The 141,118-nt window shown below is 44.4% G+C and overlaps 3 protein-coding genes across 8 annotated transcripts; 1 reads left to right on the top strand and 2 right to left on the bottom strand.

Moving 5' to 3' along the window:
- Positions 1–20,619: 20,619 nt before the first annotated feature.
- LOC143412700 (neuroglobin-like) lies at positions 20,620–36,506 on the top strand. Of its 2 annotated transcripts, none has more exons than XM_076874244.1 (5): positions 20,620–21,136; positions 21,975–22,082; positions 22,688–22,808; positions 30,249–30,339; positions 36,268–36,506. In XM_076874244.1, exons 1-5 carry the CDS (start codon positions 20,970–20,972, stop codon positions 36,438–36,440), a joined length of 660 nt encoding a protein of 219 aa, XP_076730359.1. In that variant the 5' UTR covers positions 20,620–20,969; the 3' UTR covers positions 36,441–36,506. The 2 variants fall into 2 exon arrangements, with proteins under 2 accessions (XP_076730359.1, XP_076730360.1); XM_076874245.1 differs by having other exon boundaries at positions 20,622–21,136; positions 30,249–30,329; positions 36,268–36,466.
- Positions 36,507–36,708: 202 nt separating this feature from the next.
- Positions 36,709–59,348, bottom strand: cep170bb (centrosomal protein 170Bb). 5 transcript variants are annotated; one of them, XM_076874240.1, is made up of 20 exons: positions 58,926–59,348; positions 55,978–56,115; positions 55,749–55,838; positions 55,389–55,467; positions 55,196–55,254; positions 54,851–54,968; positions 51,914–52,015; positions 51,279–51,791; positions 49,921–50,999; positions 49,303–49,479; positions 48,996–49,113; positions 46,983–48,707; positions 45,426–45,669; positions 45,176–45,332; positions 44,906–44,947; positions 43,689–43,826; positions 42,588–42,676; positions 42,107–42,200; positions 41,964–42,015; positions 36,709–39,705 (listed from the first exon to the last, which is right to left on the bottom strand). In XM_076874240.1, the coding sequence occupies exons 2-20, from the start codon at positions 56,080–56,082 to the stop codon at positions 39,521–39,523; spliced, it is 5,166 nt and encodes a 1,721-aa protein (XP_076730355.1). In that variant the 5' UTR covers positions 56,083–56,115; positions 58,926–59,348; the 3' UTR covers positions 36,709–39,520. The 5 variants fall into 5 exon arrangements, with proteins under 5 accessions (XP_076730355.1, XP_076730354.1, XP_076730357.1 ...); XM_076874239.1 differs by lacking the exon at positions 58,926–59,348 and adding an exon at positions 58,401–58,888; XM_076874242.1 differs by lacking the exons at positions 43,689–43,826; positions 58,926–59,348 and adding an exon at positions 58,401–58,888.
- Positions 59,349–61,739: 2,391 nt separating this feature from the next.
- Positions 61,740–80,614, bottom strand: LOC101484864 (inverted formin-2). Its single transcript, XM_076874238.1, is given in 25 exon segments — positions 61,740–65,519; positions 65,678–65,740; positions 66,738–67,073; positions 67,146–67,268; positions 67,643–67,724; positions 67,962–68,126; positions 68,261–68,378; positions 68,495–68,565; positions 68,648–68,755; positions 70,105–70,264; positions 70,330–70,362; positions 70,581–70,666; positions 70,786–70,888; positions 70,982–71,043; positions 71,132–71,262; positions 71,329–71,469; positions 71,472–71,861; positions 72,102–72,234; positions 75,929–76,070; positions 76,158–76,191; positions 76,554–76,713; positions 78,104–78,219; positions 78,432–78,693; positions 78,782–78,943; positions 80,399–80,614. Coding segments are annotated over 23 exon segments (3,147 nt in total). The 5' UTR covers positions 78,911–78,943; positions 80,399–80,614; the 3' UTR covers positions 61,740–65,519; position 65,678.
- Positions 80,615–141,118: the final 60,504 nt, after the last annotated feature.

The following is a 141,118-nucleotide window of genomic DNA, read 5'->3' as shown; positions in this document are numbered from 1 at the left end:
GACTGTGGTGCTAACACTCAGTCCCCGGCCCCCTTCCTTCCGCTTAGCGTACAGCCTCAGGGTGCTGGACTTGGGGTGAAACCCTCCATGCATGGTAAGGAGCTTTCTTGTCTTTATGTCAGTGGCTTCTATCTCCTCCTTTGGCCAGCCTATTACCCCAGCAGGGTACCTGATCACGGGCAGGGCGTACGTGTTGATAGCCCGGATCTTGTTCTTACCATTCAGCTGACTCCTCAGGACTTGCCTGACCCTCTGCAGGTACTTGGTGGTTGCAGCTTTTCTAGCGGCCTCTTCATGGTTCCCATTTGCCTGCGGGATCCCCAGGTACTTGTAACTGTCCTCTATGTCTGCAATGTTGCCTTCTGGTAGTTCAATCCCCTCAGTTCTGACTACCTTCCCTCTCTTTGTTACCATCCGACTACACTTCTCCAGTCCGAACAACATTCCAATGTCATTGCTGTATAGCCTGGTAGTGTGGATCAGTGAATCGATGTCTCGTTCACTCTTGGCATACAGCTTGATGTCATCCATGTACAGGAGGTGGCTGACAACTGCTCCATTCCGTAGCCGGTATCCGTAGCCAGTCTTGTTAATGATCTCACTGAGGGGGTTCAGGCCTATGCAGAACAGCAGTGGGGACAGAGCATCTCCTTGGTAGATCCCGCACTTGATGGTGACTTGTGCTATGGGCTTGGAGTTGGCCTCTAGTATTGTACACCACATCCCCATTGAGTTCCTGATGAAGGCTCTTAGGGTCCCATTGATCTTGTACAATTCTAGGCATTCCAGTATCCAGCTGTGGGGCATTGAGTCATAGGCCTTCTTGTAATCAATCCAGGCTGTTCACAGGTTGGTCAGTCTGGTCTTGCAGTCTTGGCTGACTGTTCTGTCTACCAGTAGCTGGTGTTTTGCGCCCCTGGTATTCTTGCCAATTCCTTTCTGTGTCCCGCTCATGTATTGACCCATGGAAGCTCCTGTCAGGCATCATGTCGGCTAAGATGAACAGTCATCTTAGCCGACATGATGCCTGACAGGAGCTTCCATGTAGTACTGAGGCAGGTTATTGGTCGGTAGTTGGAGGGGACCGGTCCCTTCTTGGGGTCCTTGGGGATCAGGACCATCCGACCTTCGGTTAGCCATTCCGGGTGTCTCTCGTTAACTAGCAGCTGGTTCATTTGTGCTGCCAGACGCTCGTGGAGTGCAGTCAGCTTCTTTAGCCAGTAGGCGTGAACCATGTCGGGCCCTGGTGCTGTCCAACTCTTCATACTGGGGACCCTTTCTTGGATATCTGCCACTGTGATGGTTACTGGACTCTGTTCAGGGAGGTCGCTGTGGTCTGCCCTCAAGGCTGTGAGTCTTTGCTTAGCAGTTTCCAAGGCCTCAGGTATGGACAGCTTGCTGTATTTCTTACGCACCTTCTTTGTCGCACCTTTCTGCAACTCCGTTAGTTGGCTAACCTCCCTCCGTGCTACTTTGATCTTGCCCTCTAGCCTACTTCTCCACGGAGGGTACTGCCCCTTGTGGCTGTTCAACTTGTAGCCAAGCATCTCACTGATCACTGCTGCCGTATTGTAGATCAGCTTGTTAGTGTCGGTAATCGTGGTTGTAGGTATTGTCCGTAGTGCTGCATTAACATCATCTAGCAGACGTTCTGAGGGTACTTCACGTAATCTTGGTAACCGGCTATGGGGGATCCAGGTTTCAAGCTTGGCCATGATCCTATTTTTCAGGTCAGTTCCTCTCGCACTCAATGATCCTTCTCCTATCGCACTTGGGGCTATGTACCCAATCTCGGGTGGGGGTGATGATATCTCCCCCCTGACCTGGCGTCCTGACTCCTCCTTGCCGTAGCATTTGTGTTGTACCTCGTCAATCTCTAGCTGTGAGAGCAGTTCCTTCTTTTGAATGTTGGAACACTGAGCTACTAGTTGTTTCACCGTCATTGTGGATGTTGGGTATCGAAGAATCCATAGGTCCCTCATCCTATTCATGTAGCCCCTTCTGCCGGGGTTACTTGTGTAGTAGCATTCCAACAACGCCCTGTTTTCGTCTCTTGCCCACCGATGCCTTCTTGTTCCAGTAGCCCACTTTTCGTCAGGGTGCCCTGGTTCCTCAACACCTGACGCGGACCTTGTTGATCTGGGCGACGTCCGAGCCGGCATATATATATGGTAAATGGTAAATGGCCTGTATTTATATAGCGCTTTACTAGTCCCTAAGGACCCCAAAGCGCTTTACACATCCAGTCATCCACCCATTCACACACTGGTGATGGCAAGCTACATTGTAGCCACAGCCACCCTGGGGCGCACTGACAGAGGCGAGGCTGCCGGACACTGGCGCCACCGGGCCCTCTGACCACCACCACCAGTATATATACATATATATATATATACACACACACACACACACACACACACACACACACACACACACACACACACACACACATATATATACATTTTGCTATACATAATGCAACTGCAACAAACACTTATAAGTAACGATACTGTGAATTTGTGAATTTGATGTGGACTGCTACTAACACAATAAAGATGTGATCACTCAAAGATGTTTACTGATCAATAACAAGCAGAGGAATACACACACACTTATACATAGATATAGATATATATATGTGGGTGTGTATGAACATAAAACATAATTAAAATGTAACTTTTTTTTTCTTCTCCAACAGTCTGAGTTCCCCCAGCTTTGAATTGACTGCAATCCCCAAAGCCCCTCTGGATACATTGGGGAACCTCTTCCTTACCGCCACTGTAACAAACAAAAGTCACAGTTCTAGTACTTTTATCAGAGTTAAAATAAAAACATGATTTAAATTAGCTAGCTTCATTTAGCAAATAGATATTTCCGTTTATAGAGATACAGATATATTTTACACATAATTTTACCTTTTTTTTTCCCCTCGATGGAAAGTCTATCCAGTTCACATTACAGTAATACTAACACCCCTTTTGGTCATCTATCCTTACTCTCCAGCATTCAATCTGTTGACCTTCTTTGTCTGAGCCCAACCACTTCAATGCATCATCACCTATCTGTGCAATTTTTATTGTTGCAAAGTGAGTTACTTGTGCAGTATACAATTTTAGATACACAGTCTTCACTTACTATTTATGGCTGTCATGGTTTCTTTATCAAGGGCAGTTCTTCGCTCTGCGCCTATGTCTGTTTTGCTGTGTCCTCCTATAAAAAGCATTAACATTTGAGTGTCTGTGTTAGATTTGTATTGTTGATTGTCATTTATGCTTAGAAATATTTAACCATATATGCTTAGAAGTGTATAATCATTTGTAGATTGAAAGAATGTCTCATCCTAGGAGGTCTGTAACAGCTCTGTGTAGCATGAAGGGGGAGGGCGTTCACTCCCTCTACAGAGTGTTCTGGCATAGATCACACACCTCCTAGGAGAGGTCGTATCTTCTCTTGCTGATATATGGTATAGCAAACACACGTATATCTGTTTAAGTATAAGAGCCCTTTGTTCAGATAGATCTGCTAGACGCCTGGCACCAGCTAGCACCAGAGTCTTCACAGGGTCACACCTTGAACTCACACACACACACACACACACACACACACACACACACACACACACACAGTATTCTTTGTTCACATGTATACCTATGTAAGATGTTATATGTTAATGACCCTATGCATATTCATGTAACCACAATAAAAGGAGTGCTATGGGGAGCCTGGCTGAGAGTCTGACGGAGGCTAGGTGGTGGGACGACACTTGGCCCCAGCCAGATTTCCCTCATGCATGAGTAAACCAGCCTGCTTGTGTCTTGCTTTGCAGTGTTATTATATTGTCTTCAACGTTCCAGCGGATAGGTACAAGCTACAAACCTATCATTAATTGGTCCTTCGAGAGCCGGATCCCTGGAATCGCATTCACCGAGGGGAGGAGGGACACGCTGAAAGACTGACGTCAGCCAGGAAGTTCCTGTGGATTCGCTGTCTGTCCTTTCTCCTCGATGAATGGCGATCGGCGGGATTCGAGGGTGATATTACACGCTAAGCAACGCCAAGTAAGTTTAAAGAGGCCGACTCTATAACCGTGTGGTTGTGCAGTCTCCGCCACTTTGGGGGGCGTTGAGAGGTTCCTCGCTACTTTGTGCAGCGAGAGGGGAGTTCTCCGCCACTTTGGGGGGCGTTGAGAGGTTCCTCGCTACTTTGTGCAGCGAGAGGTGAGTTCTCCGCCACTTTGGGGGGCGTTGACAGGTTCCTCGCTACTTTGTGCAGCGAGAGGTGAGTTCTCCGCCACTTTGGGGGGCGTTGAGAGGTTCCTTGCTACTTTGTGCAGCGAGAGGTGAGTTCTCCGCCACTTTGTGAGGCGTTGAGAAGTTCCGCGGGGTCCAGACTGTGCTGGACAATAGGCCTATTTTGTGTTGTTGTCGTTGTTGTTGTTATTGTTGTGTGAGTGTGTGCGGAGCAGAACACGTGGTCTGTGACACCGACTGTTGTTGTTATCATGGGTTTCTAAGCAACCAAGAGTGAGTCGGAGGGAGACAGACGTTTGTGCTGGACTTTGCTCCTGGCAGCACAAAGTATTTAAATAAAGATGAGAGGGAAGTTTTCAGAAAACACACCAGCCTTGAAGAGCACACCTGTGAAAACAACTAATATGCTGAACCCTGTATGAAACATCTAAAAGTACATGATGGAGAAGCTGTATTGAATATGAAAGTGTAAGACTTTGCCGCTGTGGGCAGAGCATGCAACTACTGTGTGATGTTGCGTTGCGGTTTTTTTTTCTGAGCTGATGAGCAAGCTACACATTATCAGCTGTCTGAGGACTGCTCAAAGAGAGGGAAACAGGGCGTTTCCGGGAGCAGTTTTCCTGCATCTTGACTTGTGTGTAGAGTGTTCATAACATCAGCATTATGTTTTTGTTTATTTGTTTTGTTGGGTTGAAAAATAGTTAAATAAACTGGTGATCATGCCTATGGATCACCATGGCACATATCTCCAGCCATATGATTTATTTATGCAGCTGACAAAGTGAGTGTGAATGTGTCTGACATCCCAGTTTTTTGTGCGCTGTGTAAAAGTAATTGCCTCTGATTGTGGAGAGCAGGTGATTCTGCAGGTCGCCGGCTATTTTACAAAAAAAAAAAAAAAAATACAAACAAAAGAGAGTGAAAAAGAGAAAGAATTTATATTGTAGATGAAAAATAATAATAGGAAAAAGGTTTTGTGTTGATCAACCAAGAACAACTACAATCTTATTTTCTGCTTTTAAGAAAAGACTGTTTACAAAAACACAGAGAGAGAGAGATGTGTGTTGATTAAGCAGCGATGATAATAATGAAAATGTCTTAGTTAGTCACTTTCAGGTGAAAAGCAGACCTGAATCAATTTTCCACATGTAGCAGTCGGAAGAAAGTTATAGTTTAACATCATTGGAAACATGCAGGCCAAGTTTCTGGCTGACTTATTTACAGCGCAATGTGTATGTGTCTCTCAACCTCCCTGAAGAATGCAGCTCCAAAGAGCAATAAAATGGCAGATAAAGAGACAGCAGCAAGTCCTGAGCAAAGAGTCCCAGCAAAGCAGCAGCAATGTGGACAAACAGCATCAGAGAAGAGCAAACCCATCATCCTGACTGATCGGATGAATGGCACTGTGTCTACAACAAGCTGAAACTTCACTGTGCATGTGAAGAAAACGTTTGAGGAGAACTGAACAGTTGGAGTTTGACATTTGCCACCTGTGGAGTAAAATGGCAAGAAGAGACAGTGGGACACAGGACAAAGCTGAAGGAGAACTGCCGGCTGTTGGACTGTTGAAGTGGGAGAGGACAACAGAGTGAGAGGACAACAGAGTGAGAAGACTAGGTGAGAACACATAGGAATTATTTAATGTGGGAAATCAAAATTTGGGTTAGCAAACCTGGGGAAAAGAAAACTGACTGCTTAAGTTGGAAAATTGTGAAGGGGTCTGAAACACTGCAAAAATAGAAACATATACAAAATCACACACACAAGCACAACATGCATTAACCCTACTAACAATTCCAAACACAAGAGAGCTTATGAAGATTAGACAACATCTTAAGCGTGTGAGTCTGTTTATCATCTTGTCCAAGTCACCTCGTGTGATGCAAAAACCAGTGGACTCATAGCACAGTAGTTAAGAAATGATCAAATAGCAGAGAAATGTGTAGGAAAGGCAGAGAACATGCTCTGCTGGAGATGCAGCTCCACAGACATGCATTAAACCTGCCTAATAACACAAACACACATGCAATGAAAATTAGCTTGTTATCTTTCATCAGTGTTAAAATAGTGTCAATTTAGCAGACACTTGTTATCAAATACTGAATTTATCCAATGCAAAAAATTGACTCTCTAGGTTGCAGGACAACAATTTAAACCTTTGTGGGAAAAAAGATTCTGGTTTGACCAACCAGTGATCAGATAATAAATTTAGTTGTTAATATAGTAAATTGGGAGAAGCTTCCTGCTTGATTGATGCAGCACAAGTTTACTACTAAATTTACTGTATGAGGGAAATTCTCTTTTAGTGATAACATTTTGAACATGCATTTCTGTTGTCCTGTCATCCTAGTGGGTTAATAGCTGATTCAAATTAGTTGATCGTTCTTAGATTAATGAAAGGTGATTGAATTCTAGCACGAGTGAATGGGATGTGTTGGAGTTTGTTGTGTGTTGAGTAGAGGCTCTAAAACACTGAGTTTCCTGCTTTGATGTGCGAGTGAATCCTGTATTTAGATACACAACTCTGAATACGTCAGAACAAACTTCTTTTGTGAAGTGCATGACAGCATGTCACATGTTTTATGATGAAGGGAAAAGGAAAACTGAATAAAATGGGTGTGTGGCCTAAATGAGTGAAGAGCACAGACCTGGTGATTAAACTCATAGCTAATAAGACATATTAGGCTTATGTTGTGTGTTGTGCAGCTGATGGTTGGTTTGGAGTGAATCTAGCTGATGATTCTTCTCCTGTTGTGAAGTTGATGAGGAGTTTGTGTCATGACTTAACAAGGCCTTCTTATTTTGATACTTTCACAGTGCACTGAGAGTTTGGTTTGATAATCTTTGTTATTTTTTTGTTTTTATCTTTTGAACAAACACTGATTTTGTTTGTCTATTTCTTTTCTTTAAGCGGATCTGCACGTCAGAAATTAAAAGTGCTATACGACCTGTCGAGAAAGCCGTTACAAGTGAATTTTCTCCACATTAAAATGGGCTCTGGAGAAAGCCACTTATTTGGGACAATATTAAATGAGTGTCCCAGCCTAAAAAAAAAAGGATTCAGCAGCGATGTAATCCAAACTAAAGTTCTTCTTTTTCTTTTTGAGATGACGTCATTTTGCTGAGAGTGGAAACTAAATGCGACGATAGGTTCCACTATCAGCAAAGAAAGAATGAATGAATGCATGAATGAATGGAAATAAGAACAAACTGACTGACTGACTGGTAAAAGCTGACAAGACTTGACCACGACTCAAAGTTAATCTCCACCTAGACAGGACAAAAGGGTGGATGAATTTATGTGTTTCCTTTTACAGGAGCAGAAAGATGACAGCAACATCTGAGGTTGCATGACGATAATCTGTTAAGTGCCACTTTCTGTGTCTGTGCATTTACCAAGGGTGCTATTCCCTACCTTGTGTTGCTTACAGAGGTAACGGTGATACAGTGTATACACCTGTGCAGCGCTAACATTTACATTTCTTTTTACGGCAGATGATTAATCATGTGATTGATCATGTGATTTATAAGAGGATTAGTTAATGTTTTTCTACTACAGGATTTCTGGGTTTATGTGTGAGGAAAACTATGTTTACAGGTTATGAGTGGTGATGCTGTTACACTGTGTTTTTGGGAAAATGTGACGGTTACTTTGATGATATGAATAACATTTTTCCACAGCAGTGGATGGTTGATTTTATGGTCTTTTTTTTTTTTTTTATGGCACCTCTGGAACCTGTCGACCTGCATTTGACCACAGTCAATATGTATTGCTAATGTTTGTTTTTCTATGACTAGATGTAGAGGATTTGGCAGAAGCGGACAAGTGACATGAGACAAACAAATAAGAGATGCAGTGTTTATGGTATAGTTGAAGATGGGCTATTGAGCTCATAGTGATTGATGAGTTGAGTGACTTTGCTTAAGAGAAGTCACTGATTACATTAATGTTAACTGAGTACATGGGATGATCCATGTTTGAGGCAAATTATGGTAATAATTGTAGTTTACTGATTTGAGAAAACCTGCACATGACACTTCTCTTGCTGATGCTGAATGTTTGTTACTCTTATGATATACTTGTTTACAGGTATGAAGTTTGATTTCACTTCCAGATTTTGCTTTCCAGGCCATGGTGGTGTGTATGCAGGCTCCTGGGAGAGCCAGGTGTTAAGCAAACTTAATATGCAAAACACGCTAACATTTTTATTGCAGGATTATAGGTCCAGGGTGGTGCTGCTCCAGAGGCGATGCCCTGATGTTGCCTGAGATAGGATCTAGCTAATCTTTTTCTTTAAGACAGGGATCCAGGTTTGATGAGTTGACTCATGGGAGCGTCCATGAGTCAAGAGGAGGGGTCCAGGAATTAACATAAAACAATGTTTTCTATTATTGTTGCAGTGATTTGTGTGATTAACCATTTATTTACAAGTATTAAACCTATGCAAGTGGTGCACCCATGTTCAGATGAGGCTTGAGGGCCTATAAGTGAAGTTCACTGAACTAAAGAATGTGGTTTGATGATTGTCGACATGCTCTCCAAATAGTTTGTCTTCCTAGCAAGGAAATACAGGTGCAGCAGTAATCTGCTGAGAAATCTTCAGAGGCCCAGTGAGAAGCGCATAGCTGACAGGACCAGGCAGTGGTTGAGGTCAAAGGTCGAGCTGGTTGGGGCCCATCATGAGATCAGACTTTGGAGCCACAGCAAGGACCATGAAACTGCGTTGGAATGAGAGCTGTGCCAAGGGGGTTTCCAGAGGCCAACAGAGGAGATTGTGGACAACAGACGGGCACCTGAAGGATGAGGGGAGCGTGCCAAGCTCCATCGACAGCGCAGAGGGAGTCTAAGGATGACATCATGATTCTGTGAAAAGCACAGGAACCAGCAGCTATGGAGGTGATGACAGTAGTTTCCTATGAACATCACCTAATGCTGTGCCACTATACTGTGCATACGATGGCACATTGAAGACTGCTGGGATCATAACAGCAGTAAGATGACGGAACCCAGCACCCTTTCCACAGAGAGGTTTTTCTGCAGAGCGTGGACAATTAAGGAGTCATAAATATCCCCCTCACAAGACGAAGGTCTGAAGTCAGGTGATGGGGCCTGGTAAGAGGCCATAAAACTGGAGTGCTGAGAGGTCTGCAACATTGGAAATAGCTGAGACCCATGTTGACAAACAACAAAACAAACTGGTATGTTTGAATGTCTATCCCACATACATTTGGACTCTGGTCCTATGGACAATGATGGAAACAACTGGAAGAGACATTCATGACGCCCTGCAGAGCTTAAACCATTCTGCAGAGAGACATATGATTTGCACGCCCGGAGGAAGCATCACCAAGCTGAGATGTTTTTGAAAACGTTACTTTTTTTATTCTTACTATTAAATTAACAATTTCTTTGTTTGCTTGTAGGGTGCAGTTTGCCATGAGATGAGATCAATGAATGGGATAACTGCTGATGCATTTGTTAAACTGTGTATTTTTTCAGTAATTTGGGGTGATTTGACATATGCTGAGTATAAAAATGTTTGCATTGAAACTGTCAGACATGAGGTATTCTATGACTGGGAACTTTTCAAGCATAAAGGTCAAAAAAGGGGGAAATGTTAGATTTGTATTGTTGATTGTCATTTATGCTTAGAAATATTTAACCATATATGCTTAGAAGTGTATAATCATTTGTAGATTGAAAGAATGTCTCATCCTAGGAGGTCTGTAACAGCTCTGTGTAGCATGAAGGGGGAGTGCGTTCACTCCCTCTACAGAGTGTTCTGGCATAGATCACACACCTCCTAGGAGAGGTCGTATCTTCTCTTGCTGATATATGGTATAGCAAACACACGTATATCTGTTTAAGTATAAGAGCCCTTTGTTCAGATAGATCTGCTAGACGCCTGGCACCAGCTAGCACCAGAGTCTTCACAGGGTCACACCTTGAACTCACACACACACACACACACACACACACACACACACACACACACACACACACACACACACACACACAGTATTCTTTGTTCATATGTATACCTATGTAAGATGTTATATGTTAATGACCCTATGCATATTCATGTAACCACAATAAAAGGAGTGCTATGGGGAGCCTGGCTGAGAGTCTGACGGAGGCTAGGTGGTGGGACGACACTTGGCCCCAGCCAGATTTCCCTCATGCATGAGTAAACCAGCCTGCTTGTGTCTTGCTTTGCAGTGTTATTATATTGTCTTCAACGTTCCAGCGGATAGGTACAAGCTACAAACCTATCAGTCTGACTAGTTAAATTTCCAAAAATCTGATCTTTGTTCATCTAAACATTTGAACTACAATATTATGCTTTTTGGTAAAGAAACTGGTGACAGAGAAGTAGGCTTTTTAAAATACTATTAGCTAACCATTGGAACTAAGTTTCAAAGCTGTTTACCTTTTAAATTGCTTTGGATCAAAACCTCCAGTGGGAAGATGGCCATCAGAAGAACACGCACCATTGAAGTGGGTGTTTGGGCCTGAAGAGCAGTAGCCCACTGATGTTTCAGAATTTTTACCCTGTAGCATGTGCTATCTCCACCTGTGGTTGCAATCACATAAAAAGAGTGTTTCAATATAAATTGTTTTTAAAAAACACATTTGAGTATGCACCTACCTAAATTCTCAGCAAAATTACTTACATATTCGGCATCACTGGAACCCTTTAAATAAATAAACACATACATACGAAGTCAACAATGTTGTTACAGACAGAGTATTACTGGTAAACTAAATGAAAGAAGGAAGAACTCAGAATAACTTAGATGATTGAGTCTTTACTCTTTAAAAAGAAAGATTGACATTTCTCGGTGGCACAAAGCAGTAGCAAAATTACTTACTTTAGCATCACCAGACGTAGAAGCTTTGCATGAAGAGTTGGGCACCTATAAAGGAGAATATTTAAAGATAAAAAAAATACACATAGCATTGACTGCCATAAAACCACTGAATAAATATCAGAATGTGACAATGTTGCACAACAATCTAAACCTTGTAAGTCATGTGACAAATTTTGATGACGTAAATATATCTATACAATTCAAGTAAATAGGTACAGCATATATGTTCTGGAGAAAAAAACAACAAACAAGCAAGCAAAAAACACAACAATATATAAGAATCCAGTGGGGTAAAAAAATCTCTTCTGAAGCAATATAGTTCATTTTGGGTGAAAAACAAAACATTCCTCTAAATATATATATACTGACATCAGCAATCAACATCATGATTGTAATTATTTCCCTCCTAGTCCATCTACTGCTCTGTGCATGTGTCAAGCACTACGACTGTATCTATGCATATAAATTCACCATATATATCCTGCAAAAATATCTTGTTATGGTCAAAAAAAGGCAAACAAACAAAGGCATTAAATCAGAGATGAGAAATTAATTGTGAATATCAATTATATGGTAAATGGCCTGTATTTGTACAGCGCTTTACTAGTCCCTAAGGACCCCAAAGCGCTTTACACATTCAGTCATCAACCCATTCACACACTGGTGATGGCAGCTACATTGTAGCCACAGCTGCCCTGGGGCGCACTGACAGAGGCGAGGCTGCCGGATACTGGCACCACCGGCCCCTCTGACCATCACCAGTAGGCAACGGGTGAAGTGTCTTGCACAAGGACACAACAACCGAGACTGTCAGAGCCGGGGCTCAAACCGGCAACCTTACGATTACAAGACAAACTGCCAACTCTTGAGTCACGATCGCCCCACAACTAGGTGAACTACAGGTGACCTATTCTTTATCTACTAGCAATCAAGCTTATTTAACTAAGAAGTTTGAGATATTTGAATGTAAAATAAAATAAATAACAATAAAAATAACATGATATAACAACTTACATTAGGGACATCTGCATTTAAATCCACAGGCTAAAAGTAATATAGTAAATGTGTTAGTAATAGTACAGGTATTTGTGCAAAATAATTTACAGTATAGTACTTTGCATGTGCAGGTAGCTGTGGTGTGAATTGTAACTGAATATCAGATGAATGTCAGAGAAATGAAATGTATTTATTTTTTGTATTTATCAATCATAAAGTCATGTTTTTTAGGCCTGTTACGATAACAACTTTTTGTTGGTCGGTATATTGCCCCATAAACAATTGCGTCAAGTAATGTCATTGTCATTTTAAGACCATTTAATACCTTTAAGTGTATAATCATAAAATAACACCAAAATAATGCAAGATCTACACACTTTCAATTGACAAACAAACGACTATTTCTTAAAATATTTAGATCATGGATATTAGGAATGAAAATATTAGATACCTTAGAAAACTTGAATAAAAAGTAAATATTCTAACAAATAGAAAACAAAATGCATAAAGAACATTTGGAGATTTTTCCATCTACAAATTTTTCCCCTTTTTCCTGTGAAAAATAAGATATCGTGCTGAAAAACACAATCCTTATTAAGCAATGTCTAACCAGTAGTACTGGTCTGAATGACAACAAACATAGCTAGTGTTTGGGAAAATCTGTTATAAAACAATTTTTATTTCAATAGTTATGCTTAGCATGTGACATAATATCACGTGACACAGACACTGCGTAAAAAACCACAACAACTAATACTTACTTTAGGAGGATGAGGGAGGGCAGCATCAGGTTGAGACTTTGACATCTGTAAGAGAAAAATTGATGTATTAGAAACAAGTCATTTAAAAATACATTAATGTGGCAGACTGTTCCCTGTTCCGATGCAGTGTACAAGTACAATCAGGGCTGTCACAACAATGGGGCGGTGCCAAGTGGCCGCAACCCTAGGTACAATGTACAAGTACATATAACTACATATTATGTGAATAAAGCAAGAATCTGGTGAGGTTAGGCACACTGCTGACTGATGCTTGTTAGGTTTATATGATTGCAAACTGCACAAAAACAACAAAGCAACAAAATTAATGATAATGACAAAAAAATTAATTTGATTTTACTTACATCAGGAAGATCTGCATTCATTTTCATGGGCTGAAATAAATAGGCACAAACATTACTGCTAAACAACCCAAAAAAACTCCAAAAGGCCTTAAAATGATTAAAAAGGCAAGGAAATGTAGAACATTGTAATTAGTGATTATTAATGAAGGATAACTGTGCTTTGTTTCTAACCTTGGTAAGTAAATGCTCTGTAGCCTGAAGGAGAGGTGGGATTTCTGTGAAAGTGAAATTAAATGTGAATAGGTTTTGATAGTTATTGTATATGACAGGTGTAAACACACATAAAACATGCAATAGTACAGTACTTTCAAGTATTTCATTTTTCAGCCTATCGTTCTCTCTTTTTAGATTCGAGTTCTCTTCTCTCAACTGATTAATGACACGCTGTAGAGGTTCAAGTTTCTTTTCCACTCCACCAAATAAACTTCCTTTTCCTCCAAACTGTCTAAGTATTCCTCCTCATCAAAATCCCGAATGTGTTCAGTTGGCAGAATTGAGAACTTTCCATCTTCCGACCACTTAATTAACGCGAACATTATCCGCTTGTGTCTTCCCGTCTGTATATCGGCCATTCGGAAATTGCGCCTCAGACGTCGGTTATATTTCAAAAAAAGGGGGGGGAAAAAGAAACAACAACTAATAAACATATTTTTTGCGCGTTCATTGCACATGTTTGGGAATATTTCAATATTTACTTTTTACGTATTACTTTTTATTTTATCTTTATTTATAAAAAGCACAATGGCAACGGGCACGCGCATTTTTTGAATAATCTCTGGTGAGCATAGATTTCATAGAAAAAACATATTGTTTTAAGTACCTTTTTTTTATTAATTCTGTGACGTACAAAGACGGACGTTTTTGGGACTTTGTTAAGGTGTGCTCACGGAAGAAGAGGCTGCAATTTTGCAAACTCCCTGGAAAACTGCTCAGTAAGCATATATTTCACAGTAACATGCTACATTTATTTTATATGTTGCAGTTTCTGTTTTACAATCCTCGATGTTTTCTTCAATGTAATTTTAATTTCATCAACAGGTCACATGTGAGTCAAAATGAGCGAGCCTCCTGAAAGGATTTTATATAAATGTTATCTAACTGATCCTGAAGAGGAAATTCCTTCAAGAACCAAACGGAGATGGGCACAAAAAGAAAGGTGTGTTGGTAATGTAATATCCCCAAATGTCTATTACACATTGGCTTTGTTTATTCTTGATAAAAAACAAACATCTTAAGCATGCAGTGGACGATTATTTACCACTTTGAACGATTACATAATTGTGGCATCGTTAGTGATTGCCACTAGATTAATTGATTGTGCAGCATTGAAGGATTTTCAATTAGTGTTTTCAGCTTATGTTCTTTTAAAAATAGGACATGCAGTTGCTTAAAACAATGGTATAAACATCATTCTAAGTGAATTTTATAAAATGTAATTAATAACCACAATGAAAATTGTAAGGAAAAAATGATCTTTATAAATTACCATACCATAAGGTACGATAAATGTACTCTGGCTCCCAAATGAATGATCTGCAGTTGGCTCTTTTAAACAGGGAATGTAGCGAGGCTATGTCTAATCTGCTTATTACTGATCAATAAACTTTATAAGTGATCACATCTTTATCGTGTTAATAGCAGTTCACTTAGAGTTCAAATATAGCAATAAGCAATTTCTATTTTCTTTATTGTATATTTTCTTTTTCAGAATTAAGGTTGCAGAAGAAGAACTTCAGAATGTTATCAAGGAATGTCAAAAGGTATGCCTTATGATATAATTGGTGGTTCAATTTGCATTTTTGTAAATTCATAAATGAACAGTTCAACCAAAAATGTAAATTCTCTAATCAATTGCTCACTCTTAAGTTTTTATAAACCTGTATGAATTTCTTTTGAACAAAATAATGTTGATAACCAAACAGTTGCTGGTCCCCATTGACATAGTATGGACATAGTATGAAATAACAACACTATGGAAGTCAGTAGGGACAAGAAACTGGTTATCAACATTCTTGAAAATATCTTCTTTTGTGTTCAACAGAACAAAGAAATAGGTTTAGAACAACTTGAGGGTGATGATTACCAAAATAACGTTTTATTCCTTTTATCTTATCATCCATTTTATCTTATCCCTTAGCATTTAATTACCTCAGTTATACCAAATAATAAATGCTTGATTCATATTAATATTAATAAATGATCTTATTGGTCTCTTTTTAAGGTTGGTGTTGGAATACAAACATTTTGTGTTAACTGTAATGAAAACAATTTTAATGCATAAATCTAAATTGAATTTATTCTGAATATTGGACTATAGATTTGTCGAAATAAGTACACAATAGTTAGTTGAATTTTCAAGTCAAGAAATGAAATCAAAAAGATCATTACATTTCTAGACATTATTTTTTTAAGAATATTCATGAATTAGTGCATTGAACAAGAAAAAATAAAACAAGTAATCATTGTTCTAATTATGATTTTTACGGTAATTTCTACTTTCTACTGCAATCATATATTCTTACAGAATTTATCATGAAAGAAAGCACTAAGCATTCATTTTGACAGCCAAAGCAAACTTAAATTTTGGCAAGACTGAATGGACATGTCAAATAGTGCACAATTAGTGAATGAGACCAATTTCAAATGTCTGCTGTAATGTTAAAAAAAGAGACGCATAAATACAGTAGAGAGAAGACGGTTACAGGGCAGATCTCACCGATATAGACATAAATGCGTCTATGAGTCCACTAGGTTAATGCTCTTACACTGAAGATTTGTTTACAGGACCCATAATTCTCTCTCTCGCTTCTCTTTTCAAGGAAATCCCAGACACCCTTCCAGAAGACAGAACTCTGCTGATGACTAATGATGAAGAGTGCACTGCAGGTCCTGTTCAGATAGAGGTCCCAGTGGATTCAGATCAAACTAAAGAGCAAAATCAACTACTACTTCTGGCACTTAAGCTCAAACACAGTTTGACCAATGACTGTCTTGAAGATATCATGAAAATCCTTAATGTTGTTGGTGGCAGTGATTCAGCATGCAGGACAAAATATTCATTTTACAAAGCTTTTGATGATACAAAAGACATCATGAAAATCTGTTATGTGTGTGAACAGTGCAGTAATATAATGTCAGCTGAACTGGACCAAGTTCATTGTGTTCAATGCAACAGCACCTATGACAAAGCAAGTAGGTTTACCAATAACTTTTTCATATACCTCTCCTTGGAAGATCAACTCAAAAATCTCTTGAGAATGCCAGGAATTACAGATGAATTAATAGGGAGGCAAACAGAAACATCTACTTCTCTCAGTGACATTTGTGATGGTTTTTTGTATCAGAAAGCTTTAAGTGGTTCAGAAACGGCCCTTCAAACCCTCAGCTTAACATTTAGCTGTGATGGTGTGCCAGTTTTTAAAAAGTCCCCTTGTAGTATTTGGCCCTTTTTTTTTGCACCATTAATGAATTGCCATTGAAAACAAGACAGGATAATGTACTCCTTTGTGGACTATGGTTCGGGGATGAGAAGCCTCACATGAGAAGTTTCTTAAAACCTTTCATTGATGAGTGTGTGGACCTACAGGACAGTGGTTTCACATGGGAAGATGACAAAGGCGTTTCTGTCAATACAAAAGTAATCCCTTTAATTCTAATGAGTGACTCAGTTGCCAGACCTCTGATCCAAAATTTTAAACAGTTTAATGGTGAATATGAATGCTCCTACTGCCTTCATGAAGGAAAGGTAGTTGAAAAAGGCAGAGGATTCACTCGTGTATATCCTTTTCAGAAGGACGTTCAGCTCCGCAATCAGGAACAAACTAATGAATTTGTAGAAGCTGCGCTACAGTCTGGTAAAGCTGCTTTGGGTGTTAAAGGGCCAAGTATGTTGTGTAGACTTCCCAGTTTTGATATTATCGAAGGGTCTGTCCCAGACTATATGCATTTAGTACTTCTGGGTGTTGAAAGAACTGTAACAGGGCTGTGGTTAAACAGTGAAAACCATGAAAAGCACTGGTATATAGGTAGGTCTACAAAACTGTTAGATGAAATGCTTTTAAAGATTAAACCGCCATGTTATGTACCTCGTGTGCCAAGGTCTGTCACATATATGTGGAATATGTGGCTCTTTTATAATAGCTTACCTGTACTAAAAGGTGTATTGCCAGAACCACTACTGAATCACTGGTCTAAACTAGTCAAGGGAGTATCCCTTCTGTTGGGCGAAAATATAACTAGAGAGCAGATTACTGAGTCTGAGGCACTTCTAACAGATTTTGTGAAAGACATGGAGGTATTCTATGGGGAAGCTAATCTGTCTTATAATGTCCATCTTTGCCTCCATTTACCAAGAAGTGTAGTTAACTGGGGGCCTTTGTGGGCTCATTCCGCCTTTATGTTTGAGTCTTACAATGCTAAACTACTAGACATGATCAAAAGCACTCAAGGGGTTGCGCTACAGATTGTAAAAATGTTCTGGCTACAGAAGGCCTTACCATTTTATGGCTAGACTTTACTGAAAGATGCCTCAAATGAATGCAAGGAGATATTTGAATCTCTAACAAGACCTAAACAGTTAAAAGATGTAACTCGCACACATGGTATCACTGCACTTAATCATCCTAAAGTGCGATTAATTAGGAGGGATGACTATATGGCACTGAGTCGTTATGGGGTACAAAGGAGCAGAGTAAAGTACTTTCAACGAATCATTACAAATGGCGAGGTGTTTCACTCAGAAGATTACAGTTGTGTACTCAAACGTAATTCATTCGCTGTTATGTTGAATGATGATGATCAAAATTTCTTTAACATTAAACGATTTGTAATATGTCAAAATGAAAGTGGAGAGACGTGTTATGCCATTGGAAGATTCTATGAACGAGCAAAGCATAGTCTCTGTGCCTCAAATCCAAGTTATTGTGAACCAGTATCAAAACGTCTTGGGCATCTGACAGGTATTCTTGCTGCAAAGATCAAATGCAAATGTCTGATCATTCACACTGAAAAACTAAAAGTCAATTACATTTTAGAAGCATTAATCAGTGTGAATTCCTTAAATAAGGTTAAACACGAGAAAACATGATTTTCTTCAGTGCCATGTGGTATTTTTCTGAAGTGATTTTAAACCAGTTCATAAAAAAACCCATACATAATTAAACATTAAATGGCAAAACGTCAGATATATATTACATTAAGTCATTAAGTGCTATATTATATTGCATCATTACAGGAACACTCCCTCAGAGTTAATACGTTGAGTCTGACCATTTTGGAATCCATACAGTTGATTTGTATGGTGATAACACTTTTAACATAGCTTAGCATACATCATTGAATCCAAGGGGACCGTGAGCATCGCGTTGAAAAATGACCAAAGACTTAATGGTCAAACTCAACTTTTTAACTCTGAGGGAGATGGAGAATGAGCCTATTTCCAAAAAAAGTGGACTGTTTCTTTAAGTACTATATTGTATATATTTTCAAAAACTAAAGTGTACATAGCAGTTGTTGTATTTTGTGTACTGTATCAATGACAAATAATTTCAAAGTCAAGTGAATGCTAATATTGTGTAATGTGAAATACTGAATAAATAACCTAATTCTTGCTAGACCTTTGACTCTGTTTTGTTTGAATCCAACTGTTTTTGCAGATGTGATTAGATGCAGATGTTGTTACTTTTATTATTATTATTGCACTAAATACATTTTAACCTCCTAAGACCCGAACTCTTCCACGACATGCATTTTTAATTTCTCTTTGATATTTAGGCATATTGGGACCCGATGAATGTAAAAACAAAGAATTACCAGATTTATTTTTTTTACCTTATTTTTGTTTTTAAGAAAAATAAGAGCCACATATGAGGATATTTGTTTAAAATTTTGATAGAACAATAGCAGTATAATGTCTTCGTAAGTGGATATTAGGCCCTTGTAGAGCAAAATTGAGTATTTTGGTCTAAATAACCCAAAATGTGATGTCCACATATGTGGACACCAGGTCCTAGGAGGTTAAATAAGGGATACTTTGAAATATATTCTACTGAAAGGTTGGAAATCTATTTTCTTGAACGCAAATATCTTTTGAAATGTATTTTGGTTTGAAAGAAATATATTTTCAATTTCAAAAATATATTTTTTGGAGCATCACAAATACAAAATATATTTACCATATATTTGAAATATATTTTGGTCAGGAAAAAAGTATTTTTTTTACCGTATGGGAGGTCTTGAATAATCAGGCCCCATCTTATCTTAATGACCTTATAGTACCATATCACCCCATTAGAGCACTTCGCTCTCACACTGTAGTTTTACTTTTTGTTACTAGTATTAGTAACAAAAAGAATTTAAAAGTAGAATGTGAGGCAGAGCCTTCAGTTTTCAGGCCCCTCTTCTGTGGAAGCAGCTTCCTGTTTGGATTCAGGAGACAGACACTATCTCTACTTTCAAGATTAGGCTTCAAACTTTCCTTTTTTCTAAAGCATATAGTTAGGGGTGGATTAGGTGACCTGAATCCTTCCTTAGTTATGCTGCAGTAGGTGTAGGCTGCTGGGGGATTCCAATGATGCACTGGGTGTTACTTCTTCACTCACTATGTGTCAACAGAACTCTCTGCACTGAATCATATTTGTTATTAATCTCGGGTTCGCTTCCATAGCATGTCTTGCTCCTGTCTTCCTCCCCCTGGCCCTCCCCTGAGACTGGCTCTGCTGTAGGCTTCTTCCTGTTAAAAAGGAGTTTTCCTTCTCGCTGTTGCCAAAGTGCTTCCTCATAGTGGGTCATATGATTGTTGGGTTATCTCTGTATGTATTATTGTACGGTCTACCTCACCACCTTGAGGCGACTGTTGTGATTTGGTGCTGTATGAACAAAATTAAACTGAATAATAATTTTCTAATTTTTGGGAAACAAACCAAAACAGTTGGAGAGTGTCTGACCTCACTGAATGTAAGCTGATCTGGGATCTGTGCACTGGAGCAATAGCTGTGAGTGAACCTGGACCAGCACACTCAGAATCAGGCTGGAAGAGAAGAGACCTCTAAAGACCTGCTGAGGACAGACCAGGGTGAGAGGAACCTGCATCCCAGTGCTTTAACCTGTGACCATAGCTAAGGGGAACATACACAGTCTTCATGGTTCTGACATGCTATCATGTGATCATACATGTGACCCCAGGTTTAAATGCTGCACAGAAACACATGTGATGATGGTGACAGTCGTCATACCATCAGTTGTGAGGACAGCTGATGACGTGACAGTTTATCAGACTTTGCTCGCTATGTGCTCAGAGGTTTTCTGCTGCAGCTCACTTCCTATTCTCTGCTTGCACACAGGAAGCTAAACTCGCCTTAAAAAGCTGTTGTTGTTGTTGTGAGCTGATGATCGTCAGGCAGCTGATGATGACAAGCATGAGACTGTGAAGTTGGGCTGGGATCAGATTATCAGTTCTTCGGTTTGGACTGAGGAGCTGTCACATTCTTACCTGTGCAGGTGATCGGTGTGTCAGCGCATTCGGGTGATACTAAACATTATTAAAACAGGAGCGCTGTGTGTGCATGTGTCCCTGTGAGTGTGTGTGTGTTTCTTTTGAACTTTATCTGATAGAAACAAGCTCAGATCTGAAGACGCGCGCTTCGTGAGTGCGGAAGTGAGCGCAGTCAGTACCAGCTGTGCGTCGCGCTGTGTGCGGCGGTTCTGGTGTACTGTCGGTGATTTTCTAGATGGGTTGCTCCCTCTCAGCGGAGGCTCCGGACCGGCGGCCGGAGCAGGAGGAGGAAGAGGATGCGTTGCCGGTGAGTCTGAGCGCGGAGAGCCGGGAGGCGATCAGGAGCAGTTGGAGGGAGATCCAGGAGGACATCAGCAGGGTGGGCGTCATCATGTTCGTCAGGTGAGTTCACGCGCGCTCCGCCGTCCTCTGTACCGTCACGCAGGTAGACGTTATGAAGAAGTGTTACGTCAGAGCAGGTATCCTTAACTACCGGTCATAAAGCCGTGTTGAGTTTGTTTAAGGGCGAGGGTCTCTCAGCTCGCAGATCTGATGTCCCACCAGCCCACAGGCACGGCTGTGACGTCAATTCTGCGTAAATCGACGTTCAGTCAGAAAACAGTGGCGATTATCGTTTAGATGATCAGATTATTGTAAAAACTGCGGGCAAGGTTTGATTGACAGCTCATCACCAAACAGCGGGCATGCGCAGGTCTGAAAGACTTTCTGGTTCTGATGCAGGTGAGTGCCTCAGAGTCAGAGGTCATGTGTCAAAAGTCACGGGAGATCATGTTCTGCTTTCTGGAGTCTGAGAAAACTGTGCAGACGAACCCTGACAGGAAGTGGGCTGGAGCTGGTTTGGTTGCTGTGCCTGAGTTCGCAGAGGGTGGAGGTCCTCCTCTCCTCTGCAAGATGGAGCAGGGCCAGGCAGAGCCACAGTGTTTGGGCTCAGGAGTGCTGTTTACCTGCAGACTGATGTTACTGATGTTCATGCAAAGCAGGTGCAGCGAGCCGCTCTGCAGTCTCAGCCGCTCTCTGTGGTTTGTGCACAGCTGTCTGTTTTCGCCTTGTGTTTGTGTGTGCAAGTTCACCCCAGCCCTCAGCACAGCACAGAGGACCGTGGGTAATGAGGACGTGACCTTTCTGCAGCTGCAGGTTCACTGACTGCCCTTTGTTAGCTTATCAGACATCAGAGCAGCGCTCACACCAACCGTTTAACTCCACCCCCACCCTCTTCCAGGCTGTTTGAGACTCACCCGGAGTGCAAAGACGCCTTCTTCACCTTCAGAGACCTGAATGATGTGAACACCCTGAGGGCGAGCAAAGAGCTGAAAGCCCACGGCCTCAGGTTACACACACATACACACACACACGCACACACTTTAAGTGAGAGCTGAGCAGTGTAACTGTGAGTGGGGGGACCAAGCAGAAACAGGGACAAATGTGCTAACAGCTGATCAGCTGATTTCACAAATGACATAAAACATTAGTCAAATGAGGCGTTAAACATAAATACCACCTCTGTTGGACTTATAAATAAAGTTCTTTTGAAGCCAGGAAGGATGTGAGGGTGGTGCTAATCTAATGTCATACACAATAACAAGAAGCAGATGTTGTTATCAGTCATAATGACTTGCGTCCATTTTTATCTCTGAAACTGAAACACTTTGTTAAACTGTGTGGGAGAGGAAATATAAAACTGTACTCTCACCCCTTGCTGTAACATTTTGTATGAGGGCTGCAATGAGGGCTCAAGATATATTTATTATTGCCTCTGATCAGAATTATTGCAATCATACAGAAGCATGAAATTAACCTTTCATTTCATTAAAACACAGCCCAGAGGGCCGGTTAGCTGACAGCTAGCAGCAAAAGCTGCCTGTGACTCCTGCAGGGTCTCTGGTTTTAGCAGAGCCTCCTGCTGACTGGTTTTCTCCTCTGCTCTCTCTGCAGGATCATGTACATCATCGAGAAGACGGTCGCCAGGATCGACCAGGACGACCGTCTGGACCAGCTGATCCTGGATCTGGGCAGGAAGCATTACCAGTACAAAGCCCTGCCAAAATACTATGATGTCAGTGTGAAGCTGAACACAGTGGTGGGGATTTGTTTCCACTCAGCTGTGACATTAGTTCAGTCCACACTGGTCATCCTCAGCCGAGCCTGCTCACACACGTCTGGCAATTCTTCTCAATTTTCTGAGCTTTAGGCAGATTGAAAGCTATAGGAGGGTTGTAGAAGAGCTGGAGGAGGATTGTAGGAGGGTTTTAGAAGAGCTGGAGGAGGGTTGTAGGACAGCTGTAGGTGGACTGTAGGACGGCTGTACTAGGATTAGGGATGGGTATCGTTTAGGTTTTATCCGATACCGGTGCCAAACCGGTACTTTTGAAATGGTACCGGTGCTTAAACGGTGCTTGAACCGGTGCTTAAAGAATGGAGAACACAAACTTTGTCCAAAAACCTCTTATGTTTTTATTTTTAGCAGTCTCTTTTTTTCTGCAAAATGATAACCAAGTTAGCCTTTTCTGTTGATACAACATACCTCCTTTGGTTGGAACCGGTGCTTAAACAATGGAAAACACAAACTTTGTCCTAAGACCTCTCAAGTTTAGCTGTTCTTTTTTGTAAAAAGATAACAATGTTAGCCTTTTCTGCAGCTATAGGGTATACAGTGGCTTGCAAAAGTATTCGGCCCCTTTGAACCTTTCCACATTTTGTCACATTACAGCCACAAACATGAATAAATTTTATTGGAATTCCACGTGAAAGACCGATACAAAGTGGTGTACACGTGAGAAGGGAATGAAAAATCATACATGATTCCAAACATTTTTTACAAATAAATAACTGAAAAGTGGGGTGTGCGTAATTATTCAGCCCCCTGAATCAATACTTTGTAGAACCACCTTTTGCTGCAATTACAGCTGCCAGTCTTTTAGGGTATGTCTCTACCAGCTTTGCACATCTAGAGACTGAAATCCTTGCCCATTCTTCTTTGCAAAACAGCTCCAGCTCAGTCAGATTAGATGGACAGTGTTTGTGAACGGCAGTTTTCAGATCTTGCCACAGATTCTCAATTGGATTTAGATCTGGACTTTGACTGGGCCATTCTAACACATGGATATGTTTTGTTTTAAACCATTCCATTGTTGCCCTGGCTTTATGTTTAGGGTTGTTGTCCTGCTGGAAGGTGAACCTCCGCCCCAGTCTCAAGTCTTTTGCAGACTCCTAGGTTTTCTTCCAAAATTGCCCTGTATTTCGCTCCATCCATCTTCCCATCAACTCTGACCAGCTTCCCTGTCCCTGCTGAAGAGAAGCACCCCCAGAGCATGATGCTGCCACCACCATATTTGACAGTGTGGATGGTGTGTTCAGAGTGATGTGCAGTGTTAGTTTTCTTCCACACATAGCGTTTTGCATTTTGGCCAAAAAGTTCCATTTTGGTCTCATCTGACCAGAGCACCTTCTTCCACATGTTTGCTGTGTCCCCCACATGGCTTGTGGCAAACTGCAAACGGGACTTCTTATGGTTTTTTGTTAACAATGGCTTTCTTCTTGCCACTCTTCCATAAAGGCCAACTTTGTGCAGTGCAATAATAGTTTTCCTATGGACAGATTCCCCCACCTGAGCTGTAGATCTCTGCAGCTCGTCCAGAGTCACCATGGGCCTTGGCTTCTCAATAACTTTATCCTTGACCTGTCTGGTGTGTTCTTTGGACTTCATGGTGTTGTTGCTCCCTCTTAGACAACCTCTGAGGCCGTCACAGAGCAGCTGTATTTGTACTGACATTAGATTACACACAGGTGCACTCTATTTAGTCATTAGCACTCATCAGGCAATGTCTATGGGCAACTGACTGCACTCAGACCAAAGGGGGCTGAATAATTACGCACACCCCACTTTTCAGTTATTTATTTGTAAAAAATGTTTGGAATCATGTATGATTTTCGTTCCACTTCTCACGTGTACACCACTTTGTATCGGTCTTTCACATGGAATTCCAATAAAATTGATTTATGTTTGTGGCTGTAATGTGACAAAATGTGGAAAAGTTCAAGGTTGCCGAATACTTTTGCAAGCCATATGGTATCACTCTATCAAACAAGAAGACAGCCGCATGCAACTACGACGGTGTTTGCTAGTTCACATTACATGCATTAATTTAATAACGTGGTTAGTCTACTCAACGTAAATTACACGCAAACAACATTAAGCCACTCACCCAGAGAAGAACGGCTGCTGTGCCATCATCATCTGTCATCATTTCTGCTACACTGGCAGGGCTAGGGGCCAGGATTCTCCTCTTCGGGTTCTTGGGGGATGTTGCTAACTCCGGGTCCGATAACAGGCACCAAACCCGCAGTAGATGTGCTCGGTGTGAGGTCTTGCAGCAAGCTATCAAATACGGTGCATTTCTCGGCTTTTAAAAAAATGCTATGCGTTGCCAGGTGTTTCATCAGATTCGAGGCATTACATCCTTTGCACAGTATCACCTTAAAGCACTTGTTGCAGGCTGCTGAGTTTGCAAATTTTGCTGTGAAGTACAGCAAGACTTTTGACTGCTTCGCCTTGGACATTATTAATCTGTAGCTCTGCTCTAAAAGAACGTACGTACCTGGGCCCGCCTACTATCCTTGGAAAGCTAAAATGATTGGCTAGAATCCAAAGTGTATGACATCTCAAGAAAAAAAAAAAGCACTGAAAAGCGCTGCTTTTCAGTCTGGTTACTACTGTTTATGTCAGAACCGGTGCCATAATGGCACCAGATACCGGTAGCCATCCCTAACTAGGACTGTAGGAGGGTTGTAGAAGAGCTGTAGTAGGGTTGTAGGACTGTTGTATTGGAGATTATGTATCGGAATTTAAGGAGCAGGACCACGCCTCCAAACACGCTCCTTCCGTATAGGTTTCCCCAGTTCTGCAAGCTGATCATTCTCGTTTACGTGCAAACAGGGTCCATTCTTGGCGGTTTCCTTTAAACACAGCTTTCTCACAGGAGTAACATAATTTTACTCACCCTTCCATTCGCTACAATTGTCCTCTTGTCTGTCAGCGCATTAGATGAACAACTACTCAAGCTCTTCGTCCATCGCTTTTCCTCCGGCAATCCAAGAAACACACCGAACGCCACGGCTCAAGACCGAATGCTGATGATCCTCTAGCAGTTTTCTCGCCACCCGACATATGGACTGCCACGTCAATCCATCCAGTCTTCATATCTCGGCTAAATTCAGTTATGAGGTAACGCCAGTTCTATATTCCTCCGTAGCAAATTCAGTACAGAGTTGCCAGGTTCCCAGCCTCTTCCCTCCTTCACAAAATTCTGCACGTAACCTCAGCACCGAGTTGCCAGGTTCCTTTATCCTCATTCGCAAAAGCAGCAGCAAGCAGCAGAGTTGCCAGTACTCCACCCCTCCGTAGTGAATGCAGCATGCTTTGGCACCGAGTTGCCAGGTTCCCAGCCCCTCATCCCTGCTTCGCAAAATTCTGCAGCAAACCTTGGCACCGGGTTGCTAGGCTCTTAGTCACTCATCCCTCCTTCGCAAATTCTGCTGTTAACCTCAGCACCGAGTTGCCAGGTTTCCAGCCTCTCATCCCTCCTTGGCTAAACTCTGCAGCATACGTTCACTCATCCTTCCTCTGCTAAACTCTGCAGCAAGCGTCGGCACCGAGTTGTCAGGTTTCCAGCCACTCATCTCTCCTTCGCAAAATTCTGTAGCAAACCTTGGCACTGGGTTGCCAGGCTCCTTTATCCCTCATTCGCAAAAGAAACAGCAAGCTTTTCTGCCATCGGGTTGCCAGTTCTCAGTGTAGACAAAATTAATTAATTAATGAATTTAATTAAACGGCCCCGGGTTGCCAGGTTTTCCTTCATCACCATTAGCAATGCAGCATCTAGCTTTCCAACTAATGAACTGCCAGTTTCTCTGCATCCATCATGGCAAAAAGCAGCATTAATCCTTCTAGCCCCGATACCAAGTTCTCAATTCTCATTTGCAAAATAGCCAGTTTCTTTGCATGGGGAAAAAAAAGGCACTGAGTTGCCAGGTTTGTCCTTTAACCCTTATTTACAAAAGCAGCCGCAAGCCTTCTACCAACGCCTTGCTGGTTTCCTTTGCCGGTCCTTCCCTCATATCCAATCGCACCAGCAAACTTTTCTATGAATGAGTCACCAGTTTCCCTTTCCCGTATCCCATATTGGCAAAATGCAGCAGCATGCTTTTGGCACCGGGATGCCAGGTTCTCTTCCTCTATCACTCCTATGCAAATACAGTAGCAAGCTTTGGCACCGAGATGCCAGCCTCTCTCCCTCTCTCCCTCCTATCCTAATACAGTAGCAAGCTTTGGCACCGGGATGTCAGCTTCTCTTCCTCTATCCCTCCTATGCAAACACATTAGCAAGCTTTGGCACCGGGATGCCAGCTTCTTATCCTCTATCCCTCCTATGAAAATACAGTAGCAAGATAAAGAAGAACCAGGCTCCGAGTTGCCTGGTTCTTCTTTATCCCTCACTCGCATACTCAGGAGCAAACTTTCTAATACAGAGTTGCCAGTTTCACTGCATTAATCCTTCTACCACTGGGACGCCAGCTTCTCCACATCTAGCCCTTATATGCTAAGCAGCAGATGTTCCTTTCAGCACCAAAACGCCAGGTTCGCTGTCTCTATTCCTCATTTGCAAATGCAGAAAACGTTCTTTGCACCGAGATGCCAGGTTCTGTTCCCTAAGTAGCTTACCTTTCCGTTACTGGATTGGCAGCTTCCGCCATCAATCACTCGCAAAAAACCCAAAACATTCCTTTCACCAGGATGCCAGTTTCTCTCTTTACATCCAGTCTTCCACAAGATGTAGCAGCAAACTGTTCCGGCACAGAGAACCATCTGTCATCTTTCCTGCCTTTGCAAAGCACTGATGAACCTTCGTGGCACTGGGATGCCAGATTCTTTCCTCTATCGCCCCTTTTAAGACATCCAAACTGTGCCATGCGCATAATTCTTCATGACATCCCTTTACTTCTCACGTGCTTTCGCAAGCATTATCTAGCATCCACCCTCGACACAATCATTCAAGACTATGTCTAAACAGCTCATCATCTCCCACGAAGTTCAGTGGACTCGCCCTCTGCTCTCTGACAATTTTGGGAGTTATTATTATAGAAGACGACTTTCCTCTAATCAGTCATTCAATTCATCAACCCTTCCCAAGCTGCCGCTTTCACTTCTGTTCATTTCAGAAATAAGCACAGTAGTTATCACTACCTTATCTGACGTAATTAACCAGCTAAGCACCCCCTCTCCATCTTCTGCTTGTCCGAGCTGATCCACTCCACTCCATGGAATCTTTGACTACCTTATCGAGAGCTGTTCAGCTTTGCTAGCCTGCTACCAGTTATTTTCCTCTTCTTTGGGTGGTGAGGCCACTCGGCGTTCGCTCTCCCTACACTTGCCTCTGTCCTGTTCTCCTTCTCTCACCCAAACCGGTCACGGCAGTTGGCTGCCCCTCCCTGAGCCTAGATCTGCCAGAGGTTTCTTCCTGTTAAAAGGAAGTTTTTCCTTCCCACCATCGCCAAAGCGCTTGCTCAGAGGGGGTCATACAATTGTTGGGTTTTTCCTCCAGACATCATTGTAGGGTCTCGAGGCATCTGTCACCATGGTTCGGTGGCATATAAATAAGTTGAATTGAAAATCTAATTATTCTCGCTGAGGTCGTCGACCCTCGTAATGCACAGTTGTTACCATTTTCAGGGGATGCCTTCTTTGGGGATCTGCCAGGCCCAGGAGCCATCGCCAGTCCCCTTTGAGACCTTCCACAAACTGCAGCTCAATTCATGTCAAAGCATTCACTTTTACCTACTAAAACGCTGTCAAACCTAAAATGAGGACGTAGGCCCAGCTAGTGAATTGGAGATTATGTATCGGAATTTCCGGAGTAGGACCACGCCTCCAAACATGCTCCTTCCAGCTGTCATCTATATAGGTTCCCCCAGTTCTGCAAGCTGATCATTCTCGTTTACGTGCCCCACCCTCCCTCCCTCCTTGTTCTCCATTCTTTAACTTCTTCACTTCTATTTAGTACATGGGGATCTGCCAGGCCCGGGAACCATCGCCCGTCCCCTTTGAGGCCTTCCCCAACTGCAGCTCAATTCATGTCAAAGCATGACATGAATTGAGCTAGTGAATGATGGTAGTAGAATAGCTGTATAATAGCTCATCACTCATCCAACTGACTTCTTCAGTCTCAGCTGACTCCAGGTTTCCCCAATCTTATAAACAGTACATTGCATGATGACTGAAACCAGCCCACTGAAGGAACAATGGGCCTGGAGGTCAGTTCCTTAATCTTAATTATGCAAATTCTCATGAGAATTGATCAACAACCACTGACCAAAACCCACTGATCAAAGCCCACTGATCAATGGTCATGAGTACCATTCACAGAGAGTTGGGGAATGGCTGCAATCACTGCATTGTAAGATGGCGAAAGATGTACCCTTAGGCACCCTCCTCGATTCAGAGATGGTTTTTCCCTTTTCACGTAAATGGCCTCCTTGACACCGCACTCAACCAGCGTTCCTCCTTGTCCAAGATGTGTACCTCCTCATCATTGAAAAAGTGTCCACTGGCCTGTAGGTGTAAATAGACTGCAGAGTCCTGGCCTGACGAGGTAGCTCTTCTGTGTTGTGCCATCCGCTTCACCAGAGGTTGTTTGGTTTTCCCGATGTATAAATCCTGGCAATCCTCCTAGCACTTAATAGTGTACACCATGTTACTCTGTCGGTGTTGGGGGACCCAATCCTTGGGGTGGACCAATTTATGGCACAGCGTGTTTTGGGTTTTAAAAGCCACAGAGATCCGGTGTTTAGAAAAAATGCATCTCAACTGCTCCGATACTCCTGACACATACGGGATTACTGCGGGTTTTCGCTTAGGCAGCAGTTGTCCTTCTCTCCTGGATCGGCTGGAGCTTTCTTTTGGCGCCTTCCCAGCTTTGACAAAAGTCCAGCTGGGATAACCACATTTACTCAGGACCTTCTTGATGTGCTTTTCTTCAGCTTCCCTGGCTGCTGTGTCTGTGGTGATGGTGTTCGCTCTGTGTTGTTCGCTCAGTGTTGTAAAGATTAAGGAACTGACCTCCCAGGCCATTGTTCCTTCAGTGGGCTGGTTTCATTTATTATGCAATGTACTGTTTATAAGATTGGGGAAACCTGCAATCAGCGGAGACACTTGGATGAGTGACGAAATGTTTCTTCCACAAAATGCTACATCCAGATGAATAGAATCAACTTTTGGAGGGTTGTAGGACAGTTGTAGGAGGACTGTAGGACTTCTCTAAGATGGCTCTAGGAGAGTTGTAAGAAGGTTGTAGGAGGGCTCGGGTGGAGAAAGGCCTTTTTTTTCTGGTTTATTTTGTCACGCTCTGTGGAAGCACCAAACTGCTCTACTCTTAACTCCACCCACCCAGAGCTGCATGTGTGTGCTCATCAAAAAAAAAAACTTTCTCTGTCTGTCCAGCTCATGGGGGAAGAGTTCATCCACGCAATCCATCCGGTCCTGCAGGAGCGCTGGACTTCAGACCTGGAGGAGGCCTGGAAGGTAAACAGAGGTGACTTTTACAGATTCTTCAGAGCAAGCAGAGAAAAGTTAACCTCATCATACAGATAATGATTAAACATGCAATTTATTGCTTCAAGAACCTGAACATATAAACAACCAGAGGAGAAACAGATGTGATCTCTGCTGAAGCCTGAAGCTGACGGTGGCCTAAAAAAACTGCAAATCAGAATGAAGAGCCTGTTTTCTTTTCATTGGCCAACTTCTGAAAGCCTGTAGAGGGGCTGTCTGTATCTGTCATGAAAGAAGAGAAAGACATTTTAAATAGGGCAGGCTTTACATTCAGTCCACAGTGTTCTCAGTCAGGCTCTGGACTTGTTCTGTCCAGTTCCTTTTCAGTCGATTCACTTGGTACAACACATAATTATGGGATATCATGCCCTCGCGTGTCCTGGCTGAAGAAACCTTTATTCACGCCTTTAAGGCAGATGAAGTGTGATGACACGCGCATGGCCCCCGCCTGCACATGTAGCCTCTGTTATCACAGTCATCCCTCAGTTCTTACGCTCTTCACCTCGCTGAGAACACCTCTGCTGAGTTGGGCTAGCTAGCTGCTGCTAGTTAGCTCCGTTGTCTGCTGACTTGAACTTAGCTTAACTGCCCCTGTTGATGTTAGCCTCCACCGCGCAGTTGGTGTGTAGGCTGCCCGCAGAGTGCTAATTTCAAGTTTTTCCTGTGCAGCGTTTCGCTTTGCGTTTTGGAATGGACTCCAAACCGAAGTGAGCAAAGCAGAAATCTTCTGTCCGCCCCTGTCCTCAGGGATGCGCTTTCTCTTTGCACGACAGCGACCAGCACGATGCCTGCCGTGTCTGCCTGGGGATTGTCCATGCTAGGAGAGCGTTGACGGAGCCCGAAGCCTGTGCGTTTTGCCGCCAGCTCCAGCGCTCGACCCAGGAAAGACGGGTGACGTTTGTGGAAAAAGTGCTGGGACGCTCGGCTGTCGCACGGCATGACCATCTCCTTTCCGAGTCTGGAGCCCCGGCTTCGTCCGAGTCCGAAGACGAGGATTTTCCGGTCGACGTCCCCGCAATTAGCTGGGCTGACCACATGGAATATGTTGACGGGTTAGCCGATGACGAGCCGGAACCATGCAGGAGCGCTGACGGGCTTCAGCCTGGGTTGAAGCCCACCAGTGCTCCCCAGGAAGACGATGACGTGCTGGACATCGGCCTGGACATCCATGGATTGTCGGAGGATGAGCAGGAGAGCTTATTGTCGGCCCAATGTGCCGCCACTGCTGCGCCGGTGGGCCACGATGACACCTCTCTTTTCTCCCTGTTTCGCCGTGCTGCTGAGAAGCTGCAGCTGGACTGGCCCTCTCCTCCGCCAGCTCAGAAGCCGTTGCGGTTCGCGGGGTTTTTCCTCCCAACGGAGCCCGCAACGGCCAAAAACTGCCTTCCCATGTTCCCAGACTTTCTCTGCGAGCTAACAGCATCATGGGACAAACCTCTGTCTACCCACGTCACTGTGCCCGGCTATGGACAGTACATGGAATTGGACGGCGCCGAGGGGGCTGGCTTAGCTAACCCACCCCCTATGGAGCCGTCTCTGGCTGCTTATCTGGCCCCATCCCATAACGATGGTTTCGGCGGCCCTGCAACTCTGCCGTACAAGCACTGCAGATTCTCTGCTTCGCAGCTGGAGAAGATTTATCGGGCTCAGGCTGGCACTGCTCGCGCCATGAGTTCCGTCACCATGCTCCAGACAATGTGCCTGGCAGAGCTCGGATCGCTGGTTCCTGATGACAGCCCGCTGGCACCTCTTCTTAACGAGGTCAGAGTCACAACAGATTACATCCTCCGTGCGTCTCGCTGTGCAGCGCTCTCCCTGAGCAGAGGGATGGCTTCGGCAGTAGTGTCACAGAGGCACCTGTGGCTGACCCTCTCTGACGTCCCGGATAGGGACAGAGCTGTATATCCGGACGCACCAGTGTCTGCGGCTGGGTTATTTGGACATTCACTTGAAGCCATTCAGGCTAGATTCAATCTGAGGAAGAAGCAGACGGAAGCTCTGCGCAACATCATCCCCAGACGTCAGCCCAAGCCCGCAGCTAGCTCTCACAGGCCCGCCGCTCCTCTGCTGACTGGCAAGAGTCACTGCTGAAGTGGGTGTGCTGCCAGCGAGAGCACATCCTCCAGCCCGAGCTCCACGCCAGTCGGCCTGGAGCAAAGGCCCACCCTCGGGCCCCCAATGGGACCCGACGCCCAGGAGGAAGAAGCCTCAGCCCTCCTAGCTGTGGTTTCGAGTGGAGAAGGGGTCCAGCAGCAGGGAGACGCTGCTTTTACCCCTCTGTTGCCGCCCAAGAGGTGCCGCTTAAGTTTTGTTCAGGTTGTCAGCCCCAGAAGGCGCTGCACTTTCCTAACACTGTCTCCCAAGCACAAAACCCCTGCACACAAAATGCCTCAGGTAACTCCCTGTTCAGGTGTGTTAAATGTTCAGGTGACCACATCGAGTGTTCCCGCTGTTTTTCATTGTTGTGCCCCAGAAAAGGTGCCTCCAACAAAATGTATGAATGTACATGTTTCCATGTTACAATCAATAAAGAGTGTTGTTTATTCTCAAACAATCACAAATGCTCAGCCTGCAGGCAGAATGAGCCAGGTCATGCAGGTGATGCAGTCCCCTGCAGACACACTGGGGGGCGACAACGCCCCGCCGACGGTGCTGCAGGTCAGCCGGCTGGCTGCTCACTTCCGTCAGTGGCGCGCTTGCGCCCCCTCTCTACAACCGTGGGTTCTGCGAACCGTTGCCATGGGTTACCGTTGCAGTTCCGGGTCAAGCCACCTCGTTTCCAAAGAGTCGTAAACACGACTGTCAACACCGAGGCGGCCATGATACTCAGAGAGGAAATAAAGGCGCTATTGCAGAAAAGAGCGATACGAGTGGTCCCCGCTTCGGAGACAGACAAAGGTTGGTACAGCCGTTATTTTGTTGTTCCGAAAAAAAGGGGGAGGGCTTCATCTGTGCCCACAGCTGTTAGGAGGGAATGTCTGCTTCTTACCCTCCGAACCCGTACATGGCAGTAGCAGTGGACTTTCACAGGGCTGCGCATTTATCTGGTTATTAGAATTGTCGGTCACTTTTCTAATACAAAAACTGTAGCTTCTCCCACTGAAGGACTTCAAATCGGCTCCAGCTCTTCTCTCAGCCCGCGGTACTTCTCTCTGTTTGACATCACCGTTAGGTGGAATTGCCACACTCATCACAGTGGTGATGAATGTGGCAATTCCAGGAAACAGTTGCACTCTTATGTGTCTCTCTGCAACGTCCTCCCCCCACTCCTCCCCCTGTCTGCTCTCAGACCACCGAAAAACAAAGAAACAGCAAGAAATGAATTAAGCAGAAAAAATTAACAAAGCAAAGTTTAATCTTTAATCTGTTGTTACCTGTTGTCCACCTGGCCCTTAATTACTAGCATTTAAACGTTATGAAAAAGGGAAATACATTTCATCATTTACTCTGGAGAAATAGTTTACTGCTTTATAAGAAAGCTCTCCGTGAAGCTAGAACATCTTGCTATTCATCACTGATTGAAGAAAATAAGAACAACCCTAGATTTTTCTTAGGCACTGTAGCCAGGCTGACAAACAGTCAGAGCACTGTTGAGCCAACCATTCCTTCTCACAAGCCAACCAGTCGCTGCAGATGGTCGCCCCTCCCCGAACCTGGTTCTGCTGTTGGTTTGTTCCTGTTAAAAGGAAGTTTTTCCTTTTCACTGTCACCAAAATGCTTGCTCATAGGGGGTCATATGACTGTAAGGTCTAACTTAAAATATAAAGCACCTTGAGGTGACTGCTGTTGTGATTTGGCGCTGTATAATTAAAATTAAATTAGTCTTTTCTTTGCCACAGGACCTTAGCCCTGATGTTCTATGTTTTAGCTCTACTTTTTGGCTTGTTGTGCTGAACTGTCTCCGGGTCACCTTTGTGCTGCCTGCAAAGATGGATAGAGCAGTGATAACATCACCATGCTGGCAACAAAGACAGCCTGGCTGTGACGAGCTTCCTCTGATCTGACCTCTGCTTTCTGAGAAAATGAAAGAAACTCGTGGAAATAAAGAAACAGAAAATTAACTGTTAATATTCCAGAGAGTTTTGCATAAATGAAGATGTCAGTTTGTTGGAATGACTTCAGCTGATGATTGGACTGTAAATATCAGCAGCAGGTTTAACGCTGTCCTCTCAAACCTGCTGTAAAAGGACCTGGGGTCCGTTCTTCGTACCTCGCTAAGTAAGTTAGCTGGATTTGATTGTTGACGATTTCGCGTGATCTTGGATCGTTCGGTTCTCCGAAGCTCATCCGGGACTTGCTGTCATAGCAATAGATCCGTAAGCGTAAACCTGCTTGGGAGCAGGCTTACTTTATGTATACAAGATTAGATCGCGGCCACTCAGGTATGTCCGCTTCATTTATACGAAAGCAACAGCGATATTTTACCACTGTTTGTCCATAAATAAATATTATCAATGTAACTAAAGATAATGCAGTACTTGATCCTTTTATTGATTTCATACAGATACATACAGGTCATTTCCTTAAAAAAGGGAAATGTACTATTATTCATTCCATTCCATGTATTTGATTATTTCAGATGCAATTCATATTTTAGAGTAGTAATGGTAAATTACGTCGTGTAATCAAGATGAGAGACCACGGCTATAAAAGCGAAGGTGGATTTGGGAAGTCTGTCGCAGCCATGTCCTGTCCGTATACGCGAGCCACCCATTGCGGAAGGTGCAAGATTGATAAGGAGAGTTTTCAGAACTCAGCGTATATTGCGGGATAGACAGGATCCTTTAGCTCAGCGCCACAGTGTGCTCATAGAGAGATATCGATTTTCCCGTGAGGGTATTATTTACTTAACCAACTTGTTGACGAGGGGGTGCAGGACCACCACCTGTCTTTTTTTGCTCTGCCCTTTTCTTGGTTGCTGTTATAAACAAACGAACAGATTATGTCAGGGTCTCTTTTCAAGAGACTAAAAGCAATATAAGTGATAAATATTACCATTCTGTAGAATATTCTTATATTTCACTTTTACTTGTTCACATGTTCTAGTGGGTCCTGTTGTGGCTCTAATGTGATAGAGGATATAATGTAATATAATATAATATAATATAATGTGATATAATATGATAAATTTACCCTACTGCCTACTGGTGTTGGCCAGAGGGGCCGATGGCGCGATATGGCAGCCTGGCTTCTGTCAGTCTGCCGCAGGGCAGCTGTGGCTACAACCGTAGCTTGCCTCCACCAGTGTGTGTGAATGTGAGAGTGAATGAATAGTGGCATTGTAAAGCGCTTTGGGTGCCTTGAAAAGCGCTATATGAATCCAATCCATTATTATTATTATTATTATTATTAAATTACTTACGAGTTTAATTTGTCAGCAACTTTCTGCCAGCCCTCTCTCCTTGCTTTTGCAGCCTTTGCAGTGTTCCCTTGCATTTTAATTAAACTCTGAAACTCCTGAAATCCCTCAATCAAGAGTTCTTGCTCTGCTGCCGAAAAATACTGAGCGCGCTCCTTCGACATTTTCGCCGACCAATCAAAGGGTTGCCGATCAATGTTTCTACTATCGATGCGTAGCCCCTGTTAAGCCACCCAATGATCTCACATTACTTCATCCAGCTATACTAATCGTCAACAACAGGTGTGTTCGGAGAACCGGAATAGCGAGGTCAAAGTTGGCGCGATGATTTGATCTTGGATGTGTCATTTGATCTTGGATGTAGTAAGCGAGGTACGAAGAACGGACCCCAGGCTCATGTTTGAATGTTTATCTGCAGTCCTGTTTACCTCATTTACCTGCACAGTTCAGCTTGCTTGGGCCTGCAGACTCATGCTGCCCCCTGCTGGTCATCGACCAAACCCTGCCGTCTGTGTTGACCCTTTTTTACGACTCTTCTCTTTCCTGCAGACTCTGTTCCTGTACATCACTCGCACCATGAAGAAAGGCTACCAGCAGGCCCAGAGGAGCCACAGCAGCAGCTGAGAGCAGCTCGTCCCATCACGTGGCTTCAGCAGCTCAGGACGGAGTCTTTAAATGACAAGATGTGTAGTGAAAATGTTGTTTTCAGCTCTCATGTGTAACTGTATGAATGTTTAACAGCGCTGAGCTGTGGGCTTTTATTTTGAAAGTGAATAAACATCATGTGACGAGGAGATCTTTTATGCCCCTGTTTGTACACGATCTGAGTATGAGCGGAGTCACATGTTGGGATGAAGCTCCTCCTGCGATGTCACGTCCTCTGGGCATGATCACCTTTGACCTCAGCCACACATCGAGCACAGGCCGTCTAAGGTTCTGGTTTTTATTTTCATTTAAATTTTCACAGCATCGAAAAACCACAGAGAAACATCTGCATGAGATCAGTTTATTACAAATGACATGATGATAAAAGAAATCCCGTCATGATGACGCGTGACGCTTCGGATATGTGGACATAAAGGCCGTGGGCGGCCGCAGGACCGTCAGACATGTGAAACGGTCGATGAGACGTGAGCACACGTTTCTACAGCCTGGCTGCTTCTCAGCCGCATGCACTGTAACAAAAGTAAAACACAAAGGCAGGTAGCCCAAATGACCTGTAGCAGCAGCAGTTACATCATCACAGCAATGGCCAATCAGGTGTCTGCTGTGGGCGGCGATGAATCGGTACATTCTGGAAGGCTGCGCCAAAACACCACGAGCAAACAAAGCTCAGCTCCAGCTGCCCTCACAGGCGTTCGGCAATGAAAAAGTGCACATTTGGTGACTCAGCCTCAAACTCTCACCTGCCGCAAGCTACAGGAAACATGCACCTTACAAAATAAAAGTCCAGCTTCTTCAGACACGCACATTCCAGCAGATTCAGTGAAGTCCTCTTTTTCTCAGCTCTCTCAGTTCACAAGCTGATGTGAGCCTAGCTTAAACTGGTCACCCTCTCTACAGACCACACCCACTAAGGCAAATTCCTCCTGAAGAGGTGCAGGACAGCTCTGCGGCTGGATAAATCCTGGACTCACACAGACCCGTCTAATACATCACCTGCCTGCCACTCGCCTGCACTGGTCCTGAGAGTCGCAGCTGGGTCTGCTGTCCTCTCAACGCAAATGAGCTCCTGGCATGCCGTGTGTGCCCCGCCCACTGATGATGTCTTCACACATCAAACTTCCTCCTGTGGAGCTATGCTAACACTTTCCCTCTGCTTCCAGGGTTTGTGCTAAGCTAGGCTAATCGCTCAAGAGGGTTTCACTGAGCGCGCTCAACAACCGGCTTCTACCCACACAGATGCTTAAACAAAAAAAACCACACACACACACACACACACACACACACACACACACACACACACACACACACACACACACACACACACACGCGCGCCATCCTCCGCCTCTCTGAGAGCAGGCAGTGCTCTCACAGGTAAAACTCTAAATACTTTCTTCATATAAACTTTTCTAACGCAGCCGAACAAGAAATTTACAAGAAATTCAAAGATCAGAAACACTCCAGATGAATGGAGTTACACAGTCAAGTCCACAACACACAGATGTATCACAGGTGAGCCTGATCCAGCAGCTCATGCTGCTCACAGATGAGCAGAACTCAGCAAGCAGAGTCAGCTGAAACGAGGATATAAAGGACACGAGCTGTTCATCAATTGGAGAGTGTCAGTCCTGAACTCTGGAACCAAGTCTGCAGCTTCTCTGACAGAGCAGCTTCGAAAAGAAAAAAATTCATTGTCGAGTTTTTTCTCAGCTGATGAGTCCACACTTCATCATCAGGAATACAGCCTGTGCTCATGACATAACGCTGTCAAACTGGACTCTCTGAGCCCTCACAGATCAGGACGGGGCAAATGGACAGTGGCTTGTTCTGATCAGAGCTGCAGCTTTGCTTCCACAGACATCTGCGGTCTGCGATTAGAGCTTGGCGTGTCAGCCTTACAGCTCATTTCATTACCAGAAACACATGAGGTGTCATAATTACGTGAGGCAGAACTTGTGGAGAACACCTCAGCGTTCCTTTGTTTCACATGACCCTGAACTATGTTAAGGGGCGAGCCTTTCTATCAGAAACCAGTGTGCCAAACAGAGCTGAGTCTGGTCTCGCATTTCTTTCAATTTAGGTAGAAAGGCGATGCGTTCAGGGACCAGCACAAGTCTGTTCATTCAGCATAACCTGACACAGCTTCAAAGCTAATGCACAATTACGGCAAGATGGCAAAAGAAAATGAGGCTAAGCGTCATTGCAGCGGAGCACCCAAACATTCAGGAAACACAACATTACATAGTTTTCTCTTCTACAGCTGAGCTCAGGGTTCCGTTTCCTGTCTGCACAGCCCACAGGAAGCTACGGCTTTCTCTTCATAAATACAGACATAAAAACAGCAACACAATCTATCTGTTCAAATGCAACGCAACAACAGATTATCAAAGCACAAAGTTTATCGGTATATGTTTGTACATCATCCACGTACTACGGTGGCGCGAGCGGCTGCTTCATTATGGAGCTTTGACTACGTTTGCTGAGCTTGTGCAAAGTGGAAGCAGTTCTACAGATATACTCTGACCACGAATGAGAGTTAGTTCTGGACAGTTTCAGTGCATCCACACGCCGCAGCTCTTCCACCCTAACAAACACACACCGGAGACAGGTCGTCACGGTAACAGCCGGAAGGAGCATGACTGAGCTGCTCCCTGTAGACAGGGAAGGGGCGTGTTTGAGGTCTGTTCACAGCTGCAGTATTTACAGGCAAGGATTCATGTGAGAGGAGTCTGCTAGAAACGATGCATGTGGTTCTGGTCCACAGCAGCATTTCACTTAAAATTTGCATCCTTGAAAGTTCACAACTATGACCTGTGGGACACCGAGATCATCACCTCATCACATCGCTCTGACGTTGGAAACCAACGTCAACCAAACTCTGGGTTGGAAACCAATAAATTCAGACCAAAAATTCCACTGATGCACGGCATTTGTCAGAAGCTTTGTAAATATCCATTCTTGCTGCGAATGGATGATAAGTTAGAGGCAGACCTCAAACAGGCCCGCCACAAACCCACACCAGCCTCCAACCACACATTTACAGCTGAAGTCAGCACTGAGTTGTGGATCTGGGTGTTACAGTCAGAGGCAGGGACTGGTGGATGCACAGTTACTTTCCAGAGGTGCTACAGTGGCCTGCTCAGGCCATGTTGTGGGCCCCATCGGGTCCACGAGGCGGTCGTTTGGTGCTTTCGTTGGTGTTGGGGGCTCCGCGAGGTTTGGTGCTGGGTTTCTTCTCCCTTGTGGATGGTCGAGTCTGACTGAGGGATGCTGCGCCGGCTGCTGCCTGAAGACCGCCATCAGGCTCCACAATCGTGTTTATAACTATAACAAGAACATTACAAGAATATTAAATAACACACCAGGGCCAATGAGTCTACTTCAGATAGAGTCTGAGATGATTTATAAGATGTACAGTGCTCAGCATAAATGAGTACACCCCCTTTAAAAAGTACAAATTTAATCAGTAGCTCAATGAACCTAAGAACAATTTCCCAAATTTTCACAAGGCTGAGTTTTATTGAACACTTGTTTAACTCCATAACATGGAAAGAAGGTTAATAATATAACTTTGATCACAAAATCTTCAGTTTTACTCAAATTGGTTAAAGCAAAAATGAATAGACCCCACAACAAAAACTACTACATCTAGTATTTTGTATGACCGCCGTGATTTTCAAGGACAGCACCAAGTCTTCTAGACATGGTATGAACAAGATGGCGACATATTGCAACATCTATCTTTTTCCAGTTTTCAAGAATAACCTCTTTTAGAGCCTGAATGCTGGACGGAGAGTGATGCTCAACTTGCCGCTTCAGAATACCCCACAAGTGTTTGACTGGGTTCAGATCAGGAGACATACTTGGCCATTCTATCACCTTCACCCTGTTCTTCTTCAGAAATGCAACAGTAGCTTTAGATGTGTGTTTTGGATTATTGTTGTGTTGGAAAAGTGCACGACGACCAAGTGCATGCAGTGATGGCAGCATCTTCACCTTCAGTATAGAGCAGTACATTGCTGAGTTCATGATACCATCAATGACATGCAGCTCCCCAACACCAGCAGCACTCATGCAGCCCCACATAAGGACACTGCCACCACCATGTTTCACTGTAGGCACCATGCATTTCTCTTTGAAACCTCACTTTTACAACGCCTTGTCTCATCACTCCAGATTATAGAGTCCCCGTAGTCTTCATCTTTTTCAGCATGGGCCCTAGAAAATTCTAGGTGTGCTTTTTTGTGCATGGGCTTTAGGAGAGGCTTCCTTTGTGGACGATACCCACGCATGCCATTCCTCTGCAGCGTGCGCTGTATGGTGTCACGTGAAACGGTCACTCCAGTTTGGCTTTCTACTGCTTTAGCTAACTGAAGTGAACTTGCATGGCGATATTCTTCAACCCTTCTCATCAGAAGACGCTCCTGTCGAGATGTTAACTTCCGTGGATGGCCTGGACGTCTCTGTACAATGGTTGCACTTCAATCTTTCTTAAATTTTTGAATCACTTTTGCTACAGTATTTTGGCTGAAATGTAAAGCTTTTCTGATCTTCTTGTAGCCCTCACCTTTTTTTTTTGTAAAGAAATGATTTCCTTTCTCAGATTTTGTGACATTTCTCTTCCATGTGGAGCCATTGCTGACATCATGAAATGGAAAGGGATTTTCTTTGATAAAGAATCCCTTTCATAGTCACCTGTCTGCTGGACACCTCTTAAATGAATCATTAGACTCACCTGTGCTTGAATGCCTGTTAATTCAAATTTTGTAGTCTTTAGTGTGGCTTTTCTCCTAAGACTATAATTGGGGTGTCCTCATTTTTGCGACATGGGCTTGAATTAACTTTTTAGGAAAATAACTTTTTTGTGTGTGTAAATAAACAAAACTGGTTTGCAATCAATGGTCCACATTTGTGGGAGTATTTTGTATCTCATAGAAAATGTTGAAAGGAAACTAAAGGTTTTCTGACAAATGTAGTGGGGTGTACTCATTTATGCTGAGCACTGTACTCTCTGGAAAGTGCTGGACACAAAGAGAACATTAAAAAGAACCACAGTTAAAAGTTCAATTCAACTGAAAACCACAATGACAAGAGCCGTTTAATAGTTATGAGGTAGATAAACTCAATTCACACACACAGGAATGGTTCGAGCACAACATTCAACAACTAAAACTGATTTTCTGTAAATAAATTCTACAATTTGGTATCCTAATTTAAAAAAGAAAAAACAATAATTTTGCTTTACTATATGTTCTGCTGAGTCAGGCACAGTAATGATATTTTAGCACTGAAATCACTTGAGTTAAATGAGCATAGTGGTGGATTAACCATTAGAAAAACATAAAACATGATAAATAATACTGTTAATTAGGGCAGCTGTGCCATAAATCTTACACTGTGTGGTGTAATAAATTTGTTGAGCACTGTTCATCAGCTCAATTATTAGGCAGTTCTGGAACTTCTTTGTCTTTTTCTTGTGATTTCACTAGAAGTTTAAAAAAAAAAAAAACCTGTCCCTGAATTTTTTTTGGATTTGACAGACTCAAACTGGACAAAACACACAAATCCAAACCTGAACGTACCTTCAAGCTGCCTCTGAACTCTCCTCAGCTCTTTCAAAATGGAGGTAATTTCCTGCAACAGGAAACAGAAAACTGAGGTTTCCAGATGTTCTATGAAGTTGCTTTTGTGCTGTTTAAATCAGCCAATAAATATGGAGATGAACCTTGTTGGAGGTCTTCAGGATGGGGACTTCATTTTCAGTATTGATCTTTGCCTCAATCTCCTCCCAGACCTCAGCCTTGTTCTGGAACAAAACTCTGAGAGGAAGACACTGTCGAGTCAGCGCCAGCATTCAGAAACCACAGCGTACAGCTCCCAAAAGTGCCCCTTACTATACCGAACCGGACCTGACACCTGAACACCTAATAAGCCTGATAGCAAGTGAAGGGAACAAAAGAAATCATCCTCGTTTTACATCTGTGGTCTGAAGTTTAAATCTTTGTCTCACTGTGAGGGGAAACTAGCTGTTCCCCCAGAGAGAGGTTGCACTTGGACTGAATGGTTTGGGTAAACGTGTTGAATGGGAGGAGGTGGTCATTTCTGTACAAACTAAAAAGATATTGATGAAAAGGGATCCTTTTAAGCATCCCCAACATTTCTCAGGTTTGAGCTGCTACAGCCTCGGGGTGTCAGTGCTTCCTTACTTCATTTTCTCGGCCAGCTGCTCTGTGTTCTCCCGGATGGCCTGAGACAGCTGAGACACTGGATTCAGCATCAGGTTGTCCAGAATCACCTGAAAGAGTTCAGAGGGACATGCAGAGGGCAGGAGATGAAGCCAGCGTTGTACCGTCACGTGGCTCCAGCAGGTTACATCCTGATTTCCCAGCACACCAAAACTAACTGCAGCAGTTGTAGTCATGGTAACGATCACACTGGCTATGTTCACATGGCAGCTATGTAGGGTTTCATTACTTTTGCATGATGTTCTAGTCTTGAAACAATGGATAACAGTGCCTTTGTCTAGAGCCCCGCTTCAGTCTGACCCTTGCATGGTGCGAGCTGTAATGATCCCTGCAGCCTCTAGGTGATACTGTCTGAGCATATAGCACAGCTAGTCCTCAGCCTGACGCACCTGCCAGGGCTGAGAAATGAAGCTGGAGTTCCTCTGATGTCCAGCACAGGCAGCACTGAGTCAGTCTTTATGGACTCTGTGTTAAAACAAACACATTAATGCTGATAATTTCTCCTAAATAACACCTGATAGCAGATCACTTGGAGCACCTCCGTCCCATCCAAATATGGTCACTAAAGCAAGTGTCACAGCACGCACATCCATGTTTCAGGCTGCGGTGTACCGCAGTCCCAATTCCTCCGGAAGTAAGCAGACAACAATATTAAAACTAGTGCTCTCAGCCTTAATCTTGTTAAAATGAAGTTAAGGCCATAACCACATTAACGCAGCAAATCTCCGTTAGCGAGTTAACGCAGATAGACCTGTGTATGGGTCTGGACGGCGCTAACGCATTAACGAGCTAACCGCGCTAACATGCTAGCTCGTCATTTTAACAAGATTAACACTGACAGCACTAATCAAAACCTAAATATTACAGTCATTTTAGTGGTTATTAGTCCCAGCTAAAACAAAGCTAAATCTGGGTGTGACGATGGTCAGTGCGATGGGTTACACACAAACACACGCACGCACACACACCTTGGCGTTAACTGCTCTGTTAATTACACATGAACATGACCGTGGCGCTACAAGCTGCAGTGTGAACGTAGCCTCAGAGGGATTAGACAGTGACCTCTTCGCGGTTCCACGGACGCCGTTGCTTAGAACTGGTCTCTGGCTCATTCATATTTGCGTCCAGGTCCGAGACAGCAGCAGAACCTGGAGGAACCTTCTGGTAGTTTAAACTGGCCTCAGGGATACGCTGGACCAGCTGGAAAGAGAATAAAAGGAGTCTGACTCCGGTGATGAAACCAGCTAGACGGTGATGGCGGTGCTCTGTGAACGCATGCACCAAGTCAACATGCAGCTGCAATCGTGGAGGCAACAGCGTGCGCAGTGAATTTCAGTGCTGCTGGGAGACAGAGCGTAACGACCACGGGGAGGCGAAGGAGGGCGGGAGAACCCTGCTGGGCACCAGCCACGGCTTCACGAACTGTTCCAAAACCAGTAACACCAGTTCATTCACGGTGGAGGCCGATGGACCCGATTATCATCAAAACCACTGAGTGAGCACCAAACAACACCGAGCAGGAACCAACACCATTGGGGCAGGTTCAGGTTCTTACATCTGATTCAGTCACCTGAGAGAGGGGACGGACTCTGTTTGAGACAGTTACGAACTTTATCTGTTTATGAGGGCGCGTCAGACAGAGCACCCAATGATACGCTGTGGAAATTTGTTCTCTGATTCACACTCTGTGGTTTGTCATTAGCTCCTTTCCGCAGAGGACCACAGCTGGAGTATCTGGCAAATCTGTGAAACAGCCGATAGAAAACACAATAAAGCCTTAAATGTGGTGGCTGGCTGTGAAAAGTGAGAGAACAGGCTTCCACTACAGGGGTCGTGACTTCTGATCTTGTTTTTATTGGCACCTGGAGGGTGTAATGTGTTACAACTGCCAAAAGGTGGCAGTTAGGGCCCTACAGGCTGTTTGGTTGCCACTGTTAAACCATAGAATCCAAAGAAGCGTGCCGAGCTGTGAAACGTTTTTATTCTCATGTAGGGAGTGTGAAGTAGCACAAGTGAAGCCACCTGTCACCTGGCCTCAGGTCATATTCTTTATAGAGCTCTTTGCTCTCAGCAGACCCTCGGAGGGGCGGGGCTTCGAGTCCTTGCTCTGACACACCTCCTCACTTGTTCCAGCTCGGGTTTGTTCAGCACCGCCTCAGCAGTTTATTATCAATAATCTTTCAAAACATAAATAAAACAACACCAATGAGAAGGGAGTGTTAGGATTAGTGATGGCAGGGGAACCAATCACAGGGCACGAGGAGAGATGAGTCAGACACCTGAGATGGTCGGACCCCCCATAAGTATGGACAGGATGGCGTCTGCGAGCAGAACAGAGAAATGAACAATGAGTCGAAGCATGACAAAGGCTTTTCCTCCCAGTCAGACCAGCATCTGAAGTGGGAACACTGGAGTTTGCACTGACCTCTGCTGAGCTAATAAACAAAACCTGAAGACACTGCAACACAACACCTGCTGCTAACCCTGCCTGCTAGTCATTCTATGGCCTGTGTGTAGTGAGAGTGTTATGAGGGATTTTTGTGGCCCACCTCCTCCCTGGCGGAGATGGTGGAGGCTGGCGTGTTGGGCAGCGAGCTGGGAGATGTGGTGGTGCCCATGCTGGAGCTCGGCGAGTCCCCATCCCCAGCGACATCGTGGATTTCCTTCGCCAGGATGGCCAAGTCTTTAGCCAGGTCCTGACTGAGCCTGCAGGGGAAACGCAAACACATGATCACCATAGAGACGTGAGTGACATCACCTTACCGTGGCACACGTGTCAACATGTGACAGTGCTTTTACTTTGCAATCTCAGCGCTGTGCGTGGACCAGTTCTGGTACGGGTCAACGTCGTTCTGATCCTCATCCTCCTCCATTTCCAGGGAGACAGACTTGGTCCTGGTGGCGGGCGTCCGGTGGCTGTGTGGCGTCTGGTCAGAGGTGGAAGGATGGGAGGAGCGTTTGGCTCTGGAGATACTGCCACTCGTCTCGTATTCTTCATCAGAGGAAGAAGAGAAGTCCGAGCCCTTCTGTCTGCGACGGGAACCTGAGAACAGCCGGTCGTGAGAAACCGCAAACCTCAACTACGAGATTCTGTTTAACACGAGGTTCAGATAAGAGCCAACCATGACTTCCAGAGAGCACCGCTATGCCATCATTCAGTCAGAAACCTCAGACTCTCAGGTGAAGTTTGACATCTCAGGTGAAGTTTGACATCTGATCCTTGTGAGCCTTCATCAGTGATCACCCTGACCCTCGCATCTCAGCTCTTTGTGATCAAGGGCCAAAAAATGAAATTATTCAATTCACTTCAATACTATTTTATATTGTGCCAAATCACTACAGCAGCTGCACAAAGGCGCTGTTCATCATCCATCCAGAGCTTCTGTCTAACTCTACACAGCGTTAGGTTTTGCCTCAGAGCGTTAGTAAGCATGTTTGGATGGCTGTGGCTGTGACAGGACATCAGATTAAAGTGTCTGCAGGGCGAAGCTCTGGGCTGCAGCTGGTATCTGGGTTTGTGTCCTAATTCCTGTTCATAACAAGGGAGCTGATGCTGTTTCCACGGTAATACAAACAGACTCAGCAGCATCAGAAATCTGACGACATTTCAAATGACAGCAAAGGTCAGCAGATCCCACCAGAGAGTCTGTCCTCATGGAGGGTTTTGAGTTTAAGTGCTTTTTACCATGATTCAATTGAATTCAATTTTATTTCCATGACCTCGAAGCACTTTATGTTGTAAAGGTAAAGATGCGACAATGATACGACTCAAACAATTCAGCTCATTGTGAAGCTCAAAAAGTGAGACCGTGATGAGGAGGTTTCCCCGATTTCCTCACAATTGTCCTGATTCCTCTGAATCGTCTGTTTGCTGTTTCACACCAGTCAGCTGAGGCTGCTCGCACTAACTTTTGACAAACTCAGGTTTGCACAGACTTTTTCTTTTTTATCTAACACTTACACCTGGGACACATTGGACTTGCGGTTAGTACCTTGATAAGCTGGCATGAGCAATTGCTTCTCGGAGCTCTGAGACTTACACACACAGGTTGTTGAATTTATACATGAGGAATTTAATTGCACCAGTGAAATGAAATTATTTTCTCAGAATAATTTTTTGGCTCATGCATTTATCATGACATGATTATCATTCCATAATAAAAGGCCAAAAAATTCAAACTGACCAGTCCTCACCTGTTGGAGACGACGGAGCAACTGAAACACCTATGATTAATGCGATTAGACTGAGTGACGGCAGACTCGACCTCTGTCTCTCATCCTAGAACAACTCAGGAGGAACAACTGACTGAAACATCAGGAACCCCTCACATTCAGGGTCATTAAGGAATAACTCACCGCTGCCGGCGTACTTGGCTCCGCTCGAACGGGTACGTGTCAGAGGTTGCTTCGCTGGAGCTCCGCCTCCTCTGCTAGCTGCCTGCCGGTTGTCACCCGCCGATGTTTTCCTGGTGCTGACAACAGCCTCTGTGTTCCGGTTGGAGAAAGTGGGCCGTCCTGTGGAGGATGCCTCGGTATCGCTGGGGTTGGTGAAGGAGCCGGTCCTCTTCCTGGGCATCGCTAAGATGTCCAGCCTGGACAGCTTCTTCCCCTCAGTGGACACTTTGGGCGCTGCAGCAATATGGTCAGAATTCTGAGAGCCTCGGTCAGTCTCAGCACCTTCGTTATCTGAAGCTTCACCCAGACGTGCCCGCCGCAGCATTGAGGCTCGGGTCGGCCGTGGCGCTGACAGGCTGTTGGAGCGTGTCAGAACCTGCTGGGTCGCCGTCCTGGGCATCTTCCCATTGTCTTCTTTCTGAAGAGGGGCAATGAGTTTTTTGCTGCGGCTGGATGGACGGGACGTTTCGTGATCAGATGATGGGGTTTCGGTCCACTGCGGACCAGACCCCTGCTGGCCTTCAGACAGATCCAGAGAGCCACGATTCCCGGCACTGCGGCGCATCTGGAAGCGCTTCGCTGCCTCTGCCTTATTTGCTGCACTGGCAGTGATCTGGTTTCGGCGTTTCTCAGAAAGTCGCTCACGGGCACTGAGCTGCTGTCCCTTCTCTTGGATGGATGGACTAGAAGAGGACCTCTCCTTTTGAAGGCTGCTGATGGGAGGGTGCTTTTTAGAAGTTGAGCTGACTGGAGTGTTTTTGCTACTCACTTGACTCACCGTGCTAGCCGTGTCAACATCTGACTCACCAGACAGGGAGTCGTCCATGTGGCTGGACGAACCCTCCTTCTTTGAGCTGCGACCTGAACCAGAGGAGGGGAACTTGGCATCCAGAGAGGATAGAGTTCCTTCCTGAAGGAAGGACTGTGTGTCCTGGATGTTCTCCTGCCTCTGCTCCATGTCTCTGATGGATGGGTGGCTGGAGATGTGGGGAAGCTTCTTCATCTGGACAGTGTCACTGGGCTGGTCTTTGGTGAAACTCTCCTGACGGATGAAGGATGATGTGCAACTGTCTTTGGTTGGAACTGAATCTTTGTCCTGTGTTTGGAGGTTTGGAGCAGAGCTGTTGGGTTTGACTCCCGTCCTCTTGGGTTCGTATCCACTCAGATGTCGGATCAGGACAGTGGTAGGGGGAGTTTTTGCTGGGGGGTCTCTTGTCTTCTCAGACTGTACTGGGCTCTGGGCTTGCTCAGGTTTGCTGGGATGGTCTTCTGAACCAATGTAGAAGCAGGTGGATTTGGAGGATGGAGACACTTTCTCCTGACCTCTAAGCTGAGGACCAGTGATCACTGGAGATACAAATGCAGTCTTGACCTGATTTGTCCTCATCTTCTCTTGAACAGGTCCATCATCTGAGCGACTGGCATCACTCAGGCTGTCTGGGTCCACATCATCCTGAACGGACAGGCGCTGGGTGGAGTCAACTGAGTGGGAGGGACCAAAGGCTCTGTCCAGAGGTTCTTGGCTTTGGTAAGATTCATGGCGAATCATGATGCTTGGGGTGACACCGTCTAGCTTTTCTGGAGGCACTTGGGGCAGCAGCCTTCTTGTCCTGGAGCTGTGGCTGGACTCTGACTCAGAGTTGTCGTAGCTGTAGTTTCCCATCGAAGGGCTCATGAGACGTGAATCTGCAACACAAGTTTAGTCACGTCAGCATTTTATATGAGTTGCTTTAATGTTGCGTAACTACTTTAGTTTTAAAACAATAAGCGGAGTAAAAATAAGACCATGGGTCCATTGCTCTGAACTGTGTATAGATACATTTATTGTTCACTTACAAAACTGCAAATTACTGATAAATTCAAGACTCCAAGTAGACAAACGGAATCACATTTGGAGGTCCATAAACATAAAGCTGAGATAACGGCGGCTCTGTGCTCTTTAAACATGTTTAAGGTATTTTTAACAAACCTCACCTTCCAGACATTCTACTTGAGGTGGAGTGGAACCAGGTTCGGCGTAGCTGTCTGCTAGACTGGCCCAACGTGAAACCCACTTAGGGCCTTCCAGACATGCAGCATGAGCAGCTGGAACCTGCAGAACAAAATATGATGACCAACACCATTTTCAGGAAGATCAGTGGAAACAAACGTCAACATTTACATTCATATCACAAGAAGAAATAGGGAATAACAACATGGTTGTGCAGGCACTGGGATAACAGTGTGCTACAAAGGTGTTTCTCCAGGTTGTACTTCAAAATTTTCACTTTTTTTTTTTTACCTGTATGGGGCCTGTTGAAGGGCCGCTGATAGAAGATGGGATAAAGCCATGCAGTGAGTCCACAGTGCTACCATCAGTAGGCAGGTTAGCATGCTCATCCTTTCCATCATTTATCACAGGTCTATACACACCAGTGTTCACACCACTGTACTCTGGAGAATCGAGGACACCAAACACCTGTCAGAGCACAGGACATGCATGAGGACGGGCAGAAAAAACAAACAGGAAGAAATAGGAAGGATACGAGGGTCAGTGCATCACTAAGAGATACTGTTTAGATAGGCAACATCAGAATACTTCAAGATACCCTAGGATCATTTCTAATTTCATAAACATTTTTCTATCTGGAAGATTCGGTGAAGACGAGACAACAAAACTGAGATAATCAGCAATGACACAAGGGTTTGAATACAACATTACATAAGATGTGTTATTTTATCAAAGTCCACATCCCTGCTGAAGAATCATACGGCACAGCACGTGTGCTGTGCTGCAGTTTTCCTGCACTCACCACCACTTAAAGACACCCTTTCACGAGCAGCAGGAACAATGAATGCTGCCTCACCCCACCACTATCACAAAGATCTTATTCTTACTGTGTTTTCACTGGGACTTCACCTGATCGATCATGTTACGAGCCTCTTCCACCTCTTTGTCCTGCGACTCCGTCTCAATGGTGTAGGTCCCAGCATCGCTCAAGCTGTCGTCTTCCTCGTTCCGGGCCATCCTCTGGGTACCTTTGACATCTCCTCCACTGACGGCCATGGGCGGCATGGTGGAGAAGGGAGGTCCAGACGGATGTACCGGAGCGGCAGCTGGGCCTGGAATGTTGACTGGGACTGGGGTCTTTGAGATTGCTGGAGGCTGTAATGGGGAGGCAGGGTAGGAGACAGAAGATGGAGCTGGAGGTTCTTGTGTGGAGAGGATCCTTGTATGATGAGGCGATATCATCACAGGAGGTGCAGACATTGGTGGAGGAGTTGTCTTATCCCTGGTTGGGGAGGAGTCATTACGACCCGAATCCTTCAGGAATTCAGCAGCAAACTCCTGGGCAAGCTTTGACTTCTTCCCAACGCTGCCGAAAGGTCGGATGATGATGCCCGATGAGGAGCGAGACGAGGAAGCCGACGAAGCCGCCTCCCCCTCAGTCTTTTCTCTCTTCAGAGAGCTTGACCTCTGAGGGCCACCATGGCTCTGACTCTTCAGAGGAACCGTCACCTGCTGTGTGGGAGGGATGTGGCCGTGCACAGATGCTGGCCTCTCGCCGCCTTTCCGCCGCTCCAACTTGGCTCTGAGTGTGGAGTACGAGTCAGCATGGGCGGGGTTGTGGGTGAAGGACTGAGAGCGCTTCTTGCGTGGGTTGTCATCAAAGAACTCAATGATGAAAGCTTGCTGAGTGAGGTGCTCGGGGGGCGCCTGTTTGGGAAATTCGGTGGGTGACAGAGCTTTAGGAGGACTCTGGGACAGGGGTCTCTCAGGGGCCACGGGTGAGGCAGAGGCCGGTCTGGGTGGAGCATGCTGCAGTGGTTGGTGTAGCTGACTATGGATGGACTGGCCTGATTGGATGACCTGCTGCGACGCCTGGGACAGCTCTGATTGCATAGAGTGCTCAGTGTGGACCGAGTGGTGGGATTTACTCCTTCCTTTGAGAACTGGGTCCTCTGAGTCACTCTGGGTCCCATCCTCATGATGGTGACCTAAAGACAGGAATAAAGATGTCAGTGAGTACTAGCTTTTGAACTTTGAAGCTCAATGGTCACAAGTGTATGACTGAAGCTTTGATAGCCTCAAACAAAGACACAAGTTTAGTGGGGTCAGTAAAATCAGAGAAATATCAGAAGATTCAGGGACCGTGTGTCAATAAATTGTTAACAATGAAGTGCTGGACAGGTTTTATCACCAGCAGAAAGCATAATCCCCGATTACCTGTGAATGACAAACACAGGTATGGTCCGGAACACAGGTGCAACTCTGACCTTTCAGGGTCTTGATATTCATGGCGAGGTCACTCTTGGTGCTGTAAACGTCTTCAGACGGTGGGCGTCTCTTCATCATGCTTACATCACTGTGGACCAGCCAGTCAGCCACCTTGCTCTCTGCTGACATCACCTCTGCAGGTGTGGCCATGATGGCTGTCTTGGTGGGTGTAGCCTGCAGCTTCCTCTGGCGAGTGGAGAACTTGGTGATGTGGTCTTTAATCTTGATCTTCCCAGGCATGCAATCATCAAACTCAATGGTAAAGGAGGCATGGCTCTGAACGACAGGCGGAGTCGGAGTGGGAGGCGAGAGTGGGGCCGGGGGCGTGTCAGTGTCCTTGGTGGGGATCTCATGGAGCTCCGCGCCTGAGGACTTAGGGTGCTGGAAGTCCTTGGTGGGGATCTCAAAGTAGCTCGGCTCACGGTGGTACGAAGGGAAGGCGGACTTTGGCTGACAGTCTGACAGCGATGCAGAAAATTCTGGATCTGCAGAGGGAGCGTCTTTCTGAACATCTGACAGAGGCAAAGAGACGACATCTCACCAACATCATCAATAATGCACCATCAGCTCAATTTAGCTTTATTTATACAGCACCAGTTTACTGCACTCCTCCACTTTATTAAGGTGTGCGTACCTGAATGTGGCTCATCGCTGGTTTGGACTTTACTCCCATAATCCTCCTCTCCCCACCAGGAAGGCTGGCCATACAAAGGAGTGGGCCGACACACCGGCGCCTCTGTCACAGAAACGTGTGATAGGTGAAACTGACGACCAATCAAAGTGTCCCGAGGAGCGTGAACAAACGACTTTCTGGTTTGTTACTGAAACATTTTCCTGAACGAGCAGATTTATAGTAAAAAATACATCAGAACAAACAGCGACACATCATCTGCGTACAGGAACACACAGCGGACAGACTCCTGATCCAGTACTTTTTAACCCTGCACCAGGCTTTCTGGTGCAGGGTTTTGTATTACATTATGTTTTGTACAGTGCAGTATATTTTTGACCCTGTGTGATGTCAAAATTTTGTGTTATTGCTTGTATTACGCCCAGTATAGGGCTTTGGACCGTGATGTCACGGGGGGTGGGCGTGGAAAGGATTTTGGCCCGATCCGCCATTTTGGGGGTCTAGCGCAAGTGAAAAGGGAGCGAAGTCTCACACAACAGCCATGGTTCGTATTTGCTGTGTGGTCGGCTGCAATGTTCGATCACACGACCGGCAAGAGAATAAGGTTGAAAATGGTTTATCTTTTCATTCTTTCCCAACCTGGAAGCAACATGAGCAGCTCGTGTATTGATGTTACCAAACGAAGGCGTCTAGCCTGGATAGCAGCTGTGAGACGAGCTGACGTGCAGCTCTCTTCCATCTCCAAATATCTGTTGGTGCTCCAGACATTTTCATTCCGGTAAGTTCTAAATATGTTCATATCACTCTTTATAGCCTATTAGTATTATTTTCTATGCGCTCTGAGCTCATAGCAAATTAGAACAAACATCCTACTGAGTGATTTTGCAGAACTACCTTCTATTTATAGAGATGCTAATTATTTGGCATTATTGCAGCAAACCAGCCTATGAAATGGATGAAACATCGTGACTGGGTTCCAGCGCTACACAAGGGACCTGCTGCAAACATACCACCATGCCAATCAGATTACTTCTTCCATGTGAGGGTGAAGAGTTGACCCTTCTGGATAAGATGGTGAAGGTTTGCTGCGTTTTGGTGAATAGTGTGATAATAAAACCAGGGAAGAATGAAACCTGCTCCTGTTAAATATTCTTAAGTCTTGTGCTGTTAAAATTGCTGTATTTTTTCAAAAGATACAGTAAATAAAGTAATGTTAGTAGTGGGTGATGTCATGTAAACACTCATGATTTTGTGTAAACATTTTGTCATTTGTAAACTATAAATGACATGGATTCTACATTGTAACTGATGTGATGTTCTATAAGGTGGTTTCAATAAAAAAAAAAAAAAAAAGAGGCAAAAATTAGTTTGTTTCTTTATTCAACTTTTGAACAGTGGTACTCAGTCAGTATATATTCAGTAAATGCAAATTATTTACACGGCAGTGCACTACAGGCATAAATGTAGACCCCTAGATAAAACATTATGGGTCATTCCCACAACCCACAGCTTTACTGTGTTCCAGCAAAGTATCCAATAGCAGTGACAACTCCTCCAAAGTAGCAGCTGGGATTTTTCTGTTTTGAGGACGGCTCCTTTTACCTGTCACTACAGATGGTCTGTTTAGGTTTTGATCAAGAGCCTTTTTTTGGGCAGCTGAAGAGGAGAAGTCTATCTTATGGCCAACCTCTGGCTGTATCTTGGTCATATTACCCAGCAAAACCCAGTATGCAGGTTCATCTGTAACAGTCCTTGTGCCACGGATCAACACTGTTGCTTCTACATTAAACAGAAGAGCAGCGACATGGCTGCAGGTCTCTGCGACTCCGGCCTTACAGCTGCAGTGGGCGGCTTCAACCTTCCCTGTGATGCTCACGGTGACCCATGGCTGCAATGCTGGTTCATTCAGTCTTTGAGAGTGCAGGACCTGAAACACACACAGACAAAGTTCATTTAAAGACAAGAACTATGAGCCAAGGCCGACGTAAATGTGTTTTATCTACTTTATCATAAATGTAACAAAGTGTTTAGAAAGTTAGCACATAGATGTAATTTTTCATTTCTTTATGTGTCCATCTATAGAACGCTGCATGTTATAGTGTAAATCTGCCTGCAGAAAATGAACCTAAAGTATGTACCGGTAATGCAAGGATGTCATCACTTTAGAGATGGAAAAATCATAAAGTGACAATTATGAATCCCTTAATATGATAAGGAGATTCTGCAGGTCATTGATCAATATATAAAATTAAAATAAATTGTATTTTTAGTGACACAAGATACAAACATGGAAGCAAGATGTTTAATTAGGATTATTTATAATAAATATGAATAAATTAGTGCAATTTCTTTAACCATAAAGAATAACAATCCTTCAGGAGAATGTCTCATCAATGCACTGAACTCGCTATGTTATCCACCTAACAGCCTCCACATGTTCTCACTGTAATTTCCCCTCATGAATGAATTTATGCTGCACTAATCTGAATCTTTGCAAGGAAATCAAACGCATTTCACTCGCAGTACTCGAGCTGACTTACCTTTGCTTGAATGACGACTTGTACGCGCTGATTCCACAGATAAGGTACGAAAATATGTCAGGCTACGTCAGTAGCGGTTGGTCTTCAGGGTTTCTACTCCACGGCCCTATTTCATACTGGTCCACATTTCCAATGCACGCTATTTTCTGCAAGTACCGCTGCTTCGCCTCTGAATGAAATCGGTCTCTATACAGTTCATTCTCTTTTGAGCTGCTTTTAAGCATCTTTCTTGTAGTCGTCGTTCCAACACAGTGTGTTTGGTTTGATTCGTAGACCCCGAAAATGGCGCTGCGCTCCCATAATGCATTGCGGCGTGACGTCAACTCCAAAGCCCTATTGTTAGGAGTACATTTGATACACAGTATATTTACTGCCAGTACTGTTGCTGTATTATTGTTACCCTGTGTGAGGCTCTTGGTACTCTGCGCTTTCTCGCCTCTCGCCCGCTCGTCCACGTCGCTCTTCTTCCCCTCTGAAGGCTTTAGGCTCATCTGCAGCTGACTGCTGTACTTCTCATGCTGAAACAGAAGAACGAGGCAAACGTACTCAAGGTACTGCAAATTGCATGTACTCACGGTACTGCATTTACTCACAGTACTGTACATGCTGTGTGTAGTCATGAGAAATTCATGACGCTCTGAGTAGTTTTGGAAATGCAAACTAAATGCAGTTAAACAAGGAAATTAAATAACACCCTCTATGCAGTAATTTGTACAATAGAAAACACACACCCACAAACACCAACCTTTAGGGCCTCCTCTGGGACTTTGTGTTGACTTTTCTCCAGAACGTAGACGTGAGAATGTGAACAACAGCTCAGAAAAATATTAAAATTATCACACACACACACACACACACACACACACACACACGCACAGAAACACACACACGCACACAGACACGCACACAAACAGTGCGTGTGTGCGTCTGAAGGATATCGTATCCGAAGCGGATGATGTCGGACAGTTTGAGGGTGATGTAGGTCTGATCAGGAATCCGAAGGTCGTTTACAAATGTCTGCAGGAAACAAACAAACAAACAAACAAACAAACAAACAAACGTCCAGGTGAAACTTTCTGATTATGATGTTGAAGTCCACTCTGAAGGTTTTCACTCTTTTGTGATTTTACAGTTCTTGCCTGTTTAAATGAAAGTGGAATTAATTTTTTTTAAGTTAATAAAAAAAAAAAATCTTTGTACTGTAACCTGTGACTTTAGGCATCACCACCCCCCACCTGTGTTTGCTGCTGATTGGTGGATACCTATGATAATGTACTGATATGTTGTGTATGGCTCACCCCATTGAGGCTGCCCAGGTCCTTCACCAGGTGTTCATCAGTGGTCGGGTTGTAGTTGATGACAGCGTGTTGTTTGTCCACACTGCGAGACTGAGACACACACACATACAACTCTTTTTGCTTACTTTCACTGCGACTCAAACAAGACACCATTACAACTTCCTTTTTCAGACCAACCTAGAGGGAGGCAATTTCTACTAACCCGAACACCTGCACAGGTCAGCCTCACCTGAAGCATCAGCTCGCAGTCCTCTCGGCCCACAAAAATCATCTCTCGGGGGAGGCGGTGTCGAGTCCCCGAACTGCTTACCAGGAACCATGATGTCACACTCATCTTCACAGGCCTGCTGAGAAACCCCAGAGCATCCTGGGAAATGAAGACAGAGGCAGGTGATTAGGGATGGTATCGTTTAGGTTTTATCCGATACCGGTGCCAAACTGGTACTTTTGAAATGGTGCCGGTGCTTACACTGTGCTCGAACCGGTGCTTAAAGAATGGAGAACACAAAATTGGTCCAAAAACCTCTCATGTTCAGCTGTTTTTTTGTAAAAAGATAACAATGTTAGCCTTTTTTATGGCATCACTCTTGGCTGGAAGCAGTGCTTAATCAATGGAAAAAACACAAACTTTGTCCAAAGACCTCTCATGTTTAACGGTTTTCCACTTTTTCTTTGGTCATTTTAGCCTTTTTGGCCAGGGTGAAGGGAGTATCTGCCATCAAACAAGAAGACAGCCGCATGTAGCTATGATGATGTTTGCCAGTTCACCTTACATGCATTAATTTGATAACGCTGTTAGCCTACTCAGCGTAAATTACACACGAACAACATTAAGCTACTCACGCAGGGAAGAACGGCTGCTGCTGCCATCATCATCCGTCATCATTTCTGCTACACTGGCAGGGCTAGGGGCCAGGACTCTCCTCTTCGTGTTTTTGGGGGATGTTGCTAACTCCGGGTCTGATAACAGGCAACCCACCCGCAGTAGATGTGCTCGGTGTGAGGTCTCACAGCAAGCTATCAAATACGGCGCATTTCTCGGCTTTTTAAAAAAACGCTATGCGTCGCCAGGTGTTTCATCAGATTTGAGGTGTTACCTCTGACAGTATCAGCTTAAAGCACTTGTTGCAGGCTGCTGAGTTTGCATATTTTGCTGTGAAGTACAGCCAGACTTTTGACCGCTTTGCCTTGGTCATTTTTAATCTGTAGCTCTGCTCTAAAAGAACGTACGTACCTGGCCCCGCCTACTGTCCTCGGAAACGTAAAATGATTGGCTAGAATCTAAAGTGTATCACAGCTCAGGAAAAAAAAGCACCGAAATGTGCGCTGCTTTTCGGTCTGGTTACTACCGTTTATGTCAGAACCGATACCGGTCCCATCCCTACAGGTGATACAGGTGGGTTTGTGCAGGCCTGTTGTGCCATCGTGACAGATTTTAAATATTTAATCAGACAAAATGAGTAATTTCAGACGATCCTGCTCTTACTGATTTGTGTGTGTTTGAATCCTGACAGCTGAGGCACCTGCAGGTGTGTAGTCAGGTCCAAAAGGACCTGCAGGTTGTCCACACCAGCCTGAGTCTGAGGTTCAAACACCTTCAACTTTCAATTAAGCACTGAATGAACTCCTACAGACATTTTTATTCACAGTGCTCTGATTACAGAGGTTCGGCACAGAAATGGGGTCATGCAGGCAAATATGCGATATTTATTAAAAACACAGAATGAGCAAATCAACTGTTCATTTCATCTTTAGAGTTAAAAGTTGAACTAAATCACTGACCAGCAGAAAATAAAACACGAGCGCTTTATAAAACTTCTAATTTGAAATAACGGCTCAGAGATGATTCTGTTTCCTGGGAACGGATTAAAGATATTTCCGATTTCTAACACGAAATACCCAACTGTCAAATGACCACATGATCTCACACACACACTCGCACAGGTGAGAGTCACTGACATTAAAACTTCACTGCTTTAGTGTTTTTCTGCACATATACTGCAGTATCATCAGTACTGTCAATACTTTTGTGTGAACCACACGAACAGATGAAGTGAGAGTTTGGAGTTTGAGCACTGGGTTTTGTATGCAGGAGCTCTTGCAGACACAGCTGAAGGATAGATGAAGCTCCTCTGCAGCACAGACAGCAGTGCCACAGACGCTCTGTCCAATCAGAGGCTGACACACGGGCACACATGGAGTAGATCAGCTCCTCCATCAGTCACTGAGACTTCACATCCACTCTGGAGCTCACTCTGTGAAGCTCTGCCCTTCTCAGGAGGTCAGAGGTGATTGGACAGCTCACTCCATAGGTAAAAAGTCTGGAGAAGGGAGGGGGGATCTTCCTGTTTTTCATCACGGCATAGAACCAGTGAAGAAAACTGCTCATGATGTGGACAAGTGTGCACAACACACACTCAGATGCACATACACACAGACAACCACAGACACTGAGCTGATGCTGGAGGAGAGGAGCGGCTCTTCAGCAGCAGCTCTCCAAGCCTCAGCGCCTCTCGGCGGCTGCTGCCCGGAGCTGCTCCTCCTGTCCGGTTCCGACAGACCGACGGATGTGTGTGTGTGAAGGGTGGGGGAGTTACAGACAGATGACAGACAGGCTCTCCTCCTCCACGCCCTGCCCTCCCCCTCTCTTACCTCCGGGCTCTTCCCCGCTGCTCTTCGCTTCTTGGATCTGGGGCTGGCGTGCTGCGGGGCGGGAAGAGCATGAGCGGGTCCCGTTATCCGGACTCACACGGACTGGGGCGGCTCGGCTCCGATGATGCTCTACAACATCTCCTCCTGACGCACCCGCTGCGTCAACACGCACCGCGACAGCGACCACCGCACCGGAAGAGCTGCCGAGACCTTCACAATAAAAGCCCGCACCTGATAACATGCCCAGTGAGGTTCGAACAGGTTTTATTAGAAAAAATAGAATATTACAGTCCACTGCAGCACCGACCGAGTCTGAGGCAGGCACACCGGGGCTGGCTGTCAAATTACCTGGTACTGCCACAGCAGAGGGCGCTGTGGAGCTCTGTTATCATACATTTGGCTTGGCAGTGGTCAGTAGTTAGACTCAGAGGCACTATGTTGTAATTTCGGTGAGTCAGACTGAATTTTCATGTTGTTTTTGTTCACACAAAACTAGCCATTGATTAAAATGAAACAGTGGTTCACCTGCTGGCTAAAGTCACGTGGTAGGCAGGATTCTGCAGATTGTACCGATAGGGATGGTGTGTGCTGAGCCAATCCAGCGGTGCACACGACTGAGTCGAATGGCTGTGTAAGTGGCCTGCATGATCCAGCAAGACTTAAACCGGAGAGCAGCTCAGAGTCCGTTTTACATACTGTAAGACTTGAGCGCGGAAAAGCACGGCCCCCTCAGCGTTGGTCTGCTGAGGAGCGATGATGGAGGATAACTCATGTACGAGTAAAAAGTGTGACCACGCGAGTAACTTCGTCACAGCACACCTGACTGCAGGTGTGACCGTGACGGAACGGCTGCCCTCGGCCTACTCTTATTGTGAGGGCGGGTCGGTTTCCGGTTGCGAGCTCGGCAGTATGAGGGTTTTCGGAAGACCCGCTCATCGGTAATCAGCACAGATTCTTCTGATCGATCAGCTCAGCGTGCGCCGGGCAGAGGTCACATGATTTGGAGCGCCGTCACTTCAGTACGGGAAGCGCCGATTTTGCGTGACGTCACCGCAACGCTGACACGGGGATGAGGATGATGACGACATCTATTGTATAAAAAAAAAGTAAACGTGTGAATAAGCACGTGCACGTCTCCGGTTCATGGCTCTGCGTGTGACCGTCTGTGAGCTGCAGATGAAGAGTCTACCTCACGTGTGACTCAGCTGCTTACCTGCTCTGTGTATGTTGGGGGGGGGGGTGTACACTGATTCAGTTTTATTTATACAAGCTCAAGGCGCTTTATACTGGAAGGTAGACCTTACAATAACCCAGCAGTCATATGACCCCCTATGAGCAAGCACTTTAGGACAGTGGGAGGGAAAAACTCCCTTTTAACAGGAAGAAACCTCCAGCAGAACCAGGCTCAGTGAGAGGGCGGCCATCTGCCGCGACTGGTTAGGGTGAGAGAAGGAAGACAGTATAAAAGACATGCTGTGAAAGAGAGACAGAGATTGATAACAAGTATGATTCAGTGCAGGGAGGTCTTTTAGCACATAGTGATTGAAAAAGAAACATCCATCATGGGTGGATGCATCTGGGAGTTATTTTTTCTAAACAGGCTCAGATTTGACCAATCAGATTACTGCATATGGCAATGAGTACTTTGTGGCTCAAAACCTGGAACTGAAAGTCCAACAACATGTGTTGGTTCTCGTAGAGCTGCTGCTCCGTCAATCACAGCAGCTCCTTGGTGCAGGTGACCGTCAGGTGAGCACAGGAGCTGCTCGCTTAGAGCACGCAGCAACACGAGATATGAGCAAGCGGAGTGAGGTATGGGGTCTTCACAACCCCTGTTCTCTGTACACCATCAGGACACTTGGCTGCAGGCTGCTTGCGTCAACCCCAGGGAAAAGGGTAACATCTCCTGGGTCTGGGGGTTGTACACATGGGTGCTCACAGACACAAACTCTATCTTCCTTGGCTGCTACCTTAACCCTTTAAGACCTACCATAGAACCAAGTCCGCCAGAGCTTATATTATATTTTTACATGCTGTGGAGCCATTTTTGGGAGCATTTCAAGTTGCTATACATCAATACAACCATTATAGCCCAGATTTTAATAATATGTATTCATTAAGTGCATAGTAATTACATAAATTGCAAAAAAGTGCAATAAACTACAAAAAAATTGAAAATCGTTTTTGATTTTTTAACATATATTTGTAGTTAGAGAAATTTAAGAGGCTTATCCCTCAAAACTGTAAATACAAAAAAGTTGCACAAAATAGTTTCCCACCACAGGAAATTTATTTTGAGTGTCTTCATAGTTTTATTTTTGAAATACACCAATTTTTATACACTGCAGGAAAAACGAAAATAAATATTATACTGCAAATTTGCAAAAAAGCAGCATATGCATCAAAATAAACTATTTCCAGCAGTGCAATATGAGTCCTAAGCATCCCAGAAACGACACAGAAAGTCATAAACTCAAAGATAACTTTTAAAAAGAGCAGTATAGGCCCTGAGGCCCTGATCGCAAAAAAGACTACATTTCCGCGAAAATGACGTCACTTCCGGTTTCGGCCAGGTAATGGCGGAAATGCAAAAGTTCGCGCTGACGTCTATTCCAACGTAGGAAGTGTTTTGAACAGCTGATCGGACCGGCAAAGCGTGTTTCTGGAATATTATGTTTTTGTTCCTGCAAGCGCTTTTTATGCAGTTTTTGCAAAGCTTTATGTGGAAGGAAACCGTGACCTAGGACAAGCTGATGGCACAATATGTAAGTACAACTCCTCCGGTTTCATATGCAAAAAAATTTTTTGCGCTAGCTTACGTGGTTGCAGTGCTACCGGGATTTAAAAATAGTTACGCATAACAGAGCGTTCCCGCTCCGATCGGCTCTAAAGGGTTAAAGCATATCATGCGCTGTTGATCTTGCGTGCTGCTCAACATTCAATATTTAGTATTTACTGTTACTTACACGTAGATAGGTTGTTGCTTTGACCTCTGTTTTGTGTTGTTCTCTTGTTGTTTGTTTTCTTTTTTCTTCTGTTAACAGGTGACCCAATGGATTTTCTCAGTGTCTTCTCTTACTGTCCCCCGATTCCCTCTGTTTTTCTTTCCCCCTTTTCTGTCTAATTGTCTGTCCAATTTTTAATAACTTAAAATAAATAAATAAATAATAATAATAATGATAAAGATCAATCAAGTGGACCAATATCACATTGACACATTTTCCCCACTTGAAGAAATAAACCCATTGGGCATCTTTCCTGGCCCTCAGACAATTCTGATTGCTAAAGTACCGAACGGGACAGAAAAACAAACAAACAAACAAAAAACAGGACTCATCAAAGAGCTAGAACAACATTTATTCTAACAGTAAAAGTCTCAGCGAACTTTAATCAACAATAAGAACAGAAAAGTCTCCTCTGCTTCACCGAGACATGGCTGAACCCAGCGGTGCCGGACCACGCCATCCAGCCGGCCGAGTTCTTCTCGGTTCACCGCATGGACAGGACACGGGACTCGGGGGAGTCAAGGGGAGGCGGCGTGTGTTTAATGGTGAACAACAACTGGTGCAACAGTGCGAACGTTGTTCCTCTCACACGCTCCTGCACACCAAATCTGGAACTACTGTCCATCATGTGTCGTCCTTTTTATCTACCTTGGGAATTTACATCGGTCATTATAAGTGCCGTTTATATTCCACCACAAGCGGACACGGTCACCGCCTTATGCGAGCTGCATGAGGCACTCACACAGCACCAGACACAACACCGGGACGCTGCGCTTATTGTGACGGGGGACTTTAATAGCGCCAACCTCAAACGCGCAGCGCTGAACTTTTATCAACACATCACCTGCCCCACCAGAGGTGAAAGGACACTGGACCACTGCTACACTACGGTCAAGGACGGCTACAAGGCACAACCCCGCCCTCCGTTTGGCAAATCTGATCACGCCGCCATCTTCCTCATGCCAAAATACAAACAAAGGCTGAAACAGGAAGTTCCAGTTCAGAGGAAGGTCGCGCGCTGGACGGATCAATTGGTGGCCGCGTTACAGGACGCACTCGATGACGCAGACTGGGGCATGTTCAGAAACAGCTCCGATGATGATGTCAACGTGTTTACGGAAGCGGTTGTGGGATTCATCAGGAAACTAGCGGATGATACCGTGGAGACAAAGACTATCACAACGTTTCCCAACCAGAAGCCGTGGGTGGATAAAACCATCTGCGACGCTCTGAGATCCCGCACCGCTGCCTACAACACGGGACTCACGACGGGGGACATGGACCCGTACAAAGCCCCGTCATATAACGTGCGGAGGGCGGTGAAAGAGGCGAAGTAGCGCTACGGGAGGAAACTAGAGTCACAACTCCAACAGAGTGACTCTAGGAGCCTGTGGCGGGGACTAAGGACAATAACGGACTATAAAGCACCAACAACCGGTATGACGAACGCGGCCGTGACTTTGGCAGACGAGCTGAACACTTTCTATGCTCGCTTCGAGGCTGCAGCTAAGGACTCCAACAATGCTAGTGTTAGCGGCGCTAACGGCTGCAGACAGGAAGATACTGCCAGCACCGGAAACGTGCTCGTCATCTCCGAGCATGAAGTAAGGAGAGCCTTCAAAAGAGTGAACACCAGGAAAGCAGCAGGACCAGACGGCATCCCAGGTCGTATCCTAAGAGACTGCGCATACCAGCTAGCTCAGGGGTGCCCAATCCCGGTCCTCGAGAGCTACCGTCCTGCAGCTTTTAGATGCATCCTTGTTCCCACACACCTGAATCAAATGAATGGCTTGTTATCAGGCCTTTGCCAAACAGGATGGCATGCTGAAGAGGTAATCAAACCATTTGATTCAGCTGTGTTGGAGTAGGGATGCATCTAAAAGCTGCAGGATAGTAGCTCTCGAGGACTGGGATTGGGCAGCCCTGAGCTAGCTCCTGTGTTCACTGAGATATTCAACATCTCTTTATCTCAGTCAGTGATCCCCACATGCTTCAAAGAGTCCATCATTATTCCTGTCCCGAAGAAACCCCACCCTGCTTCTCTCAATGACTATCGCCCTGTAGCCCTCACCTCAGTAGTGATGAAGTGCTTTGAACGCCTGGTCAGAGATTCATCATTTCTTCACTACCAGACACACTGGACCCACTACAGTTCGCTTACCGTCCAAATCGTTCCACAGACGATGCCATCTCTCATCTCCTCCACACATCACTCACTCACTTGGACACTAGAAGGGGGAATTATGTTAAAATGCTCTTCATAGACTACAGCTCTGCATTTAACACCATAATTCCCTCCACACTCACCACCAAGCTGGAGCATCTGGGACTCAGCTCATCTATGTGTCAGTGGATCTCCAACTTCCTAACTGGCAGACCACAGGCAGTAAGGATGGGCGGACATGTCTCAGCCTCCACCACTCTCAGCACTGGAGCCCCCCAGGGGTGTGTCCTGAGCCCCCTGCTGTACTCTTTGTACACATATGACTGTGTGGCCACTACCAGCTCCACCACCATCATCAAGTTTGCTGACGACACCGTCGTGGTGGGCCTGATCTCTGATAACAACAAGACGGCCTACCTGAAGGAGATTAGGAATCTGGAGAACTGGTGCCAGAGGAACAACCTCCTTCTAAACGTCAGTAAGACAAAGGAGCTTATAGTGGACTTCAGCACTAAGCAGGGGAGGAACTACCAGACCCCCGTCATCAACGAGTGCCCAGTGGAGAGAGTGGACAGCTTCAAATACCTCGGAGTTCACATCACGCAGGACCTGTCATGGTCCTGTCACATCAACACCGTGGTGAAAAAGGCCCGTCAGCGTCTCTACCACCTCAGACGCTTGAGAGACTTCCAACTGCCCTCCAAGGTGCTCAGGAACTTTTACTCGTGCACCATAGAGAGCATCCTGGCGGGAAACATCTTAACCTGGTTCGGGAACAGCACCATGCAGGACAGACGAGCTCTACAGAGGGTTGTGCGGTCAGCTGAGCGCACCATCCGCTCCGAGCTCCCTGACCTGCACTCAATCTACATCAGGCGGTGCTGGACCAAGGCCAGGAAGATCGTGAAGGACCTCAGCCATCCCAACAACAGACTGTTCTCTCTGTTGAGGTCAGGAAAGCGATTCCGCTCCCTGAAGACCAACACAGAGAGACTGAGGAGGAGCTTCTTCCCGCAGGCGATACGGTCTCTCAATCACACCACCACACAGTACTGACCCACACATATAGTTCTTACACACACACTGGACATTCTGGACATTGTTTTCACTTCATCACTTAAATCACTTTAAGCATATTTGCACTGCACAAGACATAATGTGGATTGCACAACACTGGACATTATATTCTTCATTTCCGGTTAATACTTGTACAGCTGCTGTTATTGTATATATATTTATTTATATTTCTTCATACATTCTTATATAGTTCTATATTGTGTATTTTGTTGTACAGTTATTTTATTTTCAACTTTAATTTATATATTTTATCTTATTCTTTCCCAGTTAAATTTACCCTTCATTCTAATTTGTGTTGTACAGTTATTTCATTTTTAACCTTAATTTATATTTTATTCCTTCCTAGTTAAATTTACCCTTTTTAATTTTTCATATTTATTTCCTATCTTATTCATAGCCTTTTCCTTTTTTGTTTTCTTTAGGTCACGAGCAGTTGTCCAAGCATTTCACTACATATCGTACTGTGTATGACTGTGTACGTGACAAATAAAATTTGAATTTGAATTTGAAAGTCTAAAACCTGAACACCTGCACGGGAACAATGCGAGGCTTTTAATCTAAAAGGTCTTTTGCAAGAAACCAGATGAGCAGGCAGGTGGCATTAACCTGGAAAGAGTTTATATGCTGTGCTTTCTGAGCTCAGAGACCAGCAGCGCCTCGACCTGACAGGAAGTGCACACAGAAACCTTGCTGACATCACAAACTGATGCAGTCACTTCGGCGCCACTGAGAGGTGAGCGAGGGTTAGATCAGTCAGTCACAGGAAGCTCCGCCCAGAATTCTTGCTCTTTATGATTGTGTTTCCCTTTTAAACACTTTGTTCTCCTGCAGGTCCAGTCCTGTCGCCACAGAAACAAGTCCTGACCCATGTACCTGGAACCATAGAAGAAGAATAAAATAATAAATGATATTTAAAAAAGACCTTAAATCCCACAACATAAAAACATTTCGACCAATGAAATGCTTTAGAGTGAAGGACAGCAGTGAATCGCCGCTGACGTGGATTTATGCACAGCTGCAGGTGAGCTCACCTCACTGAAGGATGCATTTTTTCTTTTTCTTCAAACGCTTTCTTCCTGTGTGACCACTGCCTTCTGGAGATCAAAGAGAGGATAAAATTGGTCGGTTTCTAGATATAAAGCTTATTTCATCATAAACACTAAAGGATGTTCTATCATCGTCTTGATGCGACCTTACAGCCTGAGCCTCAGCTCACCATGTCACAGGAAACACTAATGTTCAGGAACAGGAAGTGACCTCATAGACTCAGAGCTACATCACAACAGCCACACTGACCCGGCTACATCACCATGGTATGGCAATCTCGACTCCACTCAACTGCAATCTGCGGCCGAGTCTCCGTCACTCTGCTGCAAACACTGAACACAACTTGGGCTACGTCCACACGCACACAGGTATTTTTGAAAACGCAGATTTTTCTATGCGTTTGCACCTTTCGTCCACACGTAAACGGCGTTTTTGGTCACTGAAAACAAAGATTTTTAAAAACTCCGGCCAGGGTGGATATTTTTGAAAACTCAGTTTTTGCATTTACGTGTGGACAAGAAAAACAGAAAACGCAGCGTCAAAGGTGTGCGCATTTTTTGACGTCACACTGTGCGCCACGTTATTGTTTCGGTGACATGAATTTCTACAATACTGTTACTGTTAATTGTAGTCTCTGCAGTGTTTACATGCTTACATATACACACACAGTTACTGTCACTCCACACATACGACTCAGTTCTGCTTCTATGCCCCAGCTTTGTTTACTTTTTCCCACCGAGGCTTCTAGACTTCTGATTTGCCAACATTTCTGCACGGTTAGGAATATATCGCTACCTGTTGCTTTGGCATGTTCCTAGCAGCGTTTTCCTTCATTTCTGCCTTTACGTGTGGACGGGATTATTTTTTTAAAACGAAAACGGAAAATCTCCGTTTTCAAAAATACCCGTGTACGTGTGGACGTAGCCTTGATCTGTGTGGGTGGGCTGTGGGACAGGAAGCATTAAAATTTCCATGTTTCAGAAACAAACAGCAGCACTGAGCGTGCTCAAAGCCTGAAGCAGAGAGCACAGCGCCTCACTCTACCTGCCGGGCTGGTGTCTAAGGTGTTCGATGCGTTCTGGGGAGCAGAATCTTCCGGGTTAGGATCTTTGCTCCTGTTGACCTGGGTCACATCCTGCTGACTAGCTGCGTGCTGGACTTCCTGCTGCGCCGGTCCGGTGTCCACTTCAGACTCCGGACCCTGGACCTCAGCTGCAGGGGGTTCACCGAGGGCCTGGAGCTCTGAGGCAGCTCTGTCTGGCTCTGGTTCTGGTCTGGTTCCAGCAGGTGGATGTGTGGGAGTCCGGACCTCCTCCCGAGGCTTCTCGGGCAAATCTGGCTTGTCTTGGGCCGCTGACATCTGCGTGACCCCGGGGTGACCTGAAAAGGAGAACTTGGGTCAAACGAGCAGTGGTGACAAGAAAGTCTGCAGAAGTCCTGCCGGGCTCTCACCTTCGACCCCACCGTCCGGCTCTGCCCGTGGCCTTGTCTTCCTCAGCCTGCAGCCCTTCCTGATCTCGGCCAGCAGGTTGTCGACGATGCATCCTTCGTCCCAATTGGCCATGTCCGTCCTAACTGCAGCACAGAAACACGTTCCCCTGTGAGCTTAGCGCACATGTCACAAACAACAGGTGAAAGCTGTCACTGCGTCACCTGACAGCCTCATAGGTACAGCAGCATTTAATCTTTACAAACTTCCTTCTCGTCCTGATGCTGTCACATCATTTACTTTAAATATTCAGCTGCTGATAAACTGTTGCAGAGAAATGTTGCTGATGTCAGCTATTGATTCTCGACCTGTCAGTCACCGGCCCTTCACATGTCTCACCTGTTCTCCACTTGCCCTCCACTTGTACTTGACCTGTCCTTCACCTGCCACACCTGGAGAGACAGGTGAGGGACACCTTAAGGAGGGAGGATTTAAGGTGAAATGATGGTGTCTGACTTACTGATCTTTCTGGTGGGGGCTTCTTCTCTCAGTTTCCTCCCTTCGTCCAACCTCTTCTCCTGCTCCCTGTGACCTTCGTTCTCCTGATGGAAGAATAAAAGGAACACACAGTTCAAACTTCAACAGGCTAACCGGCCCCCCAGAGAGGGCGGAGCTTAACATTTACAGGGAAACAGGACTAATGTGTGGCAGCTACCACACTTTGTCACGGTTGAAGTCAGAGCCGATTGGCTGGCTGAGACACAGTTTAAATGACACATGCAAACGTGCGGCAGGGTATGAGTCCTGCAGACTGAGCCGCACTGCGATTGGCCGCTGACCTTGAGGGTTCGAAGGAAGAGGTCTCTGAATGTCTTGATGGTGCTGAAGAGCTCTTCGAGAGAGAAGCTGCTGCTGTCCTCACAGAGGTAGGCGGACAGGTGCTTCCTCTGCTCCTCCACAGATGACAGCAGGAGTTGCAGCTGCTCAACAGCCTGCAGGCTCTCCTGGTAACACCACATAAGAACAACAGGTAAGTTCACCTGGAAGAGCAGGTCTGTCCCACTAAAACGGTGTCAGTTAGTGCACAGACTGGATTTACCTGCCCGTAAAGGTGACAGCCTCATCCCGAGTGACTCACCTGTACGGTGGACAGGTACTGCTCCTTCATGTCAGATGAGGAGGAAACGCTCCTCTCTGAGTTTTTCAGCCGTTTGTTTAGAGTGTTTGTTTCAGACTGAATAGAGTCCAAGCTGAGCCTGCAGGTGGAGTCAGAGGGCAACATTTAACACCGCTGCAGGCGAAACACCTGAGCTACCACGTCACAGACTCCGCCCAGCAGTCTGTACGTGACTGAACTCTTATATGTGTTTACCCAGCAGCCTTTGCACAGATCTCCAGTTCATGGGGCAGGTTGAGCAGGTCGGGGTGATTCTCTTCAGCCTCCTAAGGGTCACAAACAGCAGCAACTGAAATATTATGAGAATACTGCAGTATTCCCCAGTATTCGTAGTATTCCCAGCATTACCCGCAGGATGTGGTGCAGCAGCGTGACTCTCGACTTGTTGGCTTTGGTTTCGGTCAGTTTGAGCAGAGTGCTGATCTTAAAGCCTTCAGCATTCCCTGTGCGAGTTCCCTGATGGACCATACATCACATGACAAAATCAGACTACCAGCCTTTAGATTTTATTTCAGCTAAATAACAGACTGATTTATGATTTGGCAACTAAATGAACTGTCTTGGTAGACAGTCTCTGTTGGTAGATTTGTGCTGAGCTAATAGTTGGTGCTGAGTCACACCTGCCTGAATGTGCAAACAAACAAAAACAAAAAAAACAAACAAAACACTCCTCGGATGAACTGTTAGTGCAATCAACCTCACAGCTGTGATATTACTGCTTAGATAACTTCATAAAAACTTCATCAGAGGCTCAAGTTAGCTGATGTGAAGTCCAGCAGTTGCTAGCAGCCCACTCCACAGCAGAGACACGGACATGACTTATTTTTCTTGCACGAAAGGACAAGCATCATGGTGCAGTGGAACCAGCATCCAGGACATAAACAGCTGCATTATACTGCTAACATCTGCACAGACAGCATGTTAATGCTAAGCTAGCCAAGAACTTAAGGCCCTTTCACATAGGATGCGGCACACTGACCGCTAGCTTGTTCTCCACCTGTCTCGCTTAGCGTAAAGGACCCAAACTCTGTGTTGTGCTGGCCGATGCGCTCTGCTTGGAAGTCTTTTTTTTGTTACCACTCTACGAGTCTGTATTAAACCTATATCTCTCTGACTTTGTGTCCTTCACAAGAGTTTGTGTTGAATTGTGTTCAAATTTTTAATTAAAAAAAAAAAAAAAAAAAAAAAAAAAAAAAAAAAAAAAAAATCGCTCATTCATATAGATGAAAGCTTTCAACTATCCAGACTAGTGAAGAGTGTGTCGTCCCCAGAGCTGTTAAGAGGCTCTGGAGGTCCCCATACATGCACATAAACCTGTGTGAAAAAGTTCACAGAACTCTGATACGCACTGATACGAATGTTTTCCTTCATCGTGTGATGGAATTTAGTGCAGTGGTAGTCTTCGATTCTATTGGTCGTGTGACACAGCGGACATGCCGAGTACTCCTCACTGACGTGCTGCACTGTACTTGGCGCAGCGGGAAACTATTACTGTGCGGTGCAGCAGTGGAAACAAATGTGCTTCACAGCGCTGCACGTGTAAATGTAGTCTCAGGTCTACACTGGTCACTGATGATCATGTAACGCTGCTTCAGGTTGGACGGGCATATGGCAGACTGCAAAGCAACAAGTGATGTGTAATAGATTACTTTTTCTGAGTAACGACCCCAACACTGGTCAGAGTTTGTGTTTGAGTTTGTTTGTGTGGTTTGAGTCTTCGGGAAGAGAACTGCTTTAGGACCGTCACTGAGCATGCCACACAAAGTAATCAGATTACAAGGAGTAAAAGAAAAAAAGATTCTCACATAGTTGAGAAAGTTTCCGACACTCAGGATTAGTTTACAGAAGACTGGCAGCCGAGCGCTCTCCTTCACACCTGCACACAAAACAACACACACAAACAGAAACAAGAACACCACCACAGCAGCCAAACGTGCGTGTGCAGCCAGTGTGTTTGTTGTGTAGCTGCTGTGTGTTTGTCATGTGTATACACACTCTCATAGTCTCCAACACACAGCTGCTCTCCTCACACAAGCAACATACACTCAATCCTCAGAGAGTAACTGCAACACACACACACACACACACACACACACACACAACATACACTCAATCCTCAGAGAGTAACTGCAACACACACACACACACACACACACACACACACACACACACACACACACACACACACACACACACACACACTGCGAGTGAGTGGACCTGTGGTGAGCTGTGCTTATTTATCTGTGCTTGATGTGTGCTGCAGCTGGCGCTGTCCTCACACCTGGGCAGATCAATGAGCTGCAGGTAAAACTGATCTGCTGATGCCAACTTGTCCCGCTCTGCCAGATGAGACTTCAGGTTCCCTACCTGAGGAGGGAAAGATGAGATACAGGTCAAGTACAGGTGAAGGACAACTGAAGCACAGGTGAGGGGCAGGTGAGAGACAGGTGGAGAACAGGTGAAGCGCAGGTGACCTCTGCTCTGACCTCATGTTTCTCTGGGAGGAGTTTAATGAACTGTTTCAGGGCCTCGACATCAAACTTTGATCGGTCTCCTCTTCGGATGAGATCCACAAAGTCCTCGTGGGAACTGCAGGTGAGACAGGTCAGGTGATACAGGGGTGGTGATGTCACAGCACAGATGTTTTTAATTGGCTGCAAGACTCAGAAAAAGAACAGTCACCATTTGAAGTGCTTGAGGAAGATGTGGAGGTTAAGGCTCTTCTTGGCGTCGATGAAGGACACCTGTGGACAGAATTGAACATGTGGATGTGAAAAAGGTAAAACCTGTAACGCCACACCTGTAAGGTGAAGACAGAGAAAGCTACGGCACCTCTTTGGGCTCCGTCTTTGACTTGGTTCTGGTCTTGGTCTCAGTCGGAGGGAGACTGAAGAGCTGCTCAATGCTGCAGTAATCTGGCTCCATGGAGTCCAAAGATGTCGACGTCCACAGAGACTCGTGGCCTGTGGACAGAGTGACGTCAGCTTGGATGAATCCTGCACCTGACCTGGGCCAACACCAGGCCTCACCTGACACCAGTCTGGATGGAAGTTTCTGCCAGTTCAGCTTCTTCATCCGCAGTGTTGGGCAGGGGGTGTGGCTTGAATTAGGAGCAGAGCTGCTATATAACCTGCCCAGACTTTGAACTGTCTCAGCTCTGATGTCACCTGGAGGAGAGGGGGGAGTGGAGGTCCAGCACCAGGTAAGGGTGGGGGTGGAGGGGGAGGAGCCATAGCACCAGGTAAGGGTGGGGGTGGAGGGGGTGGAGGGAGAGGAGCCATAGCACCAGGCAAGGGTGTGGGCGGCAGTGGAGGGGGTGGAAGGGGAAGAGTCATAGCACCGGGTAAGGGAGGAGGTAGAGGGGGGGCATAGGAAGTGGGAAGAGCCGGAGGCAGTGCTGCTGCAGTGGGGGCTGTTGGAGCATCTTTGGTGAGTGCCTCTGATTGGCTGGGAGGACTGTCTGGTAGTCTAGTCTGGACCGCCCTGTCGATGGCAAGATTGGGTGAGTAAGTCTTTCGGGGGAGGAGCTTCTCCAGCAGGTGATCTGCAGAGTCTACCTCAGCTGCGATCAAGAAAAACAGAGCCGGTGAATTCACCTTCGCCTGATCCTGTGAAATGCCCTCAGCTTTGATCATACTCTGCCTGCTGTCATTTATACAAACTGACATAAAACAGGGCCTGCATCTGAACCTTAAGGGACTCTTTACAGGGGTCATCGTTTATATAGAGAGGACACTTCTACAAAGAGGCGGAATCAGAGCTGGACCCAGTGATCTGTTGTTGGATGCGCCCCCATACTTACCATCCTGAGCCAGCAGGGTGGCTCGATCCATCAGCAGCTCCAGAGCACACCAGACCTCAGCTCTGTCTGGACCCACCAGCAACAAGGCCTGAAGGATGGACAGCAGCTGCACGGAGGATGGATGGCTGGACACCTGAACGCAGAGAGGGTCAGGACAGGTTATTTTGACTACGTTCACATTGCAGGTGTTAATGCTCAATTCCAAATTTTTGACCAAATCCGATTTTTTTTGTCTGCTTGTTCACACTACAAATAAAATGCGACAGCAAACACGCTCTAGTGTGAACCCTCGAAGCGGCCCGCATGCGCAAAAGAAGACGTCACACACAACGCGCTCTGTTTAGACCCAGAGCAAATAATATTGTTTGACTGATGGCCCTTAATATAAAGACTTCGGACTTTACGTTTCCCAATTTTTGCTTTAAGTTATTTTGTTATTTACATAATAATGTAGATAACCTAATAATTATCCTTATTGCTGTTTTAGAGAGGAGCAGTGCTTCAAAGAATAGTTGCAGATTTCTGTCAAAATCTGCAGATTATACAGTACAAATAAAATGTTCACGTTGTCTTTCCAACAGTTTCATTAACATCTACACTGGATGGCCAGGAAGCGTTCGCGATGTCATCTCCGGCGCTAATAATTGGCGTCTGTCTTGTGTCAGTGACGTACAAGACGGATTTAATGCGACGTGACCATTCAAACAGCAGTCGCTTTCTAAAACATCGGATATGTATTGGATTCAGTACCACATACGAAAGTGACCCAGATCGGATTTGAAAATATCGGATTTATTCCGTTCACACTGTCATACCATGGTCGGGTATGGGTCGCATAGGGTCAAAAAAAAAAAAAAAAAAAAAAAAAAAAAAAAAATCGGATTTGATGTGCTTTCGACTGCAGTTTGAACGTAGCGTCTGTCTCCTTACATTTCTATCATTGAAAAGAGAACTACCAGCAGTGTCACTTTCACAGATGCTGCACCAATCGCTCTGAAGGTGACAGTGTTGGCTTCTGTAGTTTAAACCAGTGTTTCCCAATCTTTTGGAGCCACGGTACATATTTCACGTTAGAAAAATAACACAACCTACCACCAAACAAAAATGTCACAAAAAGAATATTGATAATTTTTCCCCGCGCACCAGGTATAGCAGAATTGGTTCAGTTTGTTTAGATGTATCTGTCCCACTGCGCAAGTGTCCAGTGAAGGGGGGCATGGCTACGCACAGGCGGGAAGGGGAAGTAGGAGTTTTTTGGAGTGTCCGTTTTTTCTTGTGTGGAGGAACGAAAGAAGGCAACCATTCAAGTTGGAGTTAACATACCAGTTGTGTGATTATTGGACTAACAAGTTTGTCCCCAATCTACCCTTTTTTTGCTTTCTTCTGACCACTACTAATGCTAGGGCCTTCGTCGGAATTTTCTCAAAGACCCAGGTCAGACTCACTATTTTTCTTTTCAAATATTTATTTATTGCTATTACGTGCTGCGTCGTTTCACTCACAGCATGACTATTATATAAGTAAGTAAGTAAGTAAAATTTATTTATATAGTACATTTCACAGATAAAAATCACAAAGTGCTTTACAATAAGATCAGACATACAAGTTAAAATTAATTAAAAGCCCGTTTGTATAAAAATGTCTTCAGCTGCTTTTTAAAGGAGTCAGTAGAGCCTAGACAGCGTAAAGACAACGGCAGAGAGTTCAACAGCCTATGTGCCAGTGCCTGAAAAGCCCGATCCCCACGTGTTTTAAACCTAGTACGTGGGACCACCAGTAGCCTCTGACTTGAAGACCTAAGTGCTCGGGATGAAGCACGAGGTTTCAGCAGGTCAGAGATATACTGGGGAGCTTCACCGTGCAGAGCTCTAAAAGTTACAACTAAAATTTTAAAATGAACCCTAAAATTTACAGGCAACCAATGAAGAGAAGCCAAAACTGGAGTAATGTGTGACCTCTTGTTTGCACCAGTTAAAAGTCTTGCCGCTGCATTCTGTACAGACTGAAGGCGATCCAGAGCTGATTTGCTGAGACACGTAAAAAGACCGTTACAATAATCCAAACGAGAAGAGATAAAAGCATGAAGAATCATCTCAAGTTCTGCCTTTGACACCAGTAGCCTGAGTTTAGAAATGTTTCTTAGATGATAAAAACAGTTCCGGGCAAGTTGTTTAGAGTGTTTCTCAAGAGACATTGAACTGTCAAATATAACACCTAAGTTTCTGAGACTCGACTGAAATGAAGGGTCTAAAAAACTGATATGCTGCCTAATTTCTGAGAGCATGTGATCAGGTGCAATAATCAAAGTTTCTGGTTTATCTGCATTTAACTGAAGGAAATTGTCATTTAACCATTGTTTGATTTCTGACAGACAATTATTTAAACAAGACAATTTATACAACTCAGAAGCTTTGAAAGAACAGTACAACTGAATGTCATCAGCATAGAGATGATAAGAAATATTATTGTAACGTCTGATAATGTGGCCTAGAGGGAGTATATACAGCAAAAAGAGAATAGGACCTAAAACAGATCCTTGAGGTACCCCAGAAGACAGAACTGATGTTTCTGACAGCACATGATTTACACGGACAGTAAAGGATCTCTCAGATAGATACGACATAAACCATTTTAAAACAACACCAGTAATCCCAAACAAGTCCTTCAGCCTATTTATCATGATGCTGTGATCAACAGTATCAAAAGCAGAGCTGAGATCCAACATAACCAGAACAGTGTACTCTCCAGAGTCTGCTGCCATCAGAATGTCACTAGACACTTTAAGCAAAGCGGTTTCAGTGGAGTGCAATTTGCAGAAACCAGACTGGAAAATGTCCAGAACATTGTTCTTTTCCAAAAAGTTGTTAAGTTGTTCTGCAACTGTTTTTTCCAAGATCTTTGACACCAATGGTAATTTTAATATTGGCCTGTAACTGCTTGGAAGAGATGGATCTAAATTTGGTTTCTTTAATATTGGTTCAACAATAGCTTGTTTAAAATAGCTGGGAACTGAGCCAGTATAAAGAGAAGTATTAATTATTTCCAGAATACAGAGGCCAATAGAAATCAAACACACTAATGAAAAATGATGGAGGAAGTACATCAAGGTGGCTTGAAGTCAGTTTCATTCGACCAAGCAGAGCACTGATGTCCTGTAAGGTAACAGGAGTAAAAGAGGACCAGGTATCAGAGGTAAGCAACGTGTCAGTGTGATACTGAGAGGATGATGGAGAAATATTAGACCTGACAGCAGCGACCTATAATTTCTTCTTCATGTTCTTCTGTTTTACTGGCAGTCGGCAACCAATTTAATTAGAGCAGGTAGTTGTACTCCCCTCTAGTGGAAGATAATGTAATTGTTCTGCCCATTACTCAAGCCAATCGCTTAGAGCAGCGGTCCCCAACCTTTTTTGCGCCACGGACTGGTTTATGCCCGACAATATTTTCACGGACCGGCCTTTAAGGTGTCGCGGATAAATACAACAAAATAAAACTAGTACCGGTACCGAAAAAAAAAGAGGATTTATTCATAACACATGTGAAAAGACCCAGGAAAACCGAGTTAACGATAACAAAATAACGCTGAAAACCGATAAAAACCCTGAAAACCATACATTTCACACCTGAGCCTCTACTCTCGCGGCCCGGTACCAAACGACTCACGGACCGGTACAAGGCCCGGGGGTTGGGGACCGCTGGCTTAGAGTACCAATTGGGTGGAATAAGGTAATCTTCCACGGCACACCTTTGTGCCGCGGCACAGTGGTTGGGAAACATTGGTTTAAACGTTCCAGCTTGAGTCGCATCACTCTTTAAACTGTGGTTACCATGGTGTAGAGCATTGTGAAGACCTGCTGGTGGCTGCTCATATCAATCCCTCCGTACAGCCTCTCCATCTCCTCCATGTCCTCCGACAGAGAGTCTTCAAACACGTCACACTGGATGTTCAGGTCCTTGTCCTGCGTCTCCCTGCACACACAGACAGGAAACTGATTGGAAACACGATTGATTATTGATTAATAACTGATGTAAGCAAAGTGAGAATGAAGCCAGTACCTGAGCCTGGGGAGCAGGTCCAGCAGCTGCAGACCTAAAAATCACAGACACATATATCACTTCTTATTTTGGTCAAGCAGCAGGACACACTCACACCATGACGACCTCTGAGGGTCTGACACTCGAGCCCTCAGCGAGACCTGACTCCAGGAAAGCCTCCGTACAGGGATGTGATGTCACACTGTGACAGATATCAAGCTCCTCCTACACATAACTCTGATAACAGTTTAATTCAACTTTATTTATACATCGCCAAATCACAACAACAGTCACATCAAGGTCTTTCTGTTGTGAGGTAAAGACCCTACAACATGATGAAAACAGTGATGTCAGCAATGACATCATGATGATGATGTCAGGGGTGATGTCAGAGTGGTGATAAACAGTTCGTTTTACCGATGAACTCCTGCCGCACCCGGTGCCTCCTCCTCAGCTCCTCCTCCTGCAGCACGAGGACGTTGACCACACTTAGCAGCGTCACCATGTAGGGGATGTTGTTGGTGGCGTGAAGCTCATTCATGATCACGCTGAAGCGATACTGCTGCTTCTTCAGGCTCTGAATACAGACACAGGAAGTGACAGGTCAGAGGACGGACACAGTTCGTTTACACCTTCATTAAACACAACTTCCTGCTTCAGTCTGACTGAAGTGTGATGATTAAACACTCCTAATAGCGGTGTGTGTGCGTGTGTGTACATGTTATGTTTAGACAACTTTGTGAGGACAGAAAATTGGCATGCCACTATACTTGTGGGGACCAACAGCCCTTATGGTAAATGGTAAATGGCCTGTATTTATATAGCGCTTTACTAGTCCCTAAGGACCCCAAAGCGCTTTACATATCCAGTCATCCACCCATTCACACACACATTCACACACTGGTGATGGCAAGCTACATTGTAGCCACAGCCGCCCTGGGGCGCACTGACAGAGGCGAGGCTGCCGGACACTGGCGCCACCGGGCCCTCTGACCACCACCAGTAGGCAACGGGTGAAGTGTCTTGCCCAAGGACACAACGACCGAGACTGTCCGAGCCGGGGCTCGAACCGGCAACCTTCCGATTACAAGGTGAACTCCCAACTCTTGAGCCACGATCGCCCCACAAAGTGCCCATCCCCACAAGTTTGAAGACGTGTCTGAGGCTTAAAATGTGGTTTTAGTGTCAGGGTTACAGTTAGGTTATGGTTAGGCATTCATTTTTGATAGTTAGGGTAAGCAGCTAGGGAAAGGGTTATGTCAATGAGATGTCCTCACTAAGATAATAAAACGAGTGTGTGTGTGCAGACGTGTGGTATCCCATGATTCCATGCTGTAAGTTCAGAGCCTGTGAGAACAGGCTGGGCGGGGACGATAAGATCTGCAGCGTCTGAGGCTCAGCTGTTTGTTGTGGTGTATCTGCAGTCACGCCCTGATGGTACACAGACCACGTCGTCGTTGCTCTCACCTGGCAGCGAGGAGCTGTGGTGGAGCTTTGTGAGCTATCTGCTGACTTAGGTAATCAGCCAGTGGCTTTCAGTTTGAGCTGTTCTGCTTGTTGTGTTAGCCTTGAAACTAAGTGAAACTGACTCGCACTTCCTTTTGCTAACGTCATGCCGATAAAGCTTTTCAAACCGACCCAAATGGCCTGCTCATGTCTCCCCATCCAGCTCATGCGACATCTGTTGGTTTGTCCATCAAGCAGGTAAACATGCCCCTCTAAACAAATGAAATCAGCCAAGAGAGCCTCTGAAAGTGACCTGGACCTACAGCAACATTTAACTGTTAATATGACTGAGCGCCAACTGTCCTGACTGCCATCGTGAGGCAGAGTTCAGATTACTTAAACTGATCTCATGAAATCACAAATCACCTCAGAGGAGACAGAGAAGGAAGGGAAAAAAGGAAAAAGGAAGGACAGGAAGGAAATAAAGAGAGAGGAGGAAGTGGACGAGGACATGAGCATACCTTGTAGTTGTCGAGTGCATCGAAGGCGAGGTGGTGTCCCCGAGGGTCGAAGACGGCAAGAGCAGCCACCAGCTGGAACAGCTGCATCTTCACCATGACATTGGACGTGTCGAGAGCTGAGGGCATATAGGAGGAGGTGGAGTTACCGCTTTCATAAGTAATGACTCGGAGTCGTCATCTTCACCTCACAGGTACACCGGCTACCTGCTTAGCTTAGGCTGGAACAGCCACCTGAGTCTACCTGTTGCTCAGGGTAGCGTGTAAATATGATTTTAAGGTGGTTTTAAGGCAGATCTGCTTCATTCTAACTTTCTGGTCCTCCACCCACCTTGAGCCAGCATCCTGACGTAGCCCTCATTGTCCAGGATGAAATGCAGCCCTGCGGACGAGTTCATGATGGCCCGGACACAGCTGACGCAGGTGAGCTGCAGCAGAGCATTGGCGATGCGGGCGCAGCCGCGGCCCGACAGACGCTCCAGCGCCTCCAGCAGGAGGTCCAAACCCTGTAGTTCAAGAAACTGCACCATCCATGACCGATTACTCACCTCCAGCCGCCGCTGCAGACCCGAGTAGTTCACCACTGTGGGAACCTGGAGGGGCAGAGTGACCATCGGTCAGAGCTGTGAGACGCCTTCTCCTTCCCCTGGCAGGACTCCTGAGGTTCTGCTTCTTTCCTACCTGCAGCAGTCGGATGCAGAGCTCGGGGTCAGCGTTCTCCAGATTGGCCTCCACCTTGCTGTCAGTGACTGTGGCGAGGCCTCTGGTCAACTGGTCCTTTACCGCCCCCCATTTGGTACTGGTTGCCATGATGACAGGCCAAAGGTTTTACCGATGTTTGAGCTGATGAGGGTTAAAACAGATACAGGTAATCAATCACAAACAATCAATGACATCATCATCTTAACGTCCATGACAAGCAGACCTGACACAAGCGATGACATCACGCCCGTGTCAGCCTGCCTTGGGCTCACAGTTTCACATTCATTAACATGTCTCTGAGTCACAAACTGAGCTCCTCCAGTGGACGCCTTTATCTGCTCAGGAGATCAGGGTCCTATACTGTGATTGGACTCCATTTGGCTTTAGTTGTGTCATAAATTATTATTTGAATTATATTCTTGACCGAAAACTCGAGTCCACTTCTGATGTGGACCAGTTTTAACTTGGTTTTATTCAGCTCCAAATCAAAGCTCCAAATCACAACAACAGTCACCTTGAGATGCTGTACTGTCTTTGTACTCTCAACAACCATATGAGTAAGAAGTTTTATGACAGTGGCAAGGAAAACCTCAATTTTAACAGGAAGAAACCTCCAGCAGAGCCAGGCTCAGACCGGTTTGGGGTGAGGGAAGGAAGACAGGACAAAGGCACTCTGTGAATGAATAACATGTGTGCATGAATAACAAGAAACAGAGAAAAAGAAGAAGAATGCAGTGAATCAGGCTGAAGGATCAGCTGATTAACAGACTGATAATAAAGCACATGATTGGCTCCAGTAACAGAAAAATAAACAGGAAGCGCTCACAGCTATCGTGGCTGTGATTTGGAAAGTGAATGAATCAGACTGAAGGCTACGTGAATCCTGCACTCAGTGTGTTGCAGAGTCTTCATCAGTGAAGAAGAGTGACTGCACGTCACAGCGTGGTGGGTGAAATATGTCAGCTATGTGGTATTTCTGGTATTCAGTGCGTTTGCATGTCCTGACAGCTGAGCACACTCGCCACATTAACGCGCCGCTGTGAGAAAACCTGAACTTTAAACTTGAAAGGTGGAGTAGGTCAGTCACATGGTCAAAGGGTGTTTCCAGAGGCCTGGATTCAAATCTCCCCCGGGGCATTAGAGTTGTTCCAGTATCGGGAAAAACTGAGGGATGATCCTTTAAACCTGAAGCTCAGGTGTTTGTCATCATTTAACAACTTAAACAGACCTTTCACTGTACACATGCGCATATCTGTCAGTGGTACACCCTCACAGAAGAACAAATGCATTGATCTCAGTGCTGATGGATCAATACAGTGATTGGATAGGAGCAGACCCGCATGCTCCGATTCAAAGGTTCAAAAGTTTAAACATAGTTGTGGCTAAAAACCGCTGACAGGTCGAGCTGTGCCTGCCAAACCGGACGCCCTTCAAAATTAATCGAATTTAGTGTCTGAGCTTCAGTTCACTCGGTGCTGTGGTGGGTTCGGCTCGGCAACACCGGCCGGAGGACGGAGCAGCTTCAGCCGCTCCGCTGCTCCCACAGGTACAGGTGTATTTCACCGGGAACAGAAGAAGCTCATCACACAAACTTACCTGGAATCTGTCAGCAGGTCACTGAAAAGTTTTGGCTCACGAGCTGCTTCGTGTTTCCGTTAAAGAGACAGAGAGGCGGTAAGCTCGTGTCCTTATTGCAAACCCCGAGGGGGCAGCAGGCTCCCGCGGTCCCCGCTGAAGCTTCCAGAAACTCGGACAAAGTCTGAAGGACGGCTCGGTGTCTGCGAGAGTCTCCGCGCGAGCCTGTGGGCGGGGTCAGAGGGTCACAGTGCCAGCCGCCGATAGCGGGCGCATGCGCATAACTTCATTTCTGTTGCAGACAGTGGCGGTCCTAGCCTGTTTGGCACCCTGGGCGAACACCCCCCCCCCCCCCCCCCCCCCACACACACACACACACACAAAACATATTAAGGATTGTACATTAACACAAAACTCTTGTCGGAACCGTACTGAATTTCACCTGAGAAACACACACACACACACGAAGAGAGAGAGAGTATGCATACAGGGAGTGCAGAATTATTAGGCAAGTTGTATTTTTGAGGAATAATTTTATTATTGAACAACAACCATGTTCTCAATGAACCCAAAAAACTCATTAATATCAAAGCTGAATGTTTTTGGAAGTAGTTTTTAGTTTTAGCTATTTTAGGGGGATATCTGTGTGTGCAGGTGACTATTACTGTGCATAATTATTAGGCAACTTAACAAAAAACAAATATATACCCATTTCAATTATTTATTTTTACCAGTGACACCAATATAACATCTCCACATTCACAAATATACATTTCTGACATTCAAAAACAAAACAAAAACAAATCAGCGACCAATATAGCCACCTTTCTTTGCAAGGACACTCAAAAGCCTGCCATCCATGGATTCTGTCAGTGTTTTGATCTGTTCACCATCAACATTGCATGCAGCAGCAACCACAGCCTCCCAGACACTGTTCAGAGAGGTGTACTGTTTTCCCTCCTTGTAAATCTCACATTTGATGATGGACCACAGGTTCTCAATGGGGTTCAGATCAGGTGAACAAGGTGGCCATGTCATTAGTTTTTCTTCTTTTATACCCTTTCTTGCCAGCCACGCTGTGGAGTACTTGGACGCGTATGATGGAGCATTGTCCTGCATGAAAATCATGTTTTTCTTGAAGGATGCAGACTTCTTCCTGTACCACTGCTTGAAGAAGGTGTCTTCCAGAAACTGGTAGTAGGACTGGGAGTTGAGCTTGACTCCATCCTCAACCCGAAAAGGCCCCACAAGCTCATCTTTGATGATACCAGCCCAAACCATTCCCATTGATTTTAGGGTTCGTTTTAAGGTCCTTTTATTGGTTTTTAAATCTTTAAATGGTCTGGCCCCTGTGTACTTATCTGACTTGCTGAAGCCACATGTTCCTCCTCGCTCGCTCCGTTCAGCTGAGCAGCTGCTGCTGTCGGTCCCTAAGTCGCGGCTGAAATGCAGAGGAGACCGTGCCTTTTCAATTGCGGCTCCAATGCTCTGGAATAACCTTCCCCTCCAAATTAGACAAGCGTCATCAGTGCAGGTCTTTAAGTCCAGATTGAAAACCTATTTTTATCCCCTGGCTTTTAACTCTGTAGGAAACTGACACCTTCTTATTTATTTTATTGTTTGTAATGATTTTATGGTATTTTTAATTTGGTTGTTGTTTTGATCTGTGTTGTTCAGCACTTTGGTCTGCCTGGTGTGTTCTTAAAGTGCTATACAAATAAACGATGATGATGATGAAACCAGTACTCCACCTCCACCTTGCTGGCGTCTGAGTCGGACTGGAGCTCTCTGCCCTTTACCAATCCAGCCACGGGCCCATCCATCTGGCCCATCAAGACTCACTCTCATTTCATCAGTCCATAAAACCTTAGAAAAATCAGTCTTGAGATATTTCTTGGCCCAGTCTTGACGTTTCAGCTTGTGTGTCTTGTTCAGTGGTGGTCGTCTTTCAGCCTTTCTTACCTTGGCCATGTCTCTGAGTATTGCACACCTTGTGCTTTTGGGCACTCCAGTGATGTTGCAGCTCTGAAATATGGCCAAACTGGTGGCAAGTGGCATCTTGGCAGCTGCACGCTTGACTTTTCTCAGTTCATGGGCAGTTATTTTGTGCCTTGGTTTTTCCACACGCTTCTTGCGACCCTGTTGACTATTTTGAATGAAACGCTTGATTGTTCGATGATCACGCTTCAGAAGCTTTGCAATTTTGAGACTGCTGCATCCCTCTGCAAGATATCTCACTATTTTTGACTTTTCTGAGCCTGTCAAGCCACACACCTGCTGCTGGTCAGGCCTCGTCGGGGGAGCTACTTAGGAGAGTCTTGGAGCTCCCACCGACGCGGGATCATTGCGTGAGACTCCGCGTTAGTCATCCTGTTGAGCTGCACCACCCTGAAAGTAAAATACAGCACTGGTTGTTGTTTTTGGCAGTCTGATGGGGTGTTTAAACATGCATGTGTGTTAACAGTGTCAGCAGATACTAGTCATTTATTATATGAGGGGTTATGTGGACCTGGTCGTCTATACTCCTCACATAGGTCTTTAGGGCACTCTTTAGCATAATGGCCTATTTTTCCACACCTGTAACACTCATCCCTGTTCCTTTGTCCTCTCCGGGGTGGCCAATTACTTCTGCCCCCCCTGACTCCTCCTCTAACTCCTCCTCGGCCTCTGCCACGTCTAGTCTGTCCCTGAAAAAATACCTGAGACTCTTCATCAACATAAAATGTGGCAACATTTGGTGTATTTTGCAATTTTTTCTTTTTGCCCTTAATCACATCCTGTGCATGCCTTGCCCAGTTCATACATTGAGTAACTCCATCTGTGGTGTGATTTACATTTTGTTTTCTAATAAAATCTGCAATGGGTGGGTGGAACCCACTCATTAAGGCATGTTTCAGCTGCTGTTGATAGGGGCCTGCTGCGTCAGGATTCTCTTCAAGTCCACTATGCCTCTTAAACACTTCCTCTAATCTACCCCTATACTCATGAACATCCTCTCCTTCCTTCTGTGTGCATTGTGAGATTTTGGTGTAGTCTGCAGTTGTTCTAAAAGTATCTCTGAGACGATCGTACACTCCATTAATTTGGACAATGAGACCTGCATCTCCATAGGGCAAGGTGTTATCACCTGGCCCTTTACCTGTGTACTGTCCTCTGACACGAGTCCAATTATAAGTGAGACATCTCCTAAAAGTAATCTCAGTTTCCTGTCCATTTAGACGGTATGAAGAACAAAGCTGTCTGTGTCGAGCTATGAACTCATCAACATTGGTCAATGGGTCTCCAAGACTTTTACAAGCTTCAGCACATTCAGACTCGGTCCATGGCTGGTAAACATGAATAGTGCGGCTGTTATCCCCATCCACTCCAAAATGTGGGTTAGCAACCTCTACCATAGGGTAAGTGCTCACCTCACGGAATGGATCAGGAGAAAAACTTTCTTCATCTTCATACTCTGAGGCTGAAACACCATATATTTTTTTGTCTTGTGTCAGGGATGGATATGTGGTTGCAACGTTTGTGTTCACTAATCTTACTTTCTGTTTCCTGCTGATAGGTTTGTAGCTTGTACCTATCCGCTGGAACGTTGAAGACAATATAATTACACTGCAAAGCAAGACACAAGTAGGCAAAGTTCTTCAAAGTTCTTCATGTTACTCGTGCACCATCTCACCCTCACCATCTCACCCTCAACGTCGCAAAGACAAAGGAGTTGATAGTGGACTTCCGGAGGTGCAGAGAAGTACACACCCCCATCACCATCAGCGGCGCTGCTGTGGAGAGAGTGAGCAGCTTCCGGTTCCTTGGTGTACACCTGGCTGAGGATCTTACGTGGTCAGTACACACAAACAAAACAGTGAAGAAGGCGCAGCAGCGCCTCTTCTTTCTCAGGAGACTGAAAAGATTCGGCATGAGCCCCCGCATCCTCAGGACCTTCTATCACTGTGCCATTGAGAGCATCCTCACTGGATGCATCACCACCTGGTATGGCAACAGCACCGCCTACAACTGCAAAGCTCTCCAGTGAGTAGTGCGGTGCTCTGAACGGATAATTGGAGGTGAGCTTCCCTCCCTCCAAGACATCTACAGGAAGCGGTGCCTGAGGAAAGCGGGGAGGATCATCAAGGACTCCAGTCACCCCAGCCATAAACTGTTCAGACTACTTCCATCAGGAAGGAGGTTCTGCAGCATCCGGTCCCGTACCAGCAGACTGAGAGACAGCTTCTTCCACCAGGCCATCAGACTGCTGAACACTTCATAGACACCTCAGCTTCACTACTGGAACTTTAACATTATGCACTCCATACTGTACAGTAATGCAACTGTTTTGCATATGTCTCAACTCTGTTTTATTTTATATATTTTATTTATTGTTTACTCTATTTAATTTGTAAAATATGTGTACACACACACACACACACACACACACACACACACACACACACACACACACACACACACGTAGAAAAATATTTAGTATACACATCCAGAAATGCATATGCTATTATATATTGTACATATATTATTAGTTTCAGATGTAGCCATTCTTGTATTTTGCTTGTTTACATTATTGTATTTGCACAACTCTGTTGCTTGTGAAGCTCGCACACAAGAATTTCACTCACATGTGCTGTACCAATGTACCTGCACATGTGATGTGACAATAAAAGTGATTTGATTTGATTTTGATTTGCTTTGCACGGGAGAAAACCGGACAGACGCCGTTCCCTCGTCTGACCCCAGTTGCTCTCGTCCGTTCTCCCGTACCACTGTTCTTTTATTGAGGTTACATGAATATGCATAGGTTCATTAACATATGACGTCTACATACACACAAAGAGTACCTTGCCTGTGTATGTGTGTGTGTGTGTGTGTGTGTGTGTGTGTGTATGTGTGTATGTGTGTGTGTGTGTGAGGTCAAGATGTGACCCTGTGAAGACTCTGGTGCTAGCTGGTGCCAGGACGTCTGGGTCCATCTAACAAAAGGCTCTTATACTTAAACAGATATACGTGTGTTTGCTAAACCATATATCAGCAAGAGAAGATACGACCTCTCCTAGGAGGTGTGATCTATGCCAGAACACTCTGTAGAGGGAGTGAACGCACTCCCCCTTCATGCTACACAGAGCTATTACAGACCTCCTAGGATGAGACATTCTTTCAATCTACAAATGATTATACACTTCTAAGCATATGTGGGTAAATATTTCTAAGCATAAATGACAATCAACAATACAAATCTAACATTTCCCCCCTTTTTGACCTTTATGCTTGAAAAGTTCCCAGTTACGAATACCTCATGTCTGTCAGTTTCAATGCAAACATTTTTATACTCAGCATATGTCAAATCACCCTAAATTACTGAAAAAATACACAGTTTAACAAATGTATTAGCAGTTATCCCATTCCTCATTGATCTCATCCAATGGCAAACTGCATCCTACGAGCAAACAAAGAAATTGTTAATTTAATAGTGAAAATAAGAAGTAACATTTTCAAAAACATCTCAGCTTGGTGATGCTTCCTCTGTGTGTGCAAATCACATGTCTCTGCAGAGTGGTTTGAGTTCTGCAGGGCGTCATGAATGTCTCTTCCAGTTGTTTCCATCATTGTCCATAGGACCAGAGTCCAAATGTATGTAGAATAAACATCCAAACATACCAGTTGGTTTTGTTGTTTGTCAACATGGGTCTCAGCTATTTCCAAAGCTGCAGACCTCATAGGAAACTGCTGTCATCACCACCATAGCTTCTGGTTCCTGTGCTTTTCACAGAATCATGATGTCTTCCTTAGACTCCCTCTGCGTTGTCGATGGAGCTTGGCACGCTCCCCTCATCCTTCAGGTGCCCGTCTGTTGTCCACAATCTCCTCTGTTGGCCTCTGGAAACCTCCCGTGGCACAGCTCTCATTCCAACGCAGTTTCATGGTCCTTGCTGTGGCTCCAAAGTCTGATCTCATGATGGACCCCAACCAGCTCGACCTTTGACCTCAACCACTGCCTGGGCTGTCAGCTATGCCTGGAATGGTTCTTGCTTCTCACTGGGCCTCTTAAGATTTCTCAGGAGATTACTGCTGCACCTGTATTTCCTTGCTAGGAGGGAAAACTTCTATTTGGAGAGCATGTCAACAATCATCAAACAACATTCTTTAGTTCAGTGAACTTCACTTATAGGCCATCAAAGCCTCATCTGAACATGGATGCACCACTTGCATAGGTTTAATACTTGTAAATAAACAGCTAATCACACAAATCACTGCAACAATAATAGTAAACATTGTTTAACGTTAATTCTGGACCCCACCTCTTGACGCATGGACACTCTCATGCGTCAACTCACCAAACCTGGATCCCTGTCTTAAAAACTGGCTCCACCAGGAGCCTGCATACACACCATCATGGCCTGGAAAACAAGATCTGGAAATAAAATCAAACTTCACACTTATAAACAATTGTATCATAAGAGTAACAAGCATTCAGCATCAGCAAGACAAGTGTCATGTGCAGGTTTTCTCAAATCATTAAATCACTATTATTACCATAATTTGCCTCAGACATGGATCATCCCATGTACTCAGTTAACATTAATGTAATCAGTGACTTCTCTTAAGCAAGGTCACTCCACTTATATATTACTATGAGCTCAATAGCCCATCTTCAACTATTCCATAAACAATCCCTTATATATTTTTCTCATGTCACTTGTCCGCTTCAGCTGAATCTTCTACATGCAGTCTCAGAAAAACAAACATTAGTAATACACATTGATCATCCTGGTGGGCAGGCGTCGGCCATCCACATTCCAGAGGTGCCATAAAAACACCATAAAGTCAACTCCATAACTGTGGAAAGAAGTGACACTAGTTTTCAACACAGGAAATTTCTCACATGTTATTCACATCATCAAAGTAACCTTCACATTTTCCCAAAAACACAGTGTAACAGCATCACCACTCATGACCTGTAAACACAGTTTTCTTCACACATAAACCCAGAAATCCTGTAGTAGGAAAAACATCAACCAGTTGTCCTGGTATAAATCATGTGATCAAACCACATGAAGAACTGTAATGCTATAGAAAAGAAAATGCAAATGTTAGCGCTGCGCAGATGTATACAATTTCTCACTGTGAGCAACACAAGTTAGTGAATGACACACACATAGTAAATTCACAGACAGAGAAAATGGCATTTAAAAGATTAAATCGTCATGCAACCTCGAATGTTGCTGTCATCTTTCTGCTCCTGTAACAAAAAACACATAAATTCATCCACCCTTTTGTCCTGTCTAGGTGGAGGTTAACCTTGAGTCGTGGTCAAGTCCTGTCAGCTTTTACCAGTCAGTCAGTTTGTTTTTTATTTCCATTCATTCATGCATTCATTCATTCTTTCTTTGCTGATAGTGGAACCTGTCGTCGCATTTAGTTTCCACTTCCAGCAAAATGACGTCATTTCAAAAAGAAAAAGAACTTTAGATCGGATTACATCGCTGCTGAATCCCTTAATATTGTCCCAAATAAGTAGCTTTCTCCTGAGCCCATTTCAATGTGGAGAAAACTCACTTGTAACAGCTTTCTCGACAGGTCGTATAGCACTTTTAATTTCTGACGTGCAGATTTGCTTAAAGAAAAGAAATAGACAAACAAAATCAGTGCCTGTTCAAAAATGAAAAATAACAAATAACAAAGATTATCAAACCAAACTCTCAGTGCACTGTGAAAGTATCAAAATAAAAAGGCCTTGTTAAGTCATGACACAAGCTCCTCATCAACTTCACAACAGGAGAAGAATCATCAGCTAGATTCACTCCAAACCAACCATCAGCTGCACAACTCACAACATAAGCCTAATGTCTTCTTTAACTTATGAGTTTAATCACCAGGTCTGTGCTCTTCACTCATTTAGGCCACAGATCTATTTTATTCAATTTTCCTTTTCCCTTCATCATAAAACATGTGACATGCTGTCATGCACTTCACAAAAGAAGTTTGTTCTGACGTATTCAGAGTTGTGTATCTAAATACAGGATTCACTCGCACATCAAAGCAGGAAACTCAGTGTTTTAGAGTCTCCACTCAACACACAACAACTCCAACACATCCCATTCACTCGTGCTAGAATTCAATCACCTTTCATTAATCTAAGAACAATCAACTAATTTGAATCAGCTATTAACCCACTAGGATGACAGGACAACAGAAATGCATGTTCAAAATGTTATCACTAAAAGAGAATTTCCCTCATACAGTAAATTTAGTAGTAAACGTGCTGCATCAATCAAGCAGGAAGCTTCTCCCAATTTACTATATTAACAACTAAATTTATTATCTGATCACTGGTTGGTCAAACCAGAATCTTTTTTCCCACAAAAGTTTAAATTGTTGTCCTGCAACCTAGAGAGTCAATTTTTGCATTGAATAAATTCAGCATTTGATAACAAGTGTCTGCTAAATTGACACTATTTTAACACTGATGAAAGATAACAAGCAAATTTTCATCGCATGTGTGTTTGTGTTATTAGGCAGGTTTAATGCATGTCTGTGGAGCTGCATATCCAACAGAGCATGTTCTTTGCCTTTCCTACACATTTCTCTGCTATTATTTGATCACTTCTTAACTAATGTGCTATGAGTCCACTGGTTTTTGCATCACACGAGGTGACTTGGATAAGATGATAAACAGACTCACACGCTTAAGATGTTGTCTAATCTTCATAAGCTCTCTTGTGTTTGGAAGTGTTAGTAGGGTTAATGCATGTTGTGCTTGTGTGTGTGATTTTGTATATGTTTCTATTTTTGCAGTGTTTCAGACCCCTTCACAATTTTACAACTTAAGCAGTCAGTTTTCTTTTCCCCAGGTTTGCTAACCCAAATTTTGATTTCCCACATTAAATAATTCCTATGTGTTCTCACCTAGTCTTCTCACTCTGTTGTCCTCTCACTCTTTTGTCCTCTCCCACTTCAACAGTCCCGGCAGTTCTCCTTCAGCTTTGTCCTGTGTTCCACTGTCTCTTCTTGTCATTTTACTCCAAAGGTGGCAAATGTCAAACTCCAACTGTTCAGTTCTCCTCAAATGTTTTCTTCACATGCACAGTGAAGTTTCAGCTTGTGGTAGACACAGTGCCATTCATCCGATCAGTCAGGATGATGGGTTTGCTCTTCTTCTCTGATGCTGTTTGTCCACATTGCTGCTGCTTTGCTGGGACTCTTTGCTCAGGACTTGCTGCTGTCTCTTTATCTGCCATTTTATTGCTCTTTGGAGCTGCATTCTTCAGGGAGGAGTGAGCACTTGCTTGTGAGGTTGAGAGACACATAAACATTGCGCTGTAAATAAGTCAGCCAGAAACTTGGCCTGCATGTTTCCAATGATGTTAAACTATAACTTTCTTCCGACTGCTGCATGTGGAAAATTGATTCAGGTCTGCTTTTCACCTGAAAGTGACTAACTAAGACATTTTCATTATTATCATCGCTGCTTAATCAACACACATCTCTCTCTCTCTCTCTCTCTCTCTCTCTCTCTCTCTCTCTCTGTTTTTGTGAACAATCCTTTCTTAAAAGCATAAAATGAAATTGTAGTTGTTTTTTGGCTGATCAACACAAAACCTTTTCCCTATGATTTATTTTTCATCTACAATATAAATTCTTTCTCTTTTTCATCTGCATAAATAAATCACATGGCTGATGATACCATGGTGATCCATAAATATGATCACCAGTTTATTTAATTATTTTTAACCCAACAAAACAAATAAACAAAAACACGATGCTGATGCTACACACACACACACGAGTCAAGGTGCAGGAAAACTGCTCACGGAAACGCTGCACACTCTCTGTTTCCCTCTCTTTGAGTAGTTCTCAGACAGCTCTTGATCTGATCATGTGTAGCTTGCTCATCAGCTCAGAAGAAAAAAAAAAAAAAACCGCAACGCAACATCACACAGTAGTTGCATGCTCTGCTCACAGTGGCAAAGGCTTACACTTTCATATTCAATTCAGCTTCTCCATCATGTACTTTTAGATGTTTCATACAGGGTTCAGCATATTAGTTGTTTTCATAGGTGTGCTCTATATCTCAACAATAGCTCATAATAAGACGACAGTCTTTCACACAGGTCAAGTGCCTCTATGCACTTCATTAGTTTAAATATTTATCTATATCACTTCACCTCATATGTCATTTTACAAAATTTGAGCAACCACAAGCTTAATGTAGATTACTTTTAACAACTATCCACCTCAATTAAATCTATGGTCTGGCACACAGGCTGCTGTCGATCAGGGCAAGCTAAAGAATAAACATTTTGTGTCAGCAAGGGGGTGGGGGAAAGCCATTCACCAGAGCACATCTCAAGTGCTGCTGATGTGGGCTGGTCTTCTCCACACACTCTTCAAGGTTGGTGTGTTTTCTGAAAACTTCTCTCTCATCTTTATTTAAATACTTTGTGCTGCCAGGAGCAAAGTCCAGCACAAACGTCTGTCTCCCTCCGACTCACTCTTGGTTGCTTAGAAACCCATGATAACAACAACAGCCGGTGTCACAGACCACGTGTTCTGCTCCGCACACACTCACACACAACAACAACAAAAACGACGATGACAACAATGACAACAACACAAAATAGGCCTATTGTCCAGCACAATCTGGACCCCGTGGAACTTCTCAACATCCCACTGAGCGGTGGAGAACTCACTACAGTACCCCACACAGCGGTCTGTATTTCGCCCCACTAAGACGGCGAACAAAAAAAAAAAAGTTCGAACTGCGCAACTCTGCGACTTAATGCTTCTGTACAAAAAACCCCACTGAGCGGCTTTGTACATCGCCCCACTTAGACGGTGAATTTTAGCCCCACTGAGCGGCCACGGACAACGCCCCACTGAACGGCGAAGACGTAATTTTATCCCCACTGAGCGGCCTGTTCTATGGGAAGCAGGGAAAGCTGTGATGAGAGGTAAAATAATTTCTTTCTCATCACATAAAAAGAAAAAAGAAAACAAAAATATTCAGGAATTAGAAAAAAACATCAAATCACTAGAAGAAGCCTACAGTGGGGCAAAAAAGTATTTAGTCAGTCACCGATTGTGCAAGTTCCCCCACCTAAAATGATGACAGAGGTCAGTAATTTGCACCAGAGGTACACTTCAACTATGAGAGACAGAATGTGAAAAAAAAATCCATGAATCCACATGGTAGGATTTGTAAAGAATTTATTCGTAAATCAGGGTGGAAAATAAGTATTTGGTCAATAACAAAAATACAACTCAATACTTTGTAACATAACCTTTGTTGGCAATAACAGAGGTCAAACGTTTACTATAGGTCTTTACCAGGTTTGCACACACAGTAGCTGGTATTTTGGCCCATTCCTCCATGCAGATCTTCTCGAGAGCATTGATGTTTTGGGGCTGTCGCCGAGCAACACGGACTTTCAACTCCCGCCACAGATTTTCTATGGGGTTGAGGTCTGGAGACTGGCTAGGCCACTCCAGGACTTTCAAATGCTTCTTACTCCTTTGTTGCCCGGGCGGTGTGTTTTGGATCTGTCAGAGATTTACAGTTAACAAACAGTCAGGTGAATAAACAACACCGAGACACTTAAGATTGACAACGTGCGGCACGGGTGAAAAGCTCAGAGCAAATCACACCGAACTGCAGTATTCGTTTATTTTTATAGGTTACATCGTCAATATGCAAATATAATCACATTTCCTGTCACGCAGGTCCTGATGTCTGTCTGCATGCAAGCTGTGTGTGTGTGTGTCACAGAGTATGTGTGTTGCAGGTCAATTTCTAAGAATAATATAATGCAAGTCAACTTCTGCGGATATGTATTTCTGTGCTGGTCTCTTGTCAGTGTCACAGGGTCAGCTTCCTGTCAAAACAGAAAACTGTCTGGTGAAATATGTATAACATAACTTTTGAAGCATAAGCAAATAAAACAATAAAAACTCCATAACATTCCTCCCTGTTGTTACCGTATTTCACCACTTCAATCATACTTTATTATCAGCTAACATTCACTTGCTTTCAACACTTTCAATTGTAGCATCATTCAGTATGTGTGAGTGTGTGTGTTCCTATACTAAATCTTCTTGTGGCAGTCCAACATAGGTGATCACTGTGGCCTGTACCATTTTGTCAATCATTGATCTGATACAGGGTAGAATGCATGTAGAGAACATGCAAAGCAATAAAAGAAAAACTCCTATCAAGACAAGTCCTTTGATCATGAGGGTCTTCCAGCTGCCGCTCAGCAGCCAGGTCAGCCAATCTCCTGTGTTCATGACATAGTCTTGTTGCTGTGCATCACTCAGTTGTCGTAACTTCTCCAGGGCGGTGGTCATGGTCAAAGAATGCACGTTATCTGGAATATAGGTGCAGCAAGTGGTGTTGAATAAGACACAGAGGCCCCCTCTCTCAGCGAGAATCATGTCCAGGGCGACTCTGTGTTGCATGACCACTATTCTGATCGCGTCGATTTCCTCATTCTGAGCCTTGTTTATCCATGTTGAGCTGTTCAGGAAAAGTCCAAATCTGTAGTCAAGAGTCTCGATTCTCAGCATGTTTTTTCCATTCCCGATCCATGGGAAAAGTGAGTGCAGGACTTTCTGTCCGGTGGTCCACAACTTGAACTCCGCTGGCACATCACTGCCCCAGATTGGATCATGAGGTTGCACGTCATCAGTGCTCCTTTTGCGTCTTGGTGGGTCCTGATGGAATATTCTGAATGTGTGGTCTGACACTAAAATTGGGGCGCAGAGTCCGGTGCTGTTGGGTGGGATGGTGAAGTATGTCTTTGAGCCACATGCCCAAGCTGTACCCTGCACCCAATATGTGCCATTCAGGAAGCTTATCCACGCCTTTCTGTCCTGCGGCATCCGGAAAGTCTGGGAGCAGTTTTGGTTCATCCCCAGCTTTCTGTTGCCGTATGCGAAGGTGAAACACATTGGATGTTGTATTCCTGGTTCCCTCCTGACGTTGAAAGATTTTCCCTTGTCATTTGTCGCATTCAGGTGTACCCAGTATCGGTCATCACAGCTGTAGTTCCAGTCTGAGACCTCTGATGTACAAAACACTACCTCATTAGGTTTATAGTTGATCAGTGTTCCATTACACCGTCGCAGGTCGATTGTTGTGACTTGTCTTTTTAACTCAAACTTGAAGGCGAAGACGTCTTCGGGGGAACATGTTCCGCTGGTGGCCTTGTAGAATATACTTCGGAAAGGCTGGGTGATTTTCCATATAGGGTGGCTTGCATTGCTGTCGTTGGGAGGTGTGAACAGACGTAGCAGCCAGTGTGGTTGTCTTCTGTATGTACTCGGTTGTAGACGTACCGGTACCAGGCATTGTTCAGCCAGGGGTGGTTGTGCTCTTTATCCATATCCTTTAGGTGTAAGTTGTCATATGACCATTTCTTCTGCAGGTGGTGCTGTGGGTCCTCGTCTTTCCAGGTGAGTATCAGTAGGCTCTCTAGGAGCGCAATGCCAGTCATTATGAGGACAAGGTTCTTCATGATGACCAGGCAAACCCGGGCTCCAGGTGAGTAGACCACTGGCGAGAAGACAAAGGCAAGGCAAGGCAAGGCAAATTTATTTGTATAGCACAATTCAACAACAAGGTGATTCAAAGTGCTTTACAGAGACATTAGAAACAAAAACAAATAAAAAGCATGATTTAAAATTGATTAAAACAAGCAAACAAACAAACTAACTAAACACACACATTTCACACCTGTTCGCGCGATCTGAACCCTTATCGTAAGGGGAGCTACCAGTCCTTCTGTGGACGAGCTACTTTCTATTTTAAATTCCCTGAATTTAAAATACTCTCTAGACCCAGTCTAGACCCAGTTGGGGAGCTACCCAGAGCTCTAATCCCACACCTGTTCGCGCGATCTGAACCCTTATCGTAAGGGGAGCTACCAGTCCTTCTGTGGACGAGCTACTTTCTATTTTAAATTCCCTGAATTTAAAATACTCTCTAGACCCAGTCTAGACCCAGTTGGGGAGCTACCCAGAGCTCTAAACCCACTTAACAAACAAACAAACAAAACAGTATATAAAATCAAAACAGATAAAATCAGAACAGTAGATAAAATCAGTAGTTAATGTAAGTTTTGAAATTTAAGCTTAACAAACAAACAAACAAAACAGTATATAAAATCAAAACAGATAAAATCAGAAATAGATAAGATCAGTAGTTAGTGTAAGTTTTGAAATTTAAGCTTAAAAGTGTGGATTTGGTGCTTTATTCAAATGCAGCTGAGAATAGGTGAGTCTGTTAGGATGCCTGGGTCATCGACCCAGGGTTTTTGAGTTTATGATATTATTTATACTGTCTAGTTTTTGGTTTCTTTGAGTTCTGTCTTATGGCTTAGGTCTCTGTCTTCTTTAGTTGCCCTGTCTCCCCTATCACCTGCATCCCCTTGTCTAGTTCGCGTCTATGTGTATCTTAAGTTCCTATATCCCCGTGTTCAGTCAGTGTTTGTGTCTGCCCTGTTCCCACGTCTCTGTTCCCTTTGTAGTGCCTGCATGTGAGTCTGTGTCTTTGTTCAGTCTGTGTTATGTGTTTCCTGTTTTACTTTGAAGGTCTCCGTCTTTTCTCAGTGTGTTCAGTTTACGCTTCTTTGGTCTCGTCAGTTCTGATTTGCCCCAGCTGTGTTTCCCTCCTGTTACTCATTCCCTGATTGCTCCCTCTGTGTATTTAAGCCCAGTGTTTCTCTGTGTCTGTGTTGCGATCTACCGTTTACCAAGCTGTGTGTTCTGTCTGTCCTCCGGTATTAGTTTATTTTTTGATCGTTTCCAGTTATGTTATATTTGAGTTTAACATTAAAACGGTTTTTGAGTTTACATCTGTCTCTGGAGTCTGCACCTTGGGTCCTTTTCCTGTCTGCACACAGCCACACCTAACAGAGTCTTCAACCTGGATTTAAATAAACTGAGTGTTTCAGCTGATCTGAGGCTTTCTGGGAGTTTGTTCCAGATATAAGGAGCATAAAAGCTGAATGCAGCTTCTCCGTGTCTGGTTCTGACTCTGGGAACTGATAAAAGACCGGATCCAGATGACCTGAGGGATCTGGAAGGTTCATATTGGGTCAGGAGGTCACTGATGTATTTTGGTCCTAAACCATTCAGAGCTTTATAGGCCAGCATCAGAACTTTAAAGTCTATCCTCTGACGGACAGGTAGCCAGTGTAAAGACCTCAGAGCTGGACTGATGTGGTCCACTTTTTTGGTCTTAGTGAGGACTCGAGCAGCAGAGTTCTGAATGAGCTGTAGTTGTCTGACTGATTTTTTTTTTTTTTTTTTTTTTTTTTTTTTAGGTAGACCTGTAAAGATGCTGTTACAGTTATCAAGCCTACTAAAAATGAATGCATGGACTAGTTTTTCCAGGTCCTGTTGAGACATCAGATCTTTTATCCTTGAAATATTCTTGAGGTGATAGTAAGCTGATTTTGTTATTGTCTTAATGTGTTTTTCTAAGTTTAGGTCTGCATCCATCACTACACCCAAATTTCTCGCCTGGTTTGTGGTTTTTAGATGTATAGATTGAAGTTCTCTGGTGACCTGTAATCGTTTTTCTTTGGCGCCAAAGACTATTACTTCAGTTTTGTTTTTGTTTAGTTGGAGAAAATTGTGGCACAACCAGTCATTAATTTCCTCAATGCATTTACCAAGAGCCTGTACAGGGCCTCGGTCTCCTGGTGACATTGTGATATATATTTGTGTGTCATCTGCATAGCTGTGGTAGTTTATTTTGTTGTTCTTTATAATCTGTGCCAGTGGGAGCATGTAAATATTAAACAGAGGGGGTCCCAAGATGGAACCTTGGGGAACTCCACATGTGATACTTGTCTGCTCGGATGTGAAGTTACCTATTGATACAAAGTATTTCCTGTTTTCTAAGTATGTTTTGAACCAGTTTAGTACAGTTCCTGAAAGACCTGCCCAGTTCTCCAGTCGTTTGAGTAATATGTTGAGGTCAACTGTATCAAATGCTGCACTGAGATCCAGTAAAACTAGGACTGACATTTTTCCACTCTCTGTGTTCAGACATATGTCATTAAACACTTTTGTCAGAGCGGTTTCAGTGCTGTGGTTCTGTCTAAAGCCTGACTGGAAGGCATCGTAGCAGTTATTCTGTTTTAAGAAGTAATTGAGCTGTTGAGAAACTGCTTTTTCAATGATCTTACTTAAAAATGGGAGATTTGAGATCGGCCTGTAGTTTTTCATTTGTGTCTTGTCAAGATTGTCCTTTTTCAGTATAGGTTTAATTACAGCAGTTTTTAGTGGTTCCGGAAACACACCTGATATTAAAGAAAAGTTGACGATCTGTAACCGGTCTGACTCTAAAGTCTTTGAGACCTTTTTGAAAAAACTTGTTGGCAGGACATCTAAACAGCAAGAGGAGGAGTTCAGTTGACCTAAGATGTCCTCCAGGTCTTTGCTGTTAATAGGGTGAAACTTTTTCGTGGTGTTTAAACAGTTTTTCGGTGGACACAGTACATATCCTGGATCTGCTGTTGATGTACCAATTGCTTGTCTAATCTTTTGGATTTTGTCTGTGAAGAATTTGGCAAAGTCATTGCAGGCCATGGTTGAATGAAGTTCAGCTGCCACTGGCACAGGAGGGTTTGTTAGCCTGTCAATTGTAGAAAATAAGACCCGAGCATTATGGCTGTTTTTAGTGATGATGTCAGAGAAGTAGGACCTTCTTGCACTCCTCAGTTGTAAATTATAATTGTGAAGTTTCTCTTTATAGATGTCATAGTGAACCTGGAGGTTTGTTTTTCTCCATCTGCGCTCAGCTTTCCTACACTCTCTTTTTTCATTTTTCACTAGTGTGGAGTTTCTCCATGGAGACTTTTTCCTTCCAGAGATAACCTTCACCTTAATGGGGGCAATAGTATCCATTACATTTAACATTTTTGCATTAAAGCTATTGACGAGCTCATTGACTGAACCTTTGGACAGGTCAGGTGTTAATGGGAAGACCTGGTTAAAGATCTCACTACTGTCTTCAGTTATACACAGTTTTGTGATCACTGCTGTTGATATATTTGTGTGGGCTGAGATTTTACTTTCAAAGAAAACACAGTAATGATCAGATAAGCCCACATCAGACACAGTAATGTTTGAAATGCTCAGGCTCTTGGAGATCAGTAGGTCGAGAGTGTGTCCTCTATTATGTGTGGCCTCTGTTACATGCTGAGTCAGCCCAAAGTTGCCCAGAGTGTTACTCAGGTCTTTAGTCCCTTTGTCCTGAGGGTTGTCCACATGGATGTTAAAATCCCCAACAATAATTACACAGTCGAAATCAACACAGATCACAGACAGCAGTTCACTGAGGTCATTAAAAAAGTCTGTGCAGTATTTGGGAGGCCTGTAAACATTAAGAAACACAACTTTGGATGGGGCCTTCAGCTGTAAAGCCACATATTCAAAAGACTGAAAACTTCCAGGAGATAGCTGCTTACATTGAAATGATTCATTAAATAAGACAGCAACCCCTCCTCCTCTCCTGCTCACCCTGGCCTCACTGATAAAACTGTAGTTAGGAGGGGTCGTCTCGATGAGAACAGCTCCACTGTTATTTTGGTCCAACCAAGTTTCAGTTAAAAACATAAAATCAAGGCTGTGCTCAGTGATTAAATCATTAATTAAAAATGTTTTCCCAGCTAAAGATCTAACGTTTAATAAAGCCAACTTAAGTGTTTTAGAGGCATTACTTGTCCCCTCGTGTTTGGGAGCAGTCTGTGGCACACAAGGTATGTTTACTATATTTAAAGATCTTTTAGAGTGCAGCTCTCTGTGTTTTGACCAGGCCACATGTCTCCTTCTGTCACCTAAAAGTACAGGAATTTTAAAACCTTCTAGTAAACAGGGTCCCAGCTTCTCCTGGGAAAAGTCACCACTGCCATAATCCTCGCAGCCTGGACCCTCCACACATCACACATCAGACTGCGGAGACAAAGCATGAAGGTGGTAAGGAGGAACTAAGGGGGGCGAGGCTGGGCAATGTGACTTCGATTGCTCTGTTGAGGGTGGGGCTCGGTGGCGAACCTTTGGCTGCTTTGGTGGGGGGTTTATGGGGGACAAAGAGGGATTGGGCCGGGGGGTAGATCTGAGCCCAGCATTGACCCGCTCCATCATCTCTTCAGTGAATTTCAGGTGTGGGGAGGAGGGAGAAAGGGAGGGGGAGGAGGGTGATGGGGGTGATGGCCTGTCAGGGGTTTGGGGGACTGGGGAAGATCCTGGTCCTGGTCGTTGGTGGTGTTGAGAGAGTTGGAGGCAAATAGGGACCCCTCTTCTTGCCTCTTCTTGCCTCAGATGTCTCTCCTTTCTGAGGCTCTTCCCGGGTGGGGGCAGATGGAGCTCCTCCTCAAGGTTTCTGCTGGGCTTTGTCTGTTCTTGGAGTACTGTTTGTTCCTCTTTATGAGATAACTCCTCGTTTATCTCAGCCTTGGCTCCAAGCACAGATGGATGACATATGGAATAAAACAAGTTGGAGGTGAACAGTTTGACTTGTTAAAATTAAATCCATTTGCTTTAAACAGATGCCTGCGTTCCCAAAAAATATTAAAGTTGTTGATAAAATGCACTGAGTGGTCAGCACATGCTGATGAATACAGCTGCATTCAGAGAGTTTACAGTGTTTAATAATCCAATAAAGTCCCGTTTCAGAACCTCCGATTGTTGTTTGGACACATCGTTTGACCCTGTATGCAGGACAATGTTTGTCACAGTTGGATATTCATCTGCAATTTGAAGAATTCTCTCCTTCAGGATGTTGACCATATCGTTAGGAAAGCAGAGGACTTTAGTGTTCTTACCGCACATGCTTTGTACATCCTTTACAGCAGAGTCACCCACAATCAGCGTTTCAGGCCTAGCCTTTAGCTTTCCCCGTGGATTTTCAGGCCTTACTTCGCTACTTTTAGATGGATGGTTGTCCGATATAGATCCAGGGTCCTTTGATAGTGGAGCAAATCTGTTCTGCAATTTCACATTCAGTTGTTTTGAAGGTTTGTGGTTGTCCAGTCCTGTTTCCTCTCGTATACAGGGGTAGAAGAGCTTCTCTGTCTCGTAGGAAGTGAAGGCCAGTCGGTTTCAGAGATTTCAGCTCGCTGTGCCCTGCCTGTGGTACATCCTCCCCCTTCCAGGAGACATGATTTATGTCTTGGTTTTCCACCAAGACAGTCCAAGGGGGGGATTATCGCTTGAGGATTTATAGTAGTGCACAAAGTCTACTTTCTTGGTCATGTTATCTGTGCTCCTTAGCTGTGTGCTAGCTTGCTCATCGCCATTGTTTTGAGTCAAAGGCAAGGTTGTTTGATTTCCACACAGTCCATTTACCTCCACGTTTACTTCTAAGCGATGAATTTTTGTCTCCAGTGCTGCAATCTTCTGCAGGAGGCTGTGGTAGTCATCTGTGGAGAGGGAAGGCATCTTGTTGCTAGTTAGCCTAGCGGTTAGCACCTTTCTAGGCTATCGAGGCTGCTCGGTGCCCAGACGCTGTAATCAGGCTTCAGCTGTGTCTAGGCCACAGACACACGGAGCGCTGAGGATAAGGTAACTATAAAAATGTTGCTGTTTCTGTTAAGAACACTTTAGTCCTAATGATCTATAAGTGTCCAGAAGCTATCGCAGGTAAGCTCATATGGAAAAAAAGGGAAAAAATCAGCATAAAAATCGGTAAAAATCAATAAAAGAAGCAAAGCATTTAGAGAGCAAAGAGATAAAGCGTCCACACTCACAAAGGGGGAGGAGTAATATACAAAAGGGCGGGATATACCCAAACAGCCCTTTCCTCCACCAGGGAACACCTAGGAGTCGGGGGAACCGGCGTCTATGCTTGTGTTGTCATTCACTTTTTTGCAGTGGCTTTGGTGGATCCAAGATGGTCTTTCTGCTATTTTGCAGGCAGTCGGTGTGCTGAGTAAGACCTGATATGGGCCTTCCCACCTTGGTGAATTCCAATTCTTTCTCTGGAGTACTTTGATCAGGATCCAATCACCTGGTTGCAACCTGCAAGAAACTGGAGAGGTATCATCCGGCAGTTTATTGTTTAGCACAATTTCTTTATTCTCAAATAGTTTAGTCATCCACTCTGCTAGGGTGGTTTCTCTTATAGACTTATTAATAGGCTCACTAGTGAGAGGAAGCGGAAATTGCCTCCCGTGAACAATTTCAAAGGGTGTGAGCTTTTGCGAACCCTGGGTTAATCGCATCCACATCTTTACCAGGCCCAAACAATCAGGCCATTGTCTTCCTGTTTCTTCCATACATTTTCTCAATCTCTGCTTTATTGTGCCATTAGTTCTTTCCACTAATCCTGCGCTTTGCGGATGATAAGCGCAGTGATGTTTGATGCTGAAACCCAGAGCTTCAGAGACTTTACCAATTACATCATTAACAAAATGCGTTCCATTGTCTGATCTTATCAGAGAAGGAATGCCATATGTAGGAATGAAATGGTTGCATAAACATTTTGCTACTGAGATTGCATCTGCCCTCTTTACTGGATATATTTCTGGCCATTTTCAGAACACATCCACAATTACTAGAGCGTATTTTGATGCTTGACATTCGTTCAGTTCTATAAAATCCATGTGGATTGTGTGAAATGGGTGCGGTGGTGTTGGGAAAAAGCCTCTTTTAGGCTTTTAGGTTTCCCTGCGCATTATGTTTCTGGCAAATCATGCATGTTCTGATAAACTCTTGTGCTGAAGCTTCAAAATTTTGAGTAAAGAAGTTTTTAGAGAGTATCTCAGACATATCTCCCCTTGACAAATGCGTTAAGCCATGAGTCACTAAGGCCGCTGTCTTGTGCAGGGATTTTGGTAATATTAGCTTGCCATTGCAGGTCATTAAGTCATTCTGTAGCTTCGCTCCACATTTCAGCCACTTCCTTTGCTCCGCGATGGGTGCGGCTCTCTGCTCATCTCTAAGTACATCAAGTGGTATTAGATGTGAGGTCTCAGACATCAAAGTCTGTACAGGTTGTTGTGCTGCCTTTTTTGCTGCTTGGTCTGCAAAGTTATTACCTTTGGTAATTTCTGAGTTATCTTTCTGGTGTGCTGCACACTTGCACAGAGCTAGTTGTCTGGGCAACGTTATAACATCTAACAGCTCTTCCAATAGATGTCCATGTTGGACTGGATTGCCATTAGATGTCACCATGCCTCTATTTCGCCATATCTTCGCGAAATGATGTACTGCCGCAAAGGCATACTGGCTGTCAGTGTGAATATTTATATCTTGACCTGTGCACAGTTGACATGCACGAATGACAGCAATGAGCTCAGCACTCTGTGCTGAAAAAGAGGAAGCTAAAGGTTTCGCTTCTAAAACGGCGTCTGCTGTGGTTACTGCATAGCCGACGCAGATGCGACCCAAACTATTTCTGGACGCGGACCCATCCACAAAAATATCTGCAAAAGTAGACTGGGGTGTACTGAAAATGTCTGGTCGAGGTTTCGTCTCCTCATCTAGCTTCTGTAAACAGCTGTGTTCTGCACCATCTGCATCCGTAGGAAGGAGAGTGCTTGGATTTAACTGACCACACCTTTCAACTGTAATGTTTGACTGTGAAAGTAAAATGCCTACATATGAGAGCTGTCTGGCATGAGTCAAAAAAGACAAATTTGCTTGCAGCAAAATGGAAGTTACAGCGTGCGGAACTTTAACAATCAGTGTGTGTCCTAAAACAATGTCAGCCGATTTTTTAACTGCCTCTGCTGCAGCGGCACAGGATTGCACACAACTTGGCAAACCTGACGCGACTGAGTCTAATTTGCAGGAATAGAATGCGAGTGGGCGTTGTTTGTCCCCGAAAGCTTGCGTCAAGACTGCCTTCATGTAACCGGAACCTCCATCAACATACAAACAAAAGGATTTGTCATAGTCAGGCAAAGCTAAAACTGTACTTGTTTGCAGGGCAAGTTTTAAGTCAATAAATGCTTTATCTGCCTCTGGTGTCCACTCTATTTCATCTTTCAGAGCTAAGCGTTTGCCATAGATCAAGTTTTGCAAAGGTTGGGCCAGCAGTGCATATTCAGGTATCCAACATCTGCAAAAGTTGCAGAGACCTAAATAACTCATCATTTGTTGTTTGGTGACAGGCTTAGCAGCGTTCTGTATAGCTACTTTTCTGCTGTCTAACAGCTGTCTGCCTTGCCCTGTCAGTCTGTGGCCAAGGTATGTCACTTCCTGGCTCCACAACTGCAATTTATGCTGTGAGACTCTGTGGCCTTGCTCTGCTAGATGTTGCAAAACTGTCAGTGTGTTTGCTTTGCAATCCGTTTGTGTGTAGCCTGTGATCAAAATATCATCAACGTATAGCAGGAATTTACCTGGGGCAGGAAGCGTGCAAAATGACATGGATTTTCTCAGAGCTTCTGCATAAAGAGTGGGGCTATTCTGGAATCCCTGAGGCAACCTTGTATAGGTATACTTCTGGTTTTCAAAAGTGAATCAAAATAGCTTTTGTGAGTCAGGGTGTAGTGGCACGGAAAAGAAAGCATTGGATAGGTCTATTACAGAAAACCACTGTTTCTTTGGTGTTACTTGATTTAAAATTGTGTGTGGATTTGCCACCACAGGTGGAATTTGTTCTGTTATGTCATTTATTGCTCTAAGGTCATGTACTAGCCGATATTTCCCCGTGTTTGCTTTTTTTTTTTTTTTTTTTTTTTACTGGGAAAATCGGAGTATTACATGTTGCTTCAGGCCTATTGTTAAAATACTGCACGCTTTTTCTTCTCTATAGATGCAACATTACATTTTCACTTAAGGCATGTTTAAATAATTTCTTGTTTCTCAAAGAATTCACACATTTCACTCATCTTACATATTTCAACTTTGAAGTTAAAGTTTTCTTATTTCATCCCTCTCTCTCTCTCTCTCTCTCTCTCTCTCTCTCTAATATATATATATATATATATATATATATATATATATATATATATATATATATATATATATATATATATATTAAACTTTGAATTGCTCACAGTTTACAGCTCTAAAACTGGGCATTTGTAAATCATATGCCTAATCACTATGTGTCACTGTGATCCACAAGTATTGCCACAAATTTGTTTCCAAACCAACAAAATAAAATAATCAAATAAAACAAAAAAAAACAAAACATACATGAGTCAGGACACAAAAAGAAAAACGCTGCTACTGAAACAGAGCAGAAGTGTGAGGGAAAACTGAGCTCACATTCTATCACTCATACAAATAGCAAGCTGTTCTTCATTGCGCATGTTTGTGTTCTTAGCCCGGTTTAATCAGTCTCTATGCATTAATCTCCACGAGCTTGTCCTTGTAAGGTTAATGCATTTTCTGCTTGTCCAGGTCTGTTTTGCTCCTGAAGAAACACAACTAAGACATTTTCATTATTATCCTGAGTACTTAAACTACCCGTTTCCCTCTCTCTGGTCAGAAATACCAACTTATGTTATGTGTATAAGTGTAAGCAGGTCTTCATTACTTTTCCTATGCATGTTAATGTTCAGTGAGTGTAAGCTGCTTTCTTCATTGCCTCTGCATGTTATAATCAGGTGTAATTCATGCATCTTTTCACTGATTTCTTAATTCAAAACCATCTCACTTCTGATTCTTTCCAAAAATAATTTCACGTGTAACAATTTGTGTATGTGTGTTTTCTATTCATTGATAGACTGCTCCCTGTGCTGTCCTCTATGCAGCTTCTGTTCTAAAAACAAACAAATAAAAATGTTTAACTCGCTCATTAGCTTAGTAGTGTCCACATATTTAATTCGGCTTCTCAATCTTGTAGCTTTAGCTGTCATCTACAGGGTTTGGCTTATTAGTTGTCATTATAAATGTGCTCTACATCTCAGTAATATTTATCTAGGATAAATGACAGGTTGTCAAGCAGGTTAAGTAGTGCCTCTACGCACTTAATTAGTTTGGATATTTTCTTTATTTTCTTCATCTCATGAGCAAACCTTAAGCTTGATGCAGACTACTTCATAACAATTGTCCATCTCACATCATACTGACTAGGATACTTCTTGTCATTAATATTATATTTTTATTAATATTATCATCTTCTTCTTTCTATATAATGACAACAGTATATTACAACATTTTATCAGTGTAAATCACTATACTACTACTGAGCCAATTTAATAGTTTAGGATCATCTTACTCAGCAAACAGATAATTTAGAATTCATCCAATCCGTACAAATTTGCTTTTTCTCCGCCTACTTTTTAGACTGGTCTTCTGTTTGCCTCTCTCAGATCCAACCTTCAGTCACATTCATTCTCTCTGTTGCATGTTGAACCAAGTAATTTATTATTATTTTTATTTTTATATTTTATTTTGTATCCATCAAGGGCTCTGGGTGGGCTGCAGTCCCACCCGTCATCCAGGCTGGAGACATTTACCTTTACACACACTTTCCTTGGCTGAACAATGAGACAGCCTTAATCTAACTTATGCATCTCTCTTTTTTATAGAAAAGGTTTTCATGTGAATGATTTCCTTTTATTTATTTTATACAATCTGGGCATGGTGTCATGCCAGCTATATTTCATTATTTAGTTCTGTTTGTAAGGTTCCTCTTAAAATAGTTACTGCAGAGGGACTGCACTTCCCCTCTCACACAGGACAATTTAGTTTCTATGGAGTTCTCCACCTATCTGCACTTATCTGGCCGGCGCCGGGATATTTTCTGTCTAACCACTGTTCATCTGCCGTGAGTTTAGTTTTGTTATTACCCATTTGGTTTTATGTTGTAGAAGATTTGTTTACAAGGTATTTTAGTGAGTTAAATATACAGACAGACCCGTGAAGCTGTCACTGGCAGGAAGAACGAGATAAGTTATCAACAACAGGCTTCTACTTTCAAGCTATTCTTGAAAGCGGTTGTCGATTTTACGTGATGACGCACAACTTTTTCCTCATTCAGCCAGTACGTGAGCTATCAACGGTAAACAATTCAGTGGAGTAGTTCAGCCACCTTAATGTGCTGTTAAATCAACTTACTCCACCAACAAAACAGGAAAAACAGTGTATGCGCGCAAAATTTATGCTGGACAGTCTGAATCTCCCTTTAGTATCTACCACTAGCCGTCTCTCAGGCCTAGTGCTAACCGTTACACGGCTTCTAGCCCTATTTCAGGTGAGCGGACAACTTGTCGGGCTTCCAGCCACTATTTCAGGCGAGCGGACAACTAATTCTATCAGGCTACCAACCTCTTACAGGTGAGCGGATAGTCAGTCTTTCTATAGACTTATGTTAGCAAATAGGCCACTTCCTATTTAATATACTTAGAGCAGACAGACTGTACCAGCCGATTGTTTTACGCAAGGTGTGTCAAATGTGGAATAATCACCTGGCTTCGCTGTTGCCGGTCTGTCGGGCGTCTCTTTTCAAGCCCCAGCGCCGTGGGCCTGTAAGACGTCGGCCAGGACCCGAATTTTAGCGTCCCTGGACTTTCAACCCTTCCTGGAGGGCGCTCTGCAGAGACTTCGACGCAGGCTTGTCACGGCGTCGGGACTTGAGAAAGGATACCACTGTGAAATGGAGCATAATATTATCATTAATACCAGTCCATTAACGGCTTCGAAGGACCAATTAAATGTCAGAGATTTACAGTTAACAAACAGTCAGGTGAATAAACAACACTGAGACACTTAAGATTGACAACGTGCGGCACGGGTGAAAAGCTCAGAGCAAATCACACCGAACTGCAGTATTCGTTTATTTTTATAGGTTACATCGTCAATATGCAAATATAATCACATTTCCTGTCACGCAGGTCCTGATGTCTGTCTGCATGCAAGCTGTGCGTGTGTGTGTGTGTGTGTGTCACAGAGTATGTGTGTTGCAGGTCAATTTCTAAGAATAATATAATGCAAGTCAACTTCTGCGGATATGTATTTCTGTGCTGGTCTCTTGTCAGTGTCACAGGGTCAGCTTCCTGTCAAAACAGAAAACTGTCTGGTGAAATATGTATAACATAACTTTTGAAGCATAAGCAAATAAAACAATAAAAACTCCCTAACAGGATCATTGTCATGTTGGAAGACCCAGCCTCGTTTCATCTTCAAAGTTCTCACTGATGGAAGGAGGTTTTGGCTCACAATCTCACGATACATGGCCCCATTCATTCTGTCCTTAACACGGATCAGTCGTCCTGTCCCCTTGGCAGAAAAACAGCCCCATAGCATGATGTTTCCACCCCCATGCTTCACAGTAGGTATGGTGTTCTTGGGATGCAACTCAGTATTCTTCTTCCTCCAAACACGACGAGTTGAGTTTATACCAAAAAGCTCTACTTTGGTTTCATCTGACCACATGACATTCTCCCAATCCTCTGCTGTATCATCCATGTGCTCTCTGGCAAACTTCAGACGGGCCTGGACATGCACTGGCTTCAGCAGCGGAACACGTCTGGCACTGCGGGATTTGATTCCCTGCCGTTGTAGTGTGTTACTGATGGTGACCTTTGTTACTTTGGTCCCAGCTCTCTGCAGGTCATTCACCAGGTCCCCCCGTGTGGTTCTGGGATCTTTGCTCACCGTTCTCATGATCATTTTGACCCCACGGGATGAGATCTTGCGTGGAGCCCCAGATCGAGGGAGATTATCAGTGGTCTTGTATGTCTTCCATTTTCTGATGATTGCTCCCACAGTTGATTTTTTTCACACCAAGCTGCTTGGCTATTATAGATTCACTCTTCCCAGTCTGGTGCAGGTCTACAATACTTTTCCTGGTGTCCTTCGAAAGCTCTTTGGTCTTGGCCATGGCGGAGTTTGGAGTCTGACTGTTTGAGGCTGTGGACAGGTGTCTTTTATACAGATGATGAGTTCAAACAGGTGCCATTCATACAGGTAACGAGTGGGGGACAGAAAAGCTTCTTACAGAAGACGTTACAGGTCTGTGAGAGCCAGAGACTTTCCTTGTTTGAGGTGACCAAATACTTATTTTCCAACCTAATTTACGAATAAATTCTTTACAAATCCTACCATGTGAATTCATGGATTTTTTTTCACATTCTGTCTCTCACAGTTGAAGTCTACCTCTGGTGCAAATTACTGACCTCTGTCATCATTTTAAGTGGGGGAACTTGCACAATCGGTGGCTGACTAAATACTTTTTTGCCCCACTGTACGTGTCCCACCAAGATCAGGAAACATTGAACAAAATACGCAAAACAAAATTAGAATTAAATGAGATAATTGATAAAAAAACAAAATTCTTAGTACAAAGACTACGCCTACAAAATTATGAACATGGTAATAAATCCGGTTAATTTCTAGCAATTCCAGCTAAAAATAAATAAAGAAAAAACAACTATATGTGCTGTTCAAGATTCATCTGGGAACACAATATATGATCCGATACAAATAAACAACATTTTCAGGGATTTCTATAAAACGTTGTATTCACCACAAATAAACCCATCTAAAAAAAGAAATTGATCAGTTTTTGGACAACATAACTCTTCCAAAATTATTGGACACTCAAGCAATGGCACTGGATTCACCACTGACACCAGGTGAACTCCAGGAAGCCCTGATAAGTATGCCCAATAATAAGGCTCCAGGTCCAGACGGCTTTCCTGCAGAATTCTACAAAGAATTCTGGTCGATTCTAGCACCAGTTTTCTACAGAACGTTGTTGGAAATTAAAGAAAAGGGCAGACTTCCATCAAATATGAATTCTGCAAACATTAATCTCCTGCTAAAACCAGGCAAAGACCCTGTATATCCCTCAAGCTATCGTCCAATATCCCTTATAAACGTAGACCTTAAAATAATCTGCAAAGCTCTCTCAAAGAGACTGGAGAAAATAACACCCCTCTTAATTCATCCTGACCAAACTGGTTTCATAAAAGGTAGGCACTCATCAACAAATACACGTAGATTACTTAATTTGATAGACTACTCATACAGTAAAAACCTAGAAACTACAATATTCTCTTTAGATGCAGAAAAAGCATTTGACAGAGTTAACTGGAAATTTCTATTTGCAACTTTACACAAATTTGGTTTTGGATCCTCTTTCATAAACTGGTTAAAAATATTATATAATTCCCCAACAGCTTGTGTTAGAACAAATGACCAGACATCCTCCAGCTTCTGTCTCTTGAGGGGCACCAGGCAGGGATGCCCACTCTCCCCTTCACTGTTTGCAATTTTTATTGAACCACTAGCAGCAGCAATTAGACAGAATTCAGTAATTAAGGGAATAAAATGCAAGAACGTGGAACATAAAATTAGCCTTTATGCGGATGATGTGTTACTCTTTCTCCAAAATTCACAAACCAATATCTCTGGGGTGATTGAATTGATAAACTCTTTTGCAAGAATATCAGATTTCTCAATTAACTGGTCAAAATCTACAGTTCTACCGATTAATTGCTCCCTCCATAATTCCTCTTCTACACCACTGCAATCGGGAAATCTAAAATATTTAGGTATTAATGTTTCTCCCAAGCTTGCAGATCTAACTAAATTAAACCATATCCCACTTTTAAAGAAGGTAGAAGATGATCTGGCTAGATGGAAATGTCTACCCATATCACTCATGGGAAGGGTTGCCGCTATAAAAATGATGGTCTTACCAAAAATAAATTATTTATTCTCAATGATCCCAACTAAACCGCCACAAGATTGGTTCAGATCTCTAGATTCATGTATGTCCAAATTCCTTTGGAAAAATAAACCCCCACGTATAAGCTTAAAAACACTACAAAAGACCAAGGATAAAGGAGGACTAGAACTGCCTAACTTTCAGCACTACTTCTTAGCCAACAGGCTTCAGTTTATCTCAGGATGGCTAAAACATACCCTCTTAGATGAACCTTGGCTAGATGTAGAACAAGCACTTTGCAATAATCTAGAGATCTCAGACCTACCATTTATCAGCTCAAACATCCAACGACATGAATGCTTTAAAAGCATCAACATCAGCTCTTCTCTGACAGCATGGTGGGAGTTTCTAAAATTGACGGCGTCTTCATTAATCCCATGCAAACGTACACCTATCTGGAACAACCCTGACATATTACAAAACAATAATATGATAAACTTTTCAGATTGGAGTGATAAAGGAATCAAATATGTAGAACATATACTAGAAGGAACAGAATTTATTTCATTTGACGGACTAGTTACACAATATGGGATCAACAAGAAAAGATTTTTAGAATATCAACAAATTAAATCCATAGTAAAAAAGAAATTTAAACCGGGCCAAGTTGAACTACAAACACCACCAAGTGTGGTTCAATTTCTTACTCTTAAAACCCCCAAATTACTATCCAAAATATACAGAATGCTTTCTAAAACAGATGAATCAATATCACTTCCTATTGCAAAATGGGAAGCGGATTTATCAGTTAACTTAGACCTAAACTTCTGGTCTCAGATTTGCTTAAAAACCTTTCATCTAATTAGAAATCCCAGTCTTCAATTAACACTAGCATCCCCAGGCTTCTACCTTTCTACCTATAAAACCCGAGAGCAGTCAAATGGTGGAAGTGGAAGCTAAATTGGCTAAATTGACCGCGGAGTCATCATTTTGCGTTTCTACCTTTAAAAGCCGGAGAGCAGTCAGTCAAATGCTGGAGTCATTCATATGTATATTAGGTCGTTACCTAGGAATTCTAGGTAACGACCTAAGGTAACGACAAGGTACCACATGTGTACCTGTAGCAGTGAACACATCGCACAGTGGCCTGATTTTTTTTGCATCTGTGTACTTGGATTTTAGGTCGCAAGCCACCCAAAACTTGCTCCATGCACCACTCAGCAGGCCATTTGTAAATATGTGTACAAATGGTTGGTTTTTTGTACTGTTTTTATCAATAAATGTCAGCAACAAAGGACATACACCCATGTGTGTTGATTTCTCCCTAAGATGGCAAACTGAAACACTCCAAGTTGGTGACTTTTGGAGATTTGTTTCCCTGGATGATTGAGAATGCATCAAGATGAAACACAAAAGGAAGCTCACCGCTTTTGTTGCTGCCATAAATGCCATTAGTTCAGGGAGGTCCATGAACCAATGAACATGCTCCATGCACCACTCAGCAGGCCATTTGTAAATATGTGTACAAATGGTTGGTTTTTTGTACTGTTTTTATCAATAAATGTCAGCAACAAAGGACATACAAAGGACATGTGTTGATTTCTCCCTAAGATGGCAAACTGAAACACTGAAACACTCCAATCCCCCACCCCCTCAATCACTCACTGAGTGATTGAGGGGGTGGGGGAGCTGCTAAAAGCGGTGAGCTTCCTTTTGTGTTTCATCTTGATGCATTCTCAATCATCCAGGGAAACAAATCTCCAAAAGTCACCAACTTGGAGTGTTTCAGTTTGCCATCTTAGGGAGAAATCAACACACATGGGTGTATGTCCTTTGTTGCTGACATTTATTGATAAAAACAGTACAAAAAACCAACCATTTGTACACATATTTACAAATGGCCTGCTGAGTGGTGCATGGAGCAAGTTTTGGGTGGCTTGCGGCCTAAAATCCAAGTACACAGATGCAAAAAAAATCAGGCCACTGTGCGATGTGTTCACTGCTACAGGTACACATGTGGTACCTTGTCGTTACCTTAGGTCGTTACCTTAGGTCGTTACCTAGAATTCCTAGGTAACGACCTAATATACATATGAATGACTCCAGCATTTGACTGACTGCTCTCCGGCTTTTAAAGGTAGAAACGCAAAATGATGACTCCGCAGGGGTCTAAGGTAGAAAACCAAAATGACTGCTCTCCGGGGGTCTAAGTGTTAATTCAATACAAAATATTACATAGAGTGCACTATACAGGTCATCGGATGTTCAAGATGGGCTTTACGTCTACCAACAACTGCTCACACTGCCAAACCAATTCACCGGACAATTATATCCACGCTCTTTGGTTCTGTCCACCAGTTCAGAAGTTTTGGCGCGAGATATGTGAAGACTTATCGAAGTGTCTGAAATGTAACATTCCAACTTCCCCCTTAGTGTGTTTGCTTAGATAATGTCACTTCAGAAAAGAATATCGCCCATATGGTTTTCACTGCCCTATGCATAGCCAAGAAAACAGTCCTCATGAACTGGAAAAATAAAAACAATCTTAATTCTAACCAATATAGAAATTATCTATTAGATTACATTAGTCTTGATACAGCCTCTGCCACCACATCAGATCAATTGCTCTGGGCTCCTTTGATCAGCTCCATCACCTAGTGGGGGTGGGGGGTCATAGTTTGGTCCCGCCTTCACTGTTGTGATTGGTGTGGGGGTAGGGACAGGCTTAGGGCGTCGGGGGGTTCCCCGGAGGCATCTTCCTTGGGGGGCTCAACCCGGGGTAGCGGTCATGTCCGGTTAGGGGCTCTGTTGGCTCTCAGGTGACTGTTTCGTCGCGGCTGCGTGCAGCGGGGCTAGGGGAGGGTCTGTGCTGACGGACGTGGGTTACTGACCTGGTAGCCTGGCTGCCCCTGGGTGGGTCCGGGATGGGCGTGAGGTTCTGGGGGTGCTCCGTCTCTGGGCTGGGGCCCGGGCCGGGCCTCGGGGGCTTGGGTCCTGGTTGGTGTGTTGCCGGGGTTGTGGGCGGGTGGGTGCATGGGGGCCCAGCCCTGGAGCAGGGTGCCGCCAGTGCATCGAGCCACCTGGGGGGCTCTTCAACTGGTGGGGAAGATTGTCACATCTTGCAGGAGCTTTCCTCTCCTCAGGGGCTCTCTCTGCAGGAGGGGGAGATACAGGAGAGGTGGAGGAAGATCTCAGCCTGGGTGTTTATTGTCTTATGTAGTCTGGAAGAAGAGTGGATGGTGGGGTGGGTGCAGTTTTCTCTGTGGTGGGGTTGGGTGGACTGTCCCGGGCTCTGTGGGGCCAGGAGGCGCTGCTGCGCTGGGCCCCGGTCTGGATGGGCCTGGGCCCCCTTTCCCTGGCGGGTCGCGGAGTATGGGGGTGCCTACTGGGGTCAGCGGGGGAGCTGGCCCCAGGGAGGGGTCACTTGCCCCTCCCTTCCTTCCCTCCCCATCTCCAGCTGCCTCCCTCTTCCCGCTCCACCACAACCACCCACACATGCAGGACCTTGGAGTAGGGGTATGTCACCAGGGTGCAGAGGAGGCCACCCCCCCCCCGTCCCCTTCTGGCTGCCTCTGCCTCAATTTTATCCCACAACTTAGACATTCACATTACTCACACTCTCATTACACATACATATAGGATCTTGGGAGTGGGCACGATACACGGAATCCAAAGTACCATCAGGGTGTACACCCCACCCCTGGCGTCGTTGCCCACCTCTCAATGTTAAATACACGTAGACATTGAGGGCTAGCAGGAGGGACCATGCGCTTACCTGCTGTTCTCTGGCAGGTAGCTCCATGCCCTCCTGGGTTTTAAATGCACCTTAGAACACACATGCATCAACACTACAATGAGCGGGTGGAGGGAGGTTTGGAGTCTTCTCTCACCCCCATTCTCTGTGACCTGCTGGAGCGGGGGGGGGGGGCTAGGAGGAGCAGTTGGCCGTCCGACTGCGGTCTGGAGTGTGGGGCCTCCCTACTGCTGCGGAGTCGGGGCGGTCTGCCTCCCCCCACCGCAGGGAAAAGGGTAACACCACCTGGGTCTGGGTGCAGTTCCCCCCTCCAGGGGCAAGGGTACCTAGACCCGGTTTGTAGAGTACGCTTGGGGAGTGTGATCGTGTGTACAGCCTCTTTTTATGTCTGTCTCCACGTTGGTTGAGTGTGGAGTAAGTGCATATGAGAGCATGAGGGTGGGAATGGATGTTTGTATATGTGTGTGCCTGTATTTCTGTGTCTATATGTCAGGTTGGGTATCAGGCGCCACCTCTCTGGGGACATCTTAAGCCCTCCAAGGTTTGGAGGCCTATCTCCCCCTACCACCACTTCCCCTGCCACTGGCAGGGGAAGTGGTGGTAGGGCCACTTCGGAGGTGGGGTGCCCCCGGCCTCTCCGCCTGGGGCTCGGTCACTCAGGCACGGCTGGCTGCCGGCGGAGCTCACGGGCGCGTCACTGCAACTCCCCCTGGCTTCTGCTCCGCGGCTGCTGAGTGAGCCCTCATCTGGGACTCTCCTCAGCTCTTTCTGGGACAGTGGCGCGGCTGCCCCTCTGTTGGTCTTCCTTGGTCTCTTGTGTTCTGGGGACCTCTGGATGTCTGGAGTTTTGATCTCCTCCATACCTGCTTCATGCCCTGGAGGACGGGGCTGTGCCCCCCCCCACACCCTCTAGCAGATCATTACATGAAGGAACCTTTAAAAAAAAAAAACAAGCGCGTCCATGCTCACAGGTGTACACACGGGTGATCACACCCACAAACTACACCCTTTTTGGCTCCTACCTCAAAGCACACTGTGTTCTGTTGATCTAATGTTCTGCACAATAATGTTTAACATTTAGTATTTACAGTTATATTCCCATATATCATTGTGATGTTGTTTATTATGTTGCTCTCGTTTTTTTTTCTCGTCAATTTGGTAAAGTAAATCCGTTGGGCATCTTTCTTCGCCTTTAGACAATAATTCTGATGGCAAAAGGACCAAACGGGACAGGCAAAAAAAAAAAAAAAAAAAAAAAGAAGATGAGTGGCTGACTGAATGGGTGAAAGTACTGGAGCCTAAACTCATGACAAAGTTAATGGCTAAACAGCGGACTGACAGCACACACTCACTACAGATAAATGGAAGCCACCTTAGTTGGGATTGTGTATTTGAACTGGGAGGGGTACGAAAAAAGATGAGTGGCTGACTGAATGGGTGAATGTTTAATATTTAGTATTTACTGTCATATTCCCATATATCATTGTGATGTTGTTTATTCTATTACTCTTGTTCTCTTCTGCTTGTTTTCTTTTTTCTTTCTCAGCAGGTGACCCAGGTGATTGATATATGCATTTTTCTTTTTCTTTCTTCTTTTTTTTCTGCTCATTTTGTTGGTTTTTGTCTTTTGCCCTTCTCCCCGTCCCTCTTCTCAGCTGTTTCTCTTTCCCTCTTTCTTTCTCCCTTTCTTTCCCCCAGTCAAGTCTGTCCCGTATTCAGTAAGTGAAAATAAAATGAACATTAAAAGGTGAATCAAATGGACCATTATGGCAAGGCTGGGATGGTCAATTTGGTAAAGTAAATCCGTTGGGCATCTTTCTTTGCCTTTAGACAACAATTCTGATGGCAAAAGAGCCAAACGGGACAGGCACAAAAAAAACAAAAAAAACTTCAGTTTTATTTAGCTGAACTGAGTTAACTTAGAGTTGAGTTTTTTATTGGTTTCTTTGTAAATATTGTTTGGGTCACAAAATGGTGAATAAATCACTTGCTACACTGGAAAAAAAAATAAATTAAAAAAATAAAAATAAAACCTTATTTGTAATATTATAATCAGCAAAACCAGCGTTTTTATTACAGGCATGTATCATTATTTGCAAATCATAATTATAAAACTCAAAAACACACTAAACAGGAAGCAAAAATCCTCTGTGCGCTTCACAGCAGCCACCTCATTTGCATGTTCACACACAGTCTAAAAATAGCTCGCAGCGCTGCAGTGCGCTGTGGTCACACACAGGGTCAGACAAAGCTCAGACAAAACTCTATTATTTTATATTACAAAGACGTCTTATATTTACAATCACTGACAGGCCTGACAGATTCAGCACCTAACAAATTTCGACAAATTTAAAATAACGGGTCTCACCGAAGAAAGTCTCACTTTTTTGTAATCAATCAAACAGTATCTGTTACTTCTGGAACAGTTTCTGACCTAATTTCTAAACTCCCTAACTCAATTTAACTTTGTCCAAAAAAGCACATAACACCGTTTCAAACGGTGAGGAGACTCTAACTCCTAGCTTATTTCAGGATGCCCTGTACCCCACAGATAAGCCAAACTGAACTATCCCTGTTCGCCGACAGGTCAAAGCCGCGCGTCCACGGCCAGGAGGGGGCGTAACCCCGGGCTATGCGCTTCTTAGCAACTTCTGGTGCCGTCCTATAATAATTTTCACCTAACCTATTTTGACAAATTTATCATAACGGATCCAACCGAAGAAAGATAACTTTTTTGTAATCAATTAACCAGTATCTGTTACTTCTGGAACAGCCTCTGGCCTAATTTCTAAAATATACGTAGCCAATTCCCTACCAAACTACTTGCCTAGCTCAATTCCTTGGGACTCTAACCCAGCATTTCTTTCATACTTTTTCAACTTCATTAAATACTCTTAACCGACTTTAACTGCATAACACACACACGGGGCTCCTCATCAAAATCAAAACAGACCCTCTGCCAGTAATTTCAGTGAGTAGACTTTAATTTAGTCATATCCAATTTGGCACACTTTGGAAATAATTCAACAGGTAGTGCCTTACCTTTAGATAAGCCGGCTTATGCCCACTCACGTCAGACCACTGGCTTGTGCCTGTCCGTTCGACAACCTCGGACCGTCCAAACCTTTAAATTCCACCCCAATACCACAGGACGAGCCCCCAAGCTGTTAAGGTTCAAAATATTGGGGATGGAGACAAGAGAAAAACCACAATAACAACACTGGTCCGGCCGGGTTAAGTCAAACGATGATTTTAATGAACACACGCGTGGGAGATGGACACCGTATGCAGACAGCCTCAGATCTCAAAATGGTGGAGCATTGCTCAAGCCCTTATAGCCTCTGGTTCTCCCACCTTATCATAAAAGCCTAAACATTCACATGCTTTTCTCTCACACGGCGCCTAAGCTATGACCTTGGCTCCCCGTTTATCTGCTCCTGCTGAGTTGGGGCAGAAAACTCCAGTATATTCTGTTCTCTTCTAATCAGACAAATAAGGCGATGACTTTCTGCAAACAGTATTTCTTATAACATCATAAAACAATATCATTCATCCACAATAAATCAGCAGTCTAATGTAATGCAAATCAGTTTAACAAATGCAATAGTTATCAGCTTCTTCTAATTCAGGAGAATAATGCAAACTAAAACTACATAATAATTCACAATCTTTAGTTAGGGGTATAACATGGCATAAAATAATATTATAATCTAACAGTTCTCAACCCACTCAATAAAACAGACAGGATGATGGTAACAGTATTACCTACTTAAAATTGTGTTTGATCCTAATGAGCTAATCCTAATGAATTTCATTACTTCATTGCGTGTGTGTGTGTGTGTGTGTGTGTGTGTGTGTGTGTGTGTTAGTAAGGTTAATACATCTTCAATTTCTGTGTGTCCTTTTATGTACCTCCCCCCTTTTTCTGAAACAAAACCCCAAATTTTGTTTCAGAACCATCTAAATGAAAAACTCTGTCATAGTCAGGCACAGCTAAACCCCAAACACTTGCAGGTTACCATAGGCAACCACACTGAGTATTGTTAACCCCTTCTACAAATGCCCTCTTTTAATGTGTTACACTTTATTTATAATTTTTATGTTATCTCTGGTGCATATTATGTGCATGTGTGGTGTCACCTTTCCATTGTTCTAACAGTACTCTCGCATACCTCAGTGCTTGTCTTCCTCCCCCTTTTGTGGTGGTCTGGACACTGTGTCAATCCTCCACTTCCAGGCAGTCGTTTGTCTCCCTGGATTCCTTAACCCAAATTTGATTCCCCACACTAAAACAGCAGCCTCAGCCCTCTTCTGCTCCTTTCCCTCCCACTTGTCAGTCCAATGGCAGTCAGTTTTCTTCAGCTTTGTCCCATGTCTCTCTTTGTCCCACTGTCTCTTTCATTGCCATCTTGCTCCAAACATGGCAAATGTCAAACTCAGACAGTCTTTTCAAAAGTCCTTCACACACAGCGAGGTTGCAGCTTGCTGGAAACGCATCTCCATCCATCCAATCTAGATGGTGGTTCTTCTCTCTCTGATGCCGTTTGCCCACAGCGCTGCTGGACCTCTCTGCTCAGAACTCTGGTATTGTCTCTTGGACTCCTGTCCACTGTTGATGTTCATGCTCGTGCTTCTGAAACTGCACTCGGTGTCTTCAGGGAGAGATTAGCTTCCTTGGAGCTTGCTTGTTCAGGATGAGGACGGGGAGCTGCAAAACAGTTCAGCCAAAAATTCTGGCTGGGTGTTTCTATTTTGTTTCTAAAAATCTTAACCTATAATTTCCTTCCAACTGCTGCCCATGGAGAATTGATCCAGGTCCGTTCCCCACCTGTAAACGACAGACTGAGAGACTTTCATTAGTCACTGTGACTCCAGATTTTTTCATCACTCTTAAAGCAACACATCTCTACTTATTTTGTTTTGAACTCTACTGACTTTAAACCCCAAAGGTGAAATTTTATTTGTTTTTTAACCACGAACACAAAAACCTTCTTAATGTTGTTGTTAATTATTTTCATCCACCACACTCCAAATCATGTTTTCTTTTTGTGTCCAGCAGGGGAAGAAGGTGACCTCTACTATCACTGCTTCCCCAGTCGGAGACAATTTCTCACTCACACTTCCACACTTTTATTTTCTTTGCTTTCATCACTCTCTTTCTCTCTTTTTGTTTTCCTTTTTTTTTTCTTTACACGCATGCATTAACCTGTTAGTTCACTCTTCCAACCTCATTTTCCTTTCACCCCAACAGCTCTCATGCAGTCAGCAATCAAATCCTCCATTCATCCTTGAGTACTTGATCACCGCTAAATGTCACCGTTAAGTTTATTTATTTATCATTACCTGAACACTAAACCACTGTTTTAGTTTTATTTATTTATTTTCAGTTCACTATCACCTCTTTGATCACTAGGATTTCTAACCATTATTATTTCACAGAAAATCAACTGACCTACTTCTCCTTCCTCTCTGTCATGCAGGAACTCACACACACTCACAGCCCCCACCTTTTCTTTCTCTCACCAACACAGAGCGCGTGCCGGCCGGTCTCATGCACTTCGCAACTTCTCAAACTGCGCCACAGACTCAATACTGCAGTTTCTCTACTTTTTAAAAATATAAAACCAAACACAACCCCCAATTGACTTCACTGTTTACAACAACTCGTGACACGGCCTTCTGCCGCGATTTCTACACACCACAAACACACTTTTTATTCAATCCTCACACACTCAGCTTCTGTATTAAGTCATTTTCACAGCACATGCAGTTATAATCAATGTAAGCAATTTACACAGGCGATTCACACTTTATTTATATACTCAGGCCTGTATCACATGACAAAAGACACCAGATGCCAAGACAAGTTATTCAACGGTTCCTTATCACCTCAACAGAACCTCTGTACTGGTACTCCTAAGTTTTTGACTAATTTAAAAGCATCTAAACCCAGGCCGCGCCTTGCTGGTCAATACACCCGCTTCGGGAACGCCGTCGCCGAGAGATTTCTAGGCCCTACTTAATTTATAACCGCTTCCCGCAGCTGCCAGGGAGCTCCACGTCCGGCGCTAGTATCAAACCCACGCCTTTCGCTTTACTTAAAACCAGTGTTGGGTAAGTTACTTTAAAATAGTAACTTAGTTACATTACTAGTTCTCTCAAAAGTAACTCAGTTACTTCAAGTTACTCGTTACTTTCAAAGTAACTAGTTACTAGGGAAAGTAACTTTGGTTTTACTCAGAATTCTCTTGTTAATGTGTTTCTTCCATAACTTTGCCAGTGTTACAGGAAAAATGGTTCTATGTTTCTTTACCTTCTTTTAAATGTACAAAGATGCCTTTTGTCTGCCCTTTGACTATGGTTAGATTAGTTCACAATTATCTTTTTAGACTTTCTCAGCAAAGACATACTGTTTTGGGACATATTGTTTTAGATTGTTTTATCTCTCACAGCCTTCTCCCAGCTCTCTGCTGACGAGACTAGCGCCACATATGGAGTTGTTTATTTTATTTGTTTTGTATTTTCTTATCCTGTTCTCACTGTCTTTCCTATAAAAATTACCAAGCCACTGTGCATGGTGTGAGTTGTTCTTAGCAGCTCACCCGTGTACACGTTTGATAAAGAAAGTAACTTTGTCTCATTGTGTCTTTATTTCTCCTGGGTCTTTTACAGAGTTTTCCCCCAACATTTCTTGGTCCTTCGAGCCGGATCGCCTCCATCGTGTCCCATCTCCGTGACCAGTCCACGTTGCTCGCCTGTCGACAGCTCACATACTAGGTGTGTGATAAAAGACCAAGAGCGTTAAATTCGAGTCTTGGCCAACGTTCTTAGAAAGCGACCCACGGTGGTGGGGCCCGATCGAGGTGGACCAGACCCGGCGACACTGACCAGGTAGATACAGACACACTGACACAATCTTGCATAAAAGCGCATTTTGAATTCAGGGAATTTAAAATAGCGGAAGTAGCTCGTCGACTGGTAGCTTTGGAAGCTCGTCGACTGGTAGCGTAGCTCGTCGACTGGTAGCTTTGGAGCTCTGGGTAGCTCCCCCAGCTGGGTCTAGACTGGGTCTAGGGAGTAAGTAGCTCTGGGAGCTCCCCTTATCATAAGGGTTCCGGTCGCGCGCGTCGAAGCTGTGAATGTGAATGTGTGTGTGTGTGTATTGTTTTAATTAATGGAGCAAGCTGAATTTTCACGGTCCAATAAGAGACTGAGCTGCTCCTACTGTGTTTTTCTTTTACTGCTATTCACTGACGTGCTGGTGAGTTGAGAGAACGGTCGAGTTCCGTCTCGTAAAGTTCACACCGCTTTTGGAAATAGTCCGAAAGTAGAAGGGCGTGTGAGCAACCACTCTCGTCTCTAATACCAGCGAAGGTGACAGCAGCTGTATTGTGTATATATTACTTAAACAAAAATAAGTAAATACATAAATAAGATGGGTAATCAAGCAAGTGAAATTAAAACTCACTCCTGCTGACGAGCAGTGGTGAGAAAAGAAAAGTCCAGACGCCGGACAAAAACAGTGTCTGTAAACTGAGAGATTTAAGAAAACAAAATATAAACAGTCAGAAGAACAGAACTCAACTGCCAGTTTAGTAAAACCAGAAGACGAGACACTGTGCAGTTCCCACAATCCTTTTAGTAAACCATCACTCACTCCTGCAGCCGCATCTGCAGCACCACCCATATCAGGAAGAACTTAATAATCCCTTATTAAGTGAAAACTAGAGATCACAGTAGTTTGTAGTTTAAAAGGGTTGAAAACAGACCCCACTGAGTAGATATAAATATAAAAAGTACGAAATAAAGATGAACAAAGGGAAAGTTACAGTAGAAATTATCTTTAGAGTACTTGAAATTAATAATAGCAAGGATAACAACCTGTAAAGTGATATTAACAATGAAACACAGTTGACATGATGACCATGCCCAGCATGTATAAAATGAATATAAAGCAAATAATTCACACGAAAATATTTTAATAAGGTATATTAAGGCTGTGTCATTGTTCAGCCAAGGACAGTGTGTGAAAAGGTAACTGTCTCCACCCTGGGAAAAGGATGATTCTGCAGGTCATCTGAAGCCCTTGATGGATACAAAATAAAATATAAATAATATATTATAATAGAACTGCCTGGTCCGCCATGCAACAGAGAGAACAAATGTGACCGCAGATTGGATGAATTCTAAATTATCTGTTTGCCGAATAAGATGATCTAACTAACAAATTGGCTCAGGAGTAGTATAGTGGTACACACTGATAAAATATTATAATATGCTATTGCTGTTATATAAGACAAAGGGTATAATATGAACAATGACATAATATTAATATGAAGAGGCACCTTAATCGGTTATGATGTAAGGTGGATAATTGTTAAGCAGTAGTCTGCATCAAGCTTAAGGTTTGCTGAAACTCAGGGTAATGACATGTGAGATGAAGACAATACAGAGAATAACTAAACTAATGAAGTGCATAGAGGCACTTGACCAGCTTGAAACTTATCATCCTAGAATGACACATTGCTGAGATATAGAGCACACCTATAATAACAACCAATAAGCAAAATCCTGTAGACAACAGCTAAAACTACAGGATTGAGAAGCTGAATTAAATATGTAGACACTGCTAAGCTGATGAGCATGTTACACATTTTCTTTTCTTTTTACTTATTTGTTTCTTTTAGAGCAGAAGCTGCTGTAACACACCCAAAGAAAGACTGTAGGTCTGACCAACCGTCTCAGTCACGGGCAAAAAGATGACAGTCAATAAAATTCTAGAAGATAATTTATTGACGAAAAATATATCAAGAGATAAAAGATAAAATAGTCCAGTGTCCCACTTAAGAATTGTATAAAAACACACAGTCCCAAGGCCAGAGACAGCTATGACACACGGCCAAGTTGCACTCCACATGTTGCCTTTAACAGGGTTAGAAGTTGTACTTGGAGACCCACCACCCTGCAAGCATATAGTCAGTGGTCACTCAAGCCTCTGCAACCCAGCTGCCTTTAGGCTGTGGCATATAATAGGCCCTGGACTGCACAGAGAGACAAAACGACACACTTAATATAAAATTCATAGCGCAAAACCAATCCATCCCAATCATATCTGATTTCATCACATTACATACCTGCACAGAGAGACAAAACGACACAGCAGTGTTTGTAGTGTGGGCTATAAGTAGACCAGTGTATCAGTGCAATCAAGTATACCTGCCTCTAATTAGTCCAACCTCATTCCAGCCATTGGCTCACCAAAAATGTGACACACACAAAACCACTCCCAACCCAGTGCAACTTCACACAATAATATGGAGCTGAATTAACACAGGCACATTAGTCTAGTATGTTACAAGCTGCATGCTATTAAAAGCCAACATATGCAGACTTCTGCCTTGTTCGGGTGGCAGCATTTTTCTTTTTTCTTTTGTGTCCTGACACGTTTATGTTTTTTGTTTTTGTTTGATTATTTTGTTGGTTTTGGAAACGAATTTAAACGAACTTGTGACCATACTTGAGAATCACAGTGACACATAGTGATTAGGCATATGATTGAAAAATGCCTAGGTTTAGAGCTGTGAGCTATGAGCTGTGAGCAATGCAAAGTTAAATATATATATTTGTATAAATGGGAAACAACCCTAACTTGAAAGTTTGAAATGTGTGAGATCCATGCATTGTTTGAAGAACTAGAAATTATCTAAAACTGCCTTAAGTGAAAATGTAGAGTTGCATCTATTCTCCCAAACAAAAAAAAACAAAAAACAAAAAAAGGGAGAAGCATTCTGTAACTTAAAAATAAGGCTGACTGTTGACAACAGACTAAAACACTAATTCGCAGGTGGCTATCAGGAACAGAGAGGCGAGCAAAGTCACAAACACCAAGGCCGCAGACAGCCACGCAGAAACAGCAGATAACATAGAGACAACGCCTGCTAGAACCGTGGAGAGGAAGGTCACTTCACACGAGATTGTTGCGCATGTGAAATACACAAAGATAAACAAATAACCATTTATATAGACAGCCAGTATGTTTTCTCTGCTGTGCATCATTTTGCAAAAAATCTGGAAAACCAGAGGAATGATTACACCAACTGGCAAACCAGCATGCCAACCTCTTACAACGCCTACTGACTCTTTCATTACTACAGGCAACAATTTTGCTGACAGAGCAGCAAAATAGGCGGCACAACAGGCAAACATCACATTGATGGCAGTAAACACACATCAGATTCCACTGGATGTGTTGAAAAATGAACAAAAAGCAGCAAGCACAGCAGAGCAGGCAAAATGGCTAAAACACGGTGCAGTTCTGACAAACGACTTAATGATGTGTTATGGCAAGCCAGTGTTGCCAAAATTCCTCCACAAAATGGCGGCATTAGTGACTCATGGCTGTACGCATTTGTCAACGGGGGGACTGACCAGTATTGTCAACTCTCATTTCTACACTGTAAATTCTACACAATACTCTCATTTCTACACTGTAAATTCTACACTGTAAATTTTGAAACCTCAGCAAAACAATTTGTCAGAACATGCATGACGTGTCAAAAATATAATGCTCAGGGTAACCTGCGACCACAAAGAGGCCGTTTTCCAACTCCGCCTCATCCTTTTCACACAATTCATATGGATTTTATTGAACTAAGCGAATGTCAAGGGTCAAAATACGCCCTAGTGGTTATAGATGTGTTCTCAAAGTGGCCGGAAATCTATCCAGTGAAAAAGGCAGATGCAATTTCAGTAGCAAAGTGCCTGTGCAATCACTTCATACCCACATATGGCATTCCAGCTTTGATACGGTCAGACAACGGCACTCATTTTGTAAATGATGTCATCACTAAGGTCTCTGAAGCACTCGGTTTCAGCATAAAACACCACTGTGCTTATCACCCTCAGAGCGCAGGCCTTGTAGAGAGAACTAACGGCACTATAAAACAAAGGCTCAGGAAATGCATGGCAGAAACAGGAAGGCCGTGGCCTGAATGTTTGGGTTTAGTGAAAATGTGGATGCGCTTAACACAAGGCTCCCATAAACTAACTCCATTTGAAATCATTCATGGCAGGCCGTTTCCACTGCCTATTACCAGTCAACCAATAGACAAAGCAATCAGAGAAAACACATTAGCAGAATGGATGTCTAAGCTGTTAGAAAACAAAGAGATCATTGTACATAATCAACAACCTGATGATGTTTCTCCAGTGTCTTGCAGACTAAAGCCCGGTGACTGGGTTCTGATCAAGGTGCTCCAAAGGAAAAACTGGAGCACACCCAGGTGGGAGGGGCCATACCAAGTCCTCCTCACTACACCGACCGCTTGCAAAATTGCGGAACGACCATCCTGGATCCATCAGAGTCACTGCAGGTGAGTCAGTGAAGCCATCTAAACACAGCTGACGGCAGGCTTGCCCGCTTGTTGTGATCTCGCCCGGTGGAGGGGTCAGCTTTCCTGGCCGGGGGGTCTACTCGCGACAGGAGGGTGTGTTCCGTCGTCATGAGGTGGTGGCTCTTATCAACTGCAGCGGCCCTGACCATGGCCGGGCTCCTCACCTTTGCTTCCGTGAGGGACAACAAGTCACGCTATGTGGAGAAAAGGCAGACACTGTATGACAAAGGAAAGTACACCAAGTTTCCCCATGGCTACGCCACTAACTTCTGGTGGCAGTTTATGAACACTACAGCTCACTTGAATAACAAAACTGACTGCTATGCATGTACCCATATGCCCCTATCCTCGCAGACGTCTGGCCTGTGGCCGTACAGCATACCTGAAGATCGCAGTTGGTGCCTGTTGGGCCTGGCAACACATCCAGGCTACGGTACTCTTTGGTCCAAAGCCAACTACAGCATCCCAGCGAAAGCAACCTGGAGGTCATCATCACTCACAAATGTGAACTGTTCCGGACAGACATACCTACTGACCTGGCCCCAAGTCTCAGACCCGCTGCCTGATGTAATTCTACTGAACAAACTGAACGCATCACAACTGCCAGTATGTGTGATGAACAATGGCTCGCGGGCAGTGGGGGAGCTGCCTACTCACCTATGTAAGCACATATACACTTTCTGCCCACCAAGGAACGAGAGGAAGTGTATGGCCTGTTCAATCAACGCCACCTGTGCCAGTAACACGACGCTGATGGGCCTAAACTGTCGCTCCGACTACAGCTACCGAATGCCACTACAAACAAAGACTCAGTACCAGACAGGATGTGCACGGACGGCACCCAGCAGCAGAGGAACCAGAGTTTTGGCTGACTGGTACTTCCTATGTGGCAACAAGGCTTATCTGTCACTCCCTGAAGGTTGGGGAGGTCTGTGCGCCCTGGTGGAATTATCAGATCACGTTTTCTTCATGCAAAGTGTTGCACATCACCCAAGCAGCCGGCAGAGACGTGAAGTGGACATCGCCTCCCCCAATTCTTTCGGCATTACCGTGGACACTGGAGTGCCGGGAGAGTTTCGCATCTGGGGAGGAGGAGTGAAATTCTTACAGAGCTTGATCCCCGGCATTGGAGTTGCCGAGGTGCGGGATCACGTGGAGATCAACCGATATGCTCTGCTACGACACATCAACTTGACTAGGACCCTGGGAACCGCCTTAGCAGGAGAACAGCAGGCCATCAGAACGATGGTGCTGCAGAACAGACTGACACTAGACCTGCTAACAGCATCACAAGGAGGAGTTTGCAAGCTGATCGGGGAAACATGTTGCACTTTTATCCCTGATGGATACGAAACTGGAGGAGACATTTATGAAGCTTTGCAGAATTTGACTGCTCTGCAAAAATATGTCACTGACCACACACCTGGAGCAGCTACAGCACAAGGCTGGCTTGACTGGCTGTTCAGCGGTTCATGGCTGGCTGCTGTAGCAAAGCCATTTTTTCTTCTAGGTCTCATCATGATAGCACTGCTCATATTAGTGTTGTGTGTGTTGCCATGCCTACGAGTAATGATTTCACAGATGATAACAACTACAATGACTGCTTATGTTGCCGTGCCTGAAGAAGAACAACATCCCGTTGCAATTCTGTTAGAGGAGAACTTGTACTAGCTGCTAATAAATGACGTGGTGATTAAAAATGACTTGTCAAGTGATCATGCACTGATTAAAACATTAGTAGGTTATGCAAGTTTTCATGCTTTTATTTTTTGAAGTCTTGACTTTTAAACATAAAGTTTTTCATTTTTATAACGTTTTCATACTCTTATTTTTTTTGAAGTTTTTATTTTACATATGAAGGTTTCAATTTAAGGTTTGCATCATTTTAAAATATAAGGTTTTCATCCTTGTATTTTTTGAAGTTTTCATTTTACATATTAGGTTTTCATCATTTTTAAATATAAAGTTTTCATTTTACTTTTCATCCTTTTATTTTTTATAAAGTTTTCGTTTTATAATGTAAGGTTTTTATCCTTTATTTTTTGTAGTTTTATTATTATTTTTTCTTGTTTATTCCACTTGTTATTTCATTTACTATGATTTTCATTTACTATGTTTTTCTTTTTATTTTCTTTTGTTTTATTCTTTAGACCAAATGACTGCCATTTCTGCTATGCTGACATTTTGAAGATTTTGGAAATTAAAAATTGCCTACGATACTTAATAAATAATTTTCATAGACAATTGTTGTATACATTTAAAATAAGTTAAACAGGGGGGAATGTTACAGGAAAAATGGTTCTATGTTTCTTTACCTTCTTTTAAATGTACAAAGATGCCTTTTGTCTGCCCTTTGACTATGGTTAGATTAGTTCACAATTATCTTTTTAGACTTTCTCAGCAAAGACATACTGTTTTGGGACATATTGTTTTAGATTGTTTTATCTCTCACAGCCTTCTCCCAGCTCTCTGCTGACGAGACTAGCGCCACATATGGAGTTGTTTATTTTATTTGTTTTGTATTTTCTTATCCTGTTCTCACTGTCTTTCCTATAAAAATTACCAAGCCACTGTGCATGGTGTGAGTTGTTCTTAGCAGCTCACCCGTGTACACGTTTGATAAAGAAAGTAACTTTGTCTCATTGTGTCTTTATTTCTCCTGGGTCTTTTACAGAGTTTTCCCCCAACAGCCAGTCTTCTAGCTTGCTTACTTGCCACAAGTGCACTGTGCCACCTACCAATAGAAAGGAAAAGATAATGTGCATATTTCCACGAGAGAAATCCCACGTCTGGACCGTCATTGACTGCTGCCATGATTCTAGTTTACGTCACAGAGTCATGTGCGCCTTTTACATCCAAAACAAAAACTGCAGTCGTGGTGCTTTCGATTGTACTCAGAACTCAGAAATTCTGCCTTCTGAATAGGAAGATGTAGGCAACACCAGACTGCAGATGAGCTGCATACAGGTCTGGACTGGGACAGAAAATTGGCCCGGGCGTTTTGACTGACCGGCCCGCCATTATAGGAAAAATCTTAAAGCCTTTGAATGAAAACAAACGCTGTTGTGACAGTGATGTACACTGTTTTGATGGTATATATGCATCAATCTATCAATCGTTTGTTGTAAGATTCAGATAATTATTTTTTAAAAGCTAGACATTTTAAATGAGAATAAGAAAGGAAAGTATTTCCTTGTGCCCACCTCTCCCTGTTAATGCCCTACATGCCTCCCTGGCAACACTTTGCTAGAGCCGCACCTGCACAGTTACCAGCTGTCAGCTACCTAAAAAAGGTTCCTGGTGTTATTTGTCTCTCAGAAACAGTTCATAACTTCCCTTCAACTCATTCATGTCACCTAAAAGGTAAACCTGTTTCTCCATCACCTGTTCAGCTCTGATGATCCAGTAAAGACATCTCCTGGTTTCATCTTCATGTTTCCCTCTCACCACATAACCAAACCGATATCATGACCAGCAGCTTTTTTGCAGCTGTGGCTCCAGCAAACATCAGCTGATACTAGAAATTAATATTAAATAAATTCTAACAACAGCTGATGAAGCTTAAACGTGCTGCTGTTGTCTAGCGCGACATCCGCTGGTTTCCTCTTTCGGCGCAAAGTGGGCGATAAACAAACAAGAGAGCCGATCAGCTGATCATTGATCAGTTTTCATGATTGAAGTAGAAACGGGAGAGGGAGGGGGGGAGAATGAGAGAAGAAGAGGCAGCTGTGCAGCATAAAGACACAGAATAACTCCAGTTTTGTGCCTTTTTCATTGTAGCTGAATTACGGGACAAACTGTTCCTTTTCACCTCATAAAGAAACGTGTAATATTTTCTCTGAATACCAGGTGGGACGGTTGGCAACTCTAATAAGTTATGAACAAAATAAAGTTCAACATCATTAACTTCATAGCACCCACCCAGCTGTATAGAAACTCCGTCATGCTAGCTAGCACGCAGTATGGAAAAAGTCAGAATAACGAAAATAAACTCCACCTAAACTTGGTTTATATCTGACCCAGAGAGACTGCAGGTCATAACTTCTTACCTGAAGTTCAGTTCACACTTGGGCCGGCGGCCGCCTCGGGTCTCTTTTCCTTCTGCGTCCCCTTTCCTTCATCCACCTGCTGGCCTCCACCACTTGCTAATGTTACTGAATCTGTGGAAGCTCCGCGATAGCCACCACACGAAGTAACGAGTAACAACCCTATCTAAATCCCAGTAACGAGTAACGCGTTCCTGATTTTGGCATAATAACTAGTTACCGTGCTCGTTACCACAATAATAACGTAGTTACTGTAACGCGTTACTTAATAACGCGTTAGTCCCAACACTGCTTAAAACTCAGAAGCCAGCCACGTTGAATGGTCACGGTCGGGTCTCACCCTCCACCCAAACAATGCAGTATAAAAAGGCAATCACTCGTAGATTGCCTAGCCTGTTAACGGGAGTTCGAATCCCCGTGGAAGGCCACTCCGGGCTAACCTGGTCGCCGCCAGAGATAACCGCGCGTCCACGGTTACCGGTCGGTGCCACCCGCTGAACAAAACTGCATTCATCGGAGCCGCGCTCCGGTCCTAAATCAATTTGTTTACATGTTTTAAAAGCATCACCGTGGGCTCTCAGCCCTCCAGTTATTACTTGATGCCCGAACCGCGTTCTGCTGGTCAATCTGACCAAATACCCTAAACTAAAACTTGCCTGACTGGCATCACAGTCAACAAATATAACACATCAATTTAAACACATAACATCTTAACATAAACACACAACCTATTAACTTAAAATTCACCCCAGAATTAACAGCAATAAATTTTATCAGTCAAATATTCCCCAAACTTTTATCACTAATTACCCCAAAGTGACCACGGACACAGATCAGAAGCTCTACTGAGTGAACATTTAATTAACTTAATTTCCAATTCAGCACCTTTGGACATTAATCAACAGGCAGTGCTTACCTCCTATTTCGGGCCCATCACTCAGTCGACCTCCTGGCTGTCCGTCTGTTTGACACCACTACACCTCAGCCAAACCCCATTAGTCCCTCCTCAAACTGGTTTCGGCACCAGAACTGTCGTGGTCAGATTTTGAGGAAGAGACGTACGACTGAAAGTCCATAGTGGGTCAACACAAATTATTTTATTAAAACACATATATGTGGTGAAGATAGGCTCTGCAAAACATCAAGCTCCATCTTCCCCTTACAATAGGTGGGTGTAATATTTATACTTATGATGACCAGTACCTCACGTCACTAAAACAGAACAGTTCCTCTTTCAGTTCCTCCAGATGCATCCTGTTATTCTACTTGTCCAGACTTAAACAACCCTTGCAATCAGTCTACCCAGACAGGCTATGTGTCTGTGTCTTAATCTAAGTGCACGACCCCCCCCCCCCCCCCCCACATCATCTGTGACCAGGCAAACTCCAGTGCAGCCTGTTGAATGCACACAGGCAACATGTAGTGAATTATACTGTAAACATGTAGGCAACCTTTCAATAGCTGAACTTTGCTCCATTGATTGGCCAGACATCGCGCTGCCCGTAGCTTCAAACCATTAATTAACTTAACCGAGCTTCAACCCTTTAATTATGCAATATGTGTATAACATGATTACAGTTGTACCTGCAATGAAAGATTATGTGCTTATGCTAACACCTGAAATACAGACTTTAATATAACCTCACCAGTTTCAATAAATGTGTCAATGAAATGATAACAATGATGAATCATAAATGATGAAACAATAATAATAAGGATTATGAATAGTGACAGTAAAATAATATTTCATCTCGACAAACCCTATATTCCGTACCACTACGAATAACCCCTTGAAACAGAGGTGAGGTTCTGAGAGTCACAGAAAGAGGCTCTATTGCTAAAGTGAAAAGTAAAGGTGAGAGTGGGCAACCTTGACGATAGAGTAAAATACTCAGAATTCACATTATTAGTACAAACAGATGCCAGTGGCGTAGTATATAAAAGATGAATCCAAGATATAAAACTGTCACCAAAACCAAATTTCCTCAAGACTGCAAAAAGATACTCCCATTCCACTCGATCGAATGCTTTTTCAGCATCCAGTGAGATCACCACCTCAGAGACAGTGCTATGATTTTTGGAGTATATTTGTCACGGGGTGCCGAGGCAGGCCGTGTGGATTAATAACGGACCCAAGATGCAGACTGCTTAAGTGGAGGGTGAGCTTTATTAACAACAGGTGAAGTACAACAAAAAAGGGTGGCGAGAAACAGAATGGTAAAAACTCTAAACTGGGAAAACTAAAACTAAACACAAAGCCAGAACACGAACGAGGGTACCTTGCAGGGAGAATGACCAGGAAGCCGGAGGAATAAACACAGAATAACGCAGACAAACCAGCAACTAACAGAGGCAGACACGAGGTTAAAATACACAGAAGGATAACGAGGGGATGAGACACAAAAGGAGGGCACAGCTGGGAGTAATCCGACCTGACGAGACAGGGGAAAAGTAAACCTAACACACTGAGAACAGACACGGACCTTCAAAGTAAAACAGGAAACACATACACGTAATGACATAACACACCAACTTAAGACAGACTGGGGGACACAGAACATAGGAACATGAACCATGAAACAGAAGAGTACAAACACCCAAGGTAACCAAAACCATAGAATAATAATAAACTAAACATAAACACGTCTGAGAGAGAGAGCCGCATTTCAGTGACTCCTCAAAAACCGACAGCAGCAAAGGGGCCAGTTTTAAGTGGAATTTTTTATAAAATTCGGCAGGGAACCCGTCGGGACCAGGGGACTTTCCAGACTATAAGGATGTGATTGATGATATAACCTCATCCAAAGTGAGCGATGCATCAATTTCTGCTGCTGTTGAGGTTGTAATTGTAGGGGTATCCAATTTGTTAAGAAACTGGTTCATATCTATAGAATTAGAGGGGAACTCTGATGTATACAGAGAACTATAAAATGACTTAAAAATTGAGTTGATTTCCGTTGGATCAGAAGTCAAAGTTCCCGATTCATTTCTAATTTGCAAAATTTGGCGAGATGCCGATTGGTGACGTAGCTGGTGGGCTAGCAGACGAGAGGCTTTATCACCATGTTCATAATAGTTGCCACGGGACCGTAATAACAATTGCTCTGCATCATGGGTCGACAGGAGACTGAACTCCGATTGCAGGTTAAGACGCTGCTTATATATTTCAGGTGAGGGAGTTTGAGCGTGTTGCCGGTCTAGAGCTTGAATTTTGGCAGAAAGTTCATTTTGCTTAGCTTTCTTTGATTTAGATAGGTGAGATAAATAGGAAATTATTTGGCCCCTGAGGTATGCTTTAAGAGTTTCCCATAGTAGAGAATTTGAGATGTCCTCAGACTCATTCGTAGTTAAGAAGTTATCAATTGCAGATGAGATATAGTCACAGAAAGCTGAATCAGACAAAAGAAGAGAGTTCAACCTCCATGGATGCTGAGGTCTATAGCCAGGAGACAAAGCCATATCCAGGACTAATGGAGCATGATCAGATATAACAATCGGGAGATACTCAGAGTTGCAAACTTTAGAAGCCATGGAGCCATTTATAAAAAATAATCGATCCGAGAATATGTGTGATGAACATTTGAAAAAAAGGAATATTCTCTGGCTTGCGGATTAAAAAACCTCCAATGATTAATGTATCCATTTTGGGTCATAAAGTGTGAGAAAGCCCTGGACATAGCAGATGATGCTTTAGAGCCAGTGGCAGATTTGTCTAAAGCTGGGTCAATAACGCAGTTTAAATCACCTCCGAATATCAGGAGGTGTGTATTTAAGTCAGGAATCATCCTCAAAAGATTATTAGCAAACAGAGCGTTGTCAAAGTTTGGGGCATAGACGTTCACTAAAACAACTGGGTTATTCATAAGGGTCCCTACAACAATTAGATGGTCAGAGGGCCCGGTGGCGCCTGTGTCCGGCAGCCTCGCCTCTGTCAGTGCGCCCCAGGGCAGCTGTGGCTACAACGTAGCTTGCCATCGCCAGTGTGTGAATGTGTGTGTGAATGGGTGAATGACTGAATGTAGTGTAAAGCACTTTGGGGTCCTATGGACTAGAAAAGCGCTATACAAATGCAGGCCATTTACCATTTACCATTTAGATATCGCCCATTCTTGTCAGCAATCAATTTAGTGAGAGAAAAATGTATTTTATTCTTAATTAAAATTGCCACTCCTCTGGCTCAAATATCAAAGTTTGAGTGAAACATATCACCTATCCATGGAGGTTTAAGTCTTTTATGATCTATGACTCGCAAATGAGTCTCCTGAAGAAAAGGTACATCTGCACTGAGATGTTTTAAGTGGCTGAGAACCCGAGATCTCTTTACCGGACCGTTCAAGCCTTTCACATTCCAAGACAAGAATCTAATAGTACTATTGTTAGTGCTATAACTAGCCATATATATGTTTTACTGAAATCTGGTGACAATGACAAGATGACCGTACACGGGAGGGGACAAGAGGAAACAAAACAAAAAAACCAAAAAAACAACCCCCCCCCCCAAAAAAAAAACAAAAAACCAACAAACAAAAAAAACCCAAACCCACATACAACCACAGCAAACAAACACAGGAACAATAACTCGGGTCCATAGTTCCCCCCACCCCACCCCACCCCACCCACTAGGTCCCATTTCTGAACTAAGGTGACCGCAGTATATTCCCAGCAACTTCAACCTCCTAGCCCAAACTCCTGCTACATAGAAACTCCATATAACCTTAACTTTGAAGTACTAAGTGTATATCCCGGTATAAGTCAAACCTTCTAGGGATCAGTGAACATTAATTCAAAATATTACAAAAGAAACATAAGAACCAAGTGTTAAAACGGTGACAACTAGTATACCATGAAGTAACAGAAACATGTAGTGCTTGCCTGCCTTCTCTGTAATCGTCCGATTGCCTGTAAGTCAACAAGGATTCAAGTCACTTTACTCGCAGCTGTCAGTCACTGTGGCCTTTGAGCCTTAGCCTCGTTCCTCAAGCCCTGCACGAACTTATCGGCTTCTGAAGCAGACGTAAACCACCTTTTCTCCCCTGCGGGCAGAACGATGCGCAGTTTAGCCGGGAAAAGGAGCGCAGGTTTAAATCCCCGCTTATAAAGTTCAGACATTGCGTCTTTATACTCAGCTCGGTTCTTCACCACCTCCGGGCTGTAATCTTCATATAGCCGGATCCTATGGCCATTGTAGCTGAGCTCGCCTTTCTTACGAGCTTCACGGATTACAAGGTCTTTTATTTGGTACCGGTGAAATCGCAGAATAACCGTGGTTTCGTCGACTTCGGAACTGGACTCCGGTGCGCCCTGTCCAGCTCGGGCAGTGGGGGAAGTACCTGCACTCCGAAAACATCGACGAGGAGCTGAGAACAGAAAGCTGTCGGGCGTGGGCCTTCAATGTCCTCAGGTAGTCCTACAAGTCGTATATTTTGCCTCCTGCTGCGATCTTCCAAGTCTGCCACCTTGGATTTTAGCCAGTCGTTGTCTTTGTGAAGCATAGAGCATTCGGACTCTAGTTGGTCCAGATGTTGGTCAAATTCAGTGTATGTCGATTCCAAAGAATCAATGCGTTGACCGTGGTCCTGCACTGCAGACTGCACAGTGTCTAACTTAGAGGACAAGTCCTGAAAGGATGACTTGAAGTCCGCTAGCAATGCAGCTCTATGCTCCTTGAGCATTAAGCTAATCTCGGCTGCAGTTACAGGCGCCGCAAGTGTCGAGGTTTCTCGGTCTCGGTCTTGTTTGCCCTTTGACTTAGACATTCTTCAAATCTTCGGTAGTCGACAAAGGCAAAAGACATCCAAAACTGGGAATAAAAATCTCAAAGAAGTAGGTTCGTTAGGTAAATGCTGAGCCGTGTAGCGGAGCGGACCTAAAACACGTCTACCCAGTAAACGCCATTACCGGAAGCCCCATGTACCCATGTAGACTGGTTGGGCAAACTTTCACACATCCTCAAATATCCTCAAGAGGGTAAAGAGCTAGTCCAGTGTTCCACAACCATGATGAAAACAGCATTGTTCCTCCTGTATTCGAGGTTCAACTAACACACTCTCCTGTGCAGCATAGACATTCCAGGGAGGCTGAGGAGTGTGATCCCCCTGTAGTTTGAGTACACCGTCTGGTCCCCCTTCTTAAAGATGGGATCCACTATCCAAGCCTGCCATTCCAGACGTACCACCCCAGATCTTCATGCAGCACTTTAGAAGAGTACCAACCAGGACAGTCCCCGAACATCCAGAGCCTTCAGGAACTCAGGGTGAACCTCATTCACCCCAGGGGCTCTGCTACTAAGGAGTGGTTTTACTTCCTCAGTGACCTCACTTCCAGTGATGGATGAGTCGTCAACTTTGACAAAGTCCAACCCCTCTCCAGGAAACTGGTTCTGAATCCTAAACAGTACGTTGAGGTGAGGCTGACTATATCTAGATGTTACTTATCAACCTCCTTATGCACCAGCTCAGGGTCCTTCCCCACCAGCGAGGTGACATTTCATGTCCTAGTCTCCAGCCTTGGTAGCTGGGTATCAGTCCGCCAGGGTCTCCACCCTTGGTTGCTGCCCAGCAGACACTACATTGGACCCCTTCCTGCGGGTGTAGGACCTACAGAAGGGTGGGCCCATGCCCCTTCTTTGGGCACCCTCCCTGCCCAGGACTGGCTCCTGGACGAGGCAAACAAATGCCTGCAAACTTCAATGAACTGAAGCAACACTGTTAAAAACAGTGAGCCAAAATTCCTCCACAATGATATGAAAGATTTAAAGAATGACGATAGTCATATAGAAATTGATTAATCCCTATCCTCTCTGTTCAATTAATTAATAGCATTTTGCTAGGCATACAAAATCTGCTGTATCATTCATTTTATTAAATATTCAGTTAGAGCTGACATGTTTCTTTACACTGCCACTGACATCCTTCTTGGTCAAGTCTGTTTTTTGTATGACAGTTATCTCAAAAGGTTGACTCTGTTCATCTGAACAGAACATCTCAGTGGGAGCAACATTTTGTCACTCACCCAAGTGACTTCTTGGATGAAATGTTTGTCCCACTGAAAACGTTACGTCCAGATGAACAGAATCAACTTTTTGAGATTTCCTTACCTGGATAATTGAGCATGCATCAATATATGTAACAGTTTGTGTTGTGGTTTTTTTTTTTTTTGTATTGTTTGAGCCAGTGTGCCAATTGAAGGACCCTTTGGCTTCATATGTCCCAAAATGATGATTGATTGATTTATTTGTTTTATTGTTTCATGATCTAAAACACCATTACTGTGAAAACCAATTTTTATTTTTAGAAATATATAACATTTAGACCAATAATAATATGTGAAACAGTACTTTGTGAATTTAAACACTGACATTTTAAAAATGTTCATTATCTAAAATCTTTTTCTCCATACATATTAATTACTTACATCAGGAACACTGAGCACAAAAAAACAAGGTAATAAACACCAGACAAGAAAAACCCTGGGAGAGGAAATTAACATTTGTTATTGTATTGTTTCCCTAAAGAGTTGTCTTATGGTTCTTGAGAGTTGCCTGGATGTGCATGTGTGAGCGTGATGGGGAGAGAAAACATTATAAGAGAAACATTAATATGAAATTAATATTAAATTTAGACTTATTTTTGTACAGCGTTATTAAAATATCCCCCTTTCATACATTTTTAATCACAGTGAAAGGAGAAAACCATCAATATTTGTTATGAGATTGCATGAGTTAAACAAAACCTCTGGGATAAACAGGTCTATACAGCTTTAAAAAAATCTCTCAAATTTCAATATCAGAATAAAACAACATAAAAATCATACATAAAATAGTATTATAAAGTAGTAGTATTCCACCAGTGACTGATGACTAATAATGATGTCAGGAATGTCACACTCAGAAATGCAAATTTGTAAACTGCATCAGCACATAAATATTTCCTGTCATGGTTCGGCTGTGTGGCAGGCGGGAGGAGGACCCAATCGCAAGATTCACAAACACGGGGATGAACTCAAAAGCAGCTTTATTGGTGACAGGCAGAACATAGGAAATACAGAACTCAACTAAACTGGGAATCAATAAACTAACAGTCGTAGGGAGACACAGGGACTCCACACAGCAATGAGGGAGAACGCGACACAGAACTGAGGGAGACGCAGACATAAATACACAGAGGGTTAACGAGGGAAGTGGGAACACACGGGGAACACACGTGACACTGATAATAATCACGGGACATGGCAGGAGTGAACACAACGCTGACGGTGAAACAGGAAGTACAGAGGTTCAGACAGGAGGAGAGAGAGCACGAGTAGAACACAGACATAACGGACTGGGGAAACATGGAACAACCACAAAGGGAGACGAGGGCTCATAAATACACAGAGGGCACATAGGGGGGAGAGAGAGAGCACGGGGAGAACTTAGACATAACGGGCAGGGGAAACATGGAATAAAACATAAGGAGAGACGAGGGCTCACAGATACACAGAGGGGCACACAGGGGGTAAAAGCCACGAAGGGAAAACACTTAGGGAACAACACAACAGGGCAACTCAGGAAACATGGCCTAAATAGGGAACAAAATACAAACATACAAGAAAACTAAGAACACTGGGCCAACATGGCCCAGGACCATGACAGTACCCCCCCCACAAGGGCTGGCTCCCGACAGCCAAAACCCGAGAACCAGGACAAACAGAAAACAACCCACCCAGGGCGGGAGGCGGGGGACCAGGACGGAGGGACCAGAACAGGAAACAAAAACGAACAACAGAAAACACAGGAGCACAAGACCATAGTTCAAATAAAGTTCAGGGGGCCGACCCAGAGCCCATCGGCACAAAAGTTCACGGGTCACACGGTCGGGGGGCCGACCAGGCGGGTGGCACAGGTGACAGAGCTGGTCCAGAGGCCGACCGCGCGGAAGGCAGCGGCGGCGGCGAAGGAGACAACGGAGCAGTTCAGGGGGCCGACCGCGCGGAAGGCAGCGGCGGTGGCGGCGGCGGCGAAGGAGACGGAGCAGTTCAGGGGGCCGGCCGCGCGGAAGGTGGCGGCGGCTCTCCAGTGTCAGGCGTGCTGGCCGAGGCCCGGTGGGCACAGGACCAGTCGAGGCGGGAGACTCTGAGGCTGGGTCAGGCGAGGACGAAGACTCTGAGGCTGGGCCAGGCGAGGACGAAGACTCGGATGCTGGGCCAGGCGAGGACGAAGACTCGGATGCTGCTGAGGCTGAGGCTGGACCAGGCGGAGCTGCAGAGGCTGATGGAGGCTGAACGGGCCCCTCGGACCCTCCAGCGGAGACAGGAGGCTGAACGGGCCCCTCGGACCCTCCAGCGGAGACAGGAGGCTGAACGGGCCCCTTTGACCCTCCAGCGGAGACGAGGAGGTGCTGGCCGGGCTGAGCAGAGCCGCCAGCAGAGACGAGGAGGTGCTGGCCGGGCTGAGCAGAGCCGCCAACGGAGACGAGGTGCGGGAGAGGTTCTCTTGAACCCCCAGCGGAGACGAGGAGCGGCTGGAGGGGTCCTCCTGAACCCCCAGCGGAAACAGATGCAGAGCCAGCTGGTGCAGAGACTTCTGGCTGAGGGGACGCTAACTGTGGCTGCACAGGGCGCGCAGTCGGCTTAGAAGGCAACGGCTGGGGCTGTGCAGGGCTAACAGTCTGTCCAAGCTTTGTCAGCACGACGCTGTCCTCAACTGGCTGAGTGAGCTCACAAGAGCTTCCAGCAGAGGATGGCGGTGACTGGACGAGTTGCTGAACTACCGACTGATCAGGAAACAAAGTTACTAACTAAGCTAAGAACTGAACAAGCAACGGAGGAAACTGAGGTGACAACGGAGCGGATGACTGAGCTAACTGAACTAGAGACTGCGCTGGTGACCAAACGGGGAACTGGGCTGATAACTGAGCTAATGACTGTGCTGAGGACAGGAGTGCAAGTTGTAGTTGTGGTTGTAGTGATGGTGGAAAAGCAGGTAGTTGAACTGGTGACTGACTCTTGGCTGCTCTCCTCCGAGGGACAGGAACGGGTGCTGGGCCTGGCTGAACACCAGTCATCCCCACCCGAGAAACAGATACGGGTGCAGGGACGAGCTGGGCTCTGGCTGCCTTTACCCTGGGGGCCGGTGTAGGTGCAGGAGCTAGCTGGACCTCTGTCGCTCCCACCCGAGGAACTGAGACGGGTGCAGGAGTCGGCAGGGTCACAGCTGACCTCACCCGGGGAACCGGAACAGGAGCAGGCAAAGGCTGGGTGTCCATCAACCCCACCCGAGGAGCAGGTACGGGTGCTGGGACGAACGGAGCCCCTGCCAGGCTGGGGACAGAAGCAGGGACCAGCTGGACCTCAGCCACCCTCTCCCGAGGAACTGATACGGGATTAAGGGAAAGCCGGGCCCGTGCTGCCCTGGTTACAGGAACTGGAGGCGGAGAGCGAAGCACAGGAATAGTAACAGTCACTAGGTGAACCAAATTAGTGGAGCCAAACACAGTTTCAGTAAACAGAGGCTTATGATGGACTGGTTCTAGCAACTCTGCTGTACTCAAGTTGTCCATGTCATGATTAGCAGTCTTGGAAAGAGTGTGTTTAGGTGCAGCCACAGGTACAGGAGAACTCACACAAGCAGCGTCTGGGCCACCTGAATGTGAGACACTACACACAGTCGTACAGGATGTAGCCCGAAACGAAGTGCACATAGAGTCCATGAAACCTGGCCGAAAAGCACGGCGCATAGAGTTAAACTGACATGACCGGGGAACAGAAAAGTTAACCTGTGCAAACAGCTCTGCAGTGCTCAAACCTAAATCTCCTGCCAGTCTATGTATAGCGAAATAAGCCTTGCGGCTCTTAACCTTAGCAGGCATTGAATACACAGTTTCAAGGAGTCCACGAGGAAAAACAGAAACAGTCTCTTGCTTAGCAGGCACGAGAGAAGGTGAGGTTACACAGGTAGCATCCGAGTTAGCACTTTCAAGTTGTGGCACAGGAAAAACCACAGCCTGAGAAACCGAAGGAGCAACACTGGGAGTCACAGATACAAGAGCTGGTGATACTGATGGTGTGTGGCTGAGCTCAGACAGGGAAACCTCAGAATCCAAAGGCTGAGCAAAACAGTTCTGCAGGGCTACAATGCTGGTAGCAGTATGTAGGGGAGTCTGGTGTGAAATAACAGTCTTAGGTTCAGCTAACTCAACAGGGGAAGCATTCATACCGGCTGAAACAAAGGAAATACTGCGAGCATTACAAGAATCTGATGGCTCAGAAACACAAAGATCACTGGTGAGAGCTACGGCTGAATAATCTGACACTGAGGTGCCTCGCTGTACAGCGTCTCTGGAGTCCAAACAAAAAGCGGCGGAATTATCCGAGACAGGTAACACAACGGCGGGGAAAACGGAGCCACTCACAGTAGTGCATAGGTTATTGAGTCCGGGATCCGAAGGCTCGGGCTGAGAGTGTGACACACGGTCGCTCTCTCCCAGGGGTGAAAACTGCTCCGCTGCTCGGGAACGGCGACGGCGGGGACACCGTTTTCTCCGGGATGGGGGAGGAGATGAGCCGGGCCGCGAATCCGTCAGCAGGCCGGGCTGAACATCCTCCGGCTCTTCGTACAGGAACGACTGCTCTGGGAGGACGCCTACAGTGGAGACAAGGAAGTCCTGGATGTGGGGGCGGAGCGCGCCGAATAGCCACGGGAGTCCGGACACCATCCGCTGTAGACGGACGGCTACGGTCTCCCGGTACTCACCCTCGGGCAGCGCCACCCACTCCTGACAGTGATACTCCACTGTGTAAATTAGATCCTCACGGAGCTCAGCGGAGGGGTTGTGAGCTGCTGGGTCCATGTCGTGGTCGCGTTCTTCTGTCATGGTTCGGCTGTGTGGCAGGCGGGAGGAGGACCCAATCGCAAGATTCACAAACACGGGGATGAACTCAAAAGCAGCTTTATTGGTGACAGGCAGAACATAGGAAATACAGAACTCAACTAAACTGGGAATCAATAAACTAACAGTCGTAGGGAGACACAGGGACTCCACACAGCAATGAGGGAGAACGCGACACAGAACTGAGGGAGACGCAGACATAAATACACAGAGGGTTAACGAGGGAAGTGGGAACACACGGGGAACACAGGTGACACTGATAATAATCACGGGACATGGCAGGAGTGAACACAACACTGACGGTAGAGGTGAAACAGGAAGTACAGAGGTTCAGACAGGAGGAGAGAGAGCACGAGTAGAACACAGACATAACTGACTGGGGAAACATGGAACAACCACAAAGGGAGACGAGGGCTCATAAATACACAGAGGGCACATAGGGGGGAGAGAGAGAGCACGGGGAGAACTTAGACATAACGGGCAGGGGAAACATGGAATAAAACATAAGGAGAGACGAGGGCTCACAGATACACAGAGGGGCACACAGGGGGTAAAAGCCACGAAGGGAAAACACTTAGGGAACAACACAACAGGGCAACTCAGGAAACATGGCCTAAATAGGGAACAAAATACAAACATACAAGAAAACTAAGAACACTGGGCCAACATGGCCCAGGACCATGACATTTCCCTTTTAAAGGAAATTCAAAAAGTTGTTTCTTTTTGTAGCACACAGATAAACTGCTACTACAACACAGTGAGCAGAAGCAAAGTCTTCTCACAGCCCCGTTCTCTGCGACCTGCTGGAGCGGGGGGCTAGGAGGAGCAGTTGGCCGTCCGATTGGGGTCTGGAGTGTGGGGTCTGGAGTGTGGAGGAGGAGGAGTCAGGGCGGTCTGCTTCTCCCCACCGCTAGGAAAAGGGTAACACCACCTGGGTCTGGGTGCATTTTCCCCCTCCAGGGGCAAGGGTACCTAGACCCGGTTCGTAGAGTACGCTTGGGGAGTGTGATTGTGTGTACAGTGTCTCTCTATGTCTGTCTCCACGTTGGTTGAGTGTTGAGTAATTGCATATGAGAGCATGAGGGTGGGAATGGAT

This window comes from Maylandia zebra, linkage group LG15 (assembly GCF_041146795.1).
Source record: "Maylandia zebra isolate NMK-2024a linkage group LG15, Mzebra_GT3a, whole genome shotgun sequence".
Lineage (NCBI taxonomy): Eukaryota > Metazoa > Chordata > Actinopteri > Cichliformes > Cichlidae > Maylandia > Maylandia zebra.
Note: the sequence above shows the minus strand (reverse complement) of the source record. Positions and strands in the feature narration are given on the sequence as shown.

Coding starts and splice junctions, on each gene's coding strand:
- LOC143412700 (XM_076874244.1), top strand. CDS start 20,970: ATGGGTTGCTCCCTCTCAGCGGAGGCTCCGGACCGGCGGCCGGAGCAG. Junction 22,809..30,248: donor CCCTGCCAAAATACTATGAT/GTCAGTGTGAAG, acceptor CTGTCTGTCCAG/CTCATGGGGGAAGAGTTCAT. Junction 30,340..36,267: donor GGCCTGGAAGGTAAACAGAG/GTGACTTTTACA, acceptor TCTTTCCTGCAG/ACTCTGTTCCTGTACATCAC.
- cep170bb (XM_076874240.1), bottom strand. CDS start 56,082: ATGAGTGTGACATCATGGTTCCTGGTAAGCAGTTCGGGGACTCGACAC. Junction 54,969..55,195: donor TCCCAGAGGAGGCCCTAAAG/GTTGGTGTTTGT, acceptor CTTCTGTTTCAG/CATGAGAAGTACAGCAGTCA. Junction 52,016..54,850: donor TACCAAGAGCCTCACACAGG/GTAACAATAATA, acceptor TTTCTGTGACAG/AGGCGCCGGTGTGTCGGCCC.